Here is a 144,179-nt window from a genome sequence, read left to right on the forward strand (position 1 = left end):
GGCACATATTTCAGATTTACACAAAGTGAAAGCAATCCAACAAAAAATGGTCAGTCTTCCTTATCTGTGGTTTCTGCATCCATAGATTGAATCAACCACAAATCAAAAATATTTTGACCTGAACACTTTTTCTTATACTGTATTGTTTAGGGAATAATGATAACTACTACTTATATAACATTTATACTGTATTAGTTATCATAACTAATTTAGAGATGATTTAAAGTTCATGGGAAAATGTGTATAGCTTATATGTAAATATTATCCATTATGCGAGACCTTAAATTAGGGTCTTGGATTTTGATATGGTGGCAGAGAGTGCCCTGGAACCAATCTATCTTGGATATGAAGGAAAATGGAATTATGCCGCAGTCTGGCTGGGCACAAATCACGAGCCACTGAAGCAGGAACAAACTTTATTTTTGAACTGCAGGAAAACACTTCACACAGCTCCCGGGGAATCCTCCCAATGCCACGCGGCTCGTCCAGGAACCCCCAGCCGGAAATATCTCTCCCGGAAATCCCTCCTCCTGCACTTCCCCAACCAATGGGAACTCTCGGGGAATCCCGGGAAATCCCCACGAGAACTCCAAAATAGTGCAAGAACTCAAAAGTTGTGGCAGAGGCGGATAGTAATGCCTCACCTGTCAAGCAATACTGTTGGCAAAATGCCAGGGGCCATACAGACTCGGCCGTGGCTCTCAGCATCTCCCCCTTTTTGTTTAATTAAACAACAAGCAATGTGGCTTAGGGACCGTGCTTGTTAGGCAGTCCAATTCAACATATGGTCCTTACCCGTCATCGGATGAACTGACCTCTAGGCGTCAGCCTCCTGTCTTAGGTTGGTACCACTGCAATTGGATCATACCCGTCACTGACTACCGGTCCAGCATACAGCCATACTTGTGGATAGGCCTTTGCACCAGTGGGGGGGTGAGGTTCTTTGCCTCACCTCTGTTGGCCCCCAAATTTGGCCTTGGTGCCAGTGGGGGGGTGAGGTTCTTTGCCTCACCTCTGTTGGCCCCCAAATTTTAGACCATCACTAGTAGAAGGGAGGAGGATGCAAAATGCCATGACACTAAGCCAATTGAGGGCTCCTTTGAAAAATTGTACCACCGGTGACACCATCAGCAAAAATACTCCAGCACTACCACAATTCGCTGCACCAACAGATAGTTCACAGTGCATACAAGTGATACATAGTCCAGGCAAGTTCTGCAAGCAGTTCAAAGCAGAGGAATCTGTCAATATGTCCATTTCCTCCCAAAGTAAATCGACTCCTTGATTGAGCATTACTTGTTGAGTTATTATTCATTGATGCATCAGTTTATACAGTTTGTTGTGATAACTATCGAAGAAGCTGTAGTTTGGTTTTATCTTTGTCTTCACCAGCACTGGGATGAAGATAGGAATTCTGGCAATGATGCTAAGAAAAAAATTATGTAACATTCCAACAGGCACTAAGAAAACAATTTTTTGAACAATTTACATTATCCTGAACAGAATTATTAAATATAATGAGAAGGAAAGGTGAAAGTAAACAAACAGATCTGTTAACCTCCTTATTTGTTCACATATTAAAACAATTTTCAACAGCTGTTTACCCAATCTAAATTAAACCATTAAAATCACGTGAATAAAAAAATTCGGATCCATTTATTCATGAGCGCTCCTCATATATGATATATGGACATACGCACATACAGACATACAACACAAAACAGAAGTGTGCACACATAACATACAACACATAAGACAATACTAAAGGCCTTGTAGCTTTACCTAGGTGAAATCTCCATTGCAATGCTTAAAAACTCCACAGTCAAAAAATAAAACTGATCAGAAAAACATTAACCTAGGTCTGTATGAGCTCAAAAATAAAATAGAACTTTATGATGTGGGAAAAGGCAAATAATAAAATAAATATTGAAAAAAGCATCCTGGTTAATCACTGTCGCAGATGTAAGAATAGCCAAACTGGAGTTCTGGATATCAGCTGTTATGGATTTGATTCAAATCATCTTCCTTTTGGTCTGTAGAAATTGTTTTAGTTAATCTCTCTGGAATCCAAATCGGCTGCTGTTGTCCCTGTGGAAAAACACAAACAGAACCCCGACTCCAGACAATCACTGGGTCAGGATCTTTCCATTGTCCTGTTAGAATATCCTTCCAAAGTACCTTAGGCTCATGTACATTTTTTGGACACATATGCCTTTCCGCAGCACTAAGCCCTGATGAATCCAAATTTAAAAAGTTTAGAGTAAAAAGGGTTATTTTAAGTTTATCTTTGGGTGATATATACCCCTTTCCAATTCCCTCTTTTTGCTTTAATAAGTACATTTTAATAGTTTGATGAGCTCTTTCAACTATGCCTTGTCCCTGAGGATTGTATGGGATTCCTGTTATATGAGTAATGCCAAATGATGAGCAAAATTGTTTAAAAGAGGTAGAAGTATAACCAGGACCATTATCTGTTTTTAACTGTTTTGGAACGCCCACAGTGGCAAAATTTTGTAAGCAATGAGCTATAACATCTTTAGTTTTTTCTCCAGAATGAAGGGAGCCCATCAAAAATCCGGAAGAAGTATCAACTGTAACATACAAATATTTTAATTTTCCAAATTCTGGCAAGTGTGTGACGTCCATCTGCCAAATATGGTTAGGTATCAGTCCTCTAGGATTGACTCCAAGATTAACTTGTGGTAAAAAGGTCACACAATTTTGACATTGTTTTATTATTTGTCTAGCTTGTTCCTTAGTTATTTTAAAACGCTTTTGTAAAGTATTAGCATTGACATGGAACCTTTTATGAAAATGTGTAGCTTCTTCTAGTGTAGAGAAAATATGTATGTCATGTGTAGTTTTATCTGCTAAATCGTTGCCCAAACTAAGGGCTCCAGGCAATCCTGTATGTGCTCTGATATGTCCTATAAAGAATGGATCTTTTCTGTCCCAGATTAGACTTTGTATAGCAGAAAACAAAGAGAAAACAGTAGAGGAAGGGGAAATCCTGCCAGCATCTTCAAGGGATACTATAGCATTAACTATATACTGACTATCAGAAAATAAATTAAATACAGAATCTTTAAACATCACAAAAGCTTGTAAAACTGCATTAAGCTCTACCTTTTGAGCTGATTGTTTGGGTACTAAAAATGTGAAAGTTTGATCAGGGGTAACTACTGCTGCTGTACCATTATTTGACCCATCAGTGAATACATTTGGAGCATTCATGATAGGGGTTTTTCTTGTCATTTTTGGGAAAACTACAGGATGCGAAGACCAAAAAGACAACAAAGGATTAGGTGGTAAGTGATTATCAAATGAAACATTAGATTTACACATGATTATTGCCCAAGTATTTAACTCATTAGCTAACTCATCAATTTGATCCATAGTATATGGAGTAATAATTTTATTGGGAGAAATTCCAAACACTCCCTTTGCTGCTTTTAATTTCTTTGAGTATTAATTGTCCTACATCCTCAGGATACCTAGTAAGAATAGTGTTAGGAGAATAAGATAAATGTATCCACAATAATGGACCTTCTTGCCAAAATACTCCTGTAGGAATATTTTTTGTTGGTATTACAATAAATAATAAAGGCAAAGTTATATCAATTCTATCCAAATGCATATTTTCCATATATGTTTCAATAATTTTTAATGCCTTTCTTGCTTCAGGCGTTAACATGAGGGGTGAATTTGGATCTGATGGACCTTTTAGGATATCAAATAAAGGTCCCAACTCTCCTGTTGGTATGCCTAGATAAGGCCTTATCCAATTTATGTCTCCTAATAACTTTTGAAAGTCGTTAAGTGATTTGAGTTGATCTACTCGTATTTGAATTTTTGGTGGACGGACCATGGTTGAGGATAATAGAACTCCTAAATAATTAATTGGAAAATTTAATTGTACTTTATTGCTATCTCTAGATTATAATTTTTTAATAAGTTTGTAAGTGTGGCATAACATTCTAGCAATGTGTTTTTATCTTTGTGTGCTAACAATACATCATCCATATAGTGAAATATTTGTAGTTTAGGATTTTGATTTCTAAGTGGCTGGAGTGCTTTGTTAACATAAATTTGACACATAGTTGGGCTGTTAGCCATCCCTTGAGGGAGTACTTTCCATTCATATCTCTGATCAGGACCTTCATGATTCAGTGCAGGGATAGTAAATGCAAAATGTGGACTATCCTCAGGATGAATTGGAATTGAATAAAAACAATCTTTAATTCTATAGCTAAAACGTACCAGGTTTTTGGCAAAGCAGACAATTGACGAATCCCTGATTGAGCAGGTCCCATAATAACCATCTCATTATTAATGGCTCTTAAATCTTGCAATAATCTCCATTTACCAGATTTCTTTTTAATGACAAAAATGGGAGTATTGTAAGGAGATATGGAAGGTTGTATATGTCCCGCCGCTAATTGTTGTTTGACCAGGTCATGGGCTGCTTGTATCTTTTCTTTAGTCAGGGGCCACTGAGGAACCCATACTGGTCTATCTGATTTCCAAGTAATTTTTATTGCCTCAGTGACCCCTTCTGAAAACCCAGTCCATATCTATTTATTCCTTGATCTATTTGAATTGGTGCTGCTATGCCTTGTTCTCCTAATCTTTTTTCTTTCCTGAAACCTTGTCTAGCCCTAATAGTGGGCGCATTTGGATTGATGTTATTTGTTAATGTCAAATCTAATTGATTTAGGACATCTCGTCCCCATAAATTTATAGGAAGATGATCCAATACATATGGCTATATAGTTCCTTCACATCCTTCAGGATCCTTCCAATCTAATACCATTGCACTTCTATGGGGATTAGTTGCCACTCCTAGGCCTCGAAGCGTTTGAGTGGCTTGTTGTAATGGCCAATGTTTTGGCCATTCTTGACGAGAGATGATGCTAAGGTCTGCACCTGTATCCAGTAGCCCATTAAATTCATGTCCTTGAATATTTAGTTTTAGCATGGGGCGAGAATCTAAATTTAAAGACAGCATAGCCCAATCTACACCTGTGGAGCCTAATCCCCTGGAACCTCTTTCTATAGTACTACTGGAAAATTTATCATGTAGGCTGGGTATTATTAATAACTGTGCTATTCTATCTCCTGGTGAAATTACTGATATACCCTTTGGAGAACTAGCTATAATTTTTATTTCACCTTCATAATCGGGATCAATTACCCCGGGACTTATCATAAGTCCTTTTAGCATAGAAGAACTGCGTCCTAACAATAAGCCTACTGTTCCTTGGGGAAGAGGTCCTTTTACTCCTGTGGGAATGATTTGAACTCCCATCTCTGGAGTTAGTACTGCTCTGGCGGAGGCGCAGATGTCCAACCCTGCGCTCCCTCTGGTTCGTCTGATGAGAGATCTGATGGATAATGTGTCCTGGGCACTACCCTGATGGTGTTGCTGGGTTCCTCCATGGTGTTTCTGGGTTCCTCCAGTGCCCCGTACATTTGTGGTCTTGGGCCCCGGAGCATTGGGCCCCCCTGTCCGTTTTTTGGCAATGGAGCCCGATGCCTTTCTCCACGATATCGTGGGTAAACACTTGGTCCTTGTCTGTTTTTTGATAACGGAATACCCTCTATGGTGGTTTGAGAACGGCATTCAGTAGCCCAATGTTTCCCTCTACGGCATCGTGGGCAAATACCCGGTATTCTATTCCTTTGATACCTAGCTTTGTTAAACCCTCCTCCTATGGGGCAACTCCTTTTAAAATGTCCTGTTTGATCACAATTATAGCATGTTTTTGGCCTGGCATCTAAAGCCTGTTGTACTGCTGCTAAGACTTGCCCTTGTTCATTAATGTCTCTACATAATTTAATATATGTGTTTAAATCTTCATGTCTCCATGGTCTAATGACCTCTCTGCAGCAACAATTTGCTTGGTCATAAGCCAGTTGTTTTATAAGTAGCATTGCCTGTTCTTTATCCCCAAAAATTCTGGAAGCTGCTTGAATAAGCCTATCTACAAATTCAGCGTAAGGTTCATTAGTTCCTTGTATTACCTTAGATAATTGACCTTGTAAATCTCCATGCCCCTGTAAAGTTTTCCATGCCCTAACCGCATCTACAGCAATTTGTGCGTATACGCCAGGATCATATTCAATTTGTTGCCGTTGACCCTCATAAGGTCCTTTTCCTAACAACATATCTAGATTTCTTTGAGGGTAACCGGCTGCTGCATTTCGCCTAGCTGTCTCCCTGCAAAATTCCTCATTGGCAACCTTCCATAACAAATATTGTCCTCCATTTAGCACAGATTTACACATACTAGCCCAATCTGCTGGCGTCACGTCCAAGTTGGTAATGGATTCGACCATGCTTACAGTGAACGGTGCTTGAGGACCATAGGTTGTTACAGCCTCCTTTAACTGCTTCACTGTTTTGAAATCTAAAGCATGGTGAATTCGCTGCCCTCCTGCCTGCTCAAGTACAGGGCATGCTAATCTTTGAGGTCCTGTCTCAGGATCCCATCTATCAACTACGGGGTTTGAGGGCCACTCAGCTATCTCCAAGGGGGAGCTGTTGGTTGAATTACACCCTCTGGTGATAGAACGGTGTTAGTAGCAGCCTCCTGTTGTAGCTTTTTCCCTAATAGCTGTTTCTCCTCTAAGCTTTCTTCCTTTAAATTTTCTTCCTCTGTCTGACTAGCTTGAGAGACCTTCTCTTTTGCCTGATCTAAAATGTCTTTCTCCATGGTCTGAACCTCTAACAATTTACTTAACACTCTTTCAGTTTGTTTTTTACTAATTTCTAATCTGTTATAAAGATAACACAACCCAATAAGATAACACAAAACAAAACCGAAACAGAATGAAACAAAAACGGAACAAAAAATCGTTGTATCAATTTTCCTATTTTCTTGATATGTGCATTTGTGGTCTATTTCTATCTCTTCCTCAGGGGCGAACAACTTCAAACCTTGAGCCAACCATTTTTTCCCAATCTGCCTGAGAAAATTCTAGGGATAGGCAGCTTGAAACAAACACAAAACAAATCAAAACAAGAACACATTGTTTTTTTAAAATGGTCACCCATTCTCTCGCCTTCCCTTAGGGGCAAGCAATTTCACTTACCCCGAAGCTTCAGATGTTCCCCGTACGGGCCACCAATTGCTGCAGTCTGGCTGGGCACAAATCACGAGCCACTGAAGCAGGAACAAACTTTATTTTTGAACTGCAGGAAAACACTTCACACAGCTCCCGGGGAATCCTCCCAATGCCACGCGGCTCGTCCAGGAACCCCCAGCCGGAAATATCTCTCCCGGAAATCCCTCCTCCTGCACTTCCCCAACCAATGGGAACTCTCGGGGAATCCCGGGAAATCCCCACGAGAACTCCAAAATAGTGCAAGAACTCAAAAGTTGTGGCAGAGGCGGATAGTAATGCCTCACCTGTCAATCAATACTGTTGGCAAAATGCCAGGGGCCATACAGACTCGGCCGTGGCTCTCAGCAGAATTACTGTAGATATTTCACAAAATCAAGATCTCTTAGAAGGAAGGTGGTAGCAGAAATGGGAAATAAGTGCTTAGTAGGTACTTTGAGTTCTGCAACAGGGAAGTGATAACTTATTGTAAACCTTTTATAATTATATGTGTTAGTCAGGTGTGATGGCATATACCTTGTAATCCCAACAATTCGGGAGGCTGAGGCAGGAATATCACAGGTGTGAGGCCAGCCTCAGCAAATCAGTAAGACCCTGTCTCAAAATAAAAAATAAAAAGGCCTGGGGATATAGTCAGTGGTAAAGTACCCCTGGGTTTAATCGCTAGTACAAAAAAAAAAAAAAAAAGGAGAGAAAAAATTACTGCAAGTTGAAAAAAGCTATCATCAATTGAATGAAGAGAATATTATTACTAAAGATTAATCACACTATAAGGCATGATTACATTTTTAAAATCTAGAATTTAAAGAAAGTATTTAAGTTCCTCTATTATTTCTGTCAACCATATGAGCACAGAAAGAGAAAATATTGTCAAAACTAAGCAGGCACAAAGCCAGGCGCAGTGATGCACACCTCTAACCTCAGTAGCTAGGGAGGGTAAGGCAGGAGGATCTCAAATTCAAAGCCAGCCTCAGCCACTTAGCAAGGGCTCGTCTCTGAAAAAAATATAAAAAAGGGCTGAGGATGTGGCTCAGTGGGTAAGTGTTCTTGGTTCAATCCCTGGTACAAAAAAAAGTAAAAGTTTTTATTTATCATTTATTTATGTATTTTGGTACTAAGGAACTGAACCTAGAGGCACTCTACCACTGAGCTTCACCCCAGCCCTTTAAATTTTTTTAAATTTTATTTTGAGACAGGGTCTTGCTAAGAGGCTGAGGCTGGCCTTAAACTTGGGTCTGCTTGCCTCAGCTTCTCACATTGCTAGAATCATAAGTGTGTACCATCATGCCCAGATAAGGAAAAAAATTTTAAGTGAGATGGGATAATCAATTTTCTTGTCTCCATAACCTTTACAACCTTCTCTTAACATCAAAGCAAAATTGTACAAATAATTATATAATATAAAAATGCAGTTTTCTTTGGATCAGTTTGCTTAGGGTCAATAATATATGCACCGTGTACGATGAAATGGAATTCCTTTCATATCTTCCCTATGGTCACGGGCATAGTCCCATAAGTAAAAATCCAGAAGAATGGAATTGATCTCTCTATTAGGCTTTTCACCCTTTTTTTCAATAAGTTCCAGAAGACAATCCCGGATCAATTCAACACACCACAGGGAGCACCCTCTGATTTCCACCTCCTGCTTATCCCCATATGAAAGCATTTCTCCTGCAAGGGTTAAAAAAATGGAGAGAAAAAAAATATTTTCTAAACTCAGACATTAGTGCAAAATTACAAATTTATATTTCACAAGGACTGGATGGCTTGTTTCTCTCAATATTCCCAGGACCTAGAATAGCAAGCACCTTGCACATACTTGCTCCCTAAATAAACATTTGTTATTGAAGATGAAATAATTCTAAATTTAAAAATATGACAGCAAGCCGGGCTCAGTGGCACACGCCTGTAATCCCAGCAGCTTGGGAGGTTGAGGCAGGAGGATCGTGAGTTCAAAGCCAGCCGCAGCAAAAGTGAGGTGCTTAAGCAACTCGGTGAGACCCTGTCTCTAAATGAAATACAAAAGAGGGCTAGGGATATGGCTCAGTGGTTGAGTGCTCCTGAGTTCAATTCCCGGTATCTATCTATCTATCAATCAATCAATCAATAAAATAAAATATGACAGCAAAAAAAAAAAAAAAAAGAGAGAACAGAAAAGAAAAAAGAAAGAATAAAAGGAAAGAGAAAAGATGAAAACAAGTCTGATTTTTTTTAGGGGTTGGGAATATAGCTCAGTTGGTAGAAAGCTTGCCTAGCATGCATGTAGCCCAGAGTTCCATCCCCAGCACCACAAATAATAATAAATCAACAAATAAAAAATAAAAAATGATTATTTATTTATAATTATTGATTTATTAGTAACATATTAAGTTATTAGTAACCACAAATAATAAATTAAATTGTTAATTATTTAATAATTTGATAATTATTAGATCATTTAACAATTATTAATTATATAAATAATTATAGATTATTAAATTAATAATTATTTGTGGTTATTATTAATTTATTATTATTATTTTTGAAGGATTTAAAAGTGGGTTACCAGGGAAAAAAATACTATTTCAAATTTTGAAAGACTCTGTGGCCCAATAAACAGGATCTTTCTCCCTTAGCTGGCTGAATACTGTCTTGGGGACATCATAGGTGCATCAGGAAAAATGCAGGATATCAAAGTTGTTAACCTGAGCATAGAAAATCATCACTGTTGTTTGGATTCGGGATCCTTGAGTTAGCTCTGCCTGAATATGGAGCTACAATCTTACGTAAGACCCCCAGTCTATTCAGTACCTATCTCCAGGATATATCTAATTCTGAAGGGTGGGCATTGGCTGCCACTGAAAATACAGTACAGTTCATCAACTCAAATGCCTACGGGGATCAGACATTGTAAACTGCCTAAAGTACTGTTCAGGCCAAACAAAATACACCTACAGGCTATATTTGGCTTCTGGCCACCAATCTGCAATCTTGCACAGAGTTTTACAATATACATGAAGCCCTGTCATTCACCAAAAGCTGGGGAGAGGCAAGGAAGATTCCTAAGAATCTTTAGAAGGAGGAAGGTCATGCCAACACCATAATTTTAGATTGCTGGCCTCCAGAACATTTCTGTTATTCTGTTATTTAGTCTCCCAAAGCAGCAGGATTACAAATGTGCACCACCAAGCACGGCTCAAAGAAATGTATTGTTTGTTTTAAAATAATTTTTACACAAACTTCAACACAATTTACCTATTTTATATACAATAATAGCCCCAGTCTTTTTTTTTTTTTTTTGGTACTGAGGATTGAATTCAGGGACACTCAATCACTGAGCCACATTCCCAGCCCTTTTTTTTTTTTTTTTTTAATTTAAATTCAGAGACAGGATCTGGCTAAGTTGGCCAGGCTAAGTTGCCACCTTTTTTTCTCAGCCTCCCAAGTAGCTAAGATTTCAGACATGACTCACCATGTCTGGCTATGCCCCCAGTCTTGATATCAAAAATTATATCTGGGGATGGGGGATATAGCTCAGTTGATAGAGCACTTGCCTCGAATGTGCAAGGCCCTGGGTTCAATCCCCAGCACCACAAAAACAAAACAGCTACTTGGGAGACTGAGGATTGCAAGTTTGAGGCCAGTCTTGGCAACTTAGTGAGACCATGTCTCCAAAGGGGGAAAAAAAAATATCCAGTAATGTTGAATAGACAAGAGTAGAGAAGGGAGTCATTTGTGCAAGATAAAGATAAATCAGTGGGGATGATGTTACAGCCTTCTGACTCAAAGTTCTGTAAATATTACCTATCTCTCATTCCACCCTTTATATTAATATGCAGTGTCCTCTTCAGCTAAATTAATGCTCCTCAAATATTACACCTATACTGTATATCTCCTTGTACCATAAATTTAGGTTTATTTTATTAGGCTCTTGTAATGTTCCAATAGCACAATTTTCAACAATATCCACACTTCATAGTATAAACAAGAAGAGCCATTTTTCCTATATTTCAATTGCCCTTACATTTTTCTTCACATATATTTTTAACAATAGTGCCTTTTTTTTTTTTAAGTAGAGTTTTTTTTTGTGAAAGAAACTAAACAGATTTAACAACAATGTACAGAATAACAAATAATGAGCTAAAGTTGCAAACCTTTAAGAAGCTTCTTCAGTAGTTCATTAGAGTATTTCAGGGCTCCAAGGTAAACAAGAATCTGAGGTAATCTATAGTCAGCAAACATAGTGATACTGGAGATATCCTTAAAGAAGCCATCTCCTTTTCCTTCTAACACACTCCATGTGTCTGCCACAAGGATTTGGGCTCGTTTATAAAAAGAAATTCTTTTCCCCTGATGAATGGAGAAGATATAAATGTTACCAGGGCATCTGAAAGCTTTATAAATGCTATTTTTTTAAATATTTATTTTTTAGTTATAGGTGGACACATATCTTTATTTTATTTTTATGTGGTGCTGAGGATCGAACCCAGTGCCTCATGCGTGCTAGGTGAGCACTCTACCTCTGAGCCAAAATCCCAGCTCTTATAAATGCTATTTTTAAAAAGACACATGTGCCAGGTGCCATGGTACACACCTGTAATCCCAGCAACTTGGGAGGCTAAAGCAGGAGGATCACAAGTTTGAGGTCAATCTCAGAAATTTAGTGAGGCCCTAAGCAATCGAGTGACACCCCCATCTCAAAAAAATAAATAAATAACTTAAAAAATAAAAAAGGCTATGAATGTAGCTAGCTGAATGATAAAGTGCTCCTAAGTTCAATCCCCAATATCAAAAAAAAAAAAAAAAAGAAGAAGAAGAAGAAGCCGGGTGCAGTGGCGCACACCTGTAATCCCAGTGGCTTGGGAGGCTGAAGCAGGAGGATTTCGAGTTCAAAGCCAGCCTCAGCAATTTAGTGAGGCACTGAGCAATTCAGTGCTTAGTGATACTTAAGAGATGCTGTCTCTAAATAAAATTACAAAATAGGGCTGGGGATGTGTATCAGTGGTCGAGTTCCCCTGAGTTCAATCCTCAGTACCCGCCCCCCCAAAAGAAAAAAGTTGTTTCTTCAAGAGCAGAATAGTCTTGCTTTTAGAATTTATAGAAAACAGGACAGGGATTGTGGCTCAGTGGTACAGTTTTTACCTAGCATGCATGAGGAACTGGGTTCAAACCTCAGCACCACATAAAAATTAAATAAATAAATAAATATATAAAAGAATTTATAGAAAACAAAAGAATCTAACATAGTTATCTCTCTTACTCAAAATTTGCTTCCTATTTCAAAGAACATAAAATATAAATTATGTAATCCCGGTACTATTTGGTATTGTTTTTCAATAACATTACTTCATATGCATATTTTAGTTTCACTATAATTCAAGGTTTTTTTTTTTTTTTTTTAGTACTGGAAATTGACCCCAGTGTTACTTTATCACATTACATTCAAGCCCTTCTTATTTTTTTAAGATGAGTTCTCACTAAATTGCCCAAGCTGGCCTTTACTTGTGATCCTTCTGCCTGAGCCTCCTGAGTAATTCAGGTTACAGGCATGAGCCACATCGCCTGACCCCAACTAGTTATTATTTTTAACATGTAGATAGTAGTTTTTTGAAAAGTTTAAAACTTTAGTTTAAATATGTGTGTGTGTGTGTGTGTGTGTGTCTGTATCTGATTGCAACATAATTCATGTTAACTTTTTCTTATGGGGGAGGGGTACTTGGGATTGAACCCAGAGATGCTTTACCTCAGAGCCCAAAACCCTGATCCTTTTTATTTTTTATTCACTTGCTGGCTTGGAACTTGTGATCTTCCCGCCTCAGCCTCCTGATCACTGGGATTACAGGTGTGCACCACCATGCCCAGCAAGAATTCTTCAGTGTGTTTGTTGTTGTTACACTTGGGAAATTTTTCGTAAAACCTTATGAGCACTCATGAGAAATGGTTCCTGTGTCAATATTCATTTTAAAATGCATCTGCCTTGGGCTGGGGATGTGGCTCAAGCGGTAGCGCACTTGCCTGGCATGCGCAGGGCGCTGGGTTCGATCCTCAGCACCACATAAAAATAAAATAAAGATGTTGGGTCCACCGAAAACTAAAAAATAAAAATATTTAAAAATTCTCTCTTTAAAATAAATAAATAAAATGCATTTGCCTTAAAATTAATCAACTTCTTGGTAAATGAAATAGAAACTCTACAAAAATAATTCACATGGGGCTGGGGCTGTAGCTCAGTGGTAAAGCACTTGCCTCACATGCGTGAGGCACTGGGTTCAATCCTCTGTATCATGTAAAAATAAGTAAAGATACTGTATGTTCATCTACAACTAAAAAAATATTTAAAAAAAAAATTCACCTTTCGCCACAAAACAAAAAAGACAACTTGTAAGTAAACAAACTACACAGTGCTCTCAATTCATTCCATCCTAAAGTCATGTTAATTTTTAATCCTGATCCTTGCTATACTACAACCATGTTGATTTTGGAATACATGGATTACCAGCCACATGACTGGCAGATGGATTTCTTTTACATACTGTTCATCATAATTAGCCTCAATGATGGACCAAGGAACTTGATTCATAATTTCTGAAATGACATACTTTGAAGACATAGATGAATTTCAAAGTAACCTTTGCATTATCAAAATAAAACAGAATGGAATTCAGCAGTGGCCTACAGACTCTGTTCTAGGAACTGCCTCTCTGCCCCATCCATTCCCAGCAGCAGTACTGAGCTGGTCATAATCTGTGCCAGTTCAATCAGTTTTTGTCCAGGAGTTTTAGAATTGGCATGGAGAAAAAGTATCTCTCTCCTTCTTTCTGTCCAGTGGCCAAAGAAATAAGATGCAAATAATGCAAAGACATTAACCTTTAGTTTTTTCACTGCATGGAGAAAGTTAGTCTACAGATACATGGAGTTAACAGAGGCAAAGATGAGAGGCTGAATGCTGCTGGCATTTGAATCCCTAATCTGGTATGTTCCTATCCCAAACACCCATCTAAAGATTCTTGCTTAAGTTTTTTCTAGTTTTGTATGTGTGTGTGTGACCTGCAATTTAAAAAATCTTGGCTGGACATGGTGGTGTACACCTGTAATCCCAGTGGCTTGGCAGGAGGATCACAAGTTCAAGGCCAGCCTCAGCAATTTAATGAGGCCCTAAAAGATTTAGCAAGACCCTCTCTCAAAATAAAAAATAAAAAGGGCTGTGGCTCAGTGGTTAAGCATCCCTGGTGTTCAATCCCCAGCATTTAAAAAAAAAAAATTAACTTTTTGTACAATAAACAAATAATATTGTGAAAGCATACTGTGTATGAAAAAGAAAATACATAGTATATATATATATATATATATATATATATATATATATACACACACTGAACTTTGCAAGAAATTGTTTGTTTGTTTTACTGGGGATTGAACCCAGGGACACTTTACCACTGAGCTACATCACCAGTCCTTTTTTTAATTTTTTTTATTCGAGACAGGTTTCATTACCATCCTCCTGCCTCAGCCTCTCCAGTTGCTGTGATTTCAGGCGTTTACCACCACACCTGGTGTAAGCTTTTATTCTTAAAATGAATTCTGGAAGAAAAAGAATTAATACTGAGAGAACTATTAAAACTTCTTAAATGCTAAACAAACAAAAACACACCTCAAACTGAGTCACATCTCTATATGAAGGAAAATTTTCAACGACCAAGTGCATTAACTTCTGTGCACTTTTTTCACTTTTTCTGATACAATTAATAAAAGAGCCTCCAAACTTCTCCAGTAGAATTTTCCCGGTTTCATTGAGAATCCGATGCCTCTCTTCTATTAAAGGCATGGATACATCTGTGTCGGAACGAAATATATGCTGAACCTGATCCAGGGTCACTGTGGCATAGTAGGAGGCACTAGTTATTGGTATTCCTTTAGAGAGAAAATAGTAAAAAAAAATCAGAGGAACAATGTCATGCTTTGAGAATTCAGCAGACCCTTGGTTTTATAACATGCAATTATGTAAAACCAAGTGCTGCAGAAATGCATAAAATAGCAATCAAACGCAAAACCTTCATTTTCTACTACTTATTCCCCATTTCTAACTATTGTAATGTAACATCACATGCATTTTGACTACGTTTCATAATATCTGTCCCTTTGTTCTTCAGGTGTCACTAAAGTGGCATTCTTTTTCCTATGGTGAGATACTAAAAGCATGTTATTTTCCATTGAATATGCTTCTTCTCTTGCTTTTATATTAAGCAGAGAGACTAGCAAGGAAGAACTTCAAGATCGCCCTAACGTATAATTCTAACACCCAACCCGCTCCTTGACACCCGCCCCTGAACCCCCCACCCCCGTCCCAGAGAACTAAAACCTCAAAGGCTGCCGGGTCCAACCGCGAGCAGGACACCAACCTTCGTCCAGGGCTCTGTTAACTGCGGCGCACAGGGACCAGTACCCACTGTAGGTCTTCCCCTTGTACGTTACCAGACACTTGTGCTCATCCCGCTCCGACCAAAAGGAGAAGTTGAGCGTGTCTACCACAAACACCCAGTTGACCGCGGCCTCATCGGCGGCCCTGGGGTTCAGCTCGTGAAGAGTTTTCCACCCTTCCACGCGTAACTCCGGCCCCGAGGCCTTGGCAAGCAGCAGTTCGGCCACCCTCCGCACGCCTTCGCTATCAATGAACACATCCTGACTATTTTCTGCAATAAATCTAGCGGACTCTCTAGGAGTTAGGAGGACGTCCATTCCGTCCCTCTCCTTTACTACTGGGAATGACGCTTTGGACTTTGGGTCCGCCAAACTCTTCCCCCTCTACAGAGGACAAAGTCCTGGGTCCCGCCCTCCCCGAGAGTGGCAAGGAGAACTGCGAGCAGACCAGTTGCAGGTTCCCTCCCCTAGCACTCTCAAGACAAGGAACCGTGGAAACCGTGAGGCCAGGCGCAGGGTAGAGGCCACAGGCACTTCCGGGAAAGTGGCCCCACTTTCGCTCGGGAGCGCGCCCAGGCCTCGCTTCCGGTTCTGAAGGTCCGGAAACCGTCTGGAAGGGTACGTCGCGCGCCGGCAGGGAGTCGTCCACCCTCGGACGTGAGGCTCCGCCATTTTGTGCCTCCTTCCACACCCGCTTTAGCCGGGTGGGACACGAACGCTGGGGTTCGCCGCCCTTTCGGGTAGCGTTTACTCCAACTGTTGTACCGCGATGCTCTCACCTGGCTCCCGCCCCATTTTTTTCCCCGTGGGTCAAAATCTGGGTGAGATGCCCTCGGCGCCACCCCGCATCTCGGTTCCTTGGCTGCGACAAGCATCGTGGCAGTCGATCTGACTTACCTGGACCCAGTCATCCCCAGTTCGTTCGATACCGAGCTGCGGTTCCCCTTTCCCAGTCCCTAGGCAGGGGGCTCCCTTCTTTTACTGAATTCCTGGCCTATTTGGAGGTCTGATAAACATTTAGGATTAGTTGGAAGGCTTGGGAAAACAGATGAGGACACAAATGTATTAAATTGTTAACGTTTTATTCCTGTGCTTAATTACTAAATCTCAATCTCGTCGGGGTAATGACAGAGCGGCTGTAGTGATTCCCGTTTTGCAAATGAAGCTGGATGGTTTCGGTAATCTGCCGCCATCCCAGCAATGATTATGGCTGAGGCTCAACGCTTGGTTAATCAGTCTTCCCAAGTGAAGGGCATTATATGAGTCCATTACCAATACCATTCTAGTAATAACTATCGATGGCCCTACTGAGGAGACATAGGGCTGGGGATATAGCTCAGTTGGTAGAGTGCTTGCCTTGCATGCACAAGGCCCTGGGTTCATCCCCAGCACCCCCCAAAAAAAGTTTACTGAGGAGACATTAATAAATGAAAAAAGTATTGCCTTTGAACTTTATTAGCTGGGCCCGTTGTTGCACACCTGTAATCTCAGTTTCTCGGGAGGCTGAGACAAGAGGATTGCAAACTCAAGCCAAGCCTCAGAAGTTTAGCAAGACCCTGTCTCAAAATAAAAAAAGGGCCGGGGATTGTAGCTCTGGTACAAGGCCCCTGGATTAAATCTCCATGTAAGGAAAAAAAAAAAGAAAAACATCAACAGCAGCAAAACAAAAACAACCTCTTCATTAACAGATATAGGAGTCAATTTAATGATGATCCAAATTAACCTGGTGATTAACCCGGCTCAGCCCTTTTTGGTTTTGAGATAGGGTCTCATTATCCAGGCTGGCCTCGATTTTTGTGATTCTCCTTCCTTCTCGACCTACCACATTAGCTGAGATTATTGGTGTGTGCCACAGCACTGGATTGAAGTAATCCTCTAAGTAATCTCTAAACTTGCATTTTAAAGGTTAACAAAGAAGTATGATTCTGTGTTTCTATCACATTTTCCCCCTCCCAAATAGTATCCAAATTAGATTATTACAGTCATCAAGAGAACCATCATTGGGCTGGGATTGTAGCACAGTGGTAGAGTGCTTGCCTAGCATGTGTGAGGCACTGGGTTCAATCCTCAGCACCACATAAAAATAAAATAAAGGTCCATCAATAACTAAAAAACAATTTTAAAAAAAGAGAACCATCATTCTCAGGAGCTAAATTAAATGTCAAGCTCTTGGCAACAATTGTTGCTATATCTTCAGTTTTCTGTAATGAATAGGCTATGGCAGGTAACTAAAGAAATAGAGGGTTTATGAGGTATTGTTGAGGAAAAGTTGTAAAGGTTGGTTAGAGGCGAGGCACAGTGGCACACGCCTAAAATCCCAGCAGTTAGGGAGGCTGAGGCAGGAGGATCTCAAGTTCAAAGCCAGACTCAGCAGTTTAGTGAGGCTCTAAGCAATTCAGTAAGACCTTGTCTCTAGATAAAATACAAAAAAGGGCTGGGGATGTGGCTCAGTAGTTAAGTGCCTCTTGGTTCAATCCCCAGTACCAAAAAAAAAAAAAAAAAAAAAAGTTTGCTAGAGCTATGGATGGACAATAGACACTGCTAGAGGAGAAAGTGTAGTTTCTCTTATATGCAGATGGAGTTATTTAGAAAAGTAACATTTTAGGACACAACTAATTTGCTTCCCTTGTGTTACCTTTTTATCACTGTGACCAAAATACCCTCCCTATAAGAACAACTTAAAGGAGAAAAAATGTATTTTGGCTCATGGTTTCAGAAGTTCTGACCATGAATTTCTGACTATAGTGGTCTTGAGTTCATTCTTCTGGGCCCAAGGTGAGGGAGAACAGCATGGTGGAGGATGTGACAGAGGATTGCTACTCCATTCATGGCAGCCAGGAAGGAAAGAGGGGAAAAAGGGAGAGAAAGGGTGCAGGGAGGGAGAATGAGAGAGAAAGAAATATACTAAACAAAAAATCATTTGAACAGTTATGAAAAGTTCACAGGGTGGAAGAAAGGGCAGGACAACCAGACTCAAAAACAGAAACCAAGCAGTTTTAGACTATTGAAAACAGTAACTGCTTGAAGTTCTCTCATAGTAGAGCTGCTGAAAAATACTGTAATTATTACAACTTGCTTGCATCATTCTGCCAAGATTGGAAAAAGAGACTGATTGGCCAAACCTATGTCTTTACCTTTTGGGTAGTAGAGGCCCTTCAAGGACTAGGATTGCTCTCTTTCATGCAACGGGAAAAGAAAAATTCCACAGAAAAACGTGTGAGAAACTGATGCTATATTTTTAATAAAATTGTAATTCATCCCTTTGGCATTCAAACAGTTTTGCTCTCATACATATACTTTCAAAAAACGTCCTGCCTAGGGTGGGAGGGAAAGGGAAGGGGAAAGGGATTAGCAAGGATGGTGGAATATGATGGTCATCATTATACAAAGTACATGTATGAAGTTGAATTGGTGTCAACATACCTTATATACAGAGATATGAAAAATTGTGGTATATATATGTATTAAGAATTGTAATGAAAAAAAGTACATATATAATGGCATAAATTGACGTAAATGTTCATGCTTAGATACGAAAAATTATGCTCTATATGTATAATAAGGATTGTAATGCATTCCACTGTTGTCATGTATTTAAAAAAAAAAAAAAGTCCTGCCTAATATAACACAATTATTCCATTTATTTACTTATTTATTCATACATACATACTGGGGATTGAGCCCAGCCAGGTACACCCTTCCACTATGCTACAGCCCAAAGCCCCCCCTTTAAAAATTTTTTTTTTTAGTTATAGGACACAATATCTTTATTTATGTTAATATGGTGCTGAGGATTGAACCCAGTGCCTCACATGTGAGGCAAATGCTCTGTCTCTGATCCACAAACCCAGCCCCACAGACCCAAGCCCTTTTTTTTTTTTATTCTGAGATAGGGTGTCTTGCTAAACTTCCCTGAACTTGACATCCTCCAGTCCTCCTGCCTGACCCTCCTGAGTTTCTTGGGCCACCAAGTCCAATTCTGAAACAATTTTGAAAGGTTTTGGTGACTATAACTTTTATTTCCCTCACACTTAATAAATTTGGGAATTTGGAGATGAATATGAATTTGAAGGACCAGGGAAAAAATGGAGGATAAACTATTGGGTGAGAAGACGGGAAATTCTCATGGATTCTAGACAAAAAGTGAGGTAGGGATTAGAGAAGTTTGAAGTCATAAGGTAGTGGCATACTAATATATAATCCTGTTGATGGTGTCTGTTACTCGGTTTGCAAAGAGGGGAACCCATCTCCATGAAACATTGGCATTTTTAATTTATTTTGGTACCAGGTATCGAACCCAGGGTTGCTTTACCACTGAGCTACATCTCCATCCTTTTTGAGACAGTCTTGCTAAATTGCTAAGACTGATCTCAAATTTATGATATTCCTGCCTCAGCCTCCCCAGTTAATGGAACTACAGACATGTGCCCAGTGACATCTTATTTCCCAATGTGTATTTGTACACATAATCACCTCAACTCAGATTCTCTCCATTGTAAATAGACAAATTTATACTGTCTAGGCTTTCTCCAGTCATCTCCTTTTCCTTACATCAAATTTCTTCTCTAACTGCAAATGTTGAGGCCTGGTTGGATAAATTATGTCCATTTGTGTACACAGGCTCTGACAAGGTCTACATTTGTTCAGCTGCTGAAAGGAGCAGTCAGCAGCAGAATTTTGGATCCCAGACAGGGACAGTGGCACATGCCTTATAATCCCAGCTCCTTGGGAGGCTGAGGCAGGAGGATGGCATGTTCAAAGTCAGTCTCAGCAACTAAGATCCTCTGCAATTTAGTAAGACCCTGTTTTTTTTGTAAGACATTTTTTAGTTGTAGTTGGATACAATATTTTTATGGGGTGCTGAGGATCAAACCCAGGGCCTCGCCTGTGCTAGGTGAGAGCTCTACCACTGAGCCACAACCCTAGCCCTGACCCTGTCTTAATATAAGGAGGAAAAGGAAAAAAAAAAAAAAAAGGATTGGGGATGTAGCTCTGTGATAAAGCACCTCTGGACAACTCACTCCCCAGTACAAAACAAAAAAACAACAATTTGGGGTTCACTTTTTTTTTTCCTTTTTCTGGAGACTGAACCCAAAGGTGCTTATACCACTGAGCTACATCTCCAGTCCTGTTTTGAGACAGGGTCTCAATAAGTTGTTGAGGCTGGCCTGAACTTGCTGTCCTCCTGCTTCAGCCTCCTGAGGTGTTAGCATTGCAGGCCTGTGCCACTGCATCCACCTGGAGCCCTAGATGTTGGATTTGAAATACTGGGATTTTTTTAAAACTCTATCTCACAGTACTATTTTTGGTATTGTTCTACCAGAGTCACCATTTCCTCCCACCCCAGCCTTTTTAAAAAAAAAAATTTTGCAGTGCTGGCGATAGAACCCAAGGTCTTGCACATGCCAAGCAAGTGAAGGCTTATAGGTATTTTAGCGATATGTGAATCAGGAACTGCAGTTACTCTACATTATCTCCAATGTTCTCAAACATTAAACTAGAATTTTTCTAAAAGATATTTAAAGCAGGCAGAATTGCACTCTTAGGCTTAAACAAAGTGGAAGCTCAACTACTAGAATTTTACCTATCACCCCTACACCAAGTTTAACTTATAAACTCCCGAAAAGTACTTCACATACACAAAACACATTTTATATTTTTATATATATATATATATGTAACACACACACACACATATATATATATATAAAATTTAAGATTACTGTTATTTCCCTACAAGAGGAATGCTTCAACAGATTTTACAATGTCAATCAACCTTCTCATTCGGGTACACATCAAATCTAGCATCATGGGAGTTTTATTTGGAAATGAATTTTGGACTATCAATACAAATGCCAAGACACTACACAAAACATCCACAGGAACTTTTTTTTTTCATTTTTTTTGAATTGTTCACAAACATTTCCTACATAATCCAACATACAACAGAGAAATGATACATCTTTTCTTTCAATTTGCATACAATGGAAAAACAAGTGTGTATATATATATTTTTTACAAAGTTTAACTAATAGACACTAGCAGGTTGACAATTTAAAGTCTATAGTTGAGAAATTATCTAAGAAAAATAATCAGAATTTATTCTGCATTAGCCACTTCCATAACCAAATGTTATCGATTAATAAAACTTGCTGCCAACCAGGCATCTGATATATACTTATATCAATTTGTAGTATTGCTCCCCACCTTGGTTCTTCACAACTAACAGAAAATTGTTGAAAAGTAGGGGCAAGCATTTGCAAAAAAACAAAAACAATTCCCAGCTTATTATAAGCATGAGTATGTGTATGATGGAATCTCTTCCCAAGCAGTGGACTTTCAAACCATCAAGAAATCACCACAACCAAATTTGCCAATATATTCTGTCTATATCCAAGAGATGCATTTATATCCAAAGAGGAGCTGAAAATCAAACTTAGTGTTTAGTTCAGGGGTGGATTGGAAATTCAGCCACCATTGAAAAATGTCTTTAAAAAAAAAAAAGACCACCAAAAATAGGTTCACTAAATTTATTTTAAAAATCATAAAACGTTTCTTACAAAAGAGCATTACATTCTGCACACTGCTCTGAACAGATGCCAGGGACATGTGGACTATTGTTACTTTCCTCCCTGTCCCACCCCCCAAAATGTTTACAGTGACCACAAAGCAAGGTGCTCACAATAATTACATGGGGGGATTTTTTTTTAAACCACCAACAATGAACAAAAAATAAAATTCACTCACTCTGCTGCTGTTTCAAAATTTCAATGTTAGTTTTTGCACGCCCTTCCCCCCCCCAACCCTGTTTGTAAGGAACTAAAACATTACATCTGGTGAACAGCAAAGATTTCACTACACCTCAAATGCAGAACACCTATGAAGCAGAGGAATGTTGGCTTTTTAAACAGAAGCAGATAAAAAAAAAAAGATGCAGGACTCCTTCAGTTCTTCACTAGTCTTAGAAAAACTTTCCAGAATACTGCTTCACACTATAAAAAAGAAAAAATATCTTGCATTAGAATCCTTCAACATCTGCATACTGCTTCACACTATAAAAGAAAAGAAAAAAAAGTACGAATTAGAATTTTTGTTCGTAACATCTTAATCAACATTAAGACAATTCAATGCTAAATTAAAAAAACATGTCCATTACAACTAGAAGACTTAAAAAAAAAACATTAGCTATCACAAATTAAAGCAATGTAAAAGTTCAAGAAAAATGATTAATAGTAAATCAGACATTAGTAGAGCAGAATTAAGAAAATGAAATTGAAAGTCGTTAATATTTGGTAGAAAAGACAAAAGAAATGCCAGTAAGGTGGGAAATGCTGCATTTTACAGCACCAATCATTTGTCCTGTAGAGGTGGCCTGTGCCATATGGCAGACTGTGATTTGTTGTCAATTTAGTTATCTAAAAACAACAAAATCACTAGTCTTCCACACAGAACTAGGCCAACATCCAATGAAGCTTCTACATTTTCTACAGGCTCTGTATAATTTATAACAAGTGGTTTTGGCAGCAGTTTTCACCAGAGAAATGAGAAGTTTGCTTGGTTAAGGCTTCTTCCAGCAAGATTAGTACTGAATGTCTTCGTTTTTTAGTAAGAAAGCAGAAGAAAATTAAGGCAAAGCTATTAGAATGTTTAGTAGGTCCCCAACTGACTGAAACACCATGGTTTCTAAAAGAAAAACAATTGAGAAGAAAAAGCTTTTAAAGTTTTTAGTATGCATAAGTCAACAAAAAGCTAAACTCAAACTGACCTGTTCTGCAGCAAATACTGTGCATTCTGTATCTGGTCCTGTGTTCCTGTAATGGTAATGATCCGATCTTCGGATCCTTCTAAAGGCTCATCAATTTTGATCGAGGCTCCGGACTCATGACGGATTTGCTTAATCCGCTGACCACCTTTGCCAATAATAGATCCAGCCAACTGAAAAGATTTTTAAATACAGTATCTATGACGTCTTGAAGGTACACTTACTACTTATATTTTGTACCTATTAATTTGTTCAAACGCCCCTTCCCTTAAGCTAATCAAAGTGTGGATTTAAGATGTATTCATATAACATAAGTTAATTACAGGTTCAAAACCCTTTTAAAAATTAATGGGCACTGAGTATCTACTTGACAATACTCAAAACTGCTAAGTGACATCTCACGGAAGCCCTTACAACTTTTAACGTAAACTTACGGAACGAAATAAGTAACGATCACAAAAAACTATTCATTAAAATTTTCCTTAAGTAGAGATACTTACATCTTTGGGAATAGTTACTTGTGTTGTAATAATAGGTCCACCAAGATCACCATATGAGCCACGACCCCCTGCATAGGAATAATCTGATTTAAATAATGAGTATTAAGTTCACTTTAAAAGTATGAAATAATGTTTGATTTCATAAAGGAGAAAACTTACCATATCCAGAGCCACCCTAAAAATAGAAAAGAAAAAATAGACACATTACTTTGTCATCAAAACAACTCATTAATACTCAAAAATCCCTTGATTTGAAAATCAAAGCCTTCCCATGTTCTCCCTAATTTACTTCCAATTAAGTAAACTTTCAGAAGACAACCCTCAGAAAAGTAATAAAAAGATTCAGGTACACGATATGCCAAGAAACAACAAAAAAATTTTAAGAGTGAAAATAAAAATTTACTGGTGAGTAGTTAAGGTATCTTAGATTACTACTAACACACTAATTCTGATACTCAACCTGTGGTTCATAAGCCATCTGCCATTCTGATGGGCTCCATGTATCTATTGCAGAGTCCCAAGTTTCATCAGCACTGAAACCAACCTGTTAGAAGATAAAGATTGACAACTTATATTTGTCAGTTACTGTTTTTATATGTCCAACTATTTTTCATAACTAAACCAGACAGTGGGCAGCAATTAGATATTTGCGGTCAGGAGTAGATTCAATGAAGTCTTAATATTCCAGCTACTGAGATGTTTTAAGAACATTTTAAAATTACTAGTATTTTCATAAAAGATTATAATTTTGATTTTTAAGACCCTTAAAAATCAATAGAAAAGTTCTTACCATGCCATCGTAGCGATCTCCAGGTCTTCCTCTTCTGTCATAGGCCATTAAATCTCTGCAAACAATCATGTTTATAATCTGTTTATAAAGACCACACAAATCAAAACCCACCCCATCTAACCCAATTGAAGCTATTGTATGTTAATCTGCAAATGCACAAAACAAAACTTACCCTCCTCTAGGTGGTGGTGGTGGAGGAAGAGGAAGATTCCGAGCTCTGCTTCCACCCCGGCCACCTCGACCAGGAGGAGGAGGTGGGGGTCCTCGACGAGGGCTCATATCATCATAGTCTCTTCTAGAGGGAGGCATGGGACGCCCACCCCTACCAGGTGGCATTCTGTCGAAACCACCTCTTCCCCGCATGGGAAATCCCACTGGACGGCCACGGCGGTCATCAAACATCATCGTAAAACCACCATAATCGTATGTTTCATCATAAAAATTAGGATCATAAGGCTGTGCACGTCCTTTGATGGGAGACTAAAAACAAAAATATAACAACCTTACAGATGAAGAAAACAGCTGTGGTTCATATCAACCCTTCTTCAACAAACTATTTTTACTAGGAGGTAGTACTTTTTACAAGAATAGGAACACTTAGGCAAAGATAACTGTAGGAAGGAAGAGATTTAAAAAACTTTTGGCAAATCCTAAGCAAAAGTGAATTTTACTACCTGCGGGGGGATGGGGAGAATGGGATGGGGGGACACAGCAGACTCCCTGTTCCATTTTATCTATGATAAAACTACAAATGCACATACCACAACAGACTCCATGAAATGACTAACCCGGGGGGATTGTGAGACCCACTATCTTGGGCATGAGTATAATCCATTCTAAGGTGAGGAACATGGAACAGAAAGCATGCAATCTAGTACAACTATAAGTAGCACTATAGGGTGCTACTTCAAGACCAAATCCATTTAATAGTGGAAAAAACTGCTAGGGAAAGGGCAAATAAAGACTATCAATCCAAACATTCTGAACTATATTTGTAAAAAGAAATCATTTCATGAATTGAATGTAAACAAAAATTGTTCTGAAGATACCTCAGATATAAGATCAAGGATGATCTTTATGCACTCTACAACCCTATCAGGCTTTCCTCCAATAAGAACGACTCTATCAGTGGAATGAGGGCAGCATTCCTGGAAAAGCTTGATTGTTGTCTGAGTGTTCTATAGCAAATTTACAAAGAGAAAAAACAGTTAAGAAATAAAACACTGAAAAAGCTTCCTAGATTCATTAATTTGCATTTGAATTCAGTAATTCCTCCCAGTATTAAAATGTGACCAATTATTGTAGGATTTTGGTAATAAAGTAAAAATGGACAGGAGGTGCATGTAGAACTGCCAAAGCCTTGTTATTTTAAATAGCAATAGATAAAAACAAAGTAATGCCTTTACCTCTCGAAGTTCTTTGATTTTAGCACCTTTGACCCCAATAATTCCTCCTGCCAGACTCTGATGAATCAACAGTCTCAACTCGCAGTCAAAGTCGCTTCCTTTATAGTGCTGGTACTGCGGAGGGAGAATTACAAAATTTCAGACTCATCTCAATAATTCCCCAAAAGACACTTATCAGCTATAAGCACAATTTACTGTTGCAGTGAGCAACCTGAATTTATATTTCAATAACTTTACCAGTTATGTGCTTATTATCCTCAATAGCCAGGCCCAAAAAGGACATTCTGCACCACCTTAAAAAACTATTTTATTTTCAGGTCCTGCAACACCATACCCACACTGCAGCCATTTAGCATGTCGCTGTTACCACAAAATTATTATAACATTCAAATAACACCATAATAAAAATGACTGCAAAGCACTTTGCAAATGTAGTTAATTCCCACTGCAGCATGGAGCAGGGTCAACAGTGAGTTGTAAGACCATTCACGTATCATGTTTTTAAGCCTTTTTCTGTAGAGATGGGAAAAGCACACTATGTTAAAATAAAATTGATCCTATGGGCCAGGCTCCATACTTCAGTGGGGTTCAATGGCACTATGACATACATTTAAGCATTCCACAGCATCAGATTCGAGCGGGAGCTGGCTGGTTGCAGTGGGTGATGGCAACTGCAGGCCCTGAAAGTAGAAAAATAAGAGTAATAGGTTAAGTGTCTAGCGTGATCAGGCTATTGTCGCATATATTGGTAAAGCTACTATAACATCTTGCTCTATATTAAATAATGAAAAATTGCTTATCTAACAGTAAGACTATACTTCTCTACATACTTATTAAATAAATTACACAAAATTTTAACATTCTAGTTAAACACAAATAATTCCTTTTCATGATGTCCCCAATGTCTTTATAATCATAAAACACTTCCTTTAAGACTAAATCCTTTAAAATATGCTAAACCCATGGCAATGCGCAACCACAAGTTTTTCATCTTTATAAGAGTGGCCAGCTTGAATCTTTAAGTATTTCATATATAGTAATGCTGTGCATGATACAGCAGGTTCCAAGATATTGCTGCTACAAACTCATAATAATATCCACTTTCTTTCCCTTTTCCATTATGTCCCAATAAAACATTCTTTAAATAATCCCCCTAGTAATTGCCAAATACATCTTAAAAAAAAAAAAAAATGAGCCTACCTCTTCCAAGGTAGGGATGATTTTCTTCAGAATTTCTCCGATTGTTTCAATATCAGCACTGATACTCAATATGCTGTCAAACATCACAAATACCAGATAGTACAAAAAAGGTGGAAAAGAAAAATGAGTTCTGTGCTTGTCACCAATAGTCATACAAACTTTTAAAGAAGTAACAATTATTTAATATTCCCCATTTAAAGTAACCTATTTAGATTTTTCACATGCATTTTATTTATGCCCAATACAGACATGATAACAATATTAGGAGACTTGCAGAGAGGCAGAGAGACAGAGAGAATGGGCTTTTGGAAGGGCTCAGATTAAGTGGGCAATATATTGACCAGAACTGAAGCAGAGTTGAATATTTATGTTCCCCGCCACCAAGTTAAGGATACCCTCGCTGTTACATTGGTAAAACTGGCACACCTTCTCTTAGGCAAAGTGGGGGAATATGCAAGTGGTGAACATTGTATCTGGAATAAGGTTATGGATACCAGTTAGAAATTAGATCACTAATGGGCTCTGCAAGAAAACAAATACAAATGCAAGACAAAACAAAGACAACACAAATGAGAAGTGAAGGAAAGTGAACCAGAGTTAGCATTTCATCAGAAAAAATTATGAACAGGCAATGTTGGGAAGCAAGGTGGGCCACAAAGACAGAGCGAGAGACTATTTTGGTAACAATTTGATTTACAATGCAGCAAATATGCAACACTTGAAGCTGTGCTCCTTCCATCGAAATAAAATTAGTGGATCGTTTGGGTGGGCAACTCACGGTAAAAGTTCAGTGACAAAAAGACTTAATGGGGAAAATAAGACAGAAACTTGAAAAACAATACACCGTCTAAAGGGGATACTATTTAATTATATAAAGGCAGGTAATAAAATACATTTCTCTCTTTCTAATCAGGCAGTGAGGCATAAACTGTTGGGACATACCGCTCGGGGCCACTGCTGTCTGGGACTGAAACACTGGCATTGTACTGCATTGGTCATTGGCGTTCGTGGATGTTGGCATTGGGCATGGGCATTCAATCAGAAGTTGTCAAGTATGGTACCCGTTTGGCAACGAGCACATTTTTGGGCATAGCCAACCAGGGTTTTCACATGGGCGTTCAGGGGCGGATGGGCCAACGTCATGGTGGGCAACGCAGGGGTAAGTCGATCCAGTACATGGGCAACGGAGATATATGGCCAAAAAAACAAGGAGAGGGAAAAGGGGGAAAAGCAATAAATTTTAATTTAATACAAACTATACTCATACTCTCAATTAATGAAACAAGCTTAAGTTGTTCTGAAGACTAACACAATAATGGACTTCTCTATATCTGACAGTGGCTTAACATTTAAGGATCTTAAATGATGGTTCTAGGCTTTTTTTTTTTAAACAAACGATGCTTCAGTAGCAGGCTGGCTCATGAGGGTAGACACAAAACCTGTCATGACTCAAAGTTTACTGAAATTCCTGAGGAAAATGGGGAATTTAATAACCCAGATAATACCAGAACATCTGGATTAAGAGGAGAGAGGTTTATAAAAGACAAAACAAAAATTCCCACACCAAAAATCCCAACTAATAAAAGACTCTTTTCCTGAGGTTTTAAAACGCATTCCTAGATCTTAAAAGGCAGGTATGTAAAATTCTAAACAAAATTTCAAGTTCAGTTTACAGTATCAAGAGGAACATACAAAGATCTGCGACCAAGAAGAGAAATGAAATACTGTCAAATAAGTACTCAACACAAAGTTATTTGCCTCAATTTTAGCAAGAAAAACATTCAGAAATGTGTACACTATGAGAAAAAAAAAATCCAGAAATTTTGGTGTAGCCAAGTCCTATAAATACACTAACTTCTGATGCTGCCAATACTTAAATGTGTCTAATCACAAGAGTCAACCCACTATAAAATATGAATACTCGATTCATAGGCATTGACAAAGGTTTCCTGATTATAAGTGTTCTTTATCCATATTTAGATCATGCAACCTCAACATTAAAATCTTGGTGCTCCATGTGCAAGCTGTTAAAGAACAGATGGGTGTTTTAAAAAAAAGGGAAAAGAAAAAGTTCTGGGTTCAATCAGCCACCTATGATGGTTTTGGGTAATATTGTCATGCACATGGGAAATGGTGCAATCAAGGGCTTTTACACTGTCACTATGTTATCTTGTGAGTGAGTAATTTGGTGGAATCTTATTAGAAAGTGAAAAGGTTTAGGTAAACCTTTCACCCTGCTCAATCTGAGCTTGTATAAAACAGGAACAGCAAACCTTGAAATCATCTATGTAATTAATTTTTACAAATGGCTTGTAGCTACATTGTGACTTCTAAGATGTAAACCTTTAAAAATTCTAGAAACACATAAACTGAATCTGTTTGTTCAGTAATTTAAATCTATACTTACGTCTGTCCGGAGAGCCTTAATATTCTTGCCTCCTTTCCCAATCACTGCCCCAGCATTCTGGAAAAAAAGTAAAAGAAATAAAAATTATTTGGCCTACCTTTAAAAATAATCTCTACCTGTGACTTCTGAGTTTAACTAAAGCATATCCAATATATTTGTGAGAGGACTAGAAACCTATCAGATATCAAAATCAATCACAGAGGTGGATGACAACATGGAAACAAAGATTCTGTATGTGCTACAAACATTAAGGTTTTAAGGAATCATACCCTCCCCTTCCCACTAAAGTAGTCGGACCTGTAATTGTTCACCACAGCAAATGCTTTCGCTGCAATTAATTGTAATCACAAAATTGAACACTATTCTTCATCATAAAGTTGTGAAGCTTCACCAGAATTTACCTTGATCCATTCAAATTTTCAAGAATAAAAGTTCATACCTTGCTCTGAAGCAGAATTCGTAATTCAACCATCTCATCAGTGTTTCTAGATCTTTTAAAAGCTTGCTCCTCTTCCATATCTTCTGCAGGGCGCTTACCTAGAAATTAAAATTCAGATTTCAAAGAAGGCATTCTTCTAGAAAAAGCACTATAAGGCACTACTACATAGTCTATGCTTCCTTCAGAAGTTAACACAAGCCAAGATTCTTGGGAGACTTTAGAAGTTACAAAACGCATGGAAACTTCTTGCTCATCAATAAAAGCAAAGTCATAACTGATACAAAATTTATGTAAGAGGTACCAAGAACACATTTAACTGTTAATTATAAACGACATTAAAATTAACAGAATAGGAAAATAACTAAACAAAATGTCTTCTCACCAAATTCACCATTGGTTTCAGTGTTGGGGAAGGTTTCCTCTGGCTGTTCAGTTTCCATTTTCTTGTATTAAATGGACACACCAATCTGTTGAAAAATAAAGAAACCTAGTACATATGTGGCTGTCTGGAAAATAAGCTGTTCATCTTGCCAGATTATACTCTTTAAAAAACAGAGCTTTGCTTCTACAACATACCAGTTATTATATTTCCTTGCAGAGCAAAACTGTAGTGTTCTGGGCAGGACCAATAACTGACACACTACTGCTGCAGTAGCCTATAAAAACCAACACAAATCAGTTTTTCTTCTTTTATATTACCGAATAGTAATTTCTGATCACAACACTGACTCGAATATGACAAACTACCTATTTGTAGACGCACTCTTCATTTTTGGGTCTAAAAATCCAAGGAATCTCAATTTTTGCAAAAAAGAAAAAACAATAATTTGTAACCAGGGAATTGTCCCTCACCATAGCAACTCGTTTCATTCTGTACTTTCATTAAAGCCTAAAAAAGCCTAACTCTGTGGCCTCAATTTTGCCTACCAAACATTTCATAAGATACAATGCATCTTAATAATCACAAAAGACATTAAAATTTCAAACTGCTTTTAGGTTTCTTCGTCGACTTGAAACACTATTCCCTGAAATCTGGAAAGTTTACACATGCAAATGTAAACCATATCTAACGAGATCAATCTAGTGGAGGATAAATTCTAAAACGTTGATTAAAGATCATACTCAAACTACCACTATTATTCAACAAAGCTAGTGGAGTTCTTGAACTAACACCATGACTACCAGAATATTAAATTAGGCTAAAAATTTTGTAAATATGTATCATCAGTAAAAAACTAAAAATTATACTGCCACAATGTCGAAAAGACCGGTAGACAAGACATGTGCCTCCCCCCAACCAGTGGCTAGAAACACGGGGCTGAAAGTCACAACATTTATGCCTCCTATTCTACCAAAACGTTTGTTGATGTATATCACTCTCCTAACGACCAACTGAAAAGACATCCCTTCAGCCCGTCAGTCAGTTCAATTCCCAGGGCAAGTAGACGATCTAGAAAGCAGACTTAATGGGGGGGGGGAACCCCAAGAGCGTCTTTCAGTAAAGACAACGCTGCCGCGCGCGATTCATCCTTCAGGTCCTGTAACCATTTCTCAAGTCTCAGAAATTCGTTCCGTATTTGCTCGACCAGCCGAGCGCAAACATGCCTTGCCTTCCTAATCCCACCTCCCAACACCCGGACGGGCAACAGCCAAGTTAAAACTTGAAAAAGCCAGTTCAAGTAGAAGCGCCGCACCTCTCCTCACCCGGATCCGACAGGAAATGGCGGCCCGCGTAATGGCGACTACGTGCTACTAGGCGGAGCCGAGAGCGGACCCCCTCCCCCACCCACCACGCGGTCCCGAGATCTCGTCCCCCGCACCCTCCCCCCCCACAGACCGGGAAGACAAAGCAACGGAAGCAGCCCCGACCATTCCACGTCCCGCTCCAGCTCCGACCTCGAGTCCCGAGAGTCACAAGTGAGGCGCGCCCCACACAAAGAAAGCGGCGCCGAGGCGTCCCCACCGCCTCGGACACCCGCCCACCGGCTTTTCTTCCCCCTATAAAATGCGCCCAGTTCCCAATATTCCAAAAGTACACCTTATCCCACAGACACATGCCTCACGAGCCCCTCAAAGTCTCTAGTACCACAACGCAACAGCAGATAGACACTCAGAGAAATGGCGGAGGTGGGGGAGGGGAAGCCGGTCAACGTTTCCCCTAAGAGAAGCGGCCAACCACCAAGCAGCCCTAGAACGCCTCCCTCAAGCGGAAAAACTGCGCTACGACCCTCACCCCACGCGCTGCCCTCTCAGCCCCACTCCTCACCGCGCGAATCTGCCGTCCCCTCACGGCCGCGCCGCCTCAGACGGTCACAGCTAGACAGAGAACAGGCGCAGGCCCCCTCCTCCGCCTTCTCACGCCCTCCCACCCCGCCGTCGCGCCCAATTGGATACTCGGGCTTCAGCGGTGGTGCGAGGACGAAGCGATTGGCCCAGAGATGCATCAATCAAGGCAACAGAAGAGGCGAAAACTGCGCCTCCCGCCGGCGCCTCCCTTCAGGCTGTAAGGCCACAGGCCCGAGAAAGCCCAAGCTTGGAAAACGTCAACGCAGCCTTTCAGAGATGCCATCCCCCCGCCCGAACCCATAAAACCCAAGTCCCAGTAATTCCAATTACCTATGGGCCCCAAACAAGTGAAATGCAGGCAAATCGTCGAGGTCGGTGCAGCAGAGAAACAGAGAATAATGGCGACTGCAGTGCTGTCGCCTGGAGCTCCCTCCTCCTTTCTCGTTCGCGCACTGACTAGCCGAGGGGAGGGGAGGGGGAAAGCGTCTCGCGAGATCTAAAGTCTGCTTGGTTCACGCGCACAGGCAGGGGGCGGCGAAGGGGCGTTTTCCAGCCCGGAGGGAGTCTTTTGGGGTTGGAGGAGGGGCGCGAGCGCGGGGCAAATCTGGCGGGAAAAGGCAAAAAAAAAAAAATTAGGTGGCGCGCTGTGGCGATTTCAGTTCTCAGGGCGCGGCCCAGGATCCGCTGTTGCACGAGGAAGGCAGAACGCCCAGGTCGGTGCTCGGCCCAGATCTATAACCCCCGTTTCTACAGTTCACACTTGCGTCTCCCTCCCTCCCTCCCTGGCTTTCTCCTCCCCTCCCCGGGCTGCCGGGCTGCGGGACCAGCTGCGCGGTGGTAAGTGCAACGCGCCTACGCCTCAGAGACCCGATGTTTGTAGCGGTCTACCGTGCCAGTCAGGCGCAGCCCGCGGTTCGCGGCCCGCTTATCTCTGGGGCGGGATCCGGGAAAACGCGCGGACAGCCTGGACTCTGGGAGGGCTGCTCAGGTTTCGCCCCGGAGTCAGTGCTCTCCGTTCTAATGAGACTTCTCGTTTCTTTCTTCTTTTTTATCTTAATGGGCCCTGTGATGCAGGTATTTGTAGTTTAGTCGTTGTAGTTTGAGAAAAACTTAAGTATTGTTCATCTGCTAAAATGCTAATCGCAAAATGTGCTGCAGACATCCGCATTCCGTTCATTCAACTCCAAAGCGCTTACCTTGAGTCATGGGATTGGGCAGTGATGAAAACACAAGTCCTCCTCCTCAAATAGCTCCTCCTCTGGCCTGTTCCGTTTACACTTGTTTTGTAAGACCCCTGCGCCAAGTTATGATGACTTATTTTGTTAAAACGCTTAAGGTCATGGGAAATCGTTAGCTCTGCTAGTACCTGGCTTTTCGCATGGTTGCTCAGCCTTCCATCTTCCACCCATCATTCCAAACGCAAGCTGAGCGTAAAGATTTTGTAATCTACCCATAAGGCTATATCTGCTATAGAAATACATGTGTGTGTACGTACAGAGAGAGAGAGAGAAGATTGTGTGGTAATGAATTTGTGCTGATTCGTTACTGCTATAACAGTTTCTTGAGTAATTTGCAACATACTTTTAGCAACATTCTTTTAAGTAGCTTTGTAGTAATTACTTTCGTCCATTATTTACTTGCATGATTAGGAAGAAAACTCTTGTTAGGACTTTTGAAGTACCAACATTTACATTCTCGGAAGATGCCTCGACAAAAACTATTAAGAACACAGCGTTTGGGGTTGTGCAGCTTCTAAAAGTCCTTAAATGTTAATGCAATTTTCAAATGCTCCCACCATGAAAAATGTATTTGTTAAAGAAGTAAAACTGAGCTCACATTTTAGTTAGAAAGTACAAAGTTAGGATTTTTGTTAAACCTTCACCCAAGAATTGATGAGTGTATGTAGGGGCTGGTAATACATTATGGAGATTTAATCTGCTAGTCAGGATTTGCAACATTTAGTTGAGTCTCACTAAAAATATGGGGTGTTTCACTAACACTAATAAGCACATATAAGAGAATTGTAATAATGATGCTTTTAAAAAAGTTAATAGTTTTGTTGCATCTATGTTATTCTGCCTTGATAAGCGGTGAAAAGTGGGAATCCAACGGAAGCAGCAAGCAGCTCTGGAGAGGGCCAGCTTCCTCCCAATACCACTGTCTTGACTAGACCATAATATGTCAACTTTCTTTAGATGCTATTGTGAGATTGTTATTTGGTCTTGCCTCCATTTGTCTTTCTTATCTCTTCTATTTGCTCTTTTTGTTTCCTCCTTAGATAACAGGAACTCGTCTTTTCTCCATCCTTTCATTTTTTATTTAAAATTGCGAGTTTTAACAGTATGAAACCTGTGCCCAGGACTGGCAGTATTTTCTTAGTGACAGAGCACTATCCCCAGCACCACAAACACAAAAATCTGTGCTCATTCAAAGACTTGTGATTCCATTTAATTCATTCAGTGGCTTCTGTCTGGTGTAATTGTTTGGAATAAATGGTGTAGTGATGATTTTGGGCCTTCAGTGATTTTAGAGATAGTATTAACTGTGGCCTTTATTTTAGTTAGGCTAATGTAATTGACATTATACACTAGCCAACTGGATTGTCATTTAAATATTTTTTATAACTACCATTTCCTGAATTCCCCATTATGTGCTAGACAGGGTGCAGTAATGTTTAATTACACCCTTTTGAATAAGTTGTGGTTATCTTTGGGGTTTGCTTTGTTTGTTTTATGGAGGAGAGAATTAAGACTAAGAAGGATCACAGTAGAATTGAGTTTCAGACTTTTATTCTGTCTTTTCCTACATTAAGTTATGGAGCATCTACAAAAAGCTCCTCTGATTGCTTTTCTGATTTTAGTCATTGTAGATTTTTTTCCTCTCTAATTTTTAGAGTACCTTCTCAGAATTCCAAAATTATTATGAAATCATCCCCCCAAAATTAAGACACAGACTTACATTTGTTTTTTTAGATGAAGGTAATGGACACATAGAATGGATTTAAATATTTTTATTGTTGCTGGGCCTGGTGGTACACACCTTTATTCCAGTAAGAGGCTGAGGCAAGAGAATTGCAAGTTTGAGGTCAGCCTTTGCAATCTAGCATGACCCTGACTCAAAATTAAAAATTAAAAATGATTGGGGATATAGATCAATAGCAGAGTGCCCTTGGCTTCTACTCCCAGTAGCAAAAAACAAAAACAAAACTGAATTAAAAAAACAAACAAAAAGAAGTTAAGTGTTTTTAAATTTTAGTTATTGATTGAATGCCACATACTATATCCAAAAGGATGGTAGCTTTTTCTGTTTTTAAAATTGGGTGAGTGAGGCTGATTGAATTAATCTGTAAGTCAACCTTATAGATTGACTTTTTTTTTTTTTTTCTGGTACACAATTTAAAAGATATCTTTTCCAAATTTATTTTTATCTTGTGCAGTGGATGAAGATCAGAAGCTATTCTTTGTGTATCAGCAGATGGGAAATTGTGCTGCCCTAGCTAACCTCTCTTTTGAGCTGCTACTAGCTGCTGTGACTGTGGGTGCTCAGTTTCTCAAGAAGGGAAGGGATGAAAACCTTAAGAATTCTCTGAAGGACTAGATGCTAGTAATACAATTTACCAAATGATTAAGGTTCTCATTTATTGAATCCCAGTCTAAACCGTGTAATGTAACCAGCATGGTGGTGCATGCCTGTAATCCCAGCAACTGGGAAGGCTGAGGCAGAAGGGTTGGAAGTTTGAAGCCATCCTCAGCATTTAATGAGACCCTGAGCAATTTGGCGAGACCCTGTCTCAAAATGGCGATGTAGCACAGTGGTAGACAGTGGTAGAGTGCCCTGGGTTCAATGCTGGAGATGGGAGCGGAGCCGGGTGGGGTGGGGTGGCATAATATAGATCCTGTGTGTTAAAAGTTTTTTGTTGTTGTTTTTTCATTACCCTAGTACTAGGGGTTGAACTCTAGGCCTGGCACATGCCAGGTAAGTGCTCTACTGCTGTGTTATACCATAAGCCTTTTTAAGTTTTATTTTGAATCAGGATCTCACTATTGCTGAGGCTGGCCTCATATTTAGTGATCTTCTTGCCTCAGTGTCCTGAGTAGCTGGGATTATAGGCATGCTCCACTGCCTCAATTAAACATTTTAACAAACATTTCTTTGTAATCCAAAGGAAAGAGTCCTATTTTTTAATCATCTTTTTATTAAAATTCTGATATGTTATATGGACTATATATGTGTTCTGGATTAATCATACCTTCTACTTTGCTGAGGTGAAAAACTCTGTGTAACAGACATGCATTTAGCAGTCTATCCCCCACCCCCACCCCCAAGTTCTTGACTTTTTGGTAAAATATTTGAGAATAGCTGTATTTTGAGTGCTTGTACAATGTATCACTCATAACATTTGCTTGTGTTTTACTAATGTCCTGTTTTTTCTTTGTTTGTTTATGATAACATTACTATCAAGTTATGGTATGTCAGTTGAGATTACAGAAGTATTGAGATTCAAATCTGGAGGGCAGTACTTGGAATTATTATTTAGGACTGGCACACATTAACAGAACAATTTAGTTCATATGGTTTAATGAACAGTGTTTTTTAGAATTTGATCTACTTGTCAGCTGAAAGGAGTTTTGTTACTTTGTGTCTTCAGTAGCACATACTGGGAAATGCATGTTTCAAATTAAAACAAAAATTGACATATAAGCATTAAAATGTCAGTTTATAATATTTTGAAAAATATAAAAATTATTCTATGTGGCATTTTAGTCTTACAGAGAAAGGAAAAATACTGTTTAGCTATAACACTGTTGTTTTGACACTATCACAAAGGTAAAAGTAAGTAGAAGTTTTTAAGTTTTTTATTTGACTTTGTAAATGAAAGAATTTAGAGTATGCTAGGTAAGGTTATTATTTACATGAAGTCTGACATACTGATGGCATCTGTTGTTACACTTTTGTACATGTACTCAATACACAGTGTAACAATCCTTATCTTTAATTCTCTGTTTATACTCTGTTTGTTTTAATAATAGTGTGATACTCTTATAAAAATGACCATTTATTTGGATTTTTATCTAAGGGACTGGGTATACTTTCCCTTTGTGCTTAAGTAAATACAGTCTGGAAAAAGGTATAGGAATAGAAATGAACAGGATTTAAGTTCTAGCTCTGTGTCTACTGATCTTTATGCCTTAATCTTTGTACCTCAGTTTCATCATCTGTCAGGCAGATGGTAATATCTTGTCTATTGCAGATTATTATTTTGAGGGTTAGATAATGCTGCAGATATAAGTATTTTGAAAAAAATTAAAATCTTAAAACTAAGAGCTTTGAATTTATTTTCAGCAAATCCTTATCTTTAATTCTCTGTTTATACTCCTGTACCTGCTGGAATATAGGACTGATATCTCTGAAGTTATCCTTTTCATTTCATTTTTTGTCTAACCTTGACCTTTTCTATTCACAATTAGTCTTTCTTCCTTTCTTGCTAGTTCCTGCCTCCTTCTAAAAATCTAAACACTATCATCTCATGGTATTTAATAGGGTCATGTGGAAAATAGCATTTGTGTTACTTGGCTGCAAATAATAACTTAGGGGCATATATTCTATTCAGAATGATGTATAGGATAAAATATTATCCAAGCATTTTAGCTGTAATTATGCATTTATAATTCACTGAGACAATTTATAACTCTGCTGAATTTGTACTTTGTTCTCCTTTCAGTTTACTTGATGACCATAATCACATTACCACAACATCTTTGAAAATTAGACTAGGTTCATTTGCCAGCACTGTGGTGTTTAAATTTTAGTGGAGGAAATAAGTACCATATTGAATCAGGGCAGCTAAGGGCTATAGATCTAGCTTAATTTTTGAGATTAAAAAAATTACAACAGGGCTGGGGTTGTAGCTCAGTGGTAGAGCGCTCGCCTAGCACGTGCAAAGCCCTGGGTTCGATCCCCAGCACCACATAAAAATAAATAAATAAAATAAAGGTATTGTGTCCAACTACAATTAAAAAAATAAATATAAAAAAATATAACAGGTGCAATTAAATTGCACTTTGAAATCTTAGGTCACATGAGTACAGATCTCAGTATTGAGGAAAAGGTATTTCCAAGCTATGACATGGAATCATGTTGAGCGGTTTTAACATGCCCTTATTAAAATCTTTTTTTCCCCACATTTTTATTGGTGCATTATAGTTGTACATACTGATGGCATTTGTTGTTACACTTTTGTACATGTACTCAATACACAGTGTAACAACATAATTTGGCCAGTATCACTTCTCAGCGTTTCCCTGATCCCTCCCCACCTCCCACCCCTTGGTCCCTTTCCTCTACTGATGTCCCTTTGATTTTTATGATATCTGCCCCATCTTTCTTTTCCTTTTCCACTTCTAGCTTCTGCATATTAGCATACCTTTATTGTAATTAATTTCATATTTTGGTGTTGGTTTTGTTTTAGGTCTCACGTTTTGGTGAAGCATTCATCTGGTTTTGGTTTATACAATTTGAGACTATTTTTTAATAGGTGAGTTTAACCTATTATGTTCATTATTGTTGCTGACAGATTTGGACTGTTTCTATTTATAGCACTTATCCACTCTTTGTGCCTTTTCTTGAATTGTTTTCTTCTGTTTTCCTTAGCTAGTGTGAAAGGTAGTTAATTATATTTCTCTTCTTTTGATGTTTACCTTTAGTTTTTCTATTGGGCCATAATTTACACTCAATAAAATTTATACTCTGGTGTAAGTTCTGTAAGTTTTGATAACACATGTACCTGTAGTCAGTGTAACTACCACAATAACAGTTCCATTGACCCCAAAATTTCTTTGTGTCCCTTTCCACACTCCAAGCCTTTGGCAACCATTAAATTGTTTTTTGTTTTTGTAGTGTTACATATTCCAGAATTTCTTATAAATGAAATTATATATTCTTTGGCTTCATTTACTGCATTTGTGTTTTTGTGTGCATTAATACTTTTTTTTTTTTTTTTTAATTACTAAGTAGTATTTTACTATTTGGGTATACCATGCTTTGTTATTTATTTGCCAGTTGAAGTACATGTTTCCAATTTCTGTGTTTATGAATAAAGTTACTATAAATGTTCACAGTCAGGATTTTTTTGGGGTGGAGGTGGTGGTACCAGGAATTGAACTCAGGGGCACTCAACCACTGAGCCACTTCCCCAGCCCTATTTTGTATTTTATTTAGAGACAGGGTTTCACTGAGTTGCTTAGTGCCTCACATTTTGCTGAGGCTATCTTTGAACTTGCAATCCTCCTATCTCAGCCTCCCAAACCTCTGGGATTACAGGCATGTGCCATAGCATCCGGTGCCCACAGTCAGTTTTTTTTTGGAGGTGGGGAGGGCCAAGGATTGGATTCAGGGACACTCAGCCACTGAGCCTTATCTCTATTTTGTATTTTATTTAGAGACAGGGTCTCAATGAGCTACTAAGCACCTCTCTCTGTTGCTGAGGCTGACTTAGAACTCATGATTCTTCTCTAGCCTCCCAAGCCACTTGGATTACAGATGTGCTCAACAGTCATGTTTGTATTGAATGTATTATTTATTTTATTTATTTGTATTATTTATTTTATTTGGTGCCAGGGATTGAACCCAGTGATGCTTAACCCCTGAACCATATCCCTAGCCCTTTTGACACAAGTTGATCAATTTTGTTGCCCAGTACCTTCCCTATTTTATTTTATTTAGAAACAAAGTCTCATTGAGTTGCTTTAAGACCTCGGGAAGTTGCTGAGGCTGGCTTTGAACTCTGATCTTCCTGCTTCAGCCTCCAGAGCTACTGGGATTACATGTATGTACCACTGTGCCCAGCTTCATAATTTTGGCTATCTAATATGTGCATAGTGGTATAACATTGTGAATTTAATTTTCCATTTCTCTACTGTATTTTATTTAGAGACCTTGTCTCTAAATAAAATAATATTGAACATCTTAAGTTGGGCATGATGGCATGTGCCTATTGTTCTAGCTACTCAGGATGGCTTGAGCTCTGGAGTTTAAGACCAGCCTGGGCAATGTAGCAAGTGCCTATCTCCATAATCAAAAACACAAGAGAGAGAAAGAACAGGCAAGCACATATGTTTTTATTGTCACATTGTAACTATAAAATTTGTGGAGAGCTGGAGTTGTAGTTCAGTGGTAAGAGTGCTTGCCTGGCATGTGTGAGGCACAGGCTTTCTCAGCACCACATAAAAATAATCAAATAAAATAAAGGTGTTTATCTACAACTAAAAAAAAATAGTGGAATCCATTGTGATATATTTGTGTATATACACAAGTTGGTCAATTTCATTATCCAGTTCCTTCCCTATTCCCTCACTCTATCCTCTCCACTACTGATCTCTCTTCTATTGTCATGAAAATTCCCTCTGTCCTCTCTCTTCTCTAGCTTTTGCATAAAAGAGAAAACATTTGACCCTTGATTTTGAGTTTGGCTTATTTCATGATATATTCCAGTTCCATCCATTTACCTGCAAATGACATAATTTTGTGCTTTATGACTGTATAAAATTCCATTATGAGTACTAGACTGGTTCTGTAACTTGGCTATTGTGAATTGTGGTGGCATAAACCTGTATGCATATATGCTATAGTATGCTGATTTTAATTCTTTTGGATAAATGCTGAGGAGTGAGATCTGGGTCATGTGGTGGTTCCATTTCTAATCTTTTGAGGAACCTCCATTACTGATTTTGGTAGTGGTTGTACTAATTTACAATTCCACCAGCACTGTATAAATGTTCCTTTTCCCCCACATTCTTTCTAGAATTTTTTATTGTATGTATTTTTGATGATTGAGAGCCTCTATTCATGTGTTTGTTTGCCATGTACATATTTTTGTGTGTGAAATATGTGCTCAAATCTTTTGCTGATTTTAAGATTTTTGTTTTCTTACTAAATTTTAAGAATTCTTTACATAGTCAGGATGTAAGTCTAGCCTCTGTTTCTCCCAAACTGTGGTAGCGTGTGTGTCTTTTTATAGTCTTATCTATGTTTCACAGAGATGTTTTGTATATGTTGTAAGATAAGGTCTGTTTAAAGTCTTTAGCATGTAATATCATTTGTTGAAAAGAAGACTATACCTTTCCCATAGTCAGCCACTATTGTCAAAAATCATTTGACCAGACACATGAGGGTTTATTTCTGGGCTCTCTGTTGTGTTCCATTGGCCTACAGGTCTCTCTTATACTATTTTTCCTTGTTTAAACTATGTGCCTTTTATTTCTTTCTGTTGCCTTATTGTTAGTACAGTGTTGAAATACTGACAGTAGACATCCTTGCTTTGTTAAGTTTATGATCTTTATTTTATTTATTTATTTATTTTTGGTATGAGGGACTTAACCCAGGGATGTTTAACCACTGAGCCACATCCCTAGCTGTTTTTATGTTTTATTTTGAGACAGGACCTTGCTAAGTTGCTTAGGGCCTCATTAAATTGATGAGGCCGGCTTTGAACTTGCAGTCCTCCTGTCTCAGTCTCCCCAAGTCATTGGGATTATAGGTATGTGCTACCATGCCCAGCAATACCTTTTAAGTTTTAAACACATATACTCTTGTGCTATTTTGTTCATTGCTAGTAGCAGTAATGAAGAACTTAGAAAGATGGAAGATAAAGTTAAGAAAATTTTCATCTACATCATAAACAACTAGAAAAATGAGAAGTTATACTCCATTTATGTATGATATGTCAAAATGTATTCTGTCATGTATAACTAATTAGAACAAATTTTTAAAAATTTGAAAAAAAAACTTTTGGGGGGGGGTACCAGGAATTGAACACGGGGGCACTCAGCCACTGAGTCATATCCCCAGCCCTGTTTTGTATTTTATTTAGAGACAGGGTCTCACTGATTTGCTTAGCGCCTCGATTTTTGCTGAGGCTGGCTTTGAACTCACCATCCTCCCAAACTGCTAGGGTTACAGGCACGCACCACTTCTCCCAGCAATAAAAAAAAAGTCTAAACATTAAAATCAGTGCAAAGAAATCACTGAAACCTAGACGATAGAAGAAATGTGTTATACATAAATCATTTAAATATCAAATTTTAAAGTGTTCCCCCCCCCCCCCGCCATATTGGGGGATTGAGGGGTTGGGGATTTAGCTGGGTGGCAAAATGCTTGCCTAGCATGTATAAGACCCTGAGTTCTGTCTTTGGCCCTGAAAAAAAAACTGGAAAAAAACCAAGGTTAACAGCATAGGGAATTGAACCTAGGCATGCTCTACCACTGAGCTCCACCGCAGACCTTTTTTAAAAAAGTTGTTTTTTTGTTTTTGTTTTGTTGTTGTTGTTGTTTGTTTGTTTGTTTTAGGCAGGATCTTGAAGTAGCTGAGCCTGGACTTGAACTTTCGATCCTCCTGCCTTTGTTACAGGTGCACAGGTTAAAGCATTTTGAAAAAGACATCCCTTGCTCCCCACTACTATAAGCATTTCAAGTGGATTCTATTTTGTATTTACTGTGATATCTCTGAAAACCAGGCATAGATTTCTGCTTCTTGTTTTTCAGTTTTAGTTTTTCTGTTGACTTTTACCTTAGAGATGAGGATTTGGTCTCACCTATCTTTCTCACTGTCCTTCATCTCCATCCTCACACATGGTCATGTTAAAATTTTTGTCTGATTAGTATTTAGAGTGTGTATTATTTATGACTACATATATGATGCCTACAACTAGGTCATGTTGTATATAAATAGTGCTGTATCTCTTCTCTACAACCTTTGTTTTTCTCTTGAGTTATCTTGCTTTATTTTCAGAGGAAATAAATATAAATACAATATTCTATATATTATCAACCTCCGAACTATTTTGGTTATTTAAATCTCCTCTCTACATTGAGAGGCATCAGTGTTCCAGTGTCACAAAAGAGTAAATCAAGAAAAATGATTATGTGAAAACCTGAATATAGTGGTCTTACACAGTTTCATCTTGTTGAAAAAATAATCTATCCTGAAGCCCTCTGACTGTTTGTCCTTATATTCCTTAAATACCCTTCACCATGTTTTACCCTTCTTTTGTGTAAGACCTCATGTGTTCTTCTTTCTTGATTTATTTCTTTGTTATGTTAGGGCACATCTTCTATAATTGAGACAATGATGGGGTGACCAAATGTATTTCACTGTCATAATTGATAGATACTTTGCCTAGGTGAAGAATTATTGGTTAGAAATTATTTTCATTCAGAAATTTGAAATAATTGCTTATTTACCTGCTAGCTAATACTGAGAAGCATAAAGCCATTTTCATTTTGTGGGCTCTCAGTGTTACCTATTTGTTGTGTTTTCCCGCTCAGAGAGCTGTAGAGTCTTTATCCCTGTATTCTAAAATTTTGTAATGATATTCTTTGTGTTGGTTCCTTTCTATTTGGAAACTCTTGTCTTTATGTTCTGGACAATTTATTTTTTATTATTTTCTCCTCCTGCCCCCCCCCTTTTTTGAACGCCTACTTTATTAAGACTTTCTGGGTTTCCTTTTTGTTTTTGTCTTTCCTTCTGTGTACCATAGATTTCTTTGTACTAGTGTTTTTGCTTTTGGAGATTTTTATAACTTTATGTTCCATTTATTCTACTGAGTTTATAACTTTTGTCATTTTAAATTTCTCAGTTTTTTTTGGTCCTATTCCTTGTTACAGCATACTACTCTTAATTAATGAATATGATATCTTACCTGCCTGAGGATATTATTAATGATAGCTATTTGAAGTTTTCATCTCCATAATCAATTCATTGCATTTTTCTCTGATATAGTTTCTTATTAGATAACTTGTCATAATTAAGAGTGGGAAACTAGAAAGCTGATTGGAACTCTGGATCTGGATGTGGTCTCAAGATGGGCTGTTTAAGGGCTGGGGTTGTGGCTCAATGGTAGAGCACTTGCCTAGCATGTGTGAGGCACTGGGTTCAATTCTCAGTACCACTTATAAATAAATAAATAAATAAATAAATAAAAGTCCATCAATAACTAATAAAAAATTTTTAAATGGGCTGTTTAATTGGAAATCTTTCATGTTAGTATCTTTAGGTCTTTTCTGTTGGTGATAAGATTGCCCAGAGAAAGATTTTTCAGTCTCTTTCTTGGAGAAAATAGGACTAGTCACTGATACTTCTTGAAGCTTTGTGGATGAAGAGAGTGTTATATGTTCAGCATTCAGTATTTAAGAATTTATTAAGTATTTAAGTATTTTAAAACAAGTGATTCTCCGTGTTTTCAGTATGCTTGTGTCTACTTTCAGCTTTACTCTTATTGTCTCCAGGCTAGAGACCATCTCTTTTTCCTTTCCAGAAAGTAGAAGTCTAAGTTTCTGACATGTGCTAGTGTTGGCCACAATTTAAAATGTCTTCTTCCAATCAAATCTATTTTTAGACTCTTCTTTTGTCTTCCAGAGTACTTGTATTGCCTTTTGTGGGTTCTGGGAGTTTTTTGTTGTTGTTGTTTTGTTTTGTTTCTTATGTATTTATTTTTATTTGTTTATTTATTTATTTATTTATTTAAATTTTTTATTGTTGGTTGTTCAAAACATTACAAATTTCTTGACATATCATATTCCACACTTTGATTCAAGTGGGTTATGAACTCCCACCTTCACCCCATACACAGATTGCAGAATCACATCAGTTACATATCCATTGATTTACATATTGCCATACTAGTGTCTGTTGTGCTCCGCTGCCTTTCCCATCCTCCACCCTCCCCCCTCCCCACCTCTCCCCTCCCCTCCCCTCCTCTCTCTCTACCCCCTCCACTGTATAACCCTGAGGGTCTCCTTCCATTTCCAAGCAATTTCCCTTCTCTCTCCCTTTCCCTCCCACGTCTCATCCCTGTTAAATGTTAATCTTCTTCTCATGCTCTTCGTCCCTACTCTGTTCTTAGTTACTCTCCTTATATCAAAGAAGACATTTGGCATTTGTTTTTTAGGGATTGGCTAGCTTCACTTAGCATAATCTGCTCTAATGCCATCCATTTCCCTGTAAATTCTATGATTTTGTCATTTTTTAATGCAGAGTAATACTCCATTGTGTAAAATTGCAACATTTTTTAAATCCATTCATCTATTGAAGGGCATCTAGTTTGGTTCCACAGTCTTGCTATTGTGAATTGTGCTGCTATGAACATGGATGTAGCAGTGTCCCTGTAGCATGCTCTTTTTAGGTCTTTAGGGAATAGACCAAGAAGGGGAATAGCTGGGTCAAATGGTGGCTCCATTCCCAGCTTTCCAAGAAATCTCCATACTGCTTTCCAAATTGGCTGCACCAATTTGCAGTCCCACCAGCAATGTACAAGTGTACCCTTTTCCCCACATCCTCGCCAGCACTTGTTGTTGTTTGACTTCCTAATGGCTGCCAATCTTACTGGAGTGAGATGGTATCTTAGGGTGGTTTTGATTTGCATTTCTCTGACAGCTAGAGATGTTGAGCATTTTTTCATGTACTTGTTGATTGACTGTATGTCCTCCTCTGAGAAGTGTCTGTTCAGGTCCTTGGCCCATTTGTTGATTGGGTTGTTTGTTCTCTTATTGTCTAATTTTTTGAGTTCTTTGTATACTCTGGATATTAGGGCTCTATCTGAAGTGTGAGGAGTAAAGATTTGTTCCCAGGGTGTAGGCTCCCTATTTACCTCTCTTATTGTTTCTTTTGCTGAGAAAAAACTTTTTAGTTTGAGTAAGTCCCATTTGTTGATTCTAGTTATTAACTTTTGTGCTATGGGTGTCCTATTGAGGAATTTGGAGCCCGACCCCACCGAATGTAGATCGTAGCCAACTTTTTCTTCTATCAGACGGCGTGTCTCTGATTTGATATCAAGCTCCTTGATCCATTTTGAATTCACTTTTGTGCATGGCGAGAGAAAGGGATTCAGTTTCATTTTGTTGCATATGGATTTCCAGTTTTCCCAGCACCATTTGTTGAAGATGCTATCCTTCCTCCATTGGATGCTTTTAGCCCCTTTATCAAATATAAGATAGTTGTAGTTTTGTGGATTGGTTTCTGTGTCCTCTATTCTGTACCATTGGTCCACCCACCTGTTTTGGTACCAGTACCATGCTGTTTTTGTTACTATTGCTCTGTAGTATAGTTTGAAGTCTGGTATCGCTATACTGCCTGATTCACACTTCCTGCTTAGCATTGTTTTTGCTATTCTGGGTCTTTTATTTTTCCATATGAATTTCATGATTGCTTTCTCTATTTCTACAAGAAATGCCCTTGGGATTTTGATTGGCATTGCATTAAACCTATAGAGAACTTTTGGTAATATCGCCATTTTGATGATGTTGGTTCTGCCTATCCATGAACAGGGTGTATTTTTCCATCTTCTAAGATCTTCTTCTATTTCTCTCTTTAGGGTTCTGTAGTTTTCACTGTATAAGTCTTTCACCTCTTTTGTTAGGTTGATTCCCAAGTATTTTATTTTTTTTGAAGATATTGTGAATGGAGTGGTTGTCCTCATTTCCATTTCAGAGGATTTGTCGCTGATATACAGGAATGCCTTTGATTTATGCATGTTGATTTTATATCCTGCCACTTTGCTGAATTCATTTATTAGCTCTAATAGTTTCTTTGTAGAGCCTTTTGGGTCTGCTAGGTATAGAATCATATCATCTGCAAATAGTGATAATTTAAGTTCTTCTTTTCCTATTTTTATGCCTTTAATTTCTTTCGTCTGTCTAATTGCTCTGGCCAGTGTTTCGAGAACTATGTTGAACAGAAGTGGAGAGAGAGGGCATCCCTGTCTTGTTCCAGATTTTAGAGGGAATGCCTTCAGTTTTTCTCCATTCAGAATGATGCTAGCCTGAGGCTTAGCATAGATTGCTTTTACAATATTGAGGTATGTTCCTGTTATCCCTAGTTTTTCTAGAATTTTGAACATAAAGGGATGCTGTACTTTGTCGAATGCTTTTTCCACATCTATCGAGATGATCATATGGTTCTTATGTTTAAGTCTATTGATGTGGTGAATAACATTTATTGATTTCCGTATATTGAACCAGCCTTGCATCCCAGGGATGAATCCTACTTGATCATGGTGCACAATTTTTTTGGTATGTTTTTGTATCCGAGTGGCCAGAATTTTATTGAGGATTTTTGCATCTAGGTTCATTAGAGATATTGGTCTGTAGTTTTCTTTCTTTGAAGTGTCTTTGTCTGGTTTAGGTATCAGGGTGATGTTGGCCTCATAGAATGAATTTGGAAGTTCTCCCTCTTTTTCTATTTCCTGAAGTAGCATGAAAAGTATTGGTGTTAGTTCTTCTTTAAAGGTTTTGTAAAACTCTGCTGTATACCCATCCGGTCCTGGGCTTTTCTTAGTTGGTAGTCTTTTGATGGTTTCTTCTATTTCCTCAATTGATATTGGTCTGTTTAGGTTGTCTATATCCTCCTGACTCAATCTGGGCAGATCATATGACTTAAGAAATTTATAGATGCCTTCACTATCTTCTAATTTATTGGAGTATAAGGATTCAAAATAGTTTTTGATTATCTTCTGTATTTCTGAAGTGTCTGTTGTGATATTGCCTTTTTCATCCCGTATGCTAGTAATTTGAGTTCTCTCTCTTCTTCTCTTTGCTAGCATGGCTAAGGGTCTGTCGATTTTGTTTATTTTTTCAAAGAACCAACTTTTAGTTTTGTCAATTTTTTCAATTGTTTCTTTTGTTTCGATTTCATTAATTTCAGCTCTGATTTTAATGATTTCTTGCCTTCTACTTCTTTTGCTGTTGTTTTGCTCTTCTTTTTCTAGGATTTTGAGATGAAGTGTGAGATCATTTAATTGTTGGTTTTTTCTTTTTTTAAGGAATGAACTCCAAGCAATGAATTTTCCTCTTAGAACTGCTTTCAATGTGTCCCATAGATTCCGATATGTTGTGTCTGTGTTTTCATTTATCTCTAAGAATTTTTTAATTTCCTCCTTGATGTCTTCTATAACCCATTGATCATTCAGTAACCTATTGTTCATTCTCCAAGTGATGTATGCTTTTTCCTTCCTTCTTTTATCGTTGATTTTCAGTTTTATTCTATTATGATCAGATAAGATGCATGGTATTATCTCTACTCCTTTATATTGTCTAAGAGTTGCCCTGTGATATAATATATGATCTATTTTTGAGAAGGATCCATGTGCTGCTGAGAAAAAAGTGTAACTGCTTGATGTTGGGTGGTATATTCTATATATGTCAATTAAGTCTAGGTTATTAATTGTGTTATTGAGTTCTATAGTTTCCTTATTCAACTTTTGTTTGGAAGATCTGTCCAGTGGTGAGAGAGGTGTGTTGAAGTCTCCCATGATTATTGTATGGTGGTCTATTAGACTCTTGAACTTGAGAAGAGTTTGTTTGACGAACATAGCTGCACCATTGTTTGGGGCATAAATATTTATGATTGTTATGTCTTGTTGGTGTATGGTTCCCTTAAGCAGTATGTAGTGTCCCTCTTTATCCCTTTTGATTAACTTTGGCTTGAAATCTATTTTATTTGATATGAGTATGGACACTCCTGCTTGTTTCCGAAGTCCATATGAGTGATATGATTTTTCCCAACCTTTCACCTTCAGCCTATGTATGTCTTTTCCTATCAAATGCGTCTCCTGTAGGCAGCATATTGTTGGGTCTTGTTTTGTGATCCATTCTACTAGCCTGTGTCTCTTAATTGGTGAGTTTAAGCCATTAACATTTAGGGTTATTATTGAGATATGGGTTGTTCTTCCAGCCATATTTGTTTATTTCTGTTACTAAACATGGTTTGTTTTCCTCTTTGATTATTTTCCCCCCCTTTACTGTCCTACCTCCCACTGTTGGTTTTCATTGTTATTTTCCATTTCCTCTTCCTGTAATGTTTTGGCGAGGATGTTTTGAAGAGATGGTTTTCTAGCTGCGAATTCTTTAAACTTTTGTTAATCGTGGAAGGTTTTAATTTCATCTTCCATCCTGAAGCTTAATTTCGCTGGATACACAATTCTTGGTTGGAACCCATTTTCTTTCAGTGTTTGAAATATGTTATTCCAGGATCTTCTAGCTTTCAGAGTCTGTGTTGAAAGATCAGCTGTTATCCTGATTGGCTTACCCCTAAATGTAATCTGCTTCCTTTCTCTTGTAGCTTTTAAAATTCTCTCCTTATTCTGTATGTTGGGCATCTTCATTACAATGTGTCTAGGTGTGGATCTCTTATGATTTTGCACATTTGGCGTCCTGTAGGCTTCTAGGATTTGGGATTCTGTCTCATTCTTCAAGTCTGGGAAGTTTTCTTGTATTATTTCATTGAATAGACTGCTCATTCCTTTGGTTTGGAGCTCTGTACCTTCCTGTATCCCAATGACTCTTAAGTTTGGTCTCTTAATGTTATCCCATATTTCTTGGATGTTCTGCTCATGGTTTCTTAACAGTCTTGCTGAGCTGTCTATGTTCTTTTCCAGTTGAAATACTTTGTCTTCATTGTCTGATGTTCTATCTTCTAAGTGTTCTACTCTGCTGGTAGTATTCTCCATTGAGTTTTTAAGTTGGTTTATTGCTTCCTGCATTTCTAGGGTTTCTGTTTGTTTGTTTTTTATAACCTCTATCTCCCTGTAAAGTTGATCCTTTGCTTCCTGCATTTGTTTGCGTAATTCATTGTCGAAGTGATCTTTCATTGTCTGATTTTGCTGTCTAATGTCTTCCTTGATACTCCAGATCATCTGAAGCATGTATATCCTGAATTCTTTATCTGACATTCCATCTGCTGCAGCTGTTACCTCTTCTAAAGTTGCATTGACCTGCATTGCTTGTGGTCCTTTCTTTCCTTGTCTTTTCATACTGCTTGCGTTTCTTTCCTGCAGGCGCGGGCGGCGGCTCTGCTCTCTCCTTATTCCAATTGGGGTGTCGTGACTACCACGCCGGCAGGTCACTGGGCCTGTTCTGGGCGCTGGCGGCGGCTCTGTTCTGCCCCTACTCCAATTGGGGTGACGAGTGTACCACGCCGGCAGGCCACCGGGCCTGATCCGCCGGTCGGTTGCAGGTTTGCCTACCCTGCAGGCACGGGCGGCGGCTCTACTCTGCCCCTACTCCAAATGGGGTGACGTGTCTGTCGTACCGGTAGGCCACTGGGCCTGTCCCGCTGGTCGGTCGCAGATCTGCCCACCTTTCGGGCATGGGTGGTGGCTCTGCTCTGCCCCTACTCCAATTGTGGTTTCGTGACTACCCCGCCGGCAGGTCGCTGGGCCTGTTCCTGGCACGGGTGGCGACTCTGCTACCACGCTGGCAGGCTCCTGGGCCTGATCCGCCGGTCTGTCGCAGGTCTGCCTACCTTGCAGGCGCGGGCGGCGGCTCTGCTCTGCCCCTCCTACCACACCTGCGGACCGCTGTGCCTGATCTGCAGGTTGGTCACAGGTCTGCTCACCCTGCGGGCACGGGTGGCGGTTTCGCTCCGCCCCCACTCCAATTGGGGTCACGTGACCACCACACCGGCAGGGCCTGATCCGGGCGTGGGTGAAGGATCTGCTCTGCCCCTACTCCAGTTGGGGTGACGTGTGTACCACGCTGGCAGGCCGCTGGGCCTGACCCGCCAGTCTGTCACAGGTCTGCTTACCTTGCAAGTGCGGGTGGCTACTCTGCCCTGCCCTTCCTACCACGCCCGTGTACCACTGGGTCGCGGGTCTGCCCACCTTGTGGGCGCGGGTGGCGGCTCCGCTCCGCCCCCTCTCCAATTGGGGTCACGTGGTCACCACGCCGGCGAGCCGCTGGGCCTGCTCAGGGCACTGGCAGCGGCCCGGCTCCTCCCCTCTGGCTCGAGGACAAATCGAGAGAGACTCGGGTGTCTGTGCCTCACCCCCCCTACCAGGAGACCAACTGTTTCTGTCGCCGCTGGTATTGATGAAGTTCTCTCCTCCGACGCTTTCTGATGACATCAGATCTCTGCCATGTTGGTATCCTATGCGAATGGCAGCATTTCGTTCCCCTTGCCGGGCAACCAAAGCAACGGGTGAGTCCTGACCGGCCCTCAGCAGGACCCCGACCGAGAAGCAGTTTCCGCGGGCTCCTAGCCCTGGGCCAGGGCAGTTCCGGGAGCCGGAACTCGGCCGCAGCCTCCGCAGGCTCCCCAGCCCTGGGCCAGGGCGGTTCCGGGAGCCGGAACTCGGCCGCCCCGCGCTCGGTGCTCGCTCCGATAAGAGCAGGCACTAAGAAGCACCCAGGCACTGAGCCCGAGCAATCTGTCTGCAAGCCACAGGCGAATGGAAGCCTGAAATTACCTGTTCTATGGCTGAATTAGCTGCGGTCAGTCGAAAACAGGGATGGTGACGTCAGCTTTCCAACATGGTGGCCGCTGGCCTCCTCTGTGGTCTGACCGGTGTGGAGAACCGAGATGGACCGCTTCCTTCCCCCGTCTCGAACCCAGAATTCAGCTGTGAGTAGGGTGCTTGCACAGCTGGCAGAAACTGCAGTGCTGTATCCCTGCGTCGCTATCTCCTCGTTTCCCAGCGCGCGCTGTAGACTCTAGCCGCGGGGCGATTTGCTGAATAAGCAGTGTTACCCTCCGTGCGACAAACCTCTCGCGTTTGAGTCCCCGTAGCTGATCCTCGTGCGATGGAAATCCTTCCTCCAGGTTCCGGAGCACCCCACTATTGCTGGAAATTCCTAACAAGATAGCCTTTAGCCGTCCTGACTTGTCATACTCCCACACAGTGAAGCAGCACACGGGGGCAATGCACTCCCCTCGCCGCCATCTTCCTCTCTCCTTATTTATTTATTTTTATGTGGTGCTGAGGATTAAACCCAGGTTAGGAAGTTGATAACTAGGCGAGCGCTCTACTGCTGAGCCACAACCCCATCCTGGGTTTGAGGTTTTTTTAAGCCATCCTTAAAACCAGTTTAACATTCAACTTTCTGATGCCTGCTAAGTTATGTACCACTTACTTATTTGTATTTGGCTTCCAAGATTTGTTGACATTGTTTCATTCTTAGGTTTTTCTTCCCCTCTGAACTCAGGATTAAACCCAGGATCAACTTGTACATACTAGACAAGCTCTCTACCACTGAGCTACATCCAGAGCCCTTATTTTCTATTTTGATACAGGGTTATGCTAAGTTTTATGACTTTTTAAAAATTCATTTTGGCCAAGAGTGATGGAACATGCCTATAATCTCATCTATTCCATCTACTCAGGAGGCTGAGGCAAGTTTGAGGTCAGCCTTGGTAGCTTGGCAAGATCCTATCATAAAGGGTTATAGCTCAGTGGTAGAGCGCTTGCCTAACATGTGTAGCATGTGTGAGGCACGGGGTTTGATCCTCAGAACAATATAAAAATAAATAAAATAAAGGTATTGTGTCCATCTACAATTGTATGTATATATATATATATATATATATATATAGAGAGAGAGAGAGAGAGAGAGAGAGAGAGAGAGAGAGAGAAGGAAAGGAAAAAAAAAAAAACCCTGTCATAAAATTTAATGAAAGGGTTAGGGATGTAGTTTAGTGGTAGAGTGCCCCTGAGGTTTAAACCCTAGTACCAGGAAAAAAAATTCATTTCGCATGGAGTTTTAGGGTGTTTATAAATGTTTTCCCAATACTCGTCATCCTTACCACAAACACATTTTATATTTTTCTGTAAAATTCCAAACTTACTATTTTTATTATCCTCTTTGGCAAAATGAGAATACCTTAATTTCCTTGTGAATTCTTTTTCTCATTTTCTACATTTTTATTAACTAGAATTTTACATCTAGCTTATTGGCTCTTAAGATACTTTTTTCTTATATCTGTAATGTTTTCATTTGCCACACTATATTTAAGGGGATTTGATTTTAGAAAATGCTGATTAGTAATATTGGGCTTTTCAACCTAGAAGGTCATTTTTTTTTTTAAACTTTAAAATAAAGTTTCAACCATTATCTTTTTTTTTTTTTGTACCAGGGATTGAACCCAGGGGTGAGCCACATTTTTAATTTTGTATATATACATGTATTTTGACAGGATCTTGCTGAGTTCCTTAGGGCATCGCTAAGTTGTTGAGGTTAGCTTTGAACTCCAGATCCTCCTGCCTTAGCCTCCTGAGTTGCTAGAATTATAGGCATGTGCCATCACACCTGGCTCAACCATTATCTTTTTATTTTTCTTTTTGCCATATTGGGGATTGGAGCCCAGGGTTTTTGCACATACTAGGTAGGTACTCTACTACTAATCCATGCCCCTAGCCCTTCAGTCATTATCTTTTAAAAAATATCTCCTTCACTGCTAGTTTCTTCTTCTAAAGCTGTAATTATTTCACTGTTGGAACCTGTCTTCACTACTTCTTAGCTTTCCCCCGCCTCTTTGCTTAATTTATTAATCTTTCTTTCTTTTTTTTTTTTTTTGGTACTGGGGATTGAACCCAAGGCCTTGGGCATGCAAGGCAAGCACTCTACCAACTGAGCTATATCCACAGCCCTATTAATCTTTCTTTGTAGTGTGTTTCAGGTACTTTCCAATGCATAAATTCTCTATTTGTCTTTAGTATTCTCTTTAAGAGTCTTAATTTTAGGGCTGGGGTTATGACTCAGTGGCAAAGCACTTGCCTTGTACATGTGAGGCACTGGGTTCTATCCTTAGCACCACATAAAAATAATAAACAAAATAAAGATACTGTGTCTATGTATAACTAAAAATATTTTTTTAAATTCTTAATTTTAAATTTTTTTCTTTAGGTTTGAATTCTCCTGCTTGTATCTGCTGCTGTGGCCAATGATTATGATTACAATTTTCCTGGAGTATATAATTTTGGTTTGCTGGCTCATGTTGAATAGAAGTTTTTCCACTTTGGTTTGGGAGTTTTCTTAGTTTGGTACTGGCTCTATGTTGGTTGTTTTATTAGGGATTTTTATTTTTATGAATAGCCCAATTCTGAACCATCCTGTATATGTTATGTACCCTCATACATGCTATGCAAGCCCAGTTTCTATCCTCCAGGTGCCTCTGTTTCTTCTACAGGCCACAGGTACGTTTTGGGTAGGATGTTGTTTTCCATCAATTCCAGCAAGACTTCCGTTCCGGTTTTGGTTTTTTTGTCCTGTGCAAGGTATGCTGGACGTTGGAGCTTTAGTGACACTGTTTTTTATCTAAGTCCCCTCCCTATTCCCAGTGGGCTGCATGGTTTTAGTGTCCATTACCACTCTTGAAATATCTCCTCTGTTCCTGACAATGAAGATTTTGCTCTTGTTATTGAATGTAGCCATGTACTTGAATTTTTATGTTTCTTTTATGTCCTTCTGGGGGACGAAGTTTTATGTTTCTCATATGTCTTTCTGGAGGTCCTTCATGAATACACATATAATTAAGAATATGATTATTTTTCTGTATTTCATGTACAAAAGTTAGCATACTGTATAACCTGTTTTATGTTTTACTTTTTGTGACAATCGGGTATTTTCATTTGATAATTCAGGGAGCTGATTTAAAGACTCTTGGTTTCTTTGTTACAGAGACTTGTCAATTTGACACTATATCGTTTCTTATCTTTTTTTGTCTCCTCTCCCAGTTGCTTACAGTGTTGAGAATTGAATCCAGGGCATTCTACCACTGAACTACTCCCTAATTCTTTTAAATTTTAATTTTGACAAAGGGTCTTACTAATTTGCTGAAGCTGACTTTGAACTTGTGATCCTCCTCCCTCAGCCTCCCAGGTAGCTGGGATTATAGGCATGTACCAGTGTGCCTGCCTCCAACCCTTTTTTTTTTTTTTTTTGGTATCAGGGATTAGACCCAGAGACTCTTAACCACTGAGCCACATCTCAAGCCTTTTTATTTTTTATTTTGAGATAGGGTCTTGCTGAGTTGTTGTGACTAGCTCTGACCTTTGCTCCTCCTGGCTCAGACCCCTAAATTGCTGGCATTACAGGAATGTAGCACTACGCCCAGCTTTATTTTCTGTGATGGGGCAAGGTCTTGCCAGTTCTGCCAGGCTGGCCTTGAACTTTGAATCTTTCTGCCTTAGTCTTTCTAGTAGCTAAAATTATGGGCATGTGCTACCCACCCTCAACTTCACGTTGATTTTCATCACAACAGGAAAAGATCTTCTTACTTTTGAATTTTTCCATTGATTTCATATAGAATTAAAAAAAATATATATATATACATTAAACATATATATGTGTGTGTATATGTATATACATATATATATGCTCTTAATCATTTTCTTCAATATAAAGATTCACCAGTTCCATAATTAAAATGACCTAATGTCCCTTATTTATTTATTTATACAGGGGATTGAACTCAGGGGTGTTTTACCACTGAGGTACACCTCCAGCACCTCCCTCCCCTTTTGTTTAAACATTTTCTTTTGTAGATGGACACAATATCTTTTTTTAAATTTTTTTGTGTGGTGCTAAGGACTGAACCCACAGTGTCTCACTATGTTGTATAGGGCCTCTCTGATTTGTTGTGGCTGGCCTTGAACTTTCGATCCTCCCACCCCATCCTCCTGAGCTGGGATTATAGGCATGCGCCACTGTCACTAGCCATCTCTATAAATTTTAATAGTTTATTAAATTAATAATAATTCATTCTATGGGTTCCTGAGAGCTATGTGATTATATATCCTCTTTTATGGGTCTTTAAAAAAAATTTTAGTGATAACAAGGACTTATCTGGCATTTACTTGTGCTAGGACAGAAATATAGGACAAAAGAATAATTTAAAGGCAATGATAAGGAGTCCATGTCACTGAGAAATATGAGAAGATGTTTGGCAGTTTTAGCATCAAGAATAAACTGAAGTTTTAGTTTTCTCTCTTTGCATTTGTCAGGGGTGTATTATACTTCTTTCAGTTGTTCTTACAGAGATACAGTATAAAATAGTTTTGTTGCTACGGTATAGCTTAAGGTGAGTTAAGCTAGCATTTTCAGAGTTCAAGCTCCTAAAATCTCAGGTAGGTGTATTATTTTCTTGTTTAAAACCTTATGAAAAAGTGTTAGTTTACTAATTTCAGTGACATCTAGAATTTTATCCAGTGTAGAAACTGGTTATACAATCTAAAATACAAATAACTAAGGGTTTTTTGTTTGTTTGCTAGGATTGAACCCAGGAGCATCTGAGCTCCCCAGCCCAGGATTTTAATTTTATTTGGTACTGAGTCTCAGTAAGCCAGGCTGGCCTTAAACTTGAGATCCTCCTGCCTCAACGTGCAGAGTAGCTGGTATTATAGGCATGTATCATCACACCTGGCTATAGTAGGTATTTTAATAATATAGTTTACATTCCCTAGGTCTTACTATGTGCCAACTGCTGCTTTTTCTATATTAATTTAATGTCCATAGCAAATCTAAAAAGAAAATGCTATTATTATTATTTTACAAATCAGATAAGTAGGATACCTTGAAGTTGAACAACTTGATCACAGAATTTATAAGTGAAAGATTATCTGGTACTACAGTTATACTGAGAATTACTGCTTGTGTCCTCCTATCTTTAATTTTTATGAGGTAAGTATAGAAATTAGGAAACAGGCTAAGAAAGAATACCTTTCTCATAGTCACTTATTTCTGTTTCTCTCACTCCAGCTTCATGTTTTTATTTTGTGTAGCCTCTGTTCTACCCTGAATGATAACAGGATTCCCAAGAACCGTACTATCAAATTCTTGCACCCATGAAATTAGGCCCGCAATTCTTTCTACAGTTTCATCTTTTTTTTTTTTTTTTAATAATAGGGATTGAACTCAGGGGCACTCGGCCACTGAGCTACATCCCTAGCTGTGTTTTGTATTTTATTTAGACACACAGGGTCTCCCTGAGCTGCTAAGCACCTTGCTGAGGCTGACTTTGAACTCATGATTCTCCTGTCTCAGCTTCCCAAGCCACTGGGATTACAGGGATGAGCCATTGTGCCTGGCTCAGCTACATTTTATAACCCTTACGTGCTAATTGTCTTACCTCTCAAGGCCATTTCTGAGCAGTAGAGGGTTTGAGTACTCTATTGAACTACCAGTTCTCAATCCTGTTATCAAATTCTGTGCTGCTTTTCCAAGTTAGTTTTCTTACAGATAGATTAAAACTTAAATAAATTCTCTCTCTTAAATATCTTCATTTTCCCAGGTATACATCTATAATTCCAGCATCTTGGAAAGCTGAGGCAGAAGGATTATGAGTTCAAAGTCAGCCTCAGCAATTTATTGAGGACCTAAGAACTTAGCAAGACCCTGTCTCTAAATAAAATGTAGAAAATGTCTGGGGATGTGGCTCAGTGGTTAAGCGTCCCTGGGCTCAATTCCAGGTATGAAAAATAATCTTCATTTGTAGGAGACATAAATTCAACTTTTGTGAATACTTGATGGATTAATACTTACTGTTTTGCTTATTTGCCTGACAGGGCTACTGAGAATGTTTAGTGAAACAAATAAGATGTTTTATATCAGCTCAGTCTGCTGTTATTTTTCTTGTTAAAGAACTTATAAAAAAGTATCAGTTTACTAATTTCAGTGAAGTCTAAGACTTTATCCAATGTAGAAACTGATCATACAGTCTAAAATAAAAATAACTATAGGTTTTTTTGTTATAACTTTATTCTTTTTTTTTTTTTTGAGACAGGGTCTCATTAAGTTGCTATATCCCCAGGTTTTTTTTACTTTTTTGAGACGACATCTTGCTAAGTTGCCCAGGTTGGCCTTGAACTTGGTATCCTCCTGTTTAAGCCTCCCTGGTAGCTGGGATCACAGGTATGCACTCCTACATCTGGATCATGTAATTCTTTTTTTTTTTTTTTTTTTTATAGTAGATGAACACAATACCTTTATTTTATTTTATGTGGTGCTGAGGATAGAACCCAGTTTCTCACATGTGCTAGGCAAGTGCTCTACCAACTGAGTTATAACCCCAACCCATGGATCATGTAATTCTTAATGCTATAAGATAGATGTTGTCATTGACACTTTATAAATGAAACATCTGGGTTAGAAAAATTATGAAACTTAATTTAGATCATATAGCTCTAATTTGACAGCTTTCAACCTTAAGTATATCTGTCTCAAATGTTTTGCTTTTCTCATTATACTATCAGATTATTCTGATATTTGAATTTGATGAGTAGAAATTCAAAGATTTATAGGATGTTAGAGAAAAATAGAAAAGATATATTATTTATATGTATTTGTACATTTTAGAGAATAGTAGTAGCTGTAATTAAATGTACTATATTATCATAATATTTAATTTTTTTGTTTTCAGGTAACAGAAATGAGTGTAACTGGTATTGCTTCAAGAGTTGAAACCTGGCTGTTAGCTACGTGGCATGTTAAAGTACCTCTAATGTGGCTGGAAGCTTGTATTAACTGGATCCAAGAAGAAAGTAATAATGTTAATTTGAGTCAGGCACAAATAAACAAACAAGTATTTGAGCAATGGCTACTTACTGATCTGAGAGATTTGGAACATCCTCTTTTACCTGATGGCATTTTAGAACTTCCAAAAGGAGAATTGAATGGATTTTATGCTCTACAGATTATTTCCTTGGTTGATGTAAGTCAACCTGCATATTCCCAGGTACAGAAGTTGAGAGGAAAGAATACAACTAATGATTTAGTTACTGCTGAAACACAAGTTACCCCCAAACCTTGGGAAGCAAAGTCTTCACGAATGTTGATGCTGCAGCTAACTGATGGAATTATACAATTGCAGGGAATGGAATACCAGTCTGTTCCAGCTCTTCATAGTGATCTTCCTCCAGGTACAAAAATTTTAATTTATGGAAACATTTCTTTCCGTCTTGGTGTTCTCTTGTTGAAACCAGAAAATGTAAAGGTTTTGGGAGGTGAAGTAGATGCTCTTTTAGAAGAATATGCACAAGAAAAAGTACTTGCAAGATTAATTGGGGAACCTGATCCCGTTGTTTCAGTCATACCAAATAATTCTTGCCAAAACATCCCCAGAGTTACAGATGCTCTAGATCCTGCCTTAGGACCTTCTGATGAAGAACTCTTGGCAAGTCTTGATGAAAATGATGAACTTGCAGCAAATAATGACACCTCCTTGGAAAGGTGTTTCAATACAGGTAGTTCCTCAAATACTATTCCCACAAGACAACCAGGTATTGAGCCAGGATTTGTTGTTTCTCCTAGACCAAAGGAGAAACCACCAAACCAATCTGTGCATTTCACTGATGGGGAAGTAGATGACTTTTCACTGGAGGAGGCCTTGCTTTTAGAAGAAACTGTCCAGAAAGAACAAATGGAAACTAGAGAATTGCAGACATTGACTTTGAACAGAAACAAAGATGAAAACATAGAGAGATTTTCACATAAACCTAATACTCTGCATGACTGTTCTTTGATTTACAAACAAGAAAATAGTAAATGGAATGAAGAACATTTATCTAAACAAGGGACTCATGAAGATAGGTGTTTTGGTAGTCCTTCTGCTAGAGACAAAAACAGCAGTGTTTTTTTGGATCATTGTAATGTGTCCTTAGCCCATGATTTTACAAGAAAAGATAAAAACTCAGAGACAGATTATAAAATAAAACAAATCATCAGCCGTTCAAGTAGCTATTCCTTAAATGATAAAATATTAAGTAAAGAACTGGTCAATGATGTATTGAAAAAAAGCTCACAAATTTCTAATGAAAATGGTTACCATTTACATACCTGTTCTTTACGTTCCTCAGAGACTAGCACTGATTTTTTTACTGGCATGGATTTGTATTCACCACCTTTTATCTATTTGTCTGTTCTAATGGCTAACAAACCAAAGGAAATTACTACAGTGAAAATCAAAGCATTTATTGTAACTTTAACTGGAAATCTCTCAAGTTCTGGTGGCATTTGGAATATAACTGCAAAGATTTCTGATGGTACTGCATACCTCGATGTAGACTTTGTAGATGAAATACTTACTAGTTTGATAGGGTTTTCCGTACCAGAAATGAAACAGTTAAAAAAAGATCCTCTTAAATACCAAAAGTTCCTAGAAGGTTTGCAGAAATGTCAGAGAGATCTAATAGATTTGTGCTGTCTAATGACTATTTCATTTAATCCTTCCTCGTGTAGAGCAGTGGTACTTGCATTACAAGATGTTAATATGGAACACCTTGAGAACCTAAAGAAGCGGTTGAATAAATAATTTACTAAAATATATTGCATGCTTTTTTGTTGTTTCGTTTTTTTAAGACAGTGTCTTGCAGTGATGTCCAGACTGCCCTCAACCTCATGATCCTTACCCATAGACCCCTGAGTAGCGAGGATTATAGGATTGGGCTACTGTACTCAGCCTTAAAACAGTATTTAAGGACATTCAAAACAAGGAAATATTTAGAATTTATTCACAATTTTATTTTTGAAACTTTATTTTTATAGAAAGAAAAAGTGAAGTTTCATAGCGTATTTCAGTTTAAAATATTTAATCATGTTTGTTATATGTGTAGGGTTTTTTAAACATGAATTTTTTATAGTATAATTCGGTGACTCACTATTAATAAGTTTTTTTAAAATTAGTGGATTATTTAATGAATATCAATATTTTGACCTTTTTTGTTGTTGTTGTGCTGGGGATTGAACCTAGGGCCTTGTACATATGAGGCAAGCACTCTACTGAGCTGTATCCCCAGCCCAATAAATTTGTTTTTATCTTATTTCATGTAGAATAATTGCAAAGTATTGTATTGATGTTCCTGAGGAGTCCTATTATTGAAGTTAATAAACAAGTAATTTTACCTCTAATATGTTGAGTACCTAACATTTGATTTGTTTGTTTTGTTATTCTTAGGAAAAAAAATGGATTAAGATATCAGGCCTTCAAATGCAAATTGCCATGCTGATTTTTTTATACCTTTATTTTATTTATTTATTTTTTTTTTGTGGTGCTGAGGATGGAACCCAGGGCCTTGCACACGTTAGGCAAGCGCTCTACCACTGAGCCACAACTCCAGCCCATGCTTTGCTAATTTTTATTTTGCTAATTTTAAATATTTGTCTGGCATATTAAAAGTAACCCTTACTAACTTGATACTTCAGAGATTACATTGAATGATTAAAATGCTTTATTTAAGGAGAATTTATTTTAAATGACATTGAAAACTTCATCATTATTAAGTACTTTATCAGATTAGAAGAGGTATTTTCCATGTCGTTAGATGAATTAGCTATACCTATATGCTTTTCTTTAGTTTTGTTGTTAAGTGCTGATTGTTTTGAATGGAGGCTTTTAGCCCGTTCTTCCACTTTGCTCTTAGAAAGTTACAGAATACAACAGACACTAGTATGGCAGTATGTAAAAAAGTGGATGTGTAACCGATGTGAATCTGCAATATGTATACGGGGTAAAAATGGGAGTTCATAATCTGCTTGAATCAAATGTATGAAATATGATATGTCAAGAGCTTTGTAATGTTTTGAACAACTAATAATAAAAAAAAAATTTAAAAAAAAGAAACAACTTACCACAGCCGCTATAGTAAGAAACAGAACTATAAATATTCCAAATATTCTTTATTAAAATAATTTTAAATTGAAATTAAAGCCATTTCCACAAAGAAAAGAAAAAAAAAAGTTATACTTGAGAGTTAAACTTACATTAATTAATCTTTCAAAGTTTTAAAGTACCTTGAATTTTAAAATGTTAAATAAATGCTTAAATAATCAAATGGAGACACTGTGCTTACATTAGTGAAAATAGCTTGATAGGAAATATATGGAAGGTAAATACTTTTAAAATGATAACAGAAAAAAGATTTTAAAATACTTTCCATTGTTTGAAGAATGATAATCATAGTTCAAAGCGTAAGAATACAGAAACTGCTGATGTATGCTCTAATAATCTTGCATGTATACTTGTGTATCTCTTTTAGTATAAGAGAACTAAATGGGATGGCATTATCTTTTTTCTAAATGTCTGTATTCTGTCTTTATGAATGGTGCTTAAAGACTATAATTCGACCTTTTATTCCCTTCATACTGAGTTGCTGAAAAAAGTACCAGTTCATCCTTCTATATTGTTTCTTCATGCTTTGCTTTTGTTTGTAGTTTTCTCTCACCTGGATTATTCCAGTGGTTTGCTAATTGGTCCTTATCTTATTTTTCTCTCAAACCATTCTCTATAATGCTGCCAGAATGATCTTTCTAAAATAAATTTTCTTTTTGTTTATCGTTTACCTTTAATATCAGTCTCTTCTCACTCCTTAATTACAAGGTGAAATCTGAAACTCCTCATCTAGTCTAAAGCCCTTTATGATATGACCCTTGATTTCCTTTTTAGCCACATCTTACCTCAATACTCTCTGTCTGCCTACTCTGCATCTGAGTTTTAGTTACACCAAATTACTTGTAGTTCCTTAAATATGTATAGGAATATACCTTTCACTTTCATATTCATGCTTTTAGTGCTTATACTCTCAGATTCCCCTATCTCCTCATATTTCCAACTCAGTGTAAGTTTTAGATGCCCACCATAGTGTTTCATGAATTCCCTTTCCACTTACATGCCCTCCTGTGCATTGTTCAGACTAATATGTATGTTTTAATTGTGCTTATTTGTTGCTTCACTGCTAGACTTTTTTTCCCACATTTTATTGGTGTATTATAGTTATGCACAATGATGGGATTTGTTGTTACATATTTGTACATGCACACAATGTAACAATGTAATTTGGCCAATATCACTCCCCAGCACTTCCCCACTCCCTCCCTGCTTCTCATCCTTTAGTCTCTTTCTTCTAAGGATCTCCCTTTGATTTTTAGAAGATCACCCCCACCTTTTTTTCCTTTTTCTTTTCCAGTTTCTGCACGGACCTTCTGAGTTTGACTTAATTTGCTTAATATGAAATAAATCTCTAGTTCCATCCATTTTCCTGCAAATGCCATAATTTCATTTATATTTATGACTGAATAGAATTCCATTGTGTGTGTGTATGTGTGTGTGTGTGTATTTTTTTATCCATTTTCTTTATCCATTCATCCATTGATGGACACCTAGGCTGGTGCCACAGTTTGGCTAATGTGAGTTGTGCTGCTATGAACGTAGGTATGAGTGTATCACTGTAGTAAGATGACTTTAATTCTTCAGGATAAATACCATTCCTTGGTATAGCTGGGTCATATGGTGGTTCGGTGGTTCCATGTGTAGTTTTTTTTTTTAATATAGGTGGACACAATATCTTTTTTTTTTTTTAATGTAGTCCTGAGGATCGAACACTCTACCACTGAGCCACAACCCCAACCCTCCATGTCTAGTCTTTTGAGGAACCTTCATACTGATTTCCATAGTAGTTGTACTAATTTACAGTCCCATTAACAGTGTGAAAGTGTTCCTTTTTCTCCACATCCTCTCCAGCATTTATTATTATTTTTATTTTTGATGACTGACAAAATGACTTGTATGAGATGAAATCTCAGTGTAGGTTTTTTTGGGGGGGCGGGGAGGTGGATCATGGTACCAGGTATGGAACTCAAGGACACTCAACCACTGAGCTACTTCCCCAGCCCAATTTTGTATTTTATTTAGAGACCTGGTCTCACTGAGTTGCTTAGCACCTTGCCATTGCTGAGGCTGGCTTTGAATTTGTGATTCTCCTGCCTCAGCCTCCTGAGCCGCTGGGATAACAGGCATGCGCCACCATGCACAGCTCAGTGTAGTTTTTATTTGCATTTCCCTGATAGTTAATGGTGCTGAACATTTTTTCATGTATTTGTCGGCCATTTGTATTCTTTTAAGTTATGTCTGTTTAATTCATATGTCCATTTGTTAATTGGGTTATTTGATTTTTTTGTTGTAAAAGTTTTTTGAGCTCTTTATATATTCTAGAATATATAAAATTAATCCTCTGTCAGAAGAGTAGCTAGCAAGATTTTCTCCCGTTCTGTAGGTTTTCTCTTAATATTTTTTAATATTTATTTTTTAGTTATAGATGGACACAATATCTTTGTTTTATTTTTTATGTGGTGCTGTGGATTGAACCCAATGCCTCACGCATGCGAGGCAAGTGCTCTTCCTCTGAGCCACAATCTCAGCCCCCTCTATTCACATTTCTAATTGTTTTTTGTTGTTGTTTGTTTGTTTGTTTCTGTGCAGAAGCTTTTTAATTTTATGCTGTCCCATTTATTAACTCTTGACATTGCCTCCTGAGCTTTAGGGGTCCCTCTACTGCTATTTATTAGGACAATTATTGTAGGAGGCTATCCTGTGCATTATAGATGTTTAACAACATTCCTGACCTGTACCCACTAGATGACAACAGAATTCTTCCAGTTTGGACAACCAATAATCTCTAGACATTGCCAAATATTTCCTGGGGGGAAGATGCTTCCGCTTAAGAATCACGGCTCTGTTAGCATATAAACTGCTTGAGTATATGGTTGAGTGATTTGCCTTTAACCCTAGTAAAGTATGTCATCAAAATCTTTATGCCTTTGCTTAATGCCTTTTAGTGACTTCTCATCAAGCATTTTATTTTATTATTGTGTGTGTGTATAATTTTTTTTTAAATGGGTATTTGATTCTGTGGTGGTGCTTTACCACTGAGCCATGTCTCTAGCCCTTTTTATTTTAAAATTTTATTTATTATTTTTGGGTACTGGGGATTGAATTCAGGAGCACTCAACCACTGAGACTGTTTTTTTGTATTTTATTTAGAGACAGGGTCTCACTGAGTTGCTTTGTTTCTTGTTTTTGCCAAGGCTGGCTTTGAACTCACAATCCTCCTGTCTCAGCCTCCTGAGCTACTGGGGTAACAGGCTTGTGCCACTGTGCCCAGCTTTATTTTTTATTTTGAGACAGGGTCTCACTGAGTTGTTGAGGGCCTCACTAAGTTCTGATCTTCCTGTTTCCGCCTCTGAGTTAGGTGTGGAACACTGTGTCTGATTCCCATCATGTGTCTTAATAGCATGGTATTTAAAGCCCTGAAACCTCATCTTACTTAGCTCCTCAAAGCGCTATTCTCCTCAGTGAAAGAATACGTTGGAAAAAAAAAATAGGTTGGTTCTATTATAAAGGCAGACTATGAGAAAACTTGACGTGGCAGAATGAGGGGAAAAAAGTTTTTTAGTTTTCCCTGAAAATTTGTAGCTATAGGTTTTTGCTTATGTGGGTCTAAAAAGACATTTAAGCTACCTTCATGATAACCTCCCAAACAAAATTTAACATAAACAAGTGATCTTACCAACATATGACAGTAGGCATTGGGAAACAAAAAATGGACCTAATCTATCTTTTTCCTGTTGGAAGTGAATCTGTTTCAGAGACTTATGTTTTTTGCTTGTCCGTTCTTAAATCTTATCTGCATCCATTGGTCCAGCACTGCTTGTGACTGATTAGGTTAAAGTCTGCCCAAAGTCTGGATTTAGCAAGTACCACATGAAATTCTCAGACATTCTTTTTTTTTTTCTTTCTTTTAAAAAATTTGTCCCAGACATTCTTGGACTTAAAATAAAAATTTTACGTGCTTAAGGAAAAAAAAAAAAAACTAAACTAAAAATTTCAGTAGAGAACTGGGAATTGAAAAATGGAAATTCTGTGAAAAATGACATAGTTAAGAATTCAGTGAATGAATTTAACAATAGCTGAATTACAGCTGAAAAGAAATATTGAACTAGATTTTGTCAGAAGAAAAAAAAGTGACAATAATGCCTACAGAGACAAAGGGATAAAAAAGAACCAGAAAACTAAAATATAACAGAATGGGTTAACATTAAGCAACTTGAGTCCCAGAAGTAGAGAATATTTGTAGTTAATGCTTAGCAATTTTCTGAAACTTAGAAAATCATCAATCTATGGATTTCAGAGGTCCCACAAACCTCAAGCAAAATATTTAATGCAAAATATGTATGTAAGTATTACTAATACTGTTGGAAACTTTTTAAAAAAGAAGCAATGAAAGAAAAAAGAATCAAAGATCTAAAATAAGAACCTTCAAAGAACCGAAAATATGACAACTGATTTATCAATAGAAACAGAAACAGAAGATAATGCAATAGCATTCTTCAAAGTGATAGGCTAATTGGAAACCTAGAGCTCTTTAAAAAAAGAAAACTGCCCTTAAAAATAGGGTACATTAGGTAAAATACAGGAAGTTTCACACACAAATAAGAATTCTTGGGCTGGGGATGTGGCTCAAGCAGTAGCGCGCTCGCCTGGCATGCGTGCGGCCCTGGTTCGATCCTCAGCACCACATACAAAGATGTTGTGTCTGCCGAAAACTAAAAAAAAAAAAGAATTCTTCCCTAATCTTACACAAAAGAAGTCAGAGAAAAATGATTATCAGCTGGTAGTTTAGAAATGGAAGAAAGATGAGTAGTGATTTTGAAAAAAAAGGAATGCCTTTGAGTGTTTTAAAAACCAGAGACTACATAAAAACAACAGCATGTACTTTGGGAGGGGCATAAATAGAGTAAAAGTGTTTTAAGTTGCTTATGCGAAAGGTGAAATTGTACTTTTGTGTTAAATTTGAATATTCAAATTTATGTCTTGTAATATTTAGGGTGACCACACTAGAATATTTTAAAGAATACTTTGACAAAAAGAGTTAATGAATTTGACATAAGGTAAGAAAGAGAAAGCAAAAAAAAAAATGGCATATAGGAAATACAATTGGTGAGGTAGTAAATTTAATTCAAATGTATAAGAAATTGCATTAAATCTAAGAATGTTAAATCCTCCAATAAAAGACAGATGTCAGATAATACAACCCGATTATATAGATAAAAGATGCACAAAAGGCAAAAATACAGAAAGATAAAAAGTAGAGGTTTGTAAAATATGATGGCTATATTAGTATCAGCATTTTAGGCGGAAGACTTACTGATTGTAAAAAGGGACAGTTGATGATGATAAAAGGGCTAATTCACCAGGAAGATTTAACAAATTTCTTTTTCTTTGTCCTGTACTGAGGATTGAACCCAGTGGAGCTCTACCACTGAGCTACATTCTAGCCCTTTAATATTTTTTTTCTTTTTTTGAAAACCAGGGCTCACCAAGTTGCCCAAGCTACTCTTGAACTTTTGATCCTCCTACCTCAACCTGCCAAGATGCTGGGATTACAGGTGTGTGCTACCAAGTGGGGCAAAGTTTTAGATTTAAACAATTCAATATGTAGCTTTTAAATCTATCAAAGAACTACAAAGAAAAGTAGAGAAATTTGCAATGATAAAGGAAGATTTCATGTTCAATGATCAAAAAAGTTGGCAGGAGCCAGGTGTGGTGGCTAATCCCAGTAACTCAGGAGGCTGAGGTAGGAGGATCACAAATTTGGGGCAACCATCAGCAAGACAACTTAGTGAAACTATCAAAATAAAAAGTACTGGGGGTTGGGTTGTAGCTCAGTGGTTGAGTGCTTACCTTGCATGTGTGAGGCACTGGGTTTGATCCTCAGCACCACATAAAAAAAAATAAAGATATTGTGTCCATCTACAATTTAAAAAATACTTAAAAAATAAAAAGTACTAGGGATGTAGAGTGTTCCTGAGTTAAATAACCAGTACCACCACCACCAAAAAAAAAAAAAAAAGTTTGTGGGGATATAGAAAATAAAGCTAAATTTGAACTAAATACATATAGACTTAAATGCTCAAAGAATGGATAGCATTTTTTTTTTCATGTACTTATGGAACATTACAGTAATTGGCAATAATGCTGTGCCATAAAGCAAATCTAAACGAGATTCAGAGGATTATAAACATATAAAACATATTCTCTGACCATAATTAATCCATTTTGTTCCATCATCCCAGATGTGGAACACCTATAAAAACTTTATAATATATACTTGTAATATAGTAAATACACATATACAATAGATTATGATTTCTAACCTATTATTATGCACTTGTGTCCATTTTGTTGAAATATTTGCAGAATTGGAAGTTTGGGACTAAATGGGTTAAGTTGGGGGGAAATTGTTAGAAAATCCTATGAATTTAGATCTAAATTTATCTTGGGTTAAGGAAGAAATAACAATGAAAACCAGGAAATATTTTAATTATAAAAGTAAGACATCAAGATCTATGGAATGTAACTAAAACTGTTTTTAGAGAGAACTTTATCAGAAAAGAATAAATGCTAGTCAAGATGAGCATTTATCCCAGTAAGTTATAAAAACTTCAAATTAAAAGGAGGAAAGAAAAAGTGAATATCTAAATTTAGTAGAATATAAAGTGAGCGTAAAGGGATTAACGCACTAGCAAATGTAAAGGAACAAATAAAAATCAGAATGAAAAGGGAGACATCAGCCACTGTTTCACATAAGAGAACATTGTGTCTCTCTCCCTCACCTGGTCTCCCTCTTCTTTCCTACGCATATGGTATTGAACCCCTAGGGGTACTCTACCACTGAGCTACTCCCTAGCCATTTTTCTTTTATTTTGTGAAGGTCTCATCTAAGTTGTCCAGGTTGACCTTGAATTTGCAATCCTCTTGTCTCAGCTTCCTGAATAGCTGGAATTATAGGCTTGCACCACCATTCCCAGCTAGTCAATAACTTCATGCTGATATATTAAAAAATTTAGATGAAATGGTCAAATACCTGCAAAACTACACATAAGGAAGGAAAATCTGAATAGTTCTATATTGGGAATAATTTTAACAAGGTGTAAGGATGATAAATGGGGAGACAATCTTTCTAAAAAACAGTGCTGGGACAACTGGGTACTTACAGACAAAAGAATGAAGTTGAACTCACACTTGACACTGTATATAAAAATTAACAAAATGGATTAAATAAGAATTACATGTAAGCTATAACAATAAAACTTTTTAGAATACATGTAAGTCTTTGTGACCCTGGATGAGGCAACAGTTTCTTAGGATGTACCCATGCAAAAAATAACCAAAGAAAAAATACATAGATTTCATCAAAGTTTTAAAAATTTGTCCTTCAAATATCACTCTCAAGATAGTGAAAGTTGGAGGTATATCCCAGTGATAAAGAACTTGCCTAGCTTGCTTGATGACCCTGGCTGGGTTTGGTCCCCCAGAACCACAAACAACAACTAAACATTAAAAGAAAAAGAAAAGAAAAAACAAAAGATAATCCTGAGAGTGGAGGAATATATTTGCAAATCATATCTGGTATACTATATATAATATATAAAGAATTCCATATCAATAATAAAAAGATAAACAGTTAAAAAATGGGCAAGATATTTGAATAATTATTTCTCAAAAAGTGGACAATAAATATTAATAATATCATAAGTTAATAGGGAGATACAAATGAAAACCACATTAAGTTACTATTTCATAATCATGAGAATGGCTATAATTGAAATGATGAGGATGTAGGAAAATCGAAACCCTCATACATGTAAAATGGTGCAGCCACTCTGGAAAAAACACTGACAGTTCCTCAAAAAGTTATACAGTTACCATATGGTGTAGTTTCTTAGTCTGTTTTCTGTTTCTATGATAAAATGGTTGAAGCTAGATACTTTATTTTTTTAATTGGTTCTTTTAAAATATACATGACAGTAGAATATATTTTGACATATTTTATATACATGGAGTATAACTTATTCTAACTAGGATCCTGTTCTTGTGATTGTACGTGATGTGGAGTTATACTGGTCATGTATTCATATATAAACATAGGAAAGTTATGTCTGATTCATTCTACTATCTTTCCTATTCCCAATCCCCTTTCTTTCCCTTCATTCTCCTTTGTTTAATCCAATGAATTTCTATTCTTCCCCCCCTCACTCTCCCTTGTTGTGGGTTAGCATACACATATCAGAGAGAAAACTGGGCCTTTGTTTTTGGGGGACTGGCTTATTTTGCTTAGCTTGATAGTCTCCAGCTCCATCTATTTATTGGAAAATGCTATAATTCATTCTTTATGGCTGAGTAATATTCCATTGCATGTATATACCACATTTTTATCCATTCATCTACAGAAGGGCACCTAGGTTGGTTCCATAGCTTGACTGTGTGAATTGAGCTGCTCTAAACATTGATGTGGCTGTGTCACTGTAGTGTGCAAATTTTAAGTCCTTTGGGTATAAACCAAGGAGTGGGATAACTGGGTCAAATGATGTTTCCATTCCAAGTTTTCTAAGGAATCTCCATACTGCTTTCCATAATAGTTGCACCAATTTGCAGTCCCACCACCATTTTTATAAGTGAAACTTTCCCCCCACATACTTGCCAACATTTATTGTTGCTTGTATTCTTGATAATTGCCATTCTGACTGGAATGACATAGAATCTCTGTGTAGTTTTAATTTACATTCCTCTAATTGCTAGCAATGTTGAACATTTTTTTGTATATTTTTTGACCATTCGTACTTCTTCTGTGAAGTGCCTTTTCAGTTCCTTTGCTCATTTATTGATTGGGTTATTTATTTTTTTTTTTTGGTGTTAACTTTTTTTAAGTTCTTTATAAATCCTGGAGATTAATGATCTGAGGTTGCAGGTGGTCAAGATTTCCTTTCATTCTGTAGCCTCTCTGTTCATGTTCTTGTTTCCTTTGACGTAAAAAGCTTTTTAGTTTGATATAATCCATTTATTCATCTTTTTAAAAAATGTTTTAGTTATAGATGGACGTAATACTTTTATTTATTTGTTTTTATGTGATGCTGAGGATCGGACCCAATGCCTCACACACACTAGACAATGATCTACTGCTGAGCCACAACCCCAGCCCACATTTATTGATTTTTGATTTTACTTGTTGTGCTGTAGGAGCCTTGTTCAGAAATTCAGTTCCTAAGCTGACATGATGGAGAGTTGGGCCTACTTTTTCTTCTAGTAGGCACAGTCTCTGGTCTAATGCCTAGGTTCTTGATCCACTTTGAGTTGAGTTTTGTGCAGGGTGAGAGGGGTCTAATTTCATTTTGTTAACATATGGGTTTCCAGTTTTCCCAGCACCATTTGTTGGAGAGGCTATCTTTTCTCTAATGTATGTTCTCTAATGTATGTTTTCTCTGATGTATGTATTTTTTCTGTAACATATGCACCTTTGTCTGATATGAGATAACTGTATTTACGTGGGTATGTGTCTGTTTTCTATTCTGTTTTATTGGTCTTCATGTCTGTTTTTGTGCCAGTACCATGCTGTTTTGTTACTTTAGCTCTGTAGTATAAGGCCTGATATTGTGATGCCTCCTGAAGCTGGGTACTTTGAAAAAGAGGTTTATTTAGTACATAGTTTTGGGGGCTGAAAGTTCAAGATTAGTTGGTCCCATCTCTTTGGCATCTAGTGAGGGCTTCATGGCAGATGACATCACAAAGAGTGGTAGTACATGAAGAAGAGTTCACATGATAAAACAGGAAGCTAGAGATATTCAGGTCAGGCTTACTCTTTTAGAACAACTTGCCCTTGTGGAAACTAACCATCACCCCATAAAAGTATATTAATCTCTTTCAAGGGCAGTACTCCTAATGACCCAATTACCCTCCACTAGTCCTTACCTCTTAAAGGTCCCACCACTCTCCACACTGCCACATTGGGGACCAAGATTTCAGCATGTGAACCTTTGTGTGTGTTGGAGGGGGGTGGAATATATTTCTCAAACCATAGCACCCAGCGATTACATTCTTACCCAAGAGAAGTGGAAGCCTATACTCAAAACTCTTCTACGTGAATATTCATCAAAGCATTATTCATAGTAGCCCCAAACCAAACAACCTAAATACTCACCAACTGATATGGATAAATAAAATGTAGAGAATACAAAAAAAATGGAATAATATTTTGCAATCAAAAGAAATATTGTCACATACTACATGAATCAATCTTCAAAACATTCCAATTGAAAGAAGCAACACAAAAAGACATTGCATTATTAAATTTACATAAAGTATCCATAATTAGTTAAATCTGTAAGACCAAAAGATGGTGGCTGGCAGGGACTAAGGAACAGGTGGGGAGAAAGTGAATAGTGAATGACTATTGCATTTGGATATGGAGTTCTTTTGGGAGGATGACTTAAATGTTTTCCCACATACACCCACCTACATTGAACCTATGGGTGCTCTACCACTGAGCCATACATCCATATCCATTTTTAATTTTCAAACAGAGTGTCACTATGTTGCCCAGACTGGGCTTGAACTCCTGCCTCAACTCCTGAGTAGCTGGGATTACAGGCATGTGCTACCACATACAACCAATTTAAATGTTTTCAAATTAGATAGTGGTGATGATTGTAGAACATCTTAATATACTAAAGCTACCAAATTGAATACTTTAGTAAGGTATTTTTATGGTATATTAAGCATATTTAAATTTTAGAATGTTATCACATCTAGTCAGGCACGGTTGTACATGCTTGTAATCCCAGCAACTAGGGAGGGTGAGGCAGGAGTATGACAAGTTTGAGGCAAGCCTTGACAACTTATCAAGATCCTGCCTCAAAACTAAAAAGGGTTGGGGATGTAACTCAGTATGATAAAGCATCTCCTGGGCTAAATTCAGGCTACTACAAACAAACCAACAAAATCTTTTTATTTAAAAGTTGGCCCTAAATTCCAGGCATCAATGACATCCTCACTGAATTTTCCAAAATATTAACAACACCACTTTACCTAAACTCTTCCAGAAACTAGACAAAGAGGAAACATCCCCCAACTTTTTTCACAAAGCTGTCAGCTTTGATACCAAAATATGCATTGGATATTTAAATTTTTTTTCCAGACCAATCCTCTTATGAATATAGATTCAAACATCATAAGTGTAATATTAGCAAATTAACATTAACATTTTGGGGGAGTACTGGGGATTGAACTCAGGGGCACTTGACCATTGAACCACATCCCCAGACCTGTTTTGTATTTTATTTAGAGACAGGGTCTCACTGAGTTGCTTAGCACCTTGATTTTTGCTGAGATTGGCTTTGAACTGTGATCCTCCTGCCTCAGCCTCCTGGACACTAGGATTACAAGTGTGCACCACCATGCCCGGCTGACATTAACATTTTTGTAGTGCCTCACACGTGTGAGGCACTGGGTTTGATTCTCAGCACCACATAAAAATAAAGAAAGATATTGTGTCCAACTACAACTAAAAACATATTTAAAACAAAACAAAAAATAGAATATGAGGGCTGGGGTTGTAGCTCAGTGGTAGAATGGTTGGTTGCCTTGCATGCATAAGGCCCTGGGTTTCATCCTGAGCATCGCATATAAATAAATAAATAAATAATAAAGATATTGTGTACATCTACAACTAAAAAAAATTTAAAAAAAATAAAGAATATGACAAAGGGGTTTCAAAAATGCAAGGACAGTTTAACCAAGCAATGTAATTCACTATATTAAGAGATTTTTTAAAAAGCTCATTTCAATAAATGCAAAAATAGCATTTAATAAAATTTATCCATAATAAGCCAACAAACTGGTTATAAGAGGGGAATCTCTTTTAATAGAAATCTATAAAAAAAATTCTACAATAAACATACTGAGGACCAGGATGTTTACTGTTTTACAATAATTTATAGTCAACATTATTATGGAAGTCATAGCCAGAGTAGTGAGACAAGAAAAGACAGACTTAGTGTTGGAAAGGAAGAAATTAACCTCATTATTTGCTAAGGACAAGTTGCGTATATAGAAAATACAAAATCTATAAATTGTTAGAATTAGTAGGTGAATTCAGCAAGGTCACTATATCTAGGACAGATTATGGCAGACATGGCAGATTATATGTGCATTCCTATAATCCCAGCAGTTTGGGAGGCTAAGGCCGGAAGATCTTGAATTCAAAGCCAACCCCAGCAACCTAGTAAGTCCCTAAATAACTCAGCGAGATCCTGTCTTTAAATAAAATTCAAAATAGGGCTGGGGATGTGGCTCAGAGATGGAATGCCCCTGATTTCAATCCCAGGTAACCTTCCCCCCACCAAAAAAACAAAACAAAACAAAACAAAAAACCAATCAGTTGTATTTTTATATACCAGCAACAAGTATAAAATGAAAAGAGCAACTACCATTTATAATAGCATTAAAAATGTCATATGCTTTGGTATAGATGCAATGAAATATATACAAGACTTCTGTATTAAAAACTAGAAAACATTGAGAGATGTTAAAGATCTAGGTAAATTCAGTTTATACATTAGAATATTCAATATTGTAAAGATTTCAGTTCTCTAAATTGATTTATGGATTCAATGCAACATAATCAAACATGACATTTTAGTACAAATCAAACTGATTCTAAAATTTACATGAAAATGCAAACTTATTACCTGTAAGTAATTAGCAGGTATTTCCTATAAACAGGTATAATCTACTACGCACTTTTTGATGGAAAAGCCCCATCAAAATTGTGAAATAGAATTTTGCATTACTATCATCATACTCTCAGTCTTCATTTCAGTTTTGCCAAATGTCTCTCCTTGAAAAAGTAATATATGTGTATATGTGCATATACATATATGTATTTATGTGTGTGTGTGTGTATATATATATATACACACACAGCTGTATATATATGTGTGTGTATATTTACACATTTTTTAAAAAAATATTTTTTTTAGTTACACATGGGCACAATATCTTTATTTTTTTATTTATTTTTATGTGGTGCTGAGGATCGAACCCAGGGTCTCACATGTGAGAGGCAAGTGCTCTACTGCTGAGCCACAACCACAGCCCCACACATTTTTTTTTTTAATTTTTTATTGTTGGTTGTTCACCCACACATTTTTTTAAAATAGCAAACAGATCCTTCCCTAGTCAAATCTCAGATGAGACAGAAGCCTTGGTCAAACACCTTGTCTGCAGTCTTATGACCCTAATCTGTACCCAATTTCTCATCCAAGGAATTATAAAATAATAAATATATTGTTTTAATTACTAAATATATGTAAATTTGTCACATATGCACATATGTAATATTACATTTCACATATTCTACTTCAGTTTCTTTTAACTGAAGTCGATCTTTTAAGTGAATTGGTATTATAGTTCATACTCATTTCACTAACAGATTTTGGTTTAGGTAGTTGCTTCCTGTTTTGATCCCACCTGTCCCAGAATGTTAGCAGCTTCCTGATGTTGCTCAATGGTTTCAACCATTTTTAACTACTTCTCCATATTACATTCCTTCTATTGAACTACCTGTCATAAGCCTTGATTTCTTGAGTATTAGGAAATCAACATGTTTTGACATATTAAGAATATCTATGTATCTGTGCTAGTGGTTTGATGATAGACAATGTTTTTTGTTGTTGTTTGTTTTAGAGAGATAATTTTTTAATATTTATTTTTTAGTTTTCAGTGGACACAACATCTTGATTTTATTTTTATGTGGTGCTGAGGATCGAATCCAGCGCCCCGCGCATGCCAGGTGAGCGTGTTACCGCTTGAGCCACATCTCCAGCCGAGACAATGTTCTTTCAGTATTACTTCTAGAACATATCCAATAAATTACTTCTTTCCATCAACACTGGAACTGTTCCAGCCCAAAGCCACCATTATCTCTTGATCAAGGATGTTAAGGTAAGTTTTAATGGGGATTTTACATTCTCCTTTTTACTTCTTTTTTTTTAAAAAAAAATATGTTTTTTTAGTTAAAGGTGGACATAATAACCTTTATTTTGTTTTTATTTGGGCGTGCTAGGCGAGAGCTCTACCACTGAGTCACAATCCCAGCCCCTCCTTTTTACTTATTGCCAGTCTCTTCTTTATCAGTCAGCATGATGATATATAGGAGTATGAAAGTAATAGTAGGAGAAACAGACCTGGAATTTAAATGTTCTGTGATGGTATGCTTCTTTATTTAATACAGAGTTGTTGGTTAGACCTGTCTTGATATAATGAATTAAAATATCTTTTGACTGGGCATGGTGGTACATGCCTATAATCCCAGTGACTCAGGAGGCTGAACTAGTATTAAAAGTTTGAGGCCAGCTTTAGCAAAATGAGAACCTGTCTCAAAGGAAAAAAAAGGGGGGGGTGGGCGGATGGGATGTGGGACAGAGGTATAGCTCAGTTGTAGAGTGCCCCTGAATTTAATCCCCAGTACAGCAAAAAGAAAAAAAAAATCCTTGTCTTTGGTGCCTAGTAGTGCATTTCATTCACCTAGTGAGTATGAACTATAATACCAATTCATTTAAAAGATTGACTTTAATTAAGAAAGAAACTGAAGTAGAATATAGATTGAACTGTATCCAAAAGAAATAAAAGTGGTAGTCAGACCAACTTGTGATTCTATTCCCCGGTGTTTCTTACCTTATTTTCTTTTTAAAAATATATTTTTAGTTGTAGATGAGCACAATACCTTTATTTTATTTATTTATTTTTATGTGGTGCTGAGGATCAAACCCAGTGCTTCACACTGAGCTAGAACCTCAGCCCCATATCTTGTTATTTTCAGTTTGCTCTTTCTAGAGCTTATTTTGTTACATATTTATTGTAGATATGAATCTTACTTTATGAATAGGTACAAGAATGTAATATTACATTTCACATATTCTACTTCACCATCTATTTATCTATTTATAATATCTCAACAAAGTAGTTCATCTATTTATAATAATATCTCAATAAACTAGTTACAAGGGGAAAGTTTCTTTCTTTCTTTCCTTTTTTTTGTTTGTTTTTTGATGGTACTGGGGATTTAAACCCAGGGGCACTTTATCACTAAGCTATATCCCCAGACTCCTTTTGATTTTATTTTCATAGAGCATCTCACTAAGTTGCTGAGGCTGGCCTTGAACTTGTGATCCTCTTGCTTTAGTCTCTGGTGTTCCTAAGATTAACAGACATGTACCACTGCATTTGGTGGAAAAAAAATTTTTTTTTTCCTTAATGGAGATCTACAAAAAATTCTACAGTAACCATCATACTTAGGACCAGATGTCTGCTATTTTATAATTTTAAATAACTCACATAGTCTTTTTATTCATATTTTGCATTCAACCATTTATGTTAATAAGGTGACTTAACATGGAATCCCAAGGTGGACTCAAGATGAGTCTGGACCAACGATTAGCTCCATCCACTGTTCTCCAGAAAGGGGAGGAAGACTGGAGATTAAACTATGAAAAAAATAAATAAAAACATGAACAATAAGATTTGATGAACTATAGTCAAACGTCATTTACATGTCTTTTATGTGTGTGTGTGTGGGGGGGGGTGGATGGGTAATGAACCCAGGACTCACCTTTGCCAGGCAAGTGCTATAATATGGAGACACACCCCCAGTCCTTATTTCTCTCTCTTTTTTTTTCTGTTTGCTGTCTCTTGTTGAGCTGATATGTTTTCTTTGTTCAGTTGTTTGGTTGTTTTTTTTTTCTTTTAATGACTTGAAGGTTGAACATTCACTTGTATTCTTATATGGTTACTCTTAAAACTATAACATATATACCTTTTTAAAAAAAAAATCCAGGGCTAATAATTATTTATATTCACCCCTTACCAAGATAGTAGTGTAGGCAAGCTTTACCTCATGTTTCTCACTCTTCTAATCTAATACTGAATTCACCTGGGGATTTTTTGTTCTAAATTGTAATTGGAAAAAAAATAGTCTAAATCACCAATTTATGTTTGTTTTTTTTTTCTTTAAAAAAATCTACGTGGTTTCTTGTTCACCATTGGTTTGTATATCTATGATATATATACATTGTATATATATGTATATCAATGTATATATACATTGGTTTGTATATCTATATTTTTATTTTTAGTTAAATCTCTTAAATTCATTCATTTTTTTAAAAAATATTTATTTTTTAGTTGTAATTGAACACAGTATCTTCACTTTATTTATTTATTTTTATGTGGTGCTGAGGATGGAACCCAGGGCTGCACACATGCAAGGCCAGCACTCTACTGCTGAGCCACAACCCCAGCCCCAAATTCATTAATTTAAAAAAAATTCATTCCTAAATAATCTTATGTTTTTAGCTTTCTCAATTTTTTTTAAGAGAGAGAGAATTTTATTATTTATTTTTTTGTTTTCGGCAGACAAACATCTTTGTTTGTATGTGTTGCCCAGGATCGAACCCGGGCCACACGCATGCCAGGCAAGCACGCTACCGCTTGAGCCACATCCCCAGCCCAGCTTTCTCAATTCTTGAACTTGTGAAAATAGTTCTTATTTTCCCTTATATGATTGAATGATACTTTTATTGTATATATAATTCTAGACTTTGAGTTTTCTCTGAGAATTCTACTGTCTTCAAACATCAAGATTGCTAATGAGAAGTTTGACTACAGTCTGATTCTTGCTCTTTTGTGGGCAAAATATTTTCCCTTTTCTCCTTTTTTCCTTGGTCTTATAATATTTCACTGTGATGAGTTTGTGTCTAGAAATCTAAAATAATCATCCTCTGGCATTTGGCAGTTTCAATTAGAAAGCTCATATATTTCCTCAGCTCTGGGAAAAATCAACTACTATGAATTTCCTCTTTTCTGGAATATCATACATAATAGTCTTCTAGCTAGTGTCTCTCTCTCTCTCTCTCTCTCTCTCTCTCTCTCTCACACACACACACACACACACACACACACACAGTACTGGGGATTGAATCCAGAGCCTAGAGGAAATCTTTTTGTCCTTCTCAAATCCATTCTCCAGGAAAAAAGGCCAAAGGGCTTTTAAAAAACCTCTTCATTATGGAAATTTTAAAATACATATAAAAGCATGAGAAGACAGTATAATAAACCTCCATGAACCTATCATCTCAAAACTATTCTGATTTACTTTTACCTCCTCTCTTTACCCTTCATTTATTGTGAAGCAAGCCCCAGATATTATATAATTTCATCTGTAAATATTTTTCTGAAAGACATTTTAAAAATATGTAGCCAGCATGCCAATAATACACTTTAAAAATACATCATCAAATATCCAGCTAGTGGTTAAATATTCCTCGTGGTTCCATAACTTTTTTAAAAAAATAAATTCAGTTAGAATCTAAATAGGACCCATACATTACAAATGATTAACATGTCTCTTTTAATGTATAGGACCTGACCCCCTGCCTCCCTCACCACCTTTTCCTACAATTTATTTTTTGAAGAATGTAGATTATTTATCATGTAGAATGTCTCACAGACTAGATGTTGTGATTAATTGTAACTATCTAGATCCATTGATCCATTAGGGATTACAAATGATGATATTCCAATTCTGTAATTCCTCTTCATTTATTAGATACAAGAAATCTATAAGAAAAATTATTCATCTGGGCTGGGGTTGTGGCTCAGTGGTAAAGCACTTGCCTAGCATGTGTGAGGCACTGAGTTCAATTCTCAGCACCACATAAAAATAAATAAAATAAAAGCCCATTGACAACTAAGAATTTAAAATTAAAAAAAATTATTCATCAATCTCTTAGTCTCTCTTTCCAGTGCAGCCACTCTCCTCAGCCTTTACAGGATAATGGTGACAGCTGAGGTTAAAAAAAAAAAAAAAAAGAAGAAGAAGAAGTTTATGGACTTGTTACATAGTCAAAGAGTCCAAGGACCAGATTACAGCAGGAAATAGCTAGAAAATCATCTGGAAGAAAAAGCTGCAATCTCCCATAAAATTGTCAGTTGTCATTTTTAAATTTTAGAGGAAGCAGTTATCAAAATTGCTTTCACCAAAAAATTCGGGGAGACAGCTTTCATTGTGCCCCAGGGTGAAATGATTCAAATTGAATGGATTTGCCCAATAGCAACTTGTTGTTTTTTCAAAAGAAATCCTGGCATCAACTTTTGCCCACCTAGAGTAGAGATGTTTTTCAAGGATGATGCCAAGAATGATTCACAGTGGTGTGAGGAATAGCTAATTGCTGCAAAATTTTGCTTTGTTGGATTTGTCCGCCAAATTGAAGTAGACATCATGAGTCGTGCTACACAGATATTTTTTAAATATTACAGAAATCCTGGTTGTCCCCAAACTGTAGGGTGTTGATATGAAGATTGTATTTGGTATTAATGTGAGAATCAAAGAAATTGTTCTTGCTGATGTTAATGATGATGATCCCTGGTGACTCTGGTCATCATAAATCAGCAGAAAGACAGTCTTATAGTGACTTCAAAGAAGTAACTCCTGAAGGGCTCCAGATGGTAATGAAAGACTTAGAATGGGTTGCAAAGAGAGTAGATTGCTTCTGAAATCGAAAGTCATACTGGGTTGTAATATTGATGGACTCAACCATTTTTAACTGTGAAAAGAAATCAACACTTGTGGAAATTTTGGAATTCCATGTGAACTTCTGATAACAATTGCCCATAAATGATAAGTTGGATTGAAGCATTAAAGCATTAAAGCTGAATATCCTATTACATTGAGCATTAAAACTGAATATCCTATTACATTGTGGCAGTGGACAGGAAGAAGCAGTGGTTTGAGACCAATGATGTTGGGTACCCCTGTGTCCCCAGTTACTGGCTGTCCTCCTGTCTCATCAAAATGGGAAGCTCAGGATGTATGGTTATCTCTTCAACTACCCAGTGAACTCAACAATTTGACCATACTTTCTTTAAAAAGATCAACTCAGTTTGCTCCTCAGATATTTGAACTAAATAGCCATTTTGTATGGGCCAAATTGTAAACAATCATATTGAACATGCAGATTTCCTTGAAACAAGTTAACAAGAAAATCAAAGAACATAATTTATCAGAAAGAATGTCAGTTCATTTTTTAGGGGAAAAATAGAAATTTTTAGCTTAGCTACAGGGAAAAAAAGTCAAGGGATGAAAAGATGATTTTAAATCAAAGAAAACAAAATTTATTAGTAAATAAAAAAAGAAAAATTACTCATTAACTATTTGATTACACTAAGAGGTTATACAGAAAACATAGTAAAAATGCTTGATTTAAAAAAATATTTTTATTAGTTGTTGATGGATCTTTATTTTATTTACTTATTTACATGTGGTGTTGAGAATTGAACCCAGTGCCTCACACATGATAGGCAAGCAGTCTACCACTAAGCCACAACCCCAGCCCAAGTGCTTGATTTTTTTCCCCTGATGTGAGTTAATTCCCAGTAAAGGTAACCAGTGAGTTATTTTTATTTAAAATTTTTTGGTTATCACCATGAATTCATAGATTTGAAATATGTGATGCATTTTAGTCCTTATGTTATCATTCTTATTGAAACTCAAATTGTTATATTTCTGGCCAGTATCATCCTGTTTAGTTTGGTTCCTGAGTCCTTTTTATATGACCCTATTAGTGTTTGATAGTTTTCTTGATTTCTAGTAGAACAATATATTGCAAGCTCATTTGAATATTTGCTTCTCTGGACCTGGAATCAATCATTACTATCAGGAGATGTTGCTTCTCATAGTGGAAAATGATATTTAGAATATTTAGAGAACATAATCTGGGTTCTAGGGATATTCACTGATAAAGGGTTTGCTCTTTTTTTTAACCTTTCTTTTAATTTTCTTTCTTTCTTCCTTTCTTTTTCTGAGTATTTTCAGGGTCAAGCCCAGAAAATTTCAATAACCCCCTTTAAAAAAAAGGCAAAACATATCATGAGACTCTACTGATATTTTCAGTTTAAATTCAGGACATAAGCTTTTAATTAATGTGTATTTTTCTGTTTATTTTCCCCATGCCCCAAACCCTAATTCTCAATGGCACACCACCACCATAATAATTCATTTGATTTATATCATAACACACCTATAATAGTTTCAATGTAACAACACTAACACTGAGAGTAATGTAAGATTTTTAATTTTTTGCAATTCTTTTTTATTATTATGTTAATGATGTATAGTTAACATATTATGCTTTAAAACACTCAAAAGCATTCTTTTCTGTGTGGTTATACTACATACTCAATACAAAGCTAAGTCTATTTTGCTTTTAATTTTTAGAAATTATTTTTTAATTAAATTTATTTTATAATAAGAAAAGCATTTGCATAATTTCAAGGTCAAATAATAACAGATGTATTTAAAAATTCATTTATAAACTTTTGCTTTTCATCATCCTATTCTCTCCCACTCTTACAGAATAACATTTTTTTTTTTTTTTTTTGGTACTAGGATTGAACCCAGGGCCATTTTACCACTCAATCATCCTCAGTTCTTTTATTATTTTTTTATTTTGAGTCAGGGTCTCACTAAGTTGCTGAGGGTATTTTTTATTTTGAAACAAAGTCTCACTAAATTACTGAGGCTGGCTTTGAGAATTTGTGATCTTCCTGCTTCACCCTTCCCAAGTCACTGGATTATAGATACATGTGCCACTGTGCCCAGCTCCAGATCAACATTTTCAAAAATTTATTCTCTCAATAACAAATAAATATATATCATACAAATTAGTTTCAAGATAATATACATAGTGACATATATGTGTTTGTGTACATGTGAATGATTTCTAGGTTCGTCTATGATATATACACATACAGTATGTAATCTGATTGAGTTACTAGAATTATTCAGTGAATTTTTATTGTTCTTTTGATATACCTAGCCTAATTCTCTCTTTAGATCAGAAGCCAGCTTGTCACACCTTATGAAGGATTCATTTCTGTTTTCTGTAAAAATATTAGGATGTCTGTATAGCCTGGCCATAAGTTGATGTTGTAAAGCTGCTTGGAATGCCTGCCCGTGCCTTGAACTCACCCATGCCTGGTTTTCCCTGACCAGATAACAACCCTTTTCTAAACCTTAGTGACGCCTCGTAAATCCTGGCCTTCTCTGGCCAGATAACAACCCTCTCTGAGGCTCTAACGACCTTCATAAATTCTGATGTCCGGGCCAGCAAAAATGTAAACTAGCATTTGTGTTATGCTCCTCAGAGTTTTGTTATCTGTAACCCCGCTTTGTGTAACATTTTGGGCTATAAAGCTGAGCTGCAAGAAAGCTGCAGGGCTGTCCTTGGCTCCCACAATTTTGTTGGGAAAGGCAGCCCAGCCAGTCAAAATAATAAGCTTGCTTTAATTTGATTTTAATTGGAGTCAGTGGTCTTTTCTTGCGTCGTGGTCTAACACTTATGATTAAAAATTTTTTTTAAAAATCTTCACATGTTCTTCCTGACATGGCATCTGTCTGCTTGACCACTTCATTTTAAACCAAGTGACTTTCCTTTACCTTCTGTACAGCTGTTACACTGGGTTTCTTTCAGTTCCTTGAACATATCAGTTCTTTCCTACTTCAGATTAATTTTATATTCTGTGTTCTCTGCCTAGAAGATTTTATTCTCTTGTGTTCTCTCTCTCTCTCTCTCTTTCTCTCTCTCTCTCTCTCTCTCTCTTTTTGGTACTGGGGATTTAACTCAGGGTCACTCAACCACGGAGCCACACCTCCAGCCCTATTTTGTATTTTATTTAAAGATAGGATCTCACTGAGTTGCTTAGTGCCTCTCCGTTATTGAAGCTGGCTTTGAATTTACAATCCTCCTGCCTCTGCCTCCCGAGCCCCTGGGATTACTGGCATGCCACCAAGCCCGGCTTTGTATTCCTCTTTCAATTTAGATAATTCCTACTTATTCTTTAAACTCAAATTTCACTTCCTTAGAGAAATCTCTCACTAGATTAAGTTAAATCCTCATTGTTATGTATTCTCTTAATACCCCATAGTTTTTCACATTACTTACTATAATCATAATAAAAACTTTTTAATGGAAAATTTCAAACTGAGAAAAAGTAGAAAAAATAGTAAAATAAGTCTTTGTATGTCTCTCACACAGTTTTAACAAGTATTAACTCATGGCTAGTCTTATTTGAAAGGTATGTCATATTCTGATTATTCTGAAGGAAATTTGAGACATTCTATAATTTAATCACTAGTATTTTTTTAAAGTTGTAGATTGTCGCGACCCCTTGCCCGCAAGGAAGACGCAACTCGGGAATCTTCTTTCAACAGTTTATTCAGGCCCCTGATATTTCTTCTTCTCTCTCTCTGATGCCCCTCCCAGCCTTAATAAAGCATCCCAAGCCCCAATGCAAAGCTGCCGCGTGGAGCTTTCTCACAGGGTGGTGTACAGGGTGGTGAAAAATCATGTGCCAACTCTCCCAGATAAGGAGTTGTTTGTCACAGACCACAGCGGAGCCAGCGTCATCTTGTAATGGCGACCATAGTCTGCAGAAACGGCAGAAGCGGCTCACCACAGTAGATGAACACAATACCTTTATTTTATTTATGTATTTATTTTTATGTGGTGCTGAGGATTGAACCCAGTGCCTCACACATGGTAGGTAAGCATTCTACCACTGAGCCACAACCCCAGCCCCAAATCAGTAGTATTTTGTTATAATAATTATAATTTAATAATGAATTATGAACTCTTGTTTAATGACTGTCTTCATTGTCACAATGTAAATTCTAAGGGCTTAGGGATTTGAATATCTTGTTCATTGCTGCACTCCCAGAGCCTACCTTACTTAGTTCAGTAAATATAGTAAATTTTGAGAGATGTTTTGAATGAATAAATGAGATGTGATAGGTTGCTAGAGAAAACAGAATAAACATTTAGTAGAATTACAGAGTTCAGCAAGGCTTTTCATCTGTTGTCCCATAGAATCTTTGTTAACAGTGTAGACTAGAATTAAGAACAATTAGGTCAATAATGTCTCTTGACTGATTTTTTTCAAATGGATTAATGAAACTGTGTTTTTTTAGTAGTGTATCAAAGGGCTCTCCCATGGTCTATTCTTGTTCCACAAATATTTTTTTTATCAATGACTTGGATGAATAGAGAGGATATCATTCCCCCCCCCCACCCCACCCCACCCCCACCCCCGCAGCTGGGAATGACAGGAAATACACTAGATGACAGACTCAATTAAAAAATGATTTTGACAGACTAGAATGACAAAAGCCAATAAGATAATTAATTGTAATAGCTTCAAAGCCTTATACTTAGATCCAAAAAACACAATTGCAGAACTTTTTGATGAGGGAAATGTGGCTTAGCAACAACATGTGTTAAGAATACCTAGTGAAGGGTCTGGGGGTAATGTTCAGTGGTAGAGTATATGCCTAGCATGTGCAAGGCCTTGGGTTCAATCCCCAGTACTCCCCTAGTGGGTACAATGTGATATAGCCACTGTGAAATCTGTTGGAAGCCTTAGGTTTTATTACTGAAAGGCAGCATCTAGAATGAATGAGGTAATCTCCCTATTTTTCTTTTGTTAATTAGATGACACCAGGAAGTGTTATAGACAGAAGAAATTTGAGACTATAAGCGAAGAAGTGGTTGAAGTACTGAGGATATTTTTTTAAATTTTTTTTTATTTTTTTTAGTCATACATGACAGTAGAATACGTTCTGATATATAATACATACATGGAATGTACATACATCAATCATATTGTCTATTCTATTCTGCTGCTCTTCCTATCCTCCCTACTCCTCCCCTCCTCTCTCATCCTTTCTCTCTATCCAATCTAATGTGACACACTTTTTTTTTCTTTTTCTCATTACAACATCATATATGTATTCTGTATAACAATGAGGTTCTCCTTCCATCTTCTGTGCAACTCCCCTTCTCCCTCTTTTTCCCTCCCACCTCTCTTCCCTATTTAATGATAGTCTTCTTCTCATGCTCTTCCTCCCTATCCCATTTTGAGTCACCCCCCTTATATCAGAGAAGACAAGTACTGAGGATATTTAATCTGTGAAAGCTAAGCCTGACTAGCTAGTGTTTAAGAACTTTTTTTTTAATTAATGGACAATACTTAAAAATTGTGAGACATCACAATTTTGATAAATTGGAGGATAAGGCAAATGTGGTCTTGAACTGCATGTGAACAATTATGTGCATCTGGTTCAACACTACCTCTTTATAGGGTTCCCCTTCTCTAATTCACCTGAACCACTCTGCTAACACCCTGCTACCTTCACTCAGGCATCTTCCTTGGCCTTATAGGTATTTGCATTTGTAATCCCTGGGTAGGCTAGCTGTGTAAAACTTGTCAGGGAGGGACTAGGACCACTGAGGTTAAGGTTATGGGGGTGGATTTTGGCACAGGTGTAAAGAAGTCCTGTCAATCAGGACTGCTCAGATGCAGAATGAGCTGTTCTTTTCATTCTATGAAATTTCATAAAGTCACAGTTTACTTTCCTTCTCTATTCTCTTTCTCTCCTCTTCTTCTTTTTTCTTCCCTTCTTGCTATGGACTGAATTGTGTCCCTTCAGAATTCTTCTTTTAAAATTAATTTATTTATTTTAATTAGATACCTATGACAGCAAAATGCATTTTGATTCATTGTACATAATTGCAGCACAACTTTTCATTTCTCTGGTTGTACACGATGTAGCGTCACACCATATGTGCAGTCATATGTGTACTTAGGGTATTGATGTCCATCTCATTCTACCATCTTTCCTCCCCCCATGCCCCCTCCTTCTTCTTCTTCCCCACCCCCCTCCCCTTTGCCCAATCAAAGTTCCTCCATTTCCCTTCAAAATTCTTATGTTGAAGCTCTTATACTCAGTGAGACTGTATCTGGACCTAGGACTGTTAGAAGGTAAAAGGTTAAATAATGACCTTATTATTTAACCTTAATTATGACTTATAAGGATGAGGTGCTAAACAATAGGTTTGGAGGCTCTATAAGAGGGGGAAGAGAGAGATTACTAATATCTCCACCTACCTATCCATGTGAAGGCATAATAAGAAGGTAGACATCTTCAAGCCAGGAAGAGAGCCCTCACCAGGAACAGATCATGGACTTCTAGCTGCCCAAATTGTGAGAAAATAAATTTCTATTTTTAAAGCCACCTAGTATAGCATTTGTTATGGTAACCTAAGCAGACTATGACCCCTCCTTTTCCTATACTTTTTCCCTTTCCTTCCTTCCTTTTATCTTTCTTTCCCTCTCTCCCTCCCTTATTTGTTTCCTATCTTCCATTTCTCCTCCTCTCTCTTCTTCCCTCAGAGCAATCATGCCTATAGGAAATAGTTTTCTTGATTGTCTTACGTTTTAGTCAGTTGCTATGACCAAAATATCTGACAAGAACAACTTAGATGAGGAATAGTGTATTTGGGCTTACAGTTTCAGAGATTTTAGTCCATAGATGACCATCTGCATTGCTTTGGGTTCAGGATGAGGCAGCAAATCATGGCAGAAGGGCCCCATAGAGGAAAGCTACTCAGCTCACGGTGGGATCAGGAACAGAGAGAGAGAAGAGGTGGGCAAGGGGTCACAGGGAAAATGTACCCTTCTTAGGGTATGCCCCCAGTGACCCACCTCCTGCAGCCATGCCTCACCTGCTGCCTACAGTTACACCCAGTCAGTCCATTCAAACTTGGATGGACGATTAAGTTGCAGCTCTCTTAATCCAATCATTGCACCTCTGAATAGTTCTGCATAAACACAGGGTCTTTGAGGGGAATATTTCATATCAAAACCTTTTGTCTCACTTTTCTTTATATGGCTGTTTCTTTGTACATTTATTTGGATGAACATAGTCCTGAACTGGAACAAAGCATAAAATTTTCATCTGAGGGTACACTTAAAAATCATCTTTAAAATATTACACAGTCCCATCTACCCCACCAACCCTGATCCTAAAAGATTCAGACGCACTAGTTTTCTGTAGATTTAACAAGCCTCAAAAGAGATTTGGAATCTTCTTGGAACTACTGCCACAGGATAATCTTTATGTCTGTACTGTACCCAAATCATTTACTTAGCACTCACTTAATAAATGTATCTATATGGAGAATTCCAAACAAAGCAAAACAAAATGCCATAAAGGAAAACACCCTTTTGATGCTTGTAGATCCTATAGTCTAGTTAATAAAACAACAAGAAATCAAAAAGGATTCTAAAAAGTGAGACCACTCTGGAATTTGGTTAGTTCAGGAAGGCTTCTGAAGAAAAGCAATGCCAATGATGCTTGAAAGAAGTTAGTATTTGGGTGAATAGAGGAAAAGAAGAAAGAAAGTTGTAGCAGGGAAATAATATAAGGAAAGCATAGACCTTACCCAGTTTGACTTACTCAGGAAACATTAAGGGGAGTTGTTTGCTAAATGGAGTGTGCATTGAGAAACTGGATGGACAAAGGAAGTCCTGTGAGGAAGACTACTACTGGATGCCCAGTGAGAAGTTTGCAATTGGAGTCAGAGAGATCTGAACCTGAATCCTGCCTCCAGTACTGTCTACTGTGATTTTAGACAGATTTCTTACCATTCCTGGGTCTGTTTTCTTCAGTGAGAAGGGGTTCATACTTGTTATCCATGAGCAATGTTGGAGATTAAATGAGCCAGCTGTGCCTGGCAGAGTAGTGCTTAGTAAATAAAGTTATAGACACCTGATCCTGTGTGCTAAGATCACCACCAAAGGTTCTGGAACAGCAAGGAGGACAGACTTACTCACTTTGATGAGAAGATAATTCAAACTGGATTTTTGGCATTGTAAAGGCAGCATTATAATTCCAGCCTTTCTACTTCTATTGGGTGTTGTACCTCTTATATCTGTGATATCTCCCATGGTTAGCAAATAAATGCTCTTGCTACTCCTGCTTTGGTTCTTTAGAATTCCTAAGGACAGCAAGTGGGGAGCTGGAGGCACATAAAAATTGATCCTATTTGTTGATCATTGTATTAGGCACTTTATATGCATTCTACATGATTTATGAAAATGAAAGAAAACTAAGTTAACTAAGATATATATATATATATATATATATATATATATATATATATATATATATATATATATATATATATATGGGATTGAACTCAGAGGCACTCCACCACTGAGCCATATCCCCAGCCCTATTTTGTAGAAGCAGGATCTCACTCTTACTGAGGCTGGCTTTGAACTTTCGATCCTCCTTCCTCAGCCTCCAGAGCTACTGGGATTACAGGTGTGTGCCACTGCGCCCGGCCAAAAACTAAGTAATATTTTGACTTTTAAAAATATGTAGCTATATTTTTATAAATTTATTCTTATTAAATTAATGAGCTGATTAAAAACATTTGTCATATATAAGGTTTAAAGAATGTAAGGTTAAGGGGCTGGGGCTGGGGCTGGGGCTGGGGCTCAGTGGCAGTGCACTTGCCTGGCATGTGGGAGGCACTGGTTTCTATTCTCAGCACCACATATAAATAAATGAAATAGAAGTTTATCAACAACTAAAAAAATTTTAAAAAGTTTATAAGGTTAAAAGAATGACAGTAAAACAAACAAAAAAACTCATTTCCCCTTTCACAGTTTAAGAACTAGAATGTTCCCTGTATTTTATTTGTTTTTTATATCAGAAAGCATTTGTACTACCATATCACCAGCTGGCTGGACTGGTGACATGAGCTGGATTCAAAAGAGCTGGCTGCATCAAAAACTAAGAAAATGATGAAGGAAACACACAGTACACAGAAATGCCTTTTGTGGGAATCAGGAATGACTCAGTGACTTAAGGGTCCGATGGAAAAAGAGAGCATTCACCAGGATTCTTTTTATTTTTATAAGGGGGACACACAGAAGGAGGTTCAAAGGAATGTTCTTCACCAAATAGGGCAAGGAAATCAGATTTCAGGGGGTTGTCCATCCCCATTAGGTAACGCCCAGGTAAGGCTTGAAGCAGCCTCCCTTGCCTAGCTAGGGTAAAGGCCACTTACCCTGCACAGCTTTCTTGTGCTGCCAGACCGGCACCCACATCGCTCCAGGCGGGGGTGGGGGGGAAGCTCAACCAGGGGTGATGGGTGGCTCCCCACAGTACCATAACTTTAGTCCCTATATTTTAGATCTCCTAGAATGTTCCTTCCCCATTCTACTTTTCTCTTTCAGAAGGAATCATTGTCACTAATTTTATGTTTAACACTTTCTTGCTTTCCTTTAAAAATTTACCAGTTTGTATGTATTCTTAAATACATACATTTACTATGGCTTTCTTGTCCTCATATCATTAGACGCTTGACAGAAAATAAAAGATGGGCATTTTCAAAAGTTTTAAGACAATGTGAATTCACTCCAGTTATTTTTTGTTATCTTATACATTGTTATCTCAAAACATATTTAAAATGAAGATGCACATACGCTTTTTCCTAACAATTTCACTTACAGTACTTTGTGCTACAGATATATCCACACACATATATTTGCACAAAATTGCAAACTAGTCATTGGGGCACTGCTTATAAAACAGAAATTGAGAACAGCTTAAATGTCTATCAATAGAGAATGCATCAATGCAAGGTTATAGCATGCTGTCAGTAAAAATGAATAAAGTATGTTTTCAAAGGAATAAAATGCAAAATACACTGTTAAGTGAACAAAAGTAATTTGGAGTACAATGTATATAGCATAACTACTTAAATGTTATGGAATTTAAAAAATATTTAAAATGTTTTTATTGGTGCATTATAGTTACATGTAATAGTGGGATTCATTTTGACATTTCATACATGCATATAGTGTGCTTCATTTTACTCTCTACCACTTCCCCTTTCCCTCCCCTGCTTCTCCACCCTTATCCTGTTCCTCTACTCTATTGGTTGCCCAGGCTGGCCTTGAACTTGCAATCCTCCTATTTTAGCCTCCCAAGTTGCTGGAATTTCAGGTGTGCAATACTATACTTGGATTATTTATTATTTTTAATTGGTGCATTATAGATATACATAAAAGTAAAGTTCATTGTGACATATTCTTACATGCACATAGCATAACTTGGTCAATTCCACAGTTCTTCCCCTGTCGGTGCTAGAATTTTAAAATATATCTATACATATATACTTGCAGGTATATAGAATATTCTGGGTAAATACATACCAAACTAATAATACTGATAAAACTGATAACCCTGCTTTTGAGGAGGGGAATTAGAGGTATAGTGGTCAGGAAGGGTGGACTACATGCATTACTTTTTATGTATGCATTACTACATGCATTATATGTACATTGCTTTAGAAACTTATGCATTAATTTGAAAAATGATTTTTTGAAATAAAAGAAAATAAATTCTATTTGAATACTAAACCTCCCCTGATTACTACTATTTGTCTTCCATAGTCTGAACCCTGAAATTTAACTTGTTTGCATGTGTGTGTATGTATATATATATATATGTATATATATATTTATAATTTGGAGAATAATATTTACAATATAATAAGTTGATACATATGGAAAAGAATGATGACTATATTTTGAGCACACTGAGTTTGGGATGTCAGTAGGACAAAATGATGAAAAAGTCTAAGGCAGTTGGGAATGTGAACTAGTCAGGACTGAAGAAAAGATCTAGTAAAATTCTCAAAGGAGAGAATGTAAGAGGAGAAATGGACAGGGACATAACTAAAGGAAGAATTTACATTTGGGATCAGACTGGGAAAGAGGAATCAGAAAACAAGAGGCAGATCTGAGAATGAACAGATTTATAGGAAATGCAAAAGAAAAAAAAAAGGTAATATAAAGAAATGAGTTGTTAGTGGTGGCTTGATTCTGACCAGAATGAAAATAAGAGAAATCTGTTGGATTTAATCCTGCAGCTGGTATAAGGAGAACATTTTCTGCACAGGGTTAGATGGTGAGGAGATAGAAGCTATGAGAAAAAAACTTGATAGTGAAGGCAAAGAAGGAGGAACAGGAATGTAGTTCAAGGTGGGGCTTGATGAATGGAGGTGATTTGTGTGTGTGTGTGTGTGTGTGTACTCACATGTGTGAGAGCACTTCAAACTATTCATGAATTGGTAGGAAGAAGTCATAGAAGAAAGAATGAATAAGAAGTATGATTTGGCCAGGTTGGGGAACTTATTGATGGAGTGACAAAAAAAGGGCTACAGCAGGGGTCTTTTTTTACCTTGAAATAGAAGAGGTCACCTTTTTCTCTGTGACAGTGGTAAGGAAGGGAGAATGAGGAAGAAACAGGAAGTCATATTAATGTAGAAGCACCTTCACATTTTGAATGAAAGAATGAATGAGATAATCGGTAGAAAATAAGGAGATCAGAATAGAGAGGGGTTAACATTTATAAAACAGTCCCGTAGATGTCATAGTCAGAAAAGAAACAGATGGTTTGAAGCAACATAACAATAGAGCATTAACTTTGGAACCAGGAAGAACTGAGTTTGAGTCCTGGCTTTATTCCATATTGACAAATTACCAAACTGATCTTTCTCAATTTCTTCATAGTAAAACAGGGAGGGACAATAATACCTACTTCCCTAAGCTCTTATGCACCTTTAACAATAGGACATGTTAGTTGAGCCTTAAAAAGTTTATTAATCTCCCACTGTGTGCTGAATATTCCACTAGGTCTTTGTCCTCAAGGAGTTTTCAGAGGAGGGAAGACCCTCCCCCCTTATTTTCTTTTGGAACAAACTATCAACTTTGCAGAATTATGAAAGGAATTGCTATAACTACTTTCCTGTTTATGTGCTTTAAAATACTGGATCTGATTTGGCTTGCAGGTTTTATTCTAGCAACCTGGATTCAGTCACTAATGCAGGGAAGCCATTTTCCCAATGCATCTAGCTGCTGTTCTTATCCCTTGCTCTTCAGCCAGTAGGCTTGGCAGAGCCATTCACAGCTGCCAATTATGAAGCATGAATGGCCTTGGACTGCTGACACCTTCAGAGGTGACTCAGGCTGTCTCATTCTTATCCCTGCAATAGACTTATTGATGCCTTTTTTTTTTCTTTTTTCTTTTCTTTGTTGTCACCATTGTTGTTGGTAGCAGCTAAATGTAAGGTTATTTAGCTTTCAAATAGCTTTCCAGAGGGAAATGGTCCCAAACTCAAGACCTGAGAACAATTGACCACAATCAGGAACAATAATGAAATGTATCCATTTATACCTTTCATTATTAGTTAGAAATTTTTATTGATATATTATAATTATATATAATAATGGGATTTGTTGTTATGTATTTGTACATGCACACAATATAATAATACAATTTGGTCAATTTCGTTCCCCGGATTCTCCACTATTTCTAGGGGAGAATAAGTAAAGACATGCATAATTAATTAGGGAGATTGGAATTAATTGTTATGATTGGCCTTGGCGCATGAATCTAGAAAAATATTAAATTATAACAAGTGCTTTTGCAAAAAGATTATAAATTAAAGCTTTAATTTGTGTACTTGAGTTGCTTAAATGATTGTAATATCACTTAAGCACTTAACAACAGTAGAATAATTCCAATGTTATTTGTGATGAAGATCAGCACATCCAAATCAGAACTGGGTTAATTGAAGCTCATTATCAAGGAAAAGACAAATCATTCTGATCAATACAGGCATACCTCAGAGATATTACGGGATCCTTTTTGGACTATCAAAATAAAGTGAATATTGAAATAAAGCAAGTCATATGAAATTCTGGATTTTCTAGTGTGTATAAAAGTTATGTTTAGTTGGTACAGGTCTGAAATCCTGGCAATTTGAAAGGCTGAGGCAGGAGGAGCACAAGTTTGAGGCCAGCTTCATCAACCTAGCAAGGCAGTAAGCAACTTAGGGGGAGCCTGTCTTAAAATATAAAAAGAACTGGGAATGTAACTTAGTGGTAAAGTGCTCCTGGGTTCAATCCCCAGTATTCCCCCCAACTCAAAAAAAATCATGTTTACACTATACTGTAATCTAAGCATACAATAGCATTATGTCTAAAAACAATGTAAATATCTTAATTAGAAATACTTTATTACAAAAATTACAAATGACGATCTGAGCCTTTAGTGAATTGCAATCTATTTTCCTGGTGGAGCATTTTACCTTGTTGTTAATAACTGCTAACTGAATGATCAAGGTAGCGATTGCTGAAGGTTGAGATGGCTGTGGCAATTTCTTAAAATAAGAACAACGAGGTTTTTGTTGCAATTGATTGACTTTTCCTTTCACGAAAGATTTCTTAGCAGCATGTGACACTGTTTGATAGCATTTCAAAGAAAGAAGTTCTATTGTGAGTTCTTCATATTGTCTCAAACCCCGCCACAGTTTATCAACTAAGTTTATGTAGTATTCTAAATTATTTGTTGTCACTTCAACAATTCTCACAGCATCTTTACCAGGAGTAGATTCCATGTCAACAAACAACTTGTCTTTGCTCATCCATAAGAAGCAACTTCTCATCTGTTGAAGTTTTACCATGAGATTGCAGATTCAGTCACTTCTTCAGACTCCACCTCTAGTTCTCTTGCTGTTTCTCCTGTCTCCAGTCACTTCTTCCACTGAAGTCTTGAACACCTCAAACTCATCCAGAAGGGCTGCAATCAACTTTTTCCAAACTCTTTTGTCAATGCTGATATTTTGACCTTCTCCTATAAATCATAAACATTCCTAATGGCATCTACAATAATGAATCCCTTCCATAAGGTTTTCAACTGACCTTGCCCAGATCCATCAGAGGAACCACCTACATTTTTACAAAACATATTTCTCTTTCTTTTTTTATTTATCTTTTTAGAGGGTATTGGGGATTTAACCCAGGGCCTAATGCATACTAGGCAAGTGCCCTATCACTGAGCCACATTTTCTAGCCCTTTAAAAATTTTGTTTTTTACTTTTTGAGACAAGGTCTTGCTAAATTACCCAGTATGGACTTGAATTTGTGATCCTCTTAGCTAAGGTTTCTGAATAGCTGGAATTACAGGTGTGTGTGTGTCACTATGTCTAGCCTCAAATTGTATTTTCTCCCAGGAATGGCTTTCTGTTCTCTATAGGACTGACTTGTTGCCCTGGTTGTCAGCCTTGCATGAAAATGATTGCAGTCTTATGGACATCAGTAGAATATTCCAACCAACCTTTGTTAGGCCTTAGAATAAATATGAGGGAAGAGAGAAAGAGAGAAAGAAAAAGAAAAATCCCCAACTTAACCAACTAAACAAAAAATTGGCAAGTGCCAGGTTATCTTCAGTAGTTAACAATAATTTTCCTTAGAAACTTTGTGGTTCTGTTAAATGATTCACATGCTTCACGTGAAATAAAGGCACTCAGCACAGAGCCTGGCACAGGGTTAGTCTTTTCATTATTTGAAATGCATGTCACCCCTTTCCACTCTCTTTCCCTTCTTGGCCCTCATGAACATCTGCCTCTTTATTCTGAAGTCCAGTGCTGTGAAGGTAAGTGACATCCATTCTCATTTCTGAGGTCAGGCTGCTCTGATATTGAAGGTGATAGGACAGTCATAAGCCTTGGGAGTCCCAAACCAGATTCTGAGCAGTTTTGCTGGTTCAGCACAACCTGGCAAATTGGCAGCTGATTAGAAGACTGAGATCAAGTTTTGCCTTGTCCTGCCTACACTAATGAATTGCTGTACATAGCCAAAAATCTTCCCTGACAATAGGGAATAGAGAGCAGCTGTGGGCCCTTTAAATAAGATACTCATAAGCCAAAACTTAAATGCTTGCACCAGTGTTTGGATAGCTGAAGGTACTTTTGTCAACAAGAGATCATTATTTAGGCCAAGGTAGAGTTGCTACATTTAAGGCTCTGTTCAGCTCACCTTGTAGATATAAAGATTTGGAACTTCTGCAGGTTCCAAATCAACTCTTATTTCAATGCAGATGGTTCCTTGTTCTAAATAATGTCCTCTGTATATTCTTGTATCTCAGACTTGGCATTTCTAACTTCCTGATGGGTGCTTTCATTCAGACCTTCAGCTGTTTACAGCTGTTTCTAACTTCCTTATTCCTTTCTGTGCTATCATCATTATTGAGGGACTGTATATGTAGTAGTAAGAGTGAGGGATTTGGAGGCTGACTGCTAAGTTTCAGATCCCTACTGAGCTACTTTCTAGGTAAGTGGATTTAGACAAGTTATTTGACTTCTCGGTGCCTTAATTACTAATCTGTATAATGGAGATAGTAATAACATATTCTTCATCAAGTTGTTGTAAGCATTTGGATGGATATTTGGTATGTAGTCAGTGTATCAGCTTGGTTTTGTTAGGCTTCAAGTAACAGAACACCAGTTGATAATAGCTGAGGCAACAAACCATTTAATGATTTTATATAACTAGAATTCTGAAGGTGGTCAATTCTAGGTTGGCAGCAGCTTAGGGGTACCACCAAAGACCTCATTTAGAAAAAAATCTTTCCCCTCTGCCATCTTTAGCATGTTGACTTTTTATATTCATGGTTGTCATTTTATGGTCACCATGCTATTGTAACTCCAGGGATCACATACACATCAAGGCAGGGAGAAGGGAGAAAGGCAAGGCTGACATCAACTGTCTCTTCCATCCGACAAGCCTCTCAAAGACTTCTCCCTACACCTTATTGCCAGGAATAAGTCACATGTCTACCCTTGCCTCTGAAGAAAGTCAGGAAAGTGACAACCTTTTTTTTTTTTTTTAGACTCTATTATGGGAGATGAGCAAGAAAGAAAAGAGCTAGCCATGGTTGTTGAGGTGACCAGGCCACCGTCACTGCCACAGCAATTAATACATGTTAGCATGTTATTGTTATTATTGTTAATCCAGTCCTTAAGTTAGAGATGTTAAAGTTATGTTTCATTCCTTCTCTTTGTCTCAGTCACAAGTTCACTGATTTTTCTTCCTCAATGGTTTCTATGCCTACTCCTTTCTTTCCCTTCCTACTGTTTCCATTGTTGATCTCATGTGGAAAAAATGCAGCAGCTTTCATTCTGTTCCCTCTGTCTCCAGTGTCTCCATATTCCACTCCATCTTGCACTCTGCTAGATGAATCTTCATTAAATACCTTTATTATGCCACTTTCTTGCCACAAATCCCTCAATCTTTTTCTATTGTTCACAGTTGTGATTCTTAAACTACAGTGTACATCAGAATCACCTGGAAACCTTGTTAAAAGTCAGATGTCTCTTGAAATACAGATGCTAAGGTTATGAAATATTCTCAACGTACTCATAGTATAATGTGTAAGACAATAAAATAATTATAATCAAAGTTTTGTCATTTATTTTCTATGCCTCTCATTTGTCACATTACATATATTGCTTTACATAAGATCTATCATTAGTTCACTTTTTGAGTGTATAAATTTTATTTCCCATAGTAGATCAAACATTCCTTGAAGGCAGAGATTATGTATCTCTGTAGCTCTCAGTCCTAAAACATTAGACAGTTTTTTGAAACATATCATTGATCTTCATACAAAATATTCAGTGAGTGCTTAATAAATGTTGGACAGATTCAACAAAAATATTGCAAAGCCTCTGAGACACAAGACTGGATAAAAAAATGTCCATATTTATTAGATTATACAGTTTAAAGCTAGAAATGGCTCAATCTAATAGTGTAGTATAATGTTGTATGATTCAAATAGAAAGATATCCTTTTCAAGGCACTTATAATGTCCACTGGAAGAAATGCTGGTTTTGGTAGCAAAATATATTGTGAATGAAAAATAGGAGGAAAAAAGCCAACATTTATTTATTCATTTAGTCAACCAATAATTAATAAATATTTGTTCTGTGTCAAGGTCTTCAGTGATGAGTAAGACTGTCTCAAGGAACTTAGTATCTAGTAAGAAAAAGAAACATGCAAACAAGTCCAACAAGTGATTTCAGGTGTGACTATCACATATAGGGTGGGAGTAGTAGTCGGGAGAAACAGAAAATCAGGGCTTCTTCTGTCTGGATGAGAGCCTTTCTCCAAGAGTTATCTTCTCTCTTACCTTCTACTACTTTCCCTTTTTAAAAATATTTGTTTTGGGTTATAGGTGGATATAATATCTTTATTTATTTATTTATTTAAATGTGGTGCTGAGGATCGAAACCAGTGCCTCATGCATGCTAGATGAGTCCTCTACCTCTGAGTCACAACCCCAGCCCATCATCTTCTACAACTTTCTATTTGGCTTCTCTTAGAATCTTGCTAGAGTGATTATTTTTCCCATGTTTGATGTCATTTTCTCATCAACTACTAAGTTGCAAAGTTAAGCATACAAGGAGCTGATAAATATCTTTGCTTCTTCTCACAGATTAGACTGAAAACAGTCTCAGAAATCATCATTTCTGACCCAGCCTGATTAAGGAAATGGTCACCTGTATTCTCTCTTTCTACCTCCTTCTCCCTCCCATTCGCACACCCTGAATGTGAGAGACTAAGGGTGATCAACCACCTGGTATGCCTGGGAACCAGGGGTATCCTAAGACCATCTTGGACAAACCCTGATACGTTGGTCCCATGAAGCACAGATATTGGCTTAAAGGGCCAGGGTTAATTGAGGTTAAATTCCTGGCCACATTCCTTAATGCTGATGTATACTTTGGGACACCGGAACATAAATGTGCCTTTGGAAGTGAAGCCTGCACAGATTCAGAGCAAATATCTTACTATAGCTCCTGGGCTTGATTTGGACACTAGTTGTCCTAAGTCAATTCAAGCATATGTTTTCAATAAATGTTTGACATAACTTCCTTGGAATTTCCCATTATCACAGTTTCTCATGGTCTAGTAATAAAATTTCAGTGGACCAAAATAGAGACAATATATTGAACAACTTTTAGATTAACCTTCTGATTTTTATTGACTCCAGGAAGTTGATTCCAGTTGTCAGAGAATTGCGTATGAGTCCTAGCTTTGTCACTTACCAACTACTTGACTTGAATAAGGGCTTTATTTTTCTCATCTGAAATAAATGATAAGGCTTAAATGTAATTTTGAAATGGTTGAATATGAGTAGTAGAGACTATTTTTTCAAAACTTTACAGATGAGGAAACTGAACTGTGGAGAGATGAAGTAACTTGCCCATGGCCATGTAATTAGCAAAGCTCAGAGCTAGGAATGAGCCCCCTATATGGTTCAGTCTCCTGAACCATCCCCTTAAATGCTACTCTTTATTGTCTCGTGGCATTGAGGACCTGTGTCCTGGGGCGATGGCAGTACCTTGGAGGGGAGTGAATGCATCTGAAAACTGAATTCTGGTGTCCCAAACAGCATGGAGCCTGGAGATATAAGCACTGACCAGCGGAGTGGACTTAAGATGAGGACTGTCCATGTCTTCTTGGAATCTTACAAATTTCTATAATTCTTTAGTGACCTAGGAAAGAAAATGAGTTTAGAATTGATTGAGACTGAATTTTCTAATGCAGGGATTCACATTTAAGTTGAACTAAATAAAAGAAGAATATTGATGCATTTATACCTTTCTTTGGTAACATCATTCTTCCCACACACAGAAAAAGAGCCTGAGGTCCTAATCCCCAATTTGGATTTGGAGACAGGTAAGTGAAAATAAGGTCAACAGGGTGAGCCTTAATCCAACATGACTGGTGTCCTTATAAGAAAAATTTAAGATACAGAAACATACAGAGGAGAGACTTTGTGAAAACACAGGGAGAAGATGGCCATCTACAAGCCACGAAGAGACTCCTGAGAAGACATCAACTCTGCTGACAGCTTGAACTAGGGTTTCTAAGCTCCAGAATTTTGAGAAAATAAAATTCTGTTGTTTAAACCACTCAGTCTGAGGTTCTTTGCTTATGGACAAAGAACACACAGTCTTGGGCTTTTACAGAAGCATACGGGGATTTATTTGGGAGGTGATCCCAGGAAGCCCTGAATCAAAGAGGGGAAGAGAGAGAGAGGAAATCCAGGTCACTGCTGGAGGCACGGGGTGCCAATTCTGACTGGGGGCCTCCAAAGACTGCAGAATACTCTTCAGGTTGTCCCATTGTGGGAACAATGTACCCTCCATCTTCCGTTTGTCATGGAAGGGACAAAATTTGGTCAATTGCCTGGCAGCTCTGGTCTGTTCTGCATAGTAATGACCTCATTTCTGTAGTTCAAGAGAAACCTCAGGCAGAGGGTTGGAGGAGCTTGCAATAAGAAGCCACAGGTGTACAAGGCAATAGTGTTTTTTGCTTTTACAATAAAATACAATAAAGATTTTAAAAAGAGGAAAATGATTGTATTACTGGGACCAGTTTTATTTAACTCTAGCAGTATAACCCAATATTATTGCCAGGTTCAGACTATGAAACTTGGCCTAGAAATGAAAGTTGCCTTCTCCAGGCAGAGTATGAGATGTGACATAAGCCATCTGCTTTCAGTGCCTGGGTGGCGTCATGCTTAGGGCACACAGTGCCCTCTCATTGCCATTCCTGAATTTTTAGAGATTTGACTATCAGTGCTGAAATTTTCTCAGGCTCCTTAAAATTGGCAATATGTTGGTTAAAATAAGAAGACTTCCCCTTTCCTGCTTAAGCTGGCTAAGGACAAAGAACAAAATTTGTCTTCCTTGTATCAACATTAAAAAGAACTCTCAGTGTCCTGGGCCACCAGGAAGATCATTTCTTGATCCAGGGACTTCCTATCTTTCCCATTGCCAGATAAGATAGATAGTAACTATTCAGCACTTTCCTCTGTGAGGACTGACATGGATAAAGTTCTCAAAATAAGGCCTGATTAGGAACTGCAAACATCAAAGCAAATTGGTAATCATTTTTTTAAACAACAAAAAAAGTAATAATTTTTATTGAAAAACCAGAAATCTCCATATCAAATTAAATTAAATTAATTTACTTATTGTGCTACTGGAGATTTAGCCCAGGAGAGTTTTTTTTTTTAAACAATACCTTTATTTCACTTATTTATCTTATGTCGTGCTGAGAATCGAGCCCAGGGTCTCACACATGCTAGGCGAGTGCTCTCCCACTGAGCCACAACCCCAGCCCCAAGGAGAAATTTTTTTAATTTCTTTTTAGTTGTAGGTGGACACAATATTTTTTATTTATTTATTTTATGTGGTGCTGAGGATCGAACGCAGTGCCTCACGCATGCGAGGCAAGGGTTCAACCACTAAGCTGCAACCCCAACCCCCAGAGGAGAGATTTGTCATTGAGCCACATCCCCAGTCCTTTTTATTTTTTGAGACAGGACTTCACTAATTTGCTGCGGCTGGCCTCAAACTTGCAATCCTCCTGTCAGCCGCTTGAGTTGCTGGGATCATAGGCCTACACCACAGTGTCAGGCTGAAATCTCTTTTATTTTATTTAAAAAAATAAACTTTGTCTCCAGATGCCATTTCACTTGTGAATAGGCCAGGCTTGTACTATGGATCTTTTGTCCTGGTTTTAAGTATCTTCAGGTTGAATTATTGGGAAGTTTTTGTTCGTTTGTTTGTTTTATTTGTTTTCTTGTTTGTTTGCACTGGGGATGGAATTGAGGGTGAGCATTCTGCCACTGAGCTGCACCCTGGGTATTGGGAAGTTTTTACTTCAAATATCCTTCCGAAGTGAAGAAGTGAGGGTTCGCCATGATGGAATACCAGGGAGGAAGAGTACAGAATTGAACCCCGGAAGAAAGGAGGCAGCCAAGGGTTGGTCCTGTGTGCCTCCATTTTTCCTTTCTACATTTTCCCTCAGAGCCCCTTCCACCTTCTTTGCCAGGTTTCCCTAATGATTCTTGACACTAAGGACAATGTACTTGACTAATGACATAAGAAAAGTTTATTTCCTTCATTCATAAGCTATAAAATGGGAATTAAAACAATTAGATAACTGTCTGTGGGTTTTGGAATAGAGGTGTTAACCTGGGTCTTAAATAGGGAGAAATATAGTTAGAAAACTTTCTAAATGAATCTGTCTTGACTAAACTCCTCAATTTAATGCAGCATATAACTCTCTGGAATTTCAGAAAATTCCTGTGCACAGGAGTATAATGAGTGACAGAGACTTCATAGGGAATTGAAGGGTCGGGGTCAAGGTTAAGCTCACAATGCACACCCACATCAAGTGACTGATTCCTCCTCCACCAACTCTGCTCTCCTAAATTCCCTTCTCTTCAGGCTGCCTCTGTCCTTTCCCTCGTATCTAGCCTTTTTGACTCCTGCTCATATTTCTCTCCATGCCCTCTGCAAATTCCTTTCACATTGCCACATCACGTGAAGGCACAAGAATTGACCTCATGTCTTTACAGTTTACTATAGAAGATACTGTGTTATGCCAGAGGTATGAATCACAGTTCAAAGGAGGGAAGGCATCCTGGGGGAGATGTCGTGGACACTGGTGTGAAAGGATGGATTGTATTCTAAGAGCAATGGAAGAGAGTATTCTCGGTGGAAGGAATAGCTAGCTTGTGCCAAGACCCAAACATGGCACAACCTAGGGTCTGATTTTCCTAGCCAAAAGAAGTAGTAGGGTAGGAAAGGGGAGGCTGGTCCTGATTCTAGAGAGCTTTAAATGCCAGACTAAAGGCATTTATTCTATAGGTCACATTTTTGCACAGTTTATCAAATCCCCAGTATTTTAATATGATTTTATGTTCTATGAGTTTAGTCATAGAGCTTTCATCATGAATGGATGGGGGGAAAAGCAGAAACAGGACAGGAGGTCAATAAAGAGGATATTCCCATCAGTCTTCAACTCTCAGATAACTAGATCTAAATATAATTTTTGCCTCCTAAGAAATATTTAAGGTTTCTCCATTGCCCACAAAGTAAAGGGGAAAAAAAAAACCTAAAATGTCCTCTGTACTAGTTAGCTTGAGTTGCCATTATAAAATAACCACAGACTGAGTGGCTTAAATCAGAAATTTATTTTATCATAGTTTTGGAGGCTAGAAGTCCAAGATCAAGGTTTCTGGTGATTCAGTTTATGGTGAAGGCTCTTTACCTGACTTGTAGGTAATCACCTTCTCACTGTCCTTTCCTCAATGAGTGCTCATGGAGAGAAAAAGAGAGCCAGGTCTCTGATGTGTCTTCTTATAAAGTTACCAATCTTACTGTGGACCAGGGTCCCACCTTATGAATTCATTTAACCTTAATTAGAGGCCCTATCTCCAAATACAACCACACTGAGGGTTTATATTCCAATCTGAATTTCGGGGAGATGCAAACATTCTGTTTGTAACAGCTTTCTATGAAAACAATAACTATCGTCCCTGAAGTACCTGCTATGTTGTAGACATTATGTAAGGTTCTTTACGTAGATTATTTCATCTAATCCTCATGAAAGTTGTATGAGGTAGGTTTTTAGTTTATGTTTTACAAATGAATTTCAGGGAAGGTAAATAATTTGTATATGGCTACATAAGCACTAGGGGTGGAGGCAGACTTTGAAGGACAGCAGACTGTTGCCAAAGCCCATGCTTTGCTCTTTGAGTGCTGCCCACTTCCCACTTAGTACTTCCACTTTCAGCTGTGGCTCTGTTCTTCCCACCCCAGCCCCCAGTTCTAATGTACAACATAGTACTCTATCCATGTGACATATTTCTTGAGGTCTTGAATTTGCTCACACAGTTTTCTCAGATGGTAATGTCTGCCTTCCTTTATTTCTTTTTTTTTTTTTTTGTCAGCTTTTCATTGTTGTGACCAAAACACTTGACAAGACCAACTTAGATATTCGTGGTCAGTCAACTCCATTGCTCTGGGCCTGAGGTGAGGCAGAACATCATGGTGGAAGGGTGTGGTATAGGAAAGTTGCTCAGCTCATGCAAGCCAGGAAAGACAAAGAGAGAAAGATGCTGGGCATGGTGGTAAATACCTGTAATCCTAGTGACAGGAGGATTGCAAGTTCCAGGTCAGCCTCAGCAGCTTAGCAAGGCCCTAGGTAACTTAGTGAGACCCTGTCTCAAAATAAAAAATAAAATTATCTAGGGCTGTTGCTCAGTAGTAAAGTACCCCTGGGTTCAATCCCCAGTAGCCTCCTGAGAGACAGAGAGAGAGAGAGAGAGAGAGAGAGAGAGAACATCAAAGGACAATATTTAGTCCAAGGGTATGTCCCCAGTGACCTACTACCTCCAACCATACCCCACCTGCCTACTGTTACCACCCACTAGTACATTCAAATTATTAATCCATCAAATGGATTAACTCACGGATAAGGTTACAGTCCCCATGATCTAATCATTTCCTGAAAGCCCCACCTCTGAACCTTGCTGTATTGAGGATCATGTTTTCAAAACATGAGCTTTTCAGGGGACACTAAAGGTCCAAACCACAATATAGTTATTGTTTAAATTTCCCCTCAAAAGGCAATTCCTCTGTGAAACCTTCTTCTACTGTTTACTTTTGTGGTGAATCATATATGTGTGAAACTTTCCTATGTAGTCATTCTGTTTCATTTGCCTTTGCATTCTGGTTACCTGTCTAAATGTCTGTGTTTCTCTACTTCACCAGCAGATTATAAGTATTTTGAGGTAAATATTTTATATACCCATCACACAGGAGGTGCTTAAGCATTTACTGAGTCTTCAAAGGTCCAGGTGAAAGATAGTGAAGGTGTGAACTAGAGGAGGGACAACAGAAATGCAAAGGAGAGGATGGGTCAATAAGACTTGGTGATTCTTAGGATGTGAAGGCTGAGGGAGAAACAAGAATGACTTCAAAGCTTTTCAAGGAAAGAACACTATAATCATTTTTTTAAAATTTATTTAGTTTTGCATTACGATTCTTAATACACCATTATACCATAATTTATCATATCTCTGATTATATATAAGGTATGTCGACACCAAATTCACATCTTCATACATGTATTTTGTATAATGCTGAGGGTCTCCTTTCACCATCCATGCTATTCCCCTTCTCCCTCCCTTTCCCTCCCACCCCTATTCCCTATCTAGAGGTAGAACACTATAATTATTATAGAAGCCAGGAGGGGTTGCTACTTGTGGGGAAAGACACAAGTCATGGGAGTAGCAATAGTGATGATAGCAGCCAACATTAACTGAATAATTGAACCGGTCACTGTTCCAAGTGATTGTCACATATTGCTCATTTATTTCCTGCATTAATTGTATGAGGTGTACATTATTAGTCTCAATTTATAGCTGATGAAACAGGCTCAGAGAGATGAGGCAAAATGCTTAAGGGAGCAGAATAAGCAAACAATAAAGTGGAGACTCAAACTCAAGTCTGTCTGACTCTAATGTATGTGTCCTGAAGCAAATTTGTCCTCTAAAAACTGCTCAATGAAGTTATTTAGTTATCCAAGTGACTGCAGGGTCAGTCCTACCACTCCCCAACAACTCTGTGTAGTGTCTGGTGACTGAGCAGAAGCCATTTCCATGTTCTTCACGACACTGACAATTCCCTATACCTAGGTGGAAAGTTCCAGCCCCTCTGGCACTATAAAATTATAGGAGTGAAACAGATGTCTGGGAAAAGCCCAGGTTGTTTCCTCTTTGGTTGTGTAGGATGTTTAAAGTAAGTTTCCAGAGCTTTCAGTCTTGTTCCAAAGAGACATAGCCTTGGCCAAAGACATACTGAAGAAAGCTAGAAAATGTCACCTCTTTTGCATATTCAGTGTGGACAGGTCTCAACATATTTTATCACAGTCAGCTGTAAATAAATACCTTTATCATTAGAGCACTGACATCTTCATCTATATATGGATGTGGGGCATATAACCTCAGAAGATCAACAGTGGGAGATATTCAAGATTCAGGTCTGAAGTGGACACATCTCTAATTATACAAGAGTTTGGATAATGGAAATAAAATTTTCAGTTTTGTCAGTGATAATAAATATTATTCTGCATCTTGGAGAAAAAGAGCAAGCTGATAGGAAGTACAAAACAGAAATATGTTTTGCAGAATTCTTTAGGCAATTCCCTCCTGGGTACGATATACCTGTATTTTAAAATTATAGATCTGAGAGGACATTAATTGGGTCCTATCAGCAGAAGCAGTAATGTAAGTGGTTTGAGGGAAGAGTGAGGAGGAGCTATAGCAGATTTCAGCAGATAATGGTGGCAGCTTTGCTTGAGGGATAGGTCTTTTTCAAAGACAAAATGGATTGACAAGATAAATAGAGAAAGGATGACTGCAACATTCTTCCTGTAGTATGAGAAAGAAAACAGTAACAAATTTTCACCATGTCTATCTAGGTCACCATCAAAGGGAGTTACAGTAGGTCCAGAAGGATGTGCAGATAGATGCAAGACAGTAGAACAACAAAATACAGTAGATTCTATCAAAAGGCAATAGAATCTGATTTTTGGGGGGCAGATTTTTGAAAAACAAATAAATTATTTCCTAGATTAGTTAGTGCCCTTTCTCTTAGCTCTGTGATTGTACAGAAGTTGTGGATGTTCTTAGTTTGTGTTAGTCCCACGTTCAGAAATTGATAGCTTTAAGCTCAATTGCATGCTGCTTGACTGAGAATAATTTAGCATTTTCCTCCTTCAAAGTGAAATATGAGCTTTCATATTTTTCCCCATTGTTGTTACAACATTTCAATGTGATTTTATATTTTAATAATTTTAAATATATTAATTTTGATTATAAATATTCCCATACACATGCCCACTGGTGGTAATATTCTATGTTTACCTTCTCATTTGTACATTTTTGGGGGAGAGTAATGCATTCTGATAACTCATTAGGATACACGGCTGGAAAATTCTCATTTTAAAAGAATAGTTTTAAGGCAACATTAAAATTTAATTAGAACCCTTCACTGCATTTCATTATGAGGTTATTCTGTAATTACTCAGCAGGCCCTGGTGTTTACTAATGCAGAAGTGACGGCACATAATACTACTAAATTATTGCTACATTGCTGGAAAAGACAATTAGAAAATGGGGAACAGATAAAGACATTGTTTAAAGAGCCTCAGGGGAAAACACAGCTTCAGAGAATAATCCTTATTTTCTTTTAATCACCTTTTCCCAGGTCCATCCAGGGCAACATATAGGATGTGGACCTTGCCTTCCATAGATTAAGTAGCCTATATAATGGCTCCAGCTGCAATTTTCATGTTTTACTTGAAACCCTTTTCTTGCAATGATAGGTGTGGAGTCTGTCAGACATACTGTAGTTCTAAATTGCTCAGATACATTACATGTGTGGAGAAAATAAACCTCCAGGTAACTGTCACAAATTGAGGTTTCAGAGAAGCTTTATACTTCTTAATTATTTTATTTTCCATTAATAGAGGTACAGATATTATATTATGATCAGAGAACACAATGGAGTTAGAAAACCCTATTAAATGTACCCTGGCCCATATAACCTGGTAGGGATGTGCGAGTTATAATTTTCCCGTATGCGCACACTGAAATTCTTTTTTCTTTTTAAATTTTCTTTTATGCAGAACATATTTTTGCTGTTAATTCAATTCTCTGCCTGCTTCCCTCATTACTCCCAAACTGCTTTTGTATACTCAAATTAAATTTATTCAACTATTTTTGATAATTTAGGTGAAAGTGTTTTAATTAAAATCTCCAGATAACAGTTATGATTGTGTGTGCACACCTGTGTGTGTGTCTGTGTAACGTTGGTGTTGGGGATGTTGAGTTGAGGGAGGAGATAACACTTATGGAATGAATTACTTTGGCAAATCACCTTTTTGTACTAGAGTAATGACAGTAGCAATACACATACACACACAGACACACACACACACAATACACAGGTTCAATATGCAAAAATCAACATAATCCACCATTGTAACAACTTAAAGAAGAAAATCCACATGATCCTGTCTTGCCTTATTCCTGATCTCAGAAGATACCTATGGGGCTGGGGATGTGGCTCAAGCGGTAGCACGCTCCCCCGGCATGCGTGCGGCCCGGGTTCGATCCTCAGCCCCACATACCCAGCCCCTGAAGATTTTTTTTTTTCAGAAGATTTTCAACCACTAATTCAATTTATAGGTTAACTTTTTCAATGTTACTGAATTTTTAAAAAATATCTTTATTTTAGTTATTTCTTTTTATGTGGTGCTGAGGATCGAATCCAGGGCCTTGCACATGCTAAGCAAATGCTCTATCACAACCCCAGCTCCAATGACTGAATTTTTAAAAAATATTTTTTAGTTGTAGATGGACACAATACCTTTATTTATTTGTTTATTTTTATGTGGTACTGGAATCAAACCCAGTGCCTCACACATGCTAGGGAAGCACTCTACCCACTGAGCAACAAACCCAGCTCACCTTAACTGAATTTTGATTGTGGGTTTTGCAAAAGTGCTTCTTTGATTTCTGCAGAGTTTGCAGTAATATCCCCTTTTTCCATTTCTGATTTTGGTAATTTGTGACTTCGCTGTCTTTTGTCAGTCTTTCTAGAGGTTTATCTGTTAGGGTCTGTAAACAAGTCAGGATGGCGCCTGGCATTTTGCCAGAGGGAGTGGTTTATGGCCAGCGAGCCATTCCTTATTGGTTGACTGCTGTATCTAGTTTATGTTAATTAAGATAAGCTGTGTGTAATGTATATATACTCCTCCTGTCCTACAATAAACGGCTCCCACTCCTGCTGTATCAATGTACACAAGTTGTTCGTCCCCCCCCCCCACCCCCTGTTTATTTTGCTGCAGCCGGACTGTGGCATTTATCCATCTTATTGATTTTGTTAGCCTTGCTGAAGACATTGATTTTATTAATTTTTTTGAGGGGGCTACTGGGCACTAAACCGAGGAGTGCTTTACCACTAAGCTACACTCCAAGTCCTTTCTATTTTTTGTTCTGAGACAAGGTCCAGCTAAGTTGTTTAGGGCCTAGCTAATTTGCTGAGGCTGATCTTGAACTTACTATCCTCCTGTCTCAGCCTCCTGATTTGCCAGAATTATAGGCATACACTACCATGCCCAGGTGATGGTAGTGATCTTTTAAAAGAACTACCTCTGTTTCATTGATTTCGGATTGCTGCTTTTATCTTTATTATCCCTTTGCTTGTACTTGCATAGGATTTTGTTCCAGGTGGAAACTTAGGTTACTAATTGGAGAACTTCTTTTCTAATATGAGCGTTTTTATGCTTTAAAAATTTCCTCAAAGTACTACTTTGATTTCATCCCACAAATTTTTATATGTTGTATTTTTGTTTTAGTTCAGATGAAAATATTTTCTAGGGCTGGGAATGTGGCTCAAGCGGTAGCGCGCTCGCCTGGCATGCGTGGGGCCCGGGTTCCACCCTCAGCACCACATACAAACAAAGATGTTGTGTCTGCCGAAAACTAAAAAATAAATACTAAAAATTCTCTCTCTCTTTCTCTCTCTCTCTTAAAAAAAAAAAGAAAAGAAAATATTTTCTAATTTCCCTTGATAATTCTTCTTTGACCCATGGATTATATGGAAGTGCATTATTTAATTTCCAACTGTTTGTAGATTTTTTTTGATTATCTTTCTGTTAGTGATTCATGGCTTAATCCATTATGATCAGGTGCATGATTCCTATCTTTGAAATTTATTAATGTTTCTTTTATAAACCTGTATACATTCTATCTTGGTGAATGTTTCATAAATATTTGAAAGGAATGAACAATTGTTCAATGACATGTTCTATAGACATCAGTTAGATTTAGTTGGTTGATGGTTTTGCTCAACCAGGATTCTATATCCTTGCTAATTAAAAAATTTTTTAAAAAGTATTTTTATTTGTAGATGGACACAATACCTTTGTTTTGTTTATTTAGTTTTTCTTATGTGGTTCTGGGGATCGAACCCAGTGCCTCAGTGGTAGAGCACTTACTCTACCACAACCCTGGCCCAGCTAATTTTTGTTTACTAGTTCTATTGATTAATGAAAGGGGAGTATAGAAGCTTCCAACTATAATTTTGAATCTATAAATCTATGTCTCTAGTTTTTTCAGTTTTTATTTCATGAAGCTTTGTCATTAAGTGAATAAACATTTAGGCTTGCTGTATGTTTTTTTGTGAATTGATTTTTTTAACATTATGTAACATCTGTCTTTATTCCTGGTAATTTTTTTTTTGTTCCAAAGTGACTTTGTTTGCTATTAATATAGTCCCACCAGCTTTCTTTTGATTAGTGTTTGCATGGTTTGTTTGTTCCATTATTTACTTTAACCTACCTATATAATTATATTTGAGGTGAATTTCTTGCAGGTAGCATATAATCTCCTGCTTTTTTATTCATTTCTAAATCCATTTATATTCATTCTGATATCTATTTTTAATTGGTGTATTTAGAACATTTACTATTGAAATATTTGTATATACATAATGAGACATGTTGGAATGAACCTAAATCTAAACATGAAATTCATTTATGTTTCATATATACCTTATACATACAGCCTGAATGTAATTTTATGCAATATTTTTAGTGTGCCTGCATTTTAACTGCAACCTGCCCCATGATGTCAGGTGTGGAATTTTCCACTTGTGGCATCAAGTGGCACTCCAAACGTTTTGGATTTTGGAGCACTTCTGATTTTGGATTAGTAATGCTCAAACTGTATTTTTGTTTAGTAGTTGCTCTAGGAATTACAATGCATATTGTAATCTTGTTGCATTCTACTCAGAATTAATATTCTACCTCTTCAAATGTGTGCAGTGAAGGATTAACTTAGCAGACTTGAGATGCCCAAGTCTATGATATGTTGCACTTGTAGTTTGATGAGTGAGACCAGAGTTCATAAAAAACGTTATATGGTCATTTTCCTGAGTTCTTTCCTTTTTGTGATCTCTCTGGTACTTTCTAATTCCCTGACCCCATTTTTATTTTTCTGGCCAGAAATCTGGGGCTTTAGTTTTACTGTCTGCCACATGATTCTCATAATGCACCCGCCTCTGGGGCCAACTGGCCTGATGAAAGAGAGGAAAAATATCAAGAGTTTGCCTGTCCTACTAGAACCCTAGCTATTCTCATGGGAGAAGAAAGTTCACATTTTACAAAGTTTTAGGTGCCCATGGCACCTATAGCTGCAGCTGTTGTCACCATTACCAGCCCCCTCCCACTGCCACTAACAGGGATCCCTTAGGTCTGGGACAAGAGATTAGAGATTATAAAAGAAATAGAGGGGGTTAGATTCTCCCACTCTGAGTATTGGGAGTTTCCTGTTCCCATTATTTGAGACAAAACTACAGGGCTTCTCCTGGAGGTGTCCTTGTTCATTTCTTGGTATCCACTTCTGGGTTTTGGCTGCTTGTGTCAGACTGAGATGCCTGTGGAAAAACAGGAGCTCACTTACCTGTACTTTGCTGGTCTTTCGAATTCTGATCTTTTTTTTTTTTTTTTCAAGTCTGCTTGCTATAATTTACTTTCCAGAGTCCTCAAATAGCTGCTCCATGCATTCCTTTTTGGCTTCAGATCTCTGCTTAGTGGTTGAGACAGAGAGGATTGGTCTTGTTCAATTTTACCTGGAATTGGAACTCTCATATTAACTCTTTAGCTTGATCCATAAGGTCCCAGGGCAGGTAATTTATTAGCATAGTTTTCATTCTAAATATATGAAATACTTAGGACCTATTAGTTTTATTCTAATGGTAGTGGAAGCCTAGGGCATTACAGAAGAAACCAGATAGGAGATAATACTTACTCTGCTTCTGTTACATCTGAACTCCTACAATACCTGTTGATGATGTCTTTTGGGAACATAGTGTAAATTTTGTGATTCTGATAGGTTCTAGACAAAATTGAGAAATTGACAAAATGCATCATAGGGAACCCAGCCTTTCCCTTCCTCTCTTGTAAAACTGAAAACTAAAAGCTTTGCTATGATGCTACTCATGCAGAAGGATTTCTGCATTTCTTTATTATTGGAATGGGTAAATCGGGTCCAATTACATGTTTCAACTATGATTAGAATGCTCTGTTGAGAAGACTGTTACCTTTGAGTTCAGAAGGAAATTGTGCTGCATTTCATTAGTGATGTCTGTAAAGGTCTGTGTAAAAGGTCAGTGGCAGCAGCATTTGCCAACTTTTTTTTATCTTTCCATGTCCAAATCTTACTACAGAAAGTTCTGCTATTGTCAGGTACAGTTTTCAATAAATTTAAGGTAAGTTGCTTCTCCTACCTCATATCCTTTTTACTATCATTCTACTTTTTAATGGTGGACTAATGGCTTGATTGTCTGTTAAAGGAATTTCTGGGACCAGTGAGCAAATGTAGGAGACCTTTGGGGAGAGGGAAGTAGTAGGTGTTGGTAGGAAGACTTTACTTGAATCTTGTTATTCTTTCTTATATATCCAGTCAGTTCAGTTATGTCCTTTTGTAAGGACCTGGGGGCTTTCCCTGATTGGAAGAGGGGATGGACAGTCTCAAGGGGCAGGCCTGTCACATGACATGATGCCAATCATTAGGTTGAATTTCCTACCATGGTCAGCTGTTGCTCTTCCTTCCTTTTTCCAAAAGTCACTCCACTGACAAAGGCCCATTACTTGCAAAGAGAACCCAAGGAGTTCTTGGCCTTCATGCAAGGAGGGGGAAAGCTTTGTCTAACCAGGAAAAGCCTAACTGAGCTGGACATATGTGAGCCAGCCTAGAAGAATGATTCAGGATATGGGTTGTAGAATAGAAACCCACTTGGCTTTGTGATCCTCATTTTACAACTTACTAGTTGTGAGACTAAGTTGCAACTTTTCTAAGTCTCACTGCTCTCATCTTCAAAATAAGATAATGTTAATCCACTTCCCTCTCTGGGTAATTGTGGAGACTAACTGACAAAATTTGAAGAAGAAAATGCCTGATTTGTGCTGTCAGTACTCAGCAAATGTTAGTTCTTTATTATTCTTAGATTGTATTGTGGATGCCATGTCAGACAATCACTGCTCATGTTGGGTCTTCAGTCTGTGAGGTGGAGAAAGAGTAAAAATTATAGGAGGTCATGTAGGCCTGAAAGTCTTGACCTTTCTTTGATGGGTAAAGGAGTTATTATGTTTTTTGTTTGTTTGTTTGTGTGTGTGTGTGCTAAAAATAAATTAGTCCCTCAAGTCAATACTACTAGAGATAATAATAATCTACATTTTTGGCAGCCACCATGAAATTCAGAACTTTTAATTGTGAATCTTTTTCTTTAAAACAAAAATTTCACATAAGTAAATGCTAATATTTCAAGAACATTCTTAGAGGGGCTTTAATTGACACATGTAAATTCTGTAGTTCAGTTTACAATTAAATAGGCATTCTAAATATTTTCTTTAAAGTGGGCTTTATTTCTCTCTTGTAAAACTAAAAATTGATTTCTTCTTTTTAGCAAAATGGGTGCCTACTAGGGTTCATAGTTAAGAGATGTAGTGCAGCTGTTCTTTTATTTCTCCCACTCACTGTGGAAATAGCCTTACCAGAGCATGGCAGAAGTGAACAATGGAAATAATATATTTTTAAAATGTGCTTCCACAAAGGATTGATCAGTGATTTAACAAAGACTGACATCAGCATGACATTTTCTCCGTAAATGCACAAGGCCACACAGAAAAATCTCCCCCTATTTATAAGCACAGTTGATCCTCCATCTCTGCTTTCTCCTGGAGACAGCAGTGACCTTCTTAAAATGCACTGCAGGGATGAATTTTCTTTGCCTTTCCTCCTTCTGCATTGGGATAAGAAAGTTCTCTGAAAAAGCCTCCAGAAATGGAGTTTGGGGAAGTGGGATTCTCATCTGGAATTTATTATCAAAGTAACTTTTAAATAGGTGCTTGGTACATGTTCCCAGGCTCTTGAGAAGGGGAATCACAGTACAGAGAGTGGAATTTATTGAGGTTTTTTAATTCAAGTCTAACTTTAGGTCTGCTAATAATCTGTAGGAAGAAATACTAGGGGCTCACTCTCAATCCATGTTTTCTCTTTATTCGTGGCTAGCCTACATTTTCCTGCCCTGTATAGTTAGGTTTGGTCATATGCCTAAGATTTATTGAAAACTGATATGTGCTGCTTCTAGGTTTGTCCAGAAGAATCTCCCGTGTGTTCCTTGCTCTTTTTTCTTTTTGGATGGTTGCAATGATATGGGCAACCTTGGAAGCCACATTTGAAGAACCCATCAGTTTAGGTTCCCTGTTCTGCCAACACGTTTGTTTGTAAAATATTGTTTTGTGAGTAAGAAATAAACTTCTATTTAGTTTGAACCATTGTATATTTTTTGATATAGCAGTTATTTTTTGCCTTAGCAGTTAGTCTATCCTAGCTAATAAAACTCCCCTTAGAATAATATTTTTGGACACGTTCAGTCACAATCTATGTATTTCCACAGGGCTGAGATCTGCTGTACACTACTCCTTTAAGCCTCTGGTATAATTTTTAATCCTCATAAACCCCCTACTCTAGAAATCCAAGGTCTACGTTATTGTCCGGAAATGCTGAAGTTCTTTCTCAGAATTGTCTGGCATTCCCATCCAACAGATCACTTTGAGGACCTTTCTCTTCTCAGAAACAGTCCCAGTTTATTCAGCCCGCATTCATTTGATGAACAAATCATCCATTCATTTGATTATCTGTTCTCAAAAATGTTTCAGACATGAAAGTTTACAAGATAAAAAAAATACAAAACTAAGTGTGAAATAAGAAAGGAAAACAAGAATACAATCAATGAAATGGATTTAGGAATATAGCTATCATACATATGGCTTTGTTTCATTTGCCCCTGTCCACATGCTCCTGAATCTGCTTCTGGCTACGTTCTCTTGCCTCCTTTCTCATAAGTTCTAATTTCTTGGAAGACCATTTCTTTAAACATTTCCTGATGACCACAATTTGTTCTCCTATGAGATCCTTGTTGTCCTTCACTCTTTAGGTTTCATTTAGTCACATGAACAGTTCAGTCCAAGAAGGCTTAATTTGTGGGAAGTCATTTTTATTATTGCTCATGAGGATGAGTATGTTTTTCATGTACTGTACTTATTCACCACTTATATTTTTTCTTTTGTGAATTTTTTTTTTTCTTTTTGGTTCTGGGGATTGAACACTAAGCTACACTCCTAGCCCTTATGTGAGTTTTTCACTGTAATGTATTACTGATTTTTCTATTGGGTTTCTTTTATTTCAGTTGATGTATTGATATCAATATGTTATATTAAATAGGAACTATATTAATCCCCCCTTTTTGTGGCACCAGAGATTGAACCCATGGGTGCTTAACCAGGGAGCCACATTCCCAGACCTTTTTTTTTTTGTATTTTTTAGAGACAGGGCCTCACTGAGTTACTTACGATCTTGCTAAGTTGCTGAGCCTGGCTTTAAACTCACAATCCTCATGCCTCAGCCTCCCAAACTGCTGGGATTACAGGTTGTGGGAGGCCAACCTTACGGGTGACTGAGTTACACTCCCCAGCTGGGTGCTGAGGCGCTCAGTCACAGAAATGGGTGTGCCTTGCTACAGCCCCATGAGTGAAGCTATGCTCATCTGTTCCTTTGTAATATAACCCCTTGCCCTGTTTAGGATAGAATCTTCCATGGAAGTGCCTTGTGTGTGTCCCCTCCTCTTACTGTGCCCTTGGGTGTGGCCTACCCAGGTGTCAGTCAACCTGCTGATAGTGGACATCATGAAGATAGACTCAGCCCCCTGAAACCTGACCCCTTACCTCATTTGAATAGCTTCTCCTCAATAAAAGGGGTCAGCGTGTGCTCTCTCTCTCTCTTTCTGCAGACCCTTAAGGGCAGAGGAGCCGTCACAGCAACCCCAAAGAAAAAGGTATTTGTGTCTCTTGTGTGGTTATTTCGTGCAGCCCAGTTAGCCCAGTTTAACTAGAGTGACCCCTGAGCCTTTTAGTCGCAAGAACAAAAATCCGGCAACAGGTGTGCACAACATTAATTTCATTTTTGGGTGGGGGGGTACTGGGGATTGAAGTCAGGGGCCTCAAACTGAGCCACATCCCAGCTTATCTCATTTTTAATAGTTATGTTACAAATATTTTTCCTAGTCTCCTTTTTGTCCTTTGAAAAACCTGGAAATTGTATTACTTTGTATGTTCTAAAATATTTTAACACATGATTTCTATTTGTTTAAGTAATATGTTATATTTTTTCTATAAAAAAAAAAATCAAAGGTGCTCGGAGCCATTGCACATATTTGTAATCCCAGTGATTCCAGGATTAATTTTTTCACACATTTACATTTCATTGTTCATACAGGAAAGCACATATATATATGTAAAAAGGGAATCATGCTGTATATTTTATACATATTATTCTGTAACTTACTTTATCTGTTTTACTTGTTTTCACTTAAGTGTACTTTCTTATGTTATATACCTAAATGTGCCTAAAAATTGGTGTATAATATTCTATTAGTGTATTACAGTTTATTTAGTCTGTGTTTTCTCTAGAGACATTTGTATTGTTTCCAAATTTTTGTTACTATAATCCATACTGCAACAAAATTCTCCATTCCACTTTGGACATATGTGGAAACATTTCCAGAATTGCTGGATATTTTAAATCTTTAGTTTTTAAAATATAAATTAGATGGGTAATGCTATTTGTTGTTTTAATGTGTATTTCACTGATTCATAGTAAAATCTGAGCATTTGTCACATGTTTATTGACCATTTGTATCTTTTCTATTTTGGCATATTACTTATTATTCTTTTTGCATTGTATGTTTTGCCTTCTCTCTGTTCTCATTTGTCCTTCAAATTTTATGGTGTCTTTGTGTGTGTGTGAATTTTAATTTATGAAGTAAGTCTGCCAATTTTTCATTTTCAGTTTCAACTTGGGAAAGATCTTCCTTACCACGAGCTTATACTAGTTTTTTTTTTTTTTTTTTTTGCATAAAAATAGGTATATGAAGTCTGGCATGGTGGAGCATGGTGGAGCATTCCTGTAATCCCAGGTACTCTGGAGGCTGAAGCAGAAGGATCTCAAGTTTTAGATCAGCCTCAGCAACTTAGTGAGACCCTGTTCTCAAAATAATAAATCGAAAGTGCTAGTGACATAACTCAGTTGTAGAGCAACCCTGGGTTCAACCTCCAGATGTGATGGGGCCAGGAAGTGGTGTATGGATGAGGCAGAGCCAGGCTAGGTTCAGCAAACTCTTTCCCTTTTCCTTCTGAGCACTCAGACTTTGCAGTTCAGCCTCCTTGCAGTTGACTGTGGTCATGCTGTTTATTGAGTTCTGGCCAATGGAATGTGGACAGAGGTGAATTGCTGCCTTCTGGGATCTACCTGGGTGATTTTTTATATTCTTTTCCCTGTTTATTGGCTGTAATAGATACATACCATGGGGAGAAATGGCGAGTTACTGTATCGAAGGGGGTGAAACTACAATGTAGAATTACTTTTTAAAGAACTGTTCAACCAGAAACATTTGTTTTGACATTTTCACATGGGTTTTTTTTTTATTTGCAAAATAAAAAAGTGTTAACAAACAATAAAATAAATCTGTTTCTGTGTACCATATGATATATGAGAGAATGAAAAATTGCAACAAAAGCATTCCAACAATCTTCTCTCTGAGCTTGACAGCAGGACTATTCAGCCCATTTTCCAAAATATTACGTCATCAAACCTATCATTTACCCATTTTCCACTGACCTTCATGTCAGGTGTTCTTTTTTCCCAACAATATCAATAATTAATTTAACTATAAATGATCTAGATATTGTAATTAAAGGTATAAATGTTCAACATGTGTAAAAATCAAACAATAACTATTTGCTCTATTACATATATCACACTTTAAATATCAACCACCAATAGATTAAAAGCAAAGAAGGGGAAAATAAGCATGAGAAGTCTGAAGTAGAGCTATTAATATGAAATACATTTCAAGAAAAAGTATTTTTAGTGGTAAAGGGAAACATTTCATAACCATAATAGGGTAACTTCTTCAAGAAAGTACAGCAATCCTAAAAACAAAATTTCAAAATAAATGAAGTAAAAATTAATAAAACTAGAAAGACAAATCCACAATCATATTTGGAGATTTTAAGCTCCCTCATTTTGCTGGAAGGAGGAATAAAATAAAATGATTAACAACATTATCAGCCTCCTTGACCTATTGTTATTTATAGAGAACTATACACAAAATGACAAGTAGAAAATTACTAGGGACATACTATATTCTGTCATAAAGTCAGTGTTGAGAAATTTTAAAAAGTTGAAGTCATGCAGACTGTGTTTCCTGCATGATTAATTACGTGAGAAATCAATCACCTCAAGATAGAGAGGACCCTACTTCTACAACTCAACTTCAAAATTAAACAACACACTAAAAAGGCTTATAATATCAGAATCTGGGATGAATAGTACTCATGCACACTTATAACTTAAAGTATTTGTATCATAAAGAAGGTAGTTTTAACAATCAATTATTTTCAAATTAGGTAGTAGGAAGGAAAAAATAAAAGTAGGAGCAGAAATATGTGAAATAGAAGAGAAATAATACAGCTAAAAGTTGATTAAAATCTAACAAGTGTAATTTAGAAAAAATAGCATTGGAAAGGGAGCTATCAAAATATACTTACAGATGCTAAACATGTATTAAGGTAATATTACAACTGTATAATTACAATTATAAAGCTTACATAACTTGGTCTATTTTAGAGAATAGAAACCCCTGGTTGTTTACATGATCCATGTGAGTGATGTTTTTTCCCATCCTTTCACTTTCAGTCTGTGGTTGTCTTTGCCTATGAGGTGAGTCTCTTGGAGACAGCATATTATTGGATCTTGTTTTTTAATCCATTCTGCCAGTGTGTCTTTTGATTGATGAGTTTAGGCCATTAATGTTCAAGGTTATTATTGTGTTCCCAGTCATTTTGATTTATTTCTAGTTTTTAATTTGAATGAGTTTCTCCCTTTATTGACTATCCGTTAGTGTAGTTCCTCCATTTGCTGGTTTTCACTTTTTTTTTTTTCATTTCATCTTCATGGAATATTTTGTTGAGAATATTCTGAAGCACAGGCTTTATGTTGTGAATTCTTCTAATGTTTATTTATCATGGAAAGTTTTTATTTTATCTTCAAATCTGAAATTTAATTTTGCTGGATATAGGATTCTTGGTTGGCATCCATTTTCTTTCAGAGCTTGGTATATGTTATTCCAAGACCTAGCTTTGAGGGTCTGGTTTGAGAAATCAGCTGAGATCTGAATTGTTTCCCCCCTTTGTGTAATCTGATATTTTCCTCTCACAGTTTTTAAAATTTCATCCTTATTTTGTACACTACGCATTTTCATTATAATGTGACTTGATGTGTGTCTGTGTAATTTTGCACTTTTGGGGTCCTGAAAGCCTCTTGTATTTGATTTTCCATTTCATTCTTTAGCTTTGGGAAATTTTCTGATATTATTTCATTGAAAAGATTGTGCATTGCTTTGGTTTGTATCTCCATGCATCCATCTATCCTGATAAATCTTAAATTTGTTCTTTTCATGTTATCCCATAATTCTTAGAAATTTGCTTTATGGTTTATTAATATCTTCTCTCTGTGATCAACTTTATTTTCAGGATTATATATTTTGTCTTCATTGTCTGCAGTTCTGTATTCCAAGTGGTCTAGTCTGTTGGTGATGCTTTCTATTGAATTTTTAATCTGGTTTATTGTTTCCTTCATTTCAAGGATTTCTGTTTGTTCGTTTGTTTGTTTTTTCCCCCAGAATCTCTCTTTATTGAAGTGATCTTTTGCTACCTATATTTGCTTTCTTACATCATCCTTTACTTAGCAGAGTGGTTTAACTATGTACACTTTAAACTCCTTCTCGACATTTCTTCCACTGTGGTATTAATGGATTCTGTTATTGGGGTATCTTGGTTTGTTTGGGGTGATTTGTTCCCTTGCTTTTTCATGTTGTTTGTGTGTCTGCTCATATAACAGTATGGATCGGAGGCAGTAGAGTTTCTACTCTGTGGACTTATAGTGTCCCTGAAGGTACCTCACTGTTTAGGGGGAGACAAATAATAACAACAATCAGTGCAAACAATTTACAGCTTTAAGTCAAATAGTTCCTACAATGATATCTACAATATTATTTATTACAATAAACAGAAATGATATGATCAGTTATGCCTGTAATCAAAATAGCAATTGCAAAAGGGTTTACATTTTCAAATGGTGGGAGAGAACAGAAGTGATATAGGATATGATGGCTATGAGGGAAGAGGAGAGAAGATAGAAGTAAAAGATTAAAGAAGAGTGAAAGAGAGAAAATAGAGATTGACTGTTAGAATTGTTGGCAACAGGTCCACCTTGGCCCCTGGAGCCCTACCTCCACTAGTTTGTTCTGCATGCCAGTGTGGCCAGCTCACAAGGCCATGGCGAACTTGCGGTTTTTCTGTTCCTGCTTATCCGTCTGAGACATATGTATCCCACGGGAATGCCTTGACCTTTTCTGGTCTGATGGACTTATTGTTAAGGGAGGTTTCGGTACCTGACAATAATAGATGTTGAAACTAAATTTCTCCCCCCTCCCTCCTGCTTTTGGGTAGTTTTCCACTTCTGCTGCTTGGGGTATAAAAAAAGGCGTGTTAGCAATAAAGATTATTGTTGACTCCTGGATGAAGAACCTTGGTGTCCTGTGTGTCTTTTAACCTCGCCGTCCCTCGCCGGACTCGGCTCCCTTGGCCGGACGCGGCAATTGGAGGTTCTCACCGAGATCCGGAAAGCAGGGGTAAGCGGACGGGGCTCACCTTCTAAGAAAGAAGGGGGAGGATTGGTTTAAAGATAATTTAAAGAGACAGGGTACGTACCATGGGTAACTCAACAGCGAAGGTTCGTCTGGCCAACGAACTGAAAGAGCTGTTAAATACACAAGGAACAGGAATAAAAACTAAGACTGCAACCGAATTCGTTGAAATTATTGCCCAGGCTTGTCCTTGGTTTCTGACAGGAGGATTTCTTAATAATAGTGACTGGGACCTGGTGAGGCATGACCTTCAGAAATTATTGAGGGACCGGGGCTCGGACAGTGTCCCAGTTGCCACCTTTTCCTTATGGAGGTTGGTAAAGGATGCTTTATTAACAGATAAAGTAAAGATCAAGGATCAGCTTGCTGAATGTGAACAGGCCCTTAATCAGGTGCAGGAAGAGCAAATGGCAGAATCCTTAAAGGATGAGGGTCCCCTTGAGGACTCGGGCTCGGAGGGTAGGAAACGCCTCCAGATTTCTAAGCCCAAAAATGATCCTGAGGACCTCAGTTCTCTCTCTGAGGAAGAGGAGGGATTAGAAAGGGAGATAGAGAAACTAGAACATCGCCTTAAAAGGGCAAATGTGAGGGTGCCTAGGGCCCCCTCAGTTGCCGCACCTCCTCCCTATAATCCTGATTGGAATGAGGACGCCCCTACTAGACGGGCGGGGGTCCACTGGGGTTCTAGAGCGGCTCAGGTTTTTCCAATGATTGAAAACGCCGATGCTGATGGACAGCCGGCCAGAGCCCATGTCCCCCTAGCCTTCAAGGACATAAAACAGCTTAAGGAGGCGGTCATTAATTATGGACCTCATGCCCCTTTCACATTGACCCTCTTCGAGTCTTTCTCAGCCAGTCAACTGATACCTAATGATTGGCAGCAACTTTGCAGGGCTGTGTTATCTGGAGGGGATTTCTTATTGTGGAAAAGTGAATATCATGAAAGGTGCCGCGAGCTGGCTCAGATTAACCTGAACGCGGGCCATCAACGGCGAAATGCTGAAATGTTGACAGGAACTGGGCAGTATGCCACCATAGGCCAACAAATTAATTACGACCCAGGTGTTTATGCTCAAATAGCCTCAGCTGCAGTCCATGCCTGGAAAGCCCTGCCCGTTTCTAAGACTGAAGCAAAAATTTCCAAGATCTCTCAAGGACCCTCTGAACCTTATTCAGACTTTATAGCCCGCCTAATGCAGGCTGCTGGAAAAATATTCCCTAATCTAGAACAGGCTATGCCACTTATTAGACAACTGGCATATGAAAACGCTAACACTTACTGCCAAAATGCTATTAAGTCCTCCCGGGCCAAAAGTATAGATGACATGATTCGAGCATGCAAAGATATAGATGGGCCTCATATTACTGGTCAGGTTTTGGCTGCTGCCCTTAAGACTGGAATGCAAAAAGCTGATAACAGGGGAACCCGCTCTAAGGGGTGTTTTAAGTGTGGGAAAGAGGGACATATAAAGAGAAACTGCCCGGAGAGGAGCGAGGGTGCTGGCAGAGGGATGCCTAGAATTTGTCCTAGATGTCATAAAGGAAATCATTGGAGCAGTGAGTGCAGGTCAAAATTTGACATCCAGGGTAACCCAATACCGTCGGGAAACGGGAGCAGGGGCCCGCCCCGGGCCCCGGAAGCCAAAGTGTACGGGGCAGTGCAGGGACAGAACAGTGCCCCAGGGAGTGGGCGTCTCCGCCGCCTCCCACTGACCAACCCCTTTCTATCTGGGAACTCCCCAGGGGAACACCAGGAAGCGCAGGACTGGACCTCAGTTCCACCTCCCGAGCGGTATTAACTCCCCAAATGGGACCTCAGACGCTGCCTACTGGGGTTTTTGGACCCCTGCCAGAGGAGACAGTGGGACTAGTGTTGGGACGAGGTAGCGCAACTCAGTGGGGCTTGAAGATTCTTACGGGGGTTGTTGATGCTGATTATCAGGGAGAGATAAAAATAGTAGTAGAAGCTACCCAAGGAATTGTTATTCTTCCCCCCGGGGAGCGTATAGCTCAATTGCTGCTGCTACCTTTAGCTTCCATTCCTGGGCACACCCTCTGTGGGTCCCGGGGCGACGGCAGCTTTGGCTCCACTGGAACTCCCCAGGCCTTTTGTGTAGCTCATTTGGATTCGTGTCCCAACCTGACCATTGAGATACAGGACAAGGCTTTCAAGGGAATACTAGATACGGGGGCAGATGTCTCTGTCATTTCTAAAAAACAATGGCCACCTGCCTGGCCCCTCCAGAGTCCCTCGGCCATATTACAGGGGATAGGACAGACCCGACCAAAAAGAAGTGCTTCCTTTTTAAAATGGAGAGATGGCGAAGGACATAGTGGCCATTTCCAGCCCTATGTGGTGACTGGACTCCCCACGAACCTTTGGGGGAGGGACTTGCTTCATCAAATGGGGGCTATTCTCACTACCCAGACTTTGAAAGGAAATAATGACTTTGTTAATGATGTAATGCTAGACATGGGATGGATCCCTGGAAGGGGACTAGGAAAGAGACATGAGGGCAGAATATCACCCGTGGATCCAGCAGAACAGGTTACCCGGCGGGGAAGAGACCGGAGAGGACTGGGAAATTTATCCTAGGGGCCACTGAAGTGCGGCCACCTCCACTGTCCATTACTTGGTTATCAGATGACCCTGTGTGGGTAGAACAGTGGCCCCTAACTAAGGACAAATTACAGGCCGCTTCCCTATTAGTTCAAGACCAGCTTAAGTTAGGACACGTGGTGCCCTCTACCTCCCCTTGGAATACCCCTATTTTTGTTATACAAAAGGGGTCTGGGAAGTGGAGACTTCTTCAGGACCTACAAGACCAGATAGACTCCCTAGCAGAAGTAGTTCTTCAGAACAGGCAGGGTTTAGACTTGCTTACTGCCAATAAAGGGGGAATTTGTTTAGCCCTTGGGGAGAGGTGCTGTTTTTATGCTAACAAGTCTGGCATAGTTCGCACAAAAATTAAACAACTCCAAGAAGACCTAAAAAAAAGGAGGAGGGAATTATTTGAGAACCCTCTCTGGACTGGACTTAATGGATTTTTGCCTTATCTTCTTCCCTTATTGGGACCATTGTTAGGCCTCCTTCTAGTAGTGGCAATAGGACCCTGCATTGTAAATAAGATAGTACAATTCATTAAGGATCAAATTAATATCTTAGCCTCTAAGCCGATACAGGTTCACTATCAACGCTTGAAGATGGATGATCGCCTCTCTGAGATATACTTCAGACCTATCCGAAGATGAGTGTCCTCCTTAAAAGAAGAACTCCTGCCATATCTTTTCTCTATGCATACCTCTCCCTCTTGCTTTCCTGTATTAGGATCTTTGCTGTCTAATCTCTCGGTCCAATCACATCTGCCATTCGGTGGTGACGGTCATGGGTCCCGTGGGTGGAGACGATTAAGCGTTCACCGCAATAATGTCTTGATAGGTCATAACACCTTGAGCTGATCTTGTAGTACCCAGTGACGGGCAACTTTCACGCTTGCTGTGCGACCTAAGACAGGGAATCGGGGCCTTCCCAGAGACGGGTAAGCATCGCAAGGGCTGTGAACGACCTAAGACAGGGGCTACTTGATTCCCACTGGCATGCAAAAAACAAAAGAGGGGGACTTGTTGGCAACAGGTCCACCTTGGCCCCTGGAGCCCTACCTCCACTAGTTTGTTCTGCATGCCAGTGTGGCCAGCTCACAAGGCCATGGCGAACTTGCGGTTTTTCTGTTCCTGCTTATCCGTCTGAGACATATGTATCCCACGGGAATGCCTTGACCTTTTCTGGTCTGATGGACTTATTGTTAAGGGAGGTTTCGGTACCTGACAATAATAGATGTTGAAACTAAATTTCTCCCCCCTCCCTCCTGCTTTTGGGTAGTTTTCCACTTCTGCTGCTTGGGGTATAAAAAAAGGCGTGTTAGCAATAAAGATTATTGTTGACTCCTGGATGAAGAACCTTGGTGTCCTGTGTGTCTTTTAACCTCGCCGTCCCTCGCCGGACTCGGCTCCCTTGGCCGGACGCGGCAAGAATGAAAGTGAGAATCAAGGTAAACAGGAGAAAAAATATACATAAAGCAACAATTTAAATAAAAATTTAAAAATAAAAATTAAATAATACAAAACAAAACTAAAATATACTAATTGAATGTTCTAGTTCACAAAAAATTAATCCATGTAAAACATTTGGCTTCAAAAATGTTAGAAATGAAAAGAAAAAAAAGTAGGAAACTTTATAAAATGTCCGTGCACCATTAGCTCACAATTAAATGGTGAAAAAGAATTTTTTAAAAATCTTGATGAGGGCTGGGATGTGGCTCAGCAGTGGAGTGCTCACCTAGCACGTGCAAGGCCCTAGGTTCGATCTTCAGCACCACATAAAAAATAAATAAAATAAAGGTATTGTGTCCAACTGAAAAATAAAATATTAAAGATCTTGATGAAAAGTTAAAGAATACTTTCTGTTGGAATTAAAAATATTCTTAGCTTCTCTTCTCAGGAGTTTTAGGTGGGGAGTGATGCTCCACCCTCTGGATTGCTGGAGTGAAAGAGGTAATCCCATAGGTGGAGTTCCTAGAGGCTAGGTTTATACTTAGGTGGGCTCCAGGCTCTTCAATGAAAGCTCATTGGTTTGGGGATTTTAAACCAGCGCTTCTCTAGCACCCAGTACTTGCTGCCCCCACACTGGAAAACTTTACCCCAGGGATCTCCCTGGGTTCCACTTGTGGTGGTGGGGGATCCAATTCTTAGTACTCTATGTCACCTCCAGACCCCTTTTTCTTGGTCTCAGATTCAGTCTCCAAACAATTTCCCCTGCTCTCGTTTTTTCCAAGTTGTCAGCTGGATGTGACTCTCCCAGTCATTGCTACAAGCAGTTGGATTGGAGGGTGAGGGGTAGAGCTGGGTGGGTTTCCATGACCAGTTGTCCCTTGTGTAAACTTCCCTCCACATTTGATTTTCTTCTGGTCACTTAAGCACACTATGTCATGTAGCATGGGTTTATTGGACCTGTATTTCGGGCTAAACTGCCTTCCTCAGTGGCACCTCTCACATAAACCCCAGCTGCAAAATGGTTCCTTCCTCTGTCCTTTGCACGCTGCCTGGAGAGATGGTGGCTTCTTACCCCATACTCGGATATCATGCAGTGCATCCTTCAGGTTTGTTGAGCAATGTCCTTGGTTTTTAAATGCCTCGGGCCTCTCTAAAATGCGGGTTCCTTTAATTCCCTTATCCCTCTACTGTGCTCACTGTAGGACCTCTCTGGCTGGGGCTTCCAGCCTGGATTGTGTGGCAGTGCCAGTGCTGCTGGGGATTTCTTCCTTATTATATCCAACCTCCTCTGTCTCCTATCTGCTTTGAATGACCAGTTTTAGGTTCCAGTAAAGTTCCTGTTGTGAGGGGGCAAAATTGTGATGTATGCAGTCTAGGAGAGAAATAAAGAATGTCCACACACTTCTGCCCCTTTCAATGCTTTATTCACTCAAATTACTCAATACAGTTCCACTCTATAAGTTCTTAATCAAGAAAACGACAATCCTTAATGCTAGGCACTGCAATAGACATACTCATTTCACAGAAAACAATTCTAGATTATTTCTAAGCACTGCAAAACACACTTAATCATGACAGGCTAGTGACAGACATTCCCTCTGCAGGCTAAGTTCAAAAGTCATAAGCCTTAGGCTTTATATCCAGCAGATGCACACTCACTCAGACTGTGGTGATCAGAGCTAGAACTAAGGCAGGCCTTTCCTGGCATGGAGTGGATGACTGGTTGAGGACAGGGTCTTAGGGAGAAGTTGCGGCTGTCACCAGACAATGTGATAGAGATTGAGAGCAGTGAGGATCACACAGAGTCTCAGGAAACAATGACAAGTGATGGGATGTCAGGTCCTTATCAGGCTCTCCACTCTGTTACAGCTGGCTGAATCCTTGTTCATTTGCTCTATTATTTATACTAAATTTGGGGGCTTTTTTGACCCCCCTTTCAATTTTTATCAGCTACCACTGGATTTCTCAGTGACATCATTTACCCTGGGGTTAGAAACATCTGGTCTGGTGATCTCCACCCTGATCCTCTCCTCTTTTTTTCCTATCAGGCGAGGACAGCCTGCCAGGGGCTTCACTCAGGGTGAGGGGAAGTAACTTGTCTGAGGCCATACTGGAGGGCTCTGTGGGTGTGCCTGATGAAACTGCAGGTTTCAAACTGGAGTTTTTAAAATGGAGTTGCTTAGTCTCAGGCCTAAGGCCATCCTAGCAGTCCCCCACCCTTTTTGTTGTTCACTCACCTTGTGGAGAAGCTGCCTGTCTGTTTTCTTGGCTTCACACCCCAGAGCATCCAGGAAGGCTATTGCCTCTATTCTGACATCTTGGATCTCCATCACATGAGTTTTAAGCCACAGAGATTTTCAGATTTATCTCTTATAGTGGCTAATTAGCTTACTTAAAGTATATATATATATATATATATATATATATATATATATATATATATATATATATTAATATTAATATTTACATATTTAATACAATTGATAAAATAACTTATTTTCAAGTTTGGTATGAGATAAGAATTCAATCAAAGTTTTTTCTTCAAATGGGTAGCTAGTTTGAGGGGAATAATTTATCTTCTCTCTACTTATATAAAATACTACCCTGGTCATATACTTGACTGTACCGTGTACTATTACCAATTTCAAACTGAACATAGCCATTTCATCTGAGTCAACTTGATATTAAATTATCTTATGCATCTTAGAATGTTTATAGACTTTCTATTTCCACCCATTAGCCTATTCTTTATCATTAGCATACTCTTTCAGTTTTTCTAGTTTTATAGTATATTTTCATACCAGGTAGGGCAATATAAACTTTGAAATTAATTGGTCATGTCTTATAAACTATCCTGTTGAGATTTAGAGTGAAATTGCATTAAATTTATTAATTGTCTTGAGAATCAATATCTCTCTAATATATGGAAGTTTCTCAACTGGTAATATGAATACAAACAGGCAAAAAACCCCCCAAAAAACCCTTGTACACAAATTACATTGTTTAGCCTAAAAAAGTGTAGAACAGACTACATGATATGCAATCTTTTGTGGAAAAAGGAAAGGAAATAAAAATATATATTCATGTGTGTTTCTAAATGCAAAAGGAAACTCTAGGAGGATAATAAGAAAATAATAAAAGTGACTACCTGTAGGAGTGGTGATGGGAATTGAGGTGATATTTCACTTTTCATTCTATACTTTTTATATCTTTTTTTAAATTAATTTTTTATTTGTTTTAATTAGTTATACATGACAATAGAATGCACTTATATACTTTGATATATCATACATAGATGGGATATAATTTCTCATTTTTCTGAGTATACATATTGTAGAATCACATTGGTCATATAGTCACATACATACATAAAGTAATGTCTGTTTCATTCCACTATCTTTCTTATCCCCACATCCCCTGCCTTCCCCTCCTTTCACTTCCCTCTACCTAATCCTAATTTAAGGTAACACTATTCTTTTTTTTTTTTTGCCTTTATACATGTACTTTATTGGTTTTTTGTTTGCATTAAAATATACTTTTATATCTTATTTGCATGTTATACTATGTTAATATATTACTTTATACAAAATTAAATAAAAATCATGAAATATACCCAAAAGCATGTACTGAAGAGCCTAAAATATTTTTTAAAATGCTGAAGATAATGATTATATGCCGCGTCCGGCCAAGGGAGCCGAGTCCGGCGAGGGACGGCGAGGTTAAAAGACACACAGGACACCAAGGTTCTTCATCCAGGAGTCAATAATAATCTTTATTGCTAACACACCTTTTTTTATACCCCAAGCAGCAGAAGTGGAAAACTACCCAAAAGCAGGAGGGAGGGGGGAGAAATTTAGTTTCAACGTCTATTATTGTCAGGTACTGAAACCTCCCTTAACAATAAGTCCATCAGACCAGAAAAGGTCAAGGCATTCCCGTGGGATACATATGTCTCAGACGGACAAGCAGGAACAGAAAAACCGCAAGTTCGCCATGGCCTTGTGAGCTGGCCACACTGGCATGCAGAACAAACTAGTGGAGGTAAGGCTCCAGGGGCCAGGGTGGACCTGCTGCCAACAATTATATTTCATTTAAGAAATATTCTATTCATTATTTGGTTCAGGGAGATGAAAATTATGTTGGATTTGTACACACTTAGGGAACTAATGGCATTTTTTTTTTGTATACTGTCACACATTTGCAGAAATAACAGATAAGGTAGCAGCAAGAGCAGACATAAGTTTCCCTAGTTGGTCCTACTTCATTTGGAAAGCTTTTCTCAAGTAGGCAGTTAATTTTTTTCAGGCTATAAGGCTCAGTGCACATCAAATTATTTTAGTGAAGCTTCTGTTTTAATGCAGTGTTTCAGCCTTGTCTTCATAGTTCAAGTTGGATCAATTAAATATCTCTTAATAATTTCAAGGCAAATTGGTTCCAGAGAACTAACAAGTGACTCTCCCACAGCTCCCTTATTTGCCAAAATAATTAAATCTGTTAACAAATGTAAAGTATAGAATTGCAAATACTGAACAGTCTCAGCTGCCTTGGCTTGGTTTGTTCATTAATATTAACCATTCTTTCCTATATAACTGTAAGAGTAATTTTCTTTTAAATGTATATTGTGAGCAGAGTAAACAAGGACTTTGCTTATGGTACATTTTTAAAATCAGCTTCATTCTTATTTTTTAAAAATATTATCAAAAAGCATTATTGATTATGAACTATACTAAGATAATTTACATAAATCCATCCATAATTTTTAAAAAAATTTAAAAAAATTTTTAGTTGTAGTTGGACACAATATCTTTATTTTATTTCTTTATTTTTATGTGGTGCTGAGGTTCGAACTCAGTGCCTCATGCGTGCAAGGCAAGCATTTTACTATTGAGCCACAACCCCAGCCCTCCAGCCGTGATTTTTAAAAAAATACTTTTTTAATTGTAGGTGGATACAATGCCTTTATTTTTATTTACTTATTTTTATGTGGTGCTGAGGATCTAACCCAGTGCCTCACCCACACTAGGCTCTACCACTGAGCTACAACCCCAACCTCCCCAGCAGCCAGGATTCATAATGAAAGGTTTACTTTACAGTTTGAAGCTGCACAGTGAAGATTCAATAACTATGAAAGTTTTCTGTGACGTGCAGCCACACAAATGTATGGTATTGTTATTTATCCATTTTTTGGTAGGTCTGATAATATAAAAAATGTAGAAAATGACATGTAGATAGGAGAAAATTGGGGAAGTAGTTCTAATAAGTATAGAAGTAGTTCTAATAAGCATAATCAGCTTTCAGCCAGGCAAAAAGGACCCACAAATGCTCAGGTTATTAACCGGTACTCACCAACTACTTGGTCATGATGCATCTAATGAGACTGAGCTCTAATGGCTCAAGGAACTCTGAGTCAAATTATGAAGTTTTATTAAAATGTTTCTCTACTTTTCTTCAATTATTTAGATCCAATCTAATTTTCCTTCAGAATTAAAGTCTGGGGCTCAAGCTAATTTATGTGACTGAACATTTAAAAATAGATGTCCTTCCTACCTGACTGTAACATTGCTGAGAAAGAGCACAGTACGTTTCCACAGCGCTGTCTTAAACACAACCATTTTTCTAAACTTGTTAAAATATTATGCAATGGAAAGAACATAGCTGGAGATTTGTCCCTGAATACTAAGACTTAAAGAGCCTCCAAATTAACTTATTTCCCAATCTCCTGCCTTTTTCCTCTCTGAAACTTTCTTCAGCAGCTGCTGAAAACTCTCCTCCACCTTTACTTAAACCCCTTGGCATTCAAAACCAGACAAAGCAAAAACCGAAGGTCAAAGTCTGAGAGGATGAAGCATTTAGGAGTAACAATACATGTTCTGCTTCATGGATAATTATGACAAAACTCTCCCTAAACCTGGATGTCAGAGGCCATTCAAGCAATAACCCTTCTGGATCTATACCCCGGGGGCTTATTTCACTTAACTGCAGAACCTGGATATCACTGCATTGTTCAGAAACCAGGCACAACTGGTTATAAAAGGGATACATTGGGGATCAGTTGCTGCTCCTCCCAGCCAGGTGCCATGGACTTATAGCTATCATCAGCCTACGTACCATACAGCTGCCTTCTCCCTTTCCTTCACCTACGAGTGTTTTCTCTCTATCCCTTTCATCTTTTCTTTCTGTCTTTATTTTTCTATATAAATTCACCTTTCTTTTGAGGTCTCAGGTACACATCATTTACCCTGGCCAGGGGTGGGGTAGCGTGGAGTGAGGTGGAAACCATATTTTAATATAATCAGCACTTTTGGATTTACCAACTTATCATTGGCAACCACCAATTTACAGTAGTTTTGAGTATTTCAGGTGGTGTGATGTTTCCTTCAAGGTGTAGGAGTTGGTCTCATTTGAAGGGACAGTATACACATTTTAATTCCTGAATGTCTGCACTGCTATAGCATGCATTTATTTCTCAATTATCTCTACAAGAAGCATAAACTGAATGAATAATTTGAAAATATATGGCACTGGAGTGTGCAATATTATTTTTTTTCCCTCAGAAGCTTATTTTACTAATTACCCTTAGTTTGGACTTATATTTAAATAAATATTTCTCTAGAGTATAGAACAAACTGCTAGTAAGGAGAGGTGATCTAGAAATAGTTGGGACATGAAAAGAAACCAAAGGAAGGAAAAAGAAAATTTTTCAGATATAGGACACTCAATATTTAGTCAATCATTTATTTCTACCTTGCCATAGTCTGAAAACGATTTTGAGGAAGAACAATGGCTATGGTTCCAAAAACAGAACCTATGCCTTTTGAAGCCCAAATATAAAATCCAGCTCTTTGCCCAGTATAGCATTTTGCTGTCTCATAATAACAACAATAGTAATCATTCATAGCTGGCCACTGTATGTCAAGTTCTATGCTAAATGCTTAGCATGGTTTATTTCATTTAATCCTCAAGTTACGTGCCATCCTCATTTTTCAGATGAGGCTCAGAGAGGTTAACTACCTTCCCCAAAGTCACATAGCTCGTACACAGCAGAAACATCCCTTAAGTTCAGCTTGTGAGGCTCTGATGTCAGTGTTCCTAAAACCTTCTCCCAACTGCTTCTGATTTTGTTGACAATTTGTGGATGTGGTAATGACTGTTTTCTAGAAAAAAACACCTGGGCATTTTTAAGGTCTAAAGCACTAAGCTCATTGTGAAGGAACCAGGCCTCATTAATGTCAGATTAACCCAATGAGAAAAGGATTGTACTCATTTTACCAGGACAGCTATGAGAAAACAAATATGACCCCAAAGCTTTGATGCTTGCCCAGATACACTGGATACAAGTATAAAATCTTGGGATAGCTTCATATCCATGTGGACTTAGCTTGACCCAAAGGACCTGGCTGACCTCCTCGCTCCGAGTTGTATCTTCCCCTTTGCCAGTGCATTCCTTGCTTTGTGTAGCCCCCTGCTCAAAGATCCCTCAAATGTCTTCAATCAGCCACATGCTGCACTTCCCCCATGCCCAAGGATGGGAAGCAGCCCTCCTAGGGCCTTGCACCTCACCCTACTCCATGGCTCAGCTTTCCAGGTGGTAGCTGTCTTGTCTTCCCACTTCAATGTCCTGGATTTAGCTGCTCTTGGCTCCCTGTTTACCATTTCTGAGGACTTAATTCCACCCACATTGACCCCATCTAGGACCTTTGGTGCAATCTCAGATTAAGTGTGCCATCTCTCTGCTGTGTCTCAGTACTGCCAGAGGCAAAGATCCATAACTAGTAGGTTTTAATTCATAGCTGCTAATATCAATGCTTTCTATAGGAAAGTTTCACCCCCTAACTTTAAATGATTTTTTTACAGGATAGATCTATATATAAAACATAAAAATTATACATATGTAATATGTAACGTATACCTGTTGTGATGTTTAAATCAGGTTACAAATCTCCTCAATTCCAATATTTATTATTTATTTATAACAAAAACTTTCAAAATCCTTTCTTCTGAATTTTTGAAATGTAAAGCACATTGTTGTCATCTATCGTCACCCTACTGTGCAACAGCACTCCAGAACCTCTCACTCCTATCTGCTGCTTAGAATCCACTGAGCGACCTTTCCCTATCCCTCCTTCATCCCTACTCTCCCTGGTAACCACCATTCTACTCTGAATTTCTGTGAGATCAAGTTTTTAATACTTCACATAGGAGTAATATTATGCAGTACTTGTTGGTCTTTCTGTGCCTGACTTATTTCAACTCAACCTAATGATCTCCAGTTCCATCCATGTTGCAGCAAATGACAGGATTTTATTTTTTATGACTAAGTAGTATTCCATGGTGTATATGTGCCACATTTTCTTTATTGGCAAAGCTTTTGGTTGTTACTCAATATTATTAGAGTCAATTATATGCAGTTTTGTTTTTAATGAGGGAGAAAATATGACCTAAAGTAACATGAATCTTCCTAAGCACGTATTCCCCAGCCTTGTAGAAATTACTTTGCAGAAACAATGCACAGTTTCTAAATCACGTCAGTTCAAATGACTACCTTTCCAAGAAGGGTCTTAATGCTTGAGTTGAGTTATGCTATTTAAAATTGTTTTCAGTCTAACACTGGCATAACTAATTGCTTTTTAAATATACTTGTTAAACCATCAAGAATAATGTTGACTGTATTTATGTGGGCAGACTGCTGTCATTAAGAAGCAAGGTTGGAATTTTTCTCTCTAACCTTGAACTTGATGATTTTAATATCCAAGCTATTAAGTTTATACCAGCAAGAATTCTAGCAGATAAATCTTTTGTCAAAGCAATGTAAGCAAACAACAAACATAAAGAAGAGGGTAAAACATTTAGTTTTCAGATAACACACTCTCTAAGGACTGTCTTCTATTTTGTGGTTCTGCACAAGGTTGTTGAAAATGCTGTCTGAGGCTGACTTTTTGAGCAGCTGGCTTCTGAATTCAGCCCCGAAGTGAAGGCTTCAACTTCAAATATGGCATTGATGAATTATTGAAGAAATTACAATTGCAGGTAAAAAATGTTAAATTCTCTTTTGTTCTTTCTATTTGAGAGATCAAGAGTAATTCCTTTAGGGTTTAAAACAAAACCGACTTTGTTTCATTTAAAAATATTGCTTTGGTCTTCTTCCCACCACAAAAATCCAAGGGCTCTATAAGCATTCATCTTTTGTTCAGCAAATGTTTACGGGCCATTCACTTCTTCCACGTTCTGTTCTCTGCACTAGGGATGACAGTGACCATATAGCAGAAAGACACATTTCTGCAAGTTTTTCTGTGTCATTTTGTTGAGAAATTACATGGGGAAATTCTGGCTGAGACTCAAATAAATGTCTTGGAGGATTTGTAAACAATAAAGGCAGAGAGTCTTTTTTTCTTCTTTAATATGTATTACAGATCCTATTTGAAGATATTTTCCCCTTTCTCTCTGGTAAAATAGACAATGGAGCCTATGAGGTTTTCAGAGAACTTGAAAGAAAGTAAAAGTCTGACACAAAGTAAAAGTACCATGCAAGGCTGGAACTATTGATGACAAACAGTGTATTATTTGTGGTAGAGGAAATGTACTATTTCTCTCCCTCTGGTAAGATGTGCATTTATGAGAGCATTTATGAAATAATTTGGTTTTCCAGTACATTATCAGGAATTAGTGAGATTGGTTATGGACTTAATTATGCTTTTCTACAAAATGTTTTAGTCTGCTCTCAAACATTTTGAAGTGGTCATTTATTATAGTTACCAAATTGTATGAAAGCACATTGCCCTCGTCACATAAGGGTCACAGGTGGAATGTAGCAGGGCTGAAATGAAGGGTAATGGAAAAATCCACTACTTGTGTTTGCTACTTAAATGTCATGGCTGGGTAAATGGATTTCTCTACTTCCTAGGACTCGGCTTCTACTACATTAGTCTGGCAGCAATTAGAGAGGAGAGGTTGCTCTGCAAATTGGCTTGGCGAACCATGTAGTTCATCTTTTTATTGTGCAAAACAGAAAAAATTGCTTCTAATCAATCCACTTCAACTTTTAGTCTAAAAATTATTTGCTATCCCATCAGCTGAAAGTACCAAAGAAATGTTCTATTTGAATTAACTGAAAGGAAGAGGTATTTGTATCAATAAACTGATTGATATTATGGAGGCACAATGTTACTATGGAAGCAATAAAGAGACTACATTATTATTGAGGTGTCCTTGCCAAATTGATTAATGCTTTTAGGATAATTAATCTACATTTCAAATATAATTGGACTCTTATTAACTAAATCAGAAACATACCACTTCATGACTGTAATTCTCAAAAGGATAGGTTTTCTAAATAGAACGTTATTAATTTTGAACTTCTTGTAATCTTTGATTTGATTCACATAGTTTGATCAATCCCTCTGGTTTGTATCTGATTTAGGATGTAAGATTTGGGGTGTTTAGATGAAAGTTTATTATTTTTTTTAAAGCATAAATTAATAGAACTGATATATGGAACAGGGAAATTTTACTAATTTCTACTTTGCTCATTAGCTCAGATGATGACTTTAGAAAGTGAGTGAATGAATTATATTTCTAGTGTAATAATGAATTTGAGATAGTACAAATTACAAGAGTGGATTCTTTTAAGTTATGCCTTAACATAGGAAGCTTCACTAAGGGAAAAACCTAGAAACAGCATCCAGGGCTGTCCTGAAGGAGAGAGGATGAGCAGAGAGAGAGTCTAATAGAAAGTGGTTTATGAGATTCAGGCAGTTGCTGGTGATAGTAGTAGCACATGTGTGTAATCCTAGTGATTTGGGAGGCTGAGGCAAGAGGATTGCAAATTAGAGAACAGCCTTGCAACTTAGTAAGTCTCCCTCAGCAAGTTGGTGAGACCTTCAGCAACCTGGCAAGATTCAGTCTCAAAATTAGAAAAAAAAATTTTTTTTTAAAGAGCTAGGGATGTAGCTCAATGCTAAAACACCACTAGGTTTAGAACCTTGTATAAAAAGAGAGAGACAGAGAAGGGCAGGGGAGGAAGATAGATATTGATATCCAGGCTGTCTATGCTGGGAGTTAGGGTTCTGTAGGCTGAGAAACCCTGGCTTCATTTGGGAAAGGAAACTTTCCTTACTGCTCCAAAAGAGGTGAATATTGTTTGCTTCTTAAAAAAACATGATTTTTTATATAGCAGGAGTCCAAATTTCTGAACAAAAAAACTTAGCAGAAAAGAACAGAACGTGTGTTGAATCCCATTTTTTTTCCTAATAAAGTTCTAATTCTTCTCATTGGCAAAACCCTAGTCATCTAAATTTCAACAACAACAACAACAAAAAAAAAAACCCCTAAAAACCCCCAACCTCTCTTAAAGAAAAAACTCACCCCTTTTTAAATGAATGTTGATACACAATGGGGTATTAGGCAATATCTGCAGACAATGTCATGTCTTATTTGATGTAGAGGTTTAAATTCTAGGCTCCTGCTTCAAAAGAAGCCCTTTAACCTTTGTAAAAAATAAAATAAAATAGAACTCCACTCTAGAGGCCTTCCCTTTTGTACTCTCTCCCAATTCCCTTTCTGTCCAAACGGGCTGCTTATGCGCTGGCTTCTGCCTACAGAGAGAGGAAGGGGCAGCTGGCTTTTGCTTTGATTTGCATTTACTCTCCATTACGGTTCTCAGGTCCCCTCTCATTACCAGGGCCACATATGTTGTTAACACTCATAAAGCTTCCTACCTCTTGCAAGTTAAAGGGGCTTAACTGAAGTGTATTTAGTGCATATGATGTGTGTGAGACTGTCTGAACCACAGCATCCTATTGCCATAGTCCTCTTCTCTAGAAGGGCCTCATTAGAAGACTGAAGGGCTAGTATTCAGGAAGAGGAGAGGAAGAAAGGATAAGAGAAAGACTTCCACATACAATGCTTTATACAGACTTAGGGCTCTTGGGTAACCCCATCCTTATCGATGTGTTGGGAGGACTGTCTAGAGGGCTTTTTACATGGTAGTAAAAAGCTTTAAATGCTGATTAGACCTGCATGTTGGCTTCCAGGCTGTTCCTGTCTTCAAAAGTTGTTTATATCATTGGAGTTCAGTTCCAAGTCACAACCTTTTAGAGTCTTTGTTCCCTGACTGCAAAGATGAGAATGCTGGCTTAGTGGATGACTTTCTCAGGTCCCTTTCAGTGCTAACATTTGAAATGATCCTGCACATGTCCTGTTCCCCATCCACATATCAAGCATATTCCAGAAAACACAATGTATGGATAATCAGGAATAAAAAGAAGATTCCCAATCCACATGGAACACATAGTGGTATCTTTTTCTTTAACATTATCTTTTTAAGCCCCTGTATAACAAAGTTCAAATTTTATTTGCATTCAAGTCAGGCCTGCAAAAGACCTGGTTAGCTCTCATTAAACATTTCAAACACGAGCATCCCCCAGGGCAAGGATGTTTGCCCAGGTTCATAAACAAAATCAATTTTTCAGTGAACAGAAATAACTGTTCGTTCTCATATCCTTGCTCAAATGTTTTGTTTGCTGAGAAGTCAGGGTTATGGGAGGTTTTGTGGGAAAATGCACAAAATGTAAAACAAGAAAATTTGTACCATTTATTTTCTTTTTCTTCTCCTTTTGTAGATTTCTTTCTTTCTTTTTCTTCCTCTGTCTTGCCAAAGTGTCTCTAACAGCAAAAGCTTAGACTCCTGAATAGGTCAGAGCCTTGGGGCAGATCGTTTTTAAAACAGCAGTAGTATCTGCTTTGGGAATTAATACTTCCCCTGTACCTCCACCTCCTGGCAAAGGTTACTTTATTTTGTTTTACTGTGGGGTTAATAAAAACATCAAAATTGCTAACAAAATTATTCTCCTGCTTCTCGGGGATGAAACTAGGTGGTTCTGAAAGAAGGCAAATAGCTGATTCTACATTACAGTTGACCACAGAGCACAGAGCTAGCAGCATGGAGCAAATGGATGGTGTCCTTGGCTAGTGAGATTTTCAAACTTTTGCTTAGATACGGCAGCGCTTCAAACTGGGAAACAGATGTTCACTTTGGTTCCCCAGTCGCCCCGCAACGGAGCTAGGGCTGTGTAAACCGAGCGAGCCACAGAGAGGCCACGCACGTTCTGTGAGCTTGGAGACCCAGGGACCCTGGAAATCCCTGGGATTATGCCCTGCAGTTTCGTGTTCTTGAGGACAAGGCGACGTCTGAGTCACATAGTTAGAATTTTTCTTTTCATTTCCTTAGTGAAGTCGACGTGCCTGTTCTTCTGGGCACACATGTGGGTTTCTCTGGGCAGTTCCCGCGGTTGGCGCTTTCCTTGGGGATGTTTAACTACGAGAAGAGCTCTAGGAACGGCATTCACGACATTCACGACGCTGCGGGCTCTATCCTCCATCCCCGCCCCCTATTCTTTTAATGTTAGAGACAATGAGGATTGGAGAAGGATTGAGAAGGTTCTCTTTCCTGCAGGCGCAGTCCTGGCTGCGGGGTGCGCCTGTTGAGAGAGACCGCCCTGCGACCAGGCAGCAGCGGAGGAAGAGAATGGAGCACCCAGTTTCTTTCGAGGCTAAAAACAAACAACAAACAAGTTTATATGTATTGAGAAAGGTGTTGTTGCGTTTAGGAGTCTAAGAGAATGAGGACAGACAAGTTGTGACAACTTAAGATTTTTGGATAAATTACTTTCTCCTGTCTCTTCAGAAAGCAGATTCAGAGACCTCTCCTTTTTGTTCTGTCAATACTTCCAATTTTAGACTTTTTGAGTGTGGTTCAAGAAGACGGATATCTTCTTAAATCACATGCATGCTCACACAAACCCACACATAAAGTTTAAGTATGTAAATTATATAGGATACTAAATTCAATTTTAAAAATATAGTAACAGTTTTCAAGTTTCAGGATGGCAGCCTTTGCAGGATTTTAACCTAATATTTAACCAAACAAAATTCTGTGATGTTCTTGGAGGTAGTTTATACTGTTGAAAAAAATTCATTTTCCCATTTGTTAGGTGATTTCTGTGTTTATGAACGAGCTTAATGCTAAAGAAGGAGAATTTTGGTTTGTTTACATAGTATTACAGTGGTAGAGAGCTTGCCCAGTGCGCATGAGACTCTCAGCACTGCAAAACTAAGTAAAAATTGATTTTTAAAAAGTCAAATATGTTTTAATAAGTAGCATCACATTGTTGTATCATTTGCTTGGAATCAAATAAAATTTAAATTATATATACGTGTGTGCACGTACACACACATATAAATATAGATGAATAAATAGTCTTAGAATTCTAGAATACTAGGGCTAGCCATGTCCTTTATACCCGCAGCCTAATTCATTCACTTGACAGATGGACTGACTTCACAATGCAATTCTTTGTCTCCTTTTCAAGAAGTAGTGTCTTTCTGTTGCTGCTGCAGTGAAGTGTTTTCTAAGAATTATTTTATGCCAATTCACTTTCATGACATGCCAGCAACATAAAGTGATTTGGCAACTTCAAGTCAAGCTTTTTAAGCATTTAGAATTAACTTTGATTTCCACATTTCTGCTTTCCAAAGAAACACATCTTGGATTTAGAATTAGCTTATAGGCAAAATAAACCAAACAGGTGAAAGCAAATTCTCCTATCCAAAGGTTCTTTTATTCCTCGTCTTGAATTCTGTTTATCAATGAAGAGGATATGCTGGTATCTGGTCAGCTGCAGCCCTCTTCCAATGATCTGGGAGGCATTTTAGAATGTATGAGTTTATGATGGTGGTGATGGGAAGGGACTGTTTAGTGAAGAGAAATCCACAGAGAGCAAAAAGATTTTCTGAGAAGGCTTTTTTCATTTCTGTGCAATTGTTTAGGGACAATGTCCATTTCTGCCAGGGGACCATGAAGAGCTCTTTTAGGAGGGGACTCCGTGCACACACTTGTCACATTTCTTAGACATTATGAAGATGTAGGAACGCTGATATTATACACACATGGAGGATAAATGGTGAGCCCTCAATATTCTTAAATATGATTAAATTTTAAAATACCTTTCAGATCCTTTTGTTTACCATTTACACTTGTGGATAAAGCTCTGTTCTTGTCAAATAGCATCCCTTTCCTGTACAATTCCTGCATCTGGCTAACCACATTGATAGGAATGATAGTGGTCCAACTTATTATGGATCTATTTTGTTCCAGACCCAGAGCTAAGTACTTTACATGCATTATTTCATTTAACATTAAAGACAGTCCTCTGGGGTAGGTATTTTAATTTACAAATGCACAAATTGAGGCTCAGAAAGGTGACATAAATTGCCCAGGATCATACGGTAATAAGAAATAATATTCAGAATTAAACTTAAATCTGACTCCAGAAACTGAGTTCTTAATCTTTGATAAATGACTTGATTCTAGAGAATTTGCAGTTTTCATTTAACTGATCAATAGTTTCTGTTTCTCAACTGTGTTTGACATGATTTCTTCTTTATTTTGATATACCTCTAATGTATGAGGGAAACAATTTATTTCCATAACAATAGACATTTGTTTAATACTTAATTTCTAAAGCCTGTCTTATACTATTTCTCATTAATTCTAATGTTCATCCTGTAAGGCAGTATGTGGAAAGATGATCTCTATACCACTAGCATCAGATTTAGAATTTGCTGGTGTGCTAGACTTATAAACTTCTAGATCCCTCTGTGAACTAGATAAAATTCTGGGCAGTCAAATGGGACCTGAGAAAATCAATCTCTCTCTCTTTCTCTTTCTTGCCCTAAAGACTGAGCCCAGGGGTGCTTTACCACTGAGCTACATTTCCAGTCCTTATTATTTTGTATTTTGAGGCAGGGCCTACTTAGTTGCTGAGGCTCTCACTTAATTGCTGAGGCTGGCCTTGAACTTGTGATCCTCTTGTCTTGGCCTCGAAGGTTGCTGGAATTAAAAGGTGCACCACTGTGCCTAGCTTTTAAAAGCTTATTCTAGAAATAAAGAAAAGTTCAACAGAAGAAATCTACTACTATATTTCTACTTATTCACAGCTTTATGGAAAAAAAATCCTGTGATTAGTCTTACAGATGTTGAGAAAGCATATTTAAATATACCATCCCAATTGAAATAAAGGCCTTTAATTAACAGAATTCAAGGCAAAACTCAATATCACAGTTAAATGGGGAAACACTGGATGATAACAGTGCTGCTTCACCACAATGATAATTTTTTTTTTTATTTTTTAAACTTATGAATTGCTTATTCCTAGAATATTCCATTTTATATTTTTGGACCATGGTTGATTGTGGGTAACTTAAATTGAGGAAAACAAAACCATAGGAAAAGGGGAACTAGTATACAGTGGATCAAACCTGTGACTTTAATCCAGTTGGTCTATATTTGAGAAACTGCCTTTAAATAAGCTCTCAGGTTTATGAATAAATTAGAAAGAGAAACATGAATCTTGGAATCTAACCTTTTCATCCCCATTTTAGCTCTTTTTAATTGTCTGATTTTAGGCAAGCTGTTTGTAGGGCTGTAGTGAAGATTAAACTACTGCTGATAGTGTGTATAATAACAGCAATGTTTGAGAATACTAGTGATGCTAAAAGCTAAGGTTTTTTGAATGCTTTCTATGTGCCAGAGGGACATTGTATAAACTTTGCATGTGTAAATTCACTGTAGGTTTACAGCAGCCTTGTAAGGAAAAACTATAGTCATTTCCAATTTACAAACAGGAAAATAATTAAAGTGGGATGGGGATGTAGCTTGGTGCTAGAATGATAGAATGTATCTGGGTTCAATCCCCAGAACTGCCAGAAAAAAGGAAAAAAGAAAAAAAGAAAGAAAAACAAACAAACACCCAACACCCCCAAAACCCCAAACATCCAATTTCCAAAAAGGGGTCTGGAGAATAGTGAATGAGCCCCAGGATTTGGTGTCAGTCCCCAGTTTCATGCCTGGCTGTTTTTCATGACAGGTATCGACAGACTGTTAATCCTTTTTAGACTATTTGATAACAACAAAAATTAATTAAAAAAACAAAACACTGGGTAGAAAACAATGAGACCCAGAATATGTAAGTACTATGTTATAAATTTCTCTTTGAAATTATTTAGTCCAATAGGAGATATGGGTGTTTGGTAGAACATGAGATCTGTTTGGATTCTCTGATGGCTTCAGGGCTACTCAGAATGTAATTCTCTGACTTGTAGCATCAGGATCATCTGGAAGTTTGTTAGAAATGCAAATTCTTAGGCCCTATGCTGGATCAATGGATCAGAATCTCTGGGCATGAGCTCAGCTATCAGGTGAAACTAGGCAACCCAAGGTTGAGACCAACTTGAACTTATTTTATTTTTTTTTAGGATTTATGAAAGTGCCCAAAATGTTGACAGGTGTTCATTCCTTAGTGATTTATTTGGAACTATGATTTGTCTTCTTGGAAGAGAGGGTTTTTATTCAGGAGGTTTTCTGTTCTGGGCACTGCTAGGTATTGGATATACAGATATAAATCACACGTGGCATTGGTGCCAGTAAGGTGTAATCTAATGAGAAGGAAAAGGTGGGCACAGCAGACTAGAATACTGTGCAGGCCGGGTTATGAGGGAGCATGCATGAAGCACCACTGCTTGGCTTCTGCTGGAGCTGAGATCAAGCAGAGAGGCTGTCAGCAGAATGAGATCTGTTTTGGAGGAGAAAGAGGATTGCCTTAACCAGAGAGGATGGTTAGCAGAGGCTTATTGAAAAATTCAGACTCGCTTCATTTAAGGGTGGAATAATGAGTTATGAAGAGTTGTTTGTCTTCAAAATAAGATCTTGTGGGGGTACTACTTATTAGTGACTACAGATAATTCTATATATGTATATGGAATCTAGACGAATTGGATATTTCAGAGCATAGAGAAATACCTAACCTATACCAAATGGCAAGTTAGATCAGGTAGAGGAAGACTTCCTGGAGGAGTAAGTCAGAAGGGTATGAATTAAGTAGATAAAAGGTTTTCCGGACAGAATGGATAGCTGAGTCCAGAAACAGCATATAAAAAAGGTAGTACTTCCCAACTTTTAGAAGTAATGGCTCTGGAAAAAAAAAAAGGGGCAACAATTGTGAGGCACCTTGGGGCTAATGACAGCTGTTCACAGCCAGAGCCAGTCCAAGCTATTCTTGGGCACTGAGGTGGAAGGGGCTCAGTGTTTTTCAAGACTGCAATCTATCGGTGACACAGATTGGTTCATTCTACTTTAGGGGGCATTAGCTATTCACAATGACTGGAGTGCACAGGAAGAAGAGGGAAATGAAATTTGGAGAGATAAGAGTGGGAAAAGTGGCAGATGTCATTTCCTGAGGAATTATTTTAATCGAATGAGATAACTACCTGGGCATGGTGTTCTACCTGTAGACCCAGCTACTTGAGAGACTGAGATGGGAGGATCAATTTAGACCACAATTTGAGACCATCCCGGAAAGCACAGTGAGACCTTGTCTCAACAACAAGAAAAGATTAAAACAAAAATAATAAAATGAGAGCTGCCATTTCCAATGAAATGAAATACATTTATTATATTTATTAAAATTTTTGTTTGCAATCAAATCAAAGGTCTTGCACATGCTAAGCCCAATGCTTGCCCACTGAGATACAGTTCCAGTCTGGAAAATGTGTTTTGTTTTGTTTTTAAGCCAGTGTTCCTGCAAAGCATTGTGAGGCAGCTGGCTTCTTCTCTAGCAGGTAAGGTGCTAAAAAAAATTTTCTTGTGGGTCCTTTGGGTGTGTCAGGGAAAGAGGTTTTCCTGTCACTTCGGGAGAGGACATTGTGTGTTACTGCAATCAGAGGGAGAGAATTCAATTGAATGAGTGCCAGAAATCCTTGTTTGCTCGAAGGGAGACAGCTTCACTATTCATTTTCTTCTGCACGAAATGAGAAATGTCGAGCCTGCAACATTGAAAAAACCTTTAATCAAACTCATCTGGACTTTAATTTTAAGAATCACACTTTCCAGGAAATAGAATTGGTATAGTTTAAATATAAATCTCATCTAAAAGTTATTTCACAAGAACCGTGAAGCTTAAATATTTCCATCCATTTCCTATACCTGTCTCTTTTCTCAGAATTAGACCTTTTAGCCAGGTTATACAATGGCTGTATTTATGCACATGGAAGCACAGTCTCCATTTACCCCAAAAAGAAAACTAGTGTTTTGTTTATAGGACAGTTTTCTCTGTTTGTCTCCTCACTGCTCTTCCAAACCTGAGGAGTGGGTGGAAGATGCCTGGGTCAGGGAGCACAGAAGCAACAGAAGACAGGCTGTGAGATTTATATTTCAAAAAGAAAAACTGTCAACAATTGAGTTTAAAGATCTTAATTGACACTTTATTTTGTGATTCTAGAATCAGGCAAAGACTTTACTCAATAAAATAGAATAATTTTTTTGATGAATTGAGCAGAAGAGATTGGCTTTGTAGACAGAAGGGCTGCAGAAAGCAGAAATAAGAAAAAAGGGTATAGGGGTCATTCCAAAGTTAATTTCTTTGTAAGGTGAAGCCAGAACAATAGAGAAATGGCTGGTTGACATCAAGTTACTTTTTAAAAAATTTGTTCTAATTAGTTATACATGATATAGAATGCATTTTGACACATCATACATAAATGGCATATAATTTCCCATTCTTCTGATTGTACATGATGTAGAATCACACTGGTTGTGTAGTCATATATGTACTTAGGGTAATAATGTCAGGTTCATTCTATTATCATTTCTACCCCTATACTCCCTTCACTCCTTCTACCAAATCCAAAGAACTCCATTCTTCCTTAGCTACCCCTGCCCATTGTGAGTTAGCATCCACATATCACAGAAAATATTCAGCCTTTGATTTTTTGGGATTGGCTTATTTTGCTTAACATGATATTCTCCAGCTCCATCAA

The 144,179-nt window shown here is 37.8% G+C and overlaps 3 protein-coding genes and 1 pseudogene across 21 annotated transcripts; 2 read left to right on the forward strand and 2 right to left on the reverse strand.

The window, feature by feature from the left end:
- Positions 1-399: 399 nt before the first annotated feature.
- Positions 400-16,023, reverse strand: Qng1 (Q-nucleotide N-glycosylase 1). 7 transcript variants are annotated; one of them, XR_009228454.1, is made up of 6 exons: positions 15,504-16,022; positions 14,756-15,015; positions 11,259-11,454; positions 8,580-8,796; positions 7,096-7,166; positions 400-2,088 (listed from the first exon to the last, which is right to left on the reverse strand). XR_009228454.1 is itself a non-coding variant. In XM_058585019.1 (5 exons), the coding sequence occupies exons 1-4, from the start codon at positions 15,838-15,840 to the stop codon at positions 7,105-7,107; spliced, it is 855 nt and encodes a 284-aa protein (XP_058441002.1). In that variant the 5' UTR covers positions 15,841-16,023; the 3' UTR covers positions 400-1,426; positions 7,096-7,104. The 7 variants fall into 7 exon arrangements, 5 of the variants coding, with proteins under 5 accessions (XP_058441002.1, XP_058441001.1, XP_058440999.1 ...); XR_009228453.1 differs by having other exon boundaries at positions 7,096-8,796; positions 15,504-16,020; XM_058585019.1 differs by lacking the exon at positions 8,580-8,796 and having other exon boundaries at positions 400-1,426; positions 15,504-16,023.
- A 6,015-nt stretch (positions 16,024-22,038) lies between these two features.
- On the reverse strand, positions 22,039-32,794 carry Hnrnpk (heterogeneous nuclear ribonucleoprotein K). Of its 7 annotated transcripts, none has more exons than XM_046462413.2 (17): positions 32,643-32,773; positions 30,603-30,682; positions 30,409-30,493; positions 30,027-30,124; positions 29,588-29,644; positions 28,123-28,166; positions 27,181-27,253; positions 26,589-26,660; positions 25,981-26,094; positions 25,624-25,752; positions 24,747-25,054; positions 24,575-24,629; positions 24,245-24,328; positions 23,944-23,959; positions 23,785-23,867; positions 23,288-23,457; positions 22,039-22,574 (listed from the first exon to the last, which is right to left on the reverse strand). In XM_046462413.2, the coding sequence occupies exons 3-17, from the start codon at positions 30,464-30,466 to the stop codon at positions 22,541-22,543; spliced, it is 1,395 nt and encodes a 464-aa protein (XP_046318369.1). In that variant the 5' UTR covers positions 30,467-30,493; positions 30,603-30,682; positions 32,643-32,773; the 3' UTR covers positions 22,039-22,540. The 7 variants fall into 7 exon arrangements, with proteins under 7 accessions (XP_046318369.1, XP_046318368.1, XP_046318366.1 ...); XM_046462412.2 differs by lacking the exon at positions 32,643-32,773 and adding an exon at positions 32,293-32,372; XM_046462410.2 differs by lacking the exon at positions 30,603-30,682 and having other exon boundaries at positions 32,643-32,794.
- Positions 32,795-32,874: 80 nt separating this feature from the next.
- On the forward strand, positions 32,875-60,398 carry Rmi1 (RecQ mediated genome instability 1). 7 transcript variants are annotated; one of them, XM_058585010.1, is made up of 6 exons: positions 32,875-33,025; positions 38,782-38,847; positions 56,348-56,504; positions 57,367-57,544; positions 57,859-57,986; positions 58,495-60,398. In XM_058585010.1, exon 6 carries the CDS (start codon positions 58,504-58,506, stop codon positions 60,382-60,384), a length of 1,881 nt encoding a protein of 626 aa, XP_058440993.1. In that variant the 5' UTR covers positions 32,875-33,025; positions 38,782-38,847; positions 56,348-56,504; positions 57,367-57,544; positions 57,859-57,986; positions 58,495-58,503; the 3' UTR covers positions 60,385-60,398. The 7 variants fall into 7 exon arrangements, with proteins under 7 accessions (XP_058440993.1, XP_058440992.1, XP_058440995.1 ...); XM_058585009.1 differs by lacking the exon at positions 56,348-56,504; XM_058585012.1 differs by lacking the exons at positions 57,367-57,544; positions 57,859-57,986.
- A 15,501-nt stretch (positions 60,399-75,899) lies between these two features.
- LOC124105287 (bifunctional phosphoribosylaminoimidazole carboxylase/phosphoribosylaminoimidazole succinocarboxamide synthetase-like) lies at positions 75,900-81,365 on the forward strand (annotated as a pseudogene).
- Positions 81,366-144,179: the final 62,814 nt, after the last annotated feature.

This window comes from Marmota monax, unplaced genomic scaffold (genome assembly GCF_021218885.2).
Source record: "Marmota monax isolate L192 unplaced genomic scaffold, Marmota_monax_Labrador192_F-V1.1 WCK01_AAM20220418_F8-fsc00336, whole genome shotgun sequence".
Classification (NCBI taxonomy): Eukaryota; Metazoa; Chordata; class Mammalia; order Rodentia; family Sciuridae; genus Marmota; species Marmota monax.

What these genes read in the sequence shown, in the direction of transcription:
- Rmi1 (XM_058585010.1), top strand. Translation starts at nt 58,504, where the DNA reads ATGAGTGTAACTGGTATTGCTTCAAGAGTTGAAACCTGGCTGTTAGCT.
- Qng1 (XM_046462438.2), bottom strand. Translation starts at nt 15,840, where the DNA reads ATGGACGTCCTCCTAACTCCTAGAGAGTCCGCTAGATTTATTGCAGAA. An exon ending in GAGATGTGACTCAGTTTGAG is followed by an intron (nt 11,455 to 14,755) that starts GTGTGTTTTTGT and finishes TCCATTCATCAG; the next exon opens with GGGAAAAGAATTTCTTTTTA. An exon ending in ACTGAAGAAGCTTCTTAAAG is followed by an intron (nt 8,797 to 11,258) that starts GTTTGCAACTTT and finishes TAACCCTTGCAG; the next exon opens with GAGAAATGCTTTCATATGGG.
- Hnrnpk (XM_046462410.2), bottom strand. Translation starts at nt 30,466, where the DNA reads ATGGAAACTGAACAGCCAGAGGAAACCTTCCCCAACACTGAAACCAAT. An exon ending in TTAAGGCTCTCCGGACAGAC is followed by an intron (nt 28,167 to 29,587) that starts GTAAGTATAGAT and finishes TGACCAATGCAG; the next exon opens with TACAATGCCAGTGTTTCAGT. An exon ending in TCCTTGATCTTATATCTGAG is followed by an intron (nt 25,055 to 25,623) that starts GTATCTTCAGAA and finishes TTTTGTTTTTAG; the next exon opens with TCTCCCATCAAAGGACGTGC.